Genomic DNA, 144,179 nt, shown 5'->3' with positions numbered 1-144,179 from the left:
GCATCTGTATATCTGTCTCTATTTGTGTCTGTGTATATGTGTGAGTGCGTCTGGATATTTGTCTGTGTGTGTGTCTGTGTATATGTGTGAGTGCCTCTGGATATTTGTCTGTGTGTGTGTCTGTGTATATGTGTGAGTCCATCTGTATGTTTGTCTCTGTATGTGTCTGTGTATATATATATATACAGAGTGAGGTGAGACAAGCATGACAATTGATCTGTGATTGTGTAGTAAGCATAGCAGCTATCATAAAGCCTGTTGTCACCAACAGAGTTAAAAAGTATGACGAAGCAGTGCAGCTCCAAAGACACCAACATCTGTAGGTCCCTGTGACCACAGGGCAGATGGTAACAACAACACATGCTCAGCAGATTCATGATCAGTTTTTTCTCGACCATGAAATCTCTCAGTTTGCCTGTGTTTGAGCAGAGCAACATCATGAGTAGCATGCACTAGATGATAGAAAAGGCATGTCTTCATCATCAACTATCATAGTCATGTAAGGATCTGCCAAGACTGCATGATCAGGTGTTCTCGGGCCCAGTCAATACTCATGTGGAGGGTGCATGGTGGGAAACTGCCCTCCAAGAGCTGCACTGGCATTTGGTGCCTGATGAGGTGGTGGACCTGACGCATGTTCTGAGCAGTAGCAGGGCAGCATGGTCATTAAATCCTCCAGCATGCATTCCATGACAGCTTTTCTGAACATGGACTGCTGCGGTTGGTGTGAACCAGGATGAGAGTAGTATCACACCACCGAGCTTTGCATTTAATCAGAAAGGAGGGGACATCTTCTTTCTCATCTATGTTAAACACCATAGAGTGTACTGCACTCTGTGGAACAGGATATTTCTGACGCATATTTGTGTGGCATTTTTAACAAATGGCTCTTCAAGCTTACACTTGCTAGTTTTGGACATGGTTTCAACTAAAGACACCTCATCTTCACCAACCTGCTTTCCTAGCAGTGTCAGTCTCCTATGTGCCCCATCGTTAATTGTTAGCGTTAGGTTTTCGTGGCCCAAACAGGTTGTGCTAACACCACATAGGTTTCCCCTGTCTGTTTCTACAGTTTGTCAGGACACTGTTGTCAGCAATTCTGTACTGAGACACCACTGAATTCTACTTTTATAATTTGTCAATATATATATTGACAAATTAAGTAAGTATATATATACAATGTACAAAATTGTACAATGTACAATGTTCAGCAATGTTCAATGTAAGACACTGCTGCACCTCTTTTTTTTTTTTTTTTTAACTTTAATAACTAACAACCTAACAGCATTTATGGAGAACCTGCTCCAAGGGACTCTTACCCAACAGAATTTATGAAGTCACAAAATAAATAAATAAATAAATCTTAAAATATGGCAGCTCACTTGTACTTGTTCCTCATCTTTGTGAGGTTTTGTTGTGTTTCTATATCGCTCAAACCATTGCTTCCACTTGGGCCACTCCGTCGGGTTGTCAAAAGTAACATTTTCTGGAGGGTTAAACTTGGCCATTTTTCTCTTCTTGCTGTCCATCTTCTTACTTTGTCTCTTGAAACATTGAAACTACTTCTGACACCATGTAAAATGATCGAGGGTTGGCTTGATCCGTTTACATCTACTTTAATGACAGCTCAAATATAGTAGCATAAGAAAGCATCTGGTAATCAAGACAACTCGTTAACTTCCATTCGAACATCCTGACGTTATAATGTTACCATTACTGTGGCAACATTAGTTCCGCTATATAAACTATATATGACAGAACACACCACAAAGAAAATGTATAGAACCACACCCACACCATGATTATTAAATTCATGATTGAGCTTTATTACAGTTTGCTTGACCAAATCAAATGTATTTATATAGGGCCAAATTATAACAAAGTTACATCAAAGCACTTAACACAGAGGAGGTCTAGACCAAACTCTTTATGGAGTTTGGTCCATAAAGAATCCCATCATATCCCTCCACGCGCAAGCACTTCAAGACAATGGCATGGAAAAACTAATTTTGAGAAACATTTTTTCTGTACGTTTTCTGAACGTTTACACCTACATCTCTGTTTGGACCAAATTATGCTGTTCAGAAAAATTCAAAAGAAAGCTCAAATGTGTTTTGTTTTACTACAATTTTAATAATAATAATACATTAATTAATAAAATAAATTTTCATTATTTAATTTAATTAATATTGAATTTAAACAAATGTAACATAATAGTATTTGTTACATTTGTTTAACTTATAACTTATCTTATATTTAGAACTGTGGATGTGCACATTAAAGTTGTTACATGACCAGTATTTGACGTGATTTGTTTTAAAAGTACTAATATTATGACTCTGATATTATGATAATTCACTCATAAGAAATTACCAATAATCACCATTGGTAATGTTAAGTTCCCAAAGTGAACTTGCGCATTCGTTTGATGAAGGATGCAGGAGACGTCCAAATCAATTTCATAAATTTTATTTGAACACAAATATACTATAAAATAGAGATTGTTTACAGAGCTCTGGACCAGACTGTTTCCCTGACCAGCAGACAACTCCAGAATCAGTTCACAAAGTCTGATGCTCTATCTTTCCCTGGTCCAGCTTTTATTATGGTTACACAAAGGAAATGAGGTATGTGGGTGTGACTTCTTCGAGTTGCACACTTCCTCCTCATATTATCTGGCTCCATTCCTGCGATCAGCCCCTAGTGGCTGTTGTAAGTCCCTGTTTTCTGTGGATAAGAAAGGAGCATAGACATAAACCACAAAGTCCACAACCCCAGTGCATCAACAGGAACGAAAACAGGACTTAAATACACCGTGCTAGACAAGACACAGGTCATCCACATTAGGGCAGGGAAGGCAATCAACATGGGACACAACCAGGAAGTAACATAACGGGGAACATGAAGGAACCAGGACTACAAAATAAAACAGGAAGTTACATGGACAGAACACTAAACACCAGAATTAACTCAAAACCTGACAGCGAGAGTGAAAGGAGCAGATTCAGTATGTATAAAAAAAAAAAAAGAGTTTTAAATCATCTGAAAGTTGTGTTTTCTCCCTATGAAGGTGCTACTCACTAGGGTCTTTTGTAATTTTCGGTTTCGTCTGTTGTTCAAACCTCTGTTGTAATGAATGGAGAGGACGATTCTCACATGACAGAGTGTTTCTCTCTACTTGGCAAATCAGGGTTGACTGGAGAGGAGGTAGGTTTTCACCCACTGATCCCGCCATAACCACTCCCCTAGTGTGTCCACATCCCTGGCGATGAGGTTACAACCAATCAGATCATACGGGGGCGGGTACGAGCAGAATGGCACTCAATTCATATAGAGGGTGACAGGCAAAGAGTTTGGACGTGTGCTGCACTGAATGGAAAAAAAAACTTAAAGTGTTGAGGTTTTTTGGTTTGTGGTGATGTGTTGATCGGCGAGACTCCTGTAACGAGTTATCATGAATTACGAGGAGCTCTGAAGAAGCGGGTGACATATTTGTGTCGGATTCAGACTCCAGCACCCGAGGCTCTCCACAGAGAGTGGAAACTGACGGCAGTGCCTGGGGGTACGTGTTCAACTATACCTCTCAAGAGATGTGTTTTTACCAGTTGGAAAAAGATGAGGTTTACAACCCGACGGGATAGAGAGCGACACTCACCTCAACAGACTGGCACTGACGTTGGTGTAACAAATTTAAAAGTGAATGGTGTGAAAAAAGAAGAAGAAGAAGAATAGGGATCATCAGGAGTTCAAAAAAAAAAAAAGAATTGCAGCCAGCATTGTGTGGGAGACCAAGCGCACCCCGTCGGGTCGTCCTCCTAGGCCGATGACTTTGCGGCCTAGCAGGAAAAGACATCTGACATCGCTCCTTATCCATCGAGCGGATATCTCGCAATGCCGGCAAACTCCTCGACGGCTACGCAGATTGCTCCTGACACACCCCCTTCCCCGCAGGTGAGCCAATTTTCGACGGAAAGTGCACCGGAGAACACGGTGAACACGGTGGTGTCTCATCTGCTGAACCACGTCATCTCCGTTTTTTGTTCGGAAATCTGCTACGGCTGTATCACCGGCCACCCCAGTCAGAGGGAGCACGAGTGTCTGGAGGATGCGCTGGACTACTTCTACCTGAAGTACTTTGAGCAGGTGAACGAGAGACTTTGGACAGATAAATTTATTCCCGCCATCGCCGCAGCCTTGAAAAATCGCTCCATCCACGTGTCGGGTGAGAGGATCCAAGGTCTGGCAGAAGCCTTTCTCGACGATCTGGCAACATTATCAGGAAACAGCATCAACTTCCACTGCTATGCAGACGATACTCAGCTGTACCTATCAATGAAGCCAAATGAAGTCACTCAGATAGTCAGACTGCAGGCATGTCTTGAAGACATAAAAGTCTGGATGACTGGTAATTTTTTACTTCTCAACTCTGACAAAACAGAAGTTATTGTACTCGGTCCTAAGCACCTCAGAAAAATACTATCTAATCATCTCATCAGTCTGGACGGCATTACTTTGGCTTCCAGCTCCATTGTAAGAAACCTTGGAGTCATTTTTGACCAGGACATGTCCTTTGTCCCTCACATAAAGTTAGTCGGGCAGCTTTCTTCCACCTGAGAAACATTAGGAAAATCAGAAACATCCTTTCTCAGGATGATGCAGAAAAACTAGTCCATGCATTTGTAACTTCTAGGCTGGACTAGTGTAACTCATTACTATCTGGATGTCCAAACAAATCTCTAAAAGGCCTTCAGTTAATTCAGAACGCTGCTGCACGAATATTAACAGAAACTAGGAAAATAGATCATAGAGATCTCCTGTGTTAGCCGCTCTTCATTGGCTGCCAGTAAAATATAGAGTAGAATTCAAAATCCTTCTTTTAACATATAAAGCTCTTAATGGCCAAGCTCCATCATATCTCAGAGAGCTCATAGTTCCTTACTGTCCTAGCAGGCCACTCCGCTCTCTAGATGGAGGTTTACTTGTGGTTCCTAGAGTCTCCAAGAGTAAATCTGGAGGCAGATCGTTCAGTTATCAGGCTTAAAACCTTCCTGTATGACAGAGCTTATAGTTAAAAAGTTAAAGTCCTCTACTCTTTAGCTATGCTGCTGTAGGCCTAGGCTGCTGGGGGAAGGACTGAGCTTCTCTCTCTCTCTCTGTCTCTCCCTTTCACCCTCTCTCCCCCTCTGCCTCTTTCTCTCGCCCTCCGTCTTGCTCGCTCTCCTTTCCTCCCCCCTTGCATGCGTTGATAAGAACCATCCTTCTTAAAAAAACCCAGTGGGAGCAGCTCTATCTTCCCTCAGAACAGAAGTGAACCCGCTCTCCTTCTGAGGATTATGAAACAACAGCAACTTGTTTGCAGCTGCTTAGCCCATTTTACATGGCAACCGTGGAAATATCTCAGGAGAAAAGAGTCTCTGGGTCAATGATGATCACTCCACTGATCAAAATGTTGCTTCATGCATCTCAGGAAATGTTGGTCAATATATATATATATATATATATATATATATACACACTTCGGAGGCTATGTTTTTGGCCGCCGTTTTGATGTGAGGTTTAGCGACCGCAAAGCCCTTTCTCACCAAAAGCGCTACAAAACGAAATAACTTTATTTTAAAGACGTTGCGGCTGGCGAAAATGAAGTGCGTACACGGACGGCTCGCGGGATTTGTTTTATAAATTTTTCAGATCGTCGGCTCTGATCCAACTGTTGAATTTTTCGGGCCAATTTTTCCATCGCACCAAGGCTTGCTTTTCACCCCCCACCACCCTCCTAGCTAAAATTTTCTCAACTCTATAGAGCTTATCCGGAGCCGTCTTTACTTTTTGCAACTCGGCTTCGTAAAAAGTGCCCTCGATAGGTTCGTTGTCATAGTATACACCGTATAAACTCGGGATATTCTCACCATGTCCCCCTGTTTCAAATTCAGTAAGGAACTATGAGCTCTCTGAGATATGATGGAGCTTGGCCATTAAGAGCTTTATACGTTAAAAGAAGGATTTTGAATTCTACTCTATATTTTACTGGCAGCCAATGAAGAGCAGCTAACACAGGAGAGACATGATCTCTTTTCCTAGTTCCTGTTAATATTCGTGCAGCAGCATTCTGCATTAATTGAAGGCCTTTTAGAGATTTGTTTGGACATCCAGATAGTAATGAGTTACAGTAGTCCAGCCTAGAAGTTACAAATGCATGGACTGGTTTTTTTGCATCATCCTGAGAAAGGATGTTTCTGATTTTCCTAATGTTTCTCAGCTGGAAGAAAGCTGCCCGACTAACTTGTTTTATGTGAAAGCACAAAGCACATGTCCTGGTCACAAATGACTCCAAGGTTTTGGAGGTTTTGACGGTTTTTGTCTTCAAGACATGCCTGCAGTCTGACTATCTGAGTGACTTCATTTGGCTTCATTGATAGGTACACCTGAGTATCGTCTGCATAGCAGTGGAAGTTGATGCTGTGTTTCCTGATAATGTTGCCTAGAGGAAGCAGATAAAGCATAAAGAGGATTGGTCCAAGTACCGAACCCTGGGGGACTCCATGACTGACTACAGTACATGAGGAGGAGCTGTTGTTTACATGAACAAACTGATGTCTATCTGATAAGTAGGATTTGAACCACCTTAGTGCAGTTCCTTTAATTCTAATTTCATGTTCTAGTCTCTGTAGTAAAATATTATGATCTATGGTGTCGAATGCAGCACTGAGATCTAGAAGGAGAAGTATGGAGGCTGATCCATTGTCTGAGGCCATTAGAATGTCATTGGAGACTTTAACCAGCGCTGTTTCTGTGCTATGATGGGCTCTAAATCCTGACTGAAACTCTTCAAACAAACTGTTCCCATCCAGATGCTCGTGTAGTTGTTTTGCTACAGCTTTCTCAGTGATTTTAGAAATAAATGGAAGGTTCGATGTGGGTCTATAGTTTGCCAAAACATCTGGATCAAGATTAGGCTTTTTAAGCTGGGGTTTGATGACCGCAGTCTTAAGTGCCTGAGGTACATAACCCAGAAATAAAGTCAGATTAATCAAATCTAGAATGAACGGCTCAATTAAATAAAAGATCTCTTTAAAGAGGCTAGTTGGTACTGGGTCTAATAGACAGGTTGACGGTCTGGATGATGAAACTATAGAAGCTAGCTCTGAGAGATTCAGAGATGAGAATGATTCCAGATGTAAAAGAGGCGTCGCAGCTGATTCAGGAGTTGCTGTATTCTAACGTAGGCAAGAGCTGATAAATTCTTTCTCTGATCGTGAGAATTTTATCTGTAAAAAAGTTAATAAAATCATCACTGCTTAGAGCGTAGGGGATCACTGGTTCAACTGAGCTATGGCTCTCTGTCAGCCTGGCTACAGTGCTGAAGAGAAACCTGGGGTTGTTCTTGTTTTCTTCTATGAGTGCTGAGTAATATGAACTTCTAGCACTGCAGAGAGCTTTTTTATATGTTTTTAGGCTATCTTTCCAGACTCTGTGAGACTCTTCTGACTTACTGGAACGCTAATTTCTTTCTAATTTCCTTGATGTCTGCTTTAAGGCACGGATTTGGTAATTATACCAGGGAGCCAGCCTCCTCAGATTGAATACTTTCTTTTTGAGAGGGGCGTCATTGTCAAGATTCGAACGCAGTGTGGCCATAGTGCTAGTCACAAGGTCATCAACCTGCGTATGGGAGAAATCCTCATTTGAATTTAGATATGGCATTGTTGGGAATGATGACCAAATGTTCTCTTTAAATTTAGCCACAGTAGCTTCAGATAAACATTTTCTATAGCTGAATTTATTCCTCAATGCTGTGGAGCCCATTAAAGTAAACTCAAATGTAATAAGGTAATGGTCAGACAGGAGAGAATTTTGGGGAAGAATTGTTAGCTTGTCAATTTCAATGCCATATGTTAGAACAAGATCAAGGATATGATTGTGAGTGGGTTCATTCACATGCTGGGAAAAGCCAATTCATCAGCTCCAACTCAACCAGCAGTGTGCGAAGTCCATCTAGCACAGGTAAGGTTATACAGTAAGTAGTTAATCATTAATATCGAGGAAAATAAGTAAAAACATACAAATTGAAACCTTTCAGTGGTTATTACTGTCATGTTTTTCTGTCTTTCAGGTTTTAACCTTTGGAAAACTATAGATGAGCAAGCTACTTTGGCTCGAACAAATCGGAACTCCACAGCAGATGCCACTGTGGAAAAAATATTGTTTCTCAATAAAAATCTGTGAATCTCCAGGTGTACATAATCACACCCTGCCCCAGTCACACAAGCACACCCTATCATCCACATCCCACACAGCCTCTGTTTCCCCAAGCACACTTTCTCCAAACTACCACACCACTCAATCTTTACAAAAAAGTCATTTACACAAATCCTTGTGGAAGAATATTGCATTCAGAGAGAAAACAAAAGGTTTTCTGAATTCTTTTTAATTTCAAAAAACAGGGCAATTTTTTGATTGTAATAAAATAAAAAAAATGCTTATTTCTTTCTAAAGTGAAGATGCTTCTGTAAATCCTAGTTATAGTCTTCTTGCCCTCCCAATAGGGCCCATATGAGACCCAGTAATGCTGATTATTTTACACTTTTATGATTGACATGTCATCTATAGGCCTAGTAAATGAAATTCAACTTGCTAAAAGTTGCATGTTGAACAATTTTAGTAATTAGTATTATTAGCTAATTATTAATTGTGACATTGCAGGTGAAAAGGGGGAACAATTAACTAATAGATATCACAACCTTTCCCAGTTGATTACGCACATTAAGACAATTATTTTATCATATTACAGGTTTTCTGAAATTTCATGTTAAAAATATGCAAATGAGTTATTGCCTGCTTAAATTAGTTAATTTGCATATATTTCCAGAGCAGAAATTCCTTATTTGCATACTTGAACATGAAATTTCAGAAAACTTGTAATATAATAACACCCAGTCACATCAAGATTTTGTTTTGCAATCTCATGTTTCACCACGAAATGTCACTGAAAAAAAAAACCTTTCAATTGGTGAACCCATGTGCGAGACAGTTGAAGTGGTTCAATACTGGTTCATTGTTTCATTGGCACATCACTCGCTAAAACTAGTACATGAGATGGGTGACAAAAAAAAAAACAGCAGCAGGTGGGAACCTGTAACAAAACAACAAATTTGTTTTACCACCTGTATACAATCAAGGAACCTGTCTGGGCCCCCACTTAACACCATAACAAAGATCAGGGCTCAGAAACAGGAGGGGAAAACACATCAACAAAGCTAAATAAAAAATAAAAAAATTGAGTTATGTCTGAGAAGCTCTTAATTTAGATTAAGAGAGAGAGAGCAGACAACCAACCTCCCTCCAGGGTACTTGGCAGGAAAGGACATGACAAAGGGAAGCAGGTGCCTTAAATCAGGCCTTGATTAGGGGATGACTGAAGGGGGACAACAGTCCTCACCACACCTGGTTAGTTATGGAAAGCATCAAGTAGAGCTGACGAACTGAGAACAGCAAAGTATAAAATATAATTGTTAATGGCTTTGTTTCCCACACTTAGGAGTTAATTGGACTAGATCCGGCTGCTCGCGAGCCACTCGGGGCAGATGAAACTCTCTTGGCTGCAGTAGGAGCTGGTCTAGGCCGGCCCACACTGGCTACAGGAGGGCGGCTAGCTAAGGTGTGGAGCCACAACTCTAACTCGCTAATTTTCACCTCTATTTCTACCATCTTCCTGCATCTATGACAAGAGGTGCTGTCATAAAAAGATCTAGAGCAGCAGTTCAACATGCTCTGCGCCTCAGTCAGAGTGGTCACCTGCTGAGAATAGAATAGAGTCTCTGTCTATGTTTAGGTCTATAGAAACTGTCTGTCCCCCGACCACCTAAATTTAGAGAAGTAACTAAACCCAAATTAAACAGATAAGGAGCTAAAAACAAAAACTTAACTGAAATGAAAACAGCCACAAATTCGGTCTCAAATAACACTGCAATTAAATGTGGACTGTTGAATATTCGATCACTATCATCAAAATCTCTACTAGTTAATGATCTCATTGCTGATCATCATACTGATTTATTTTGTATAACTGAAACGTGGCTGCAGCAGGATGAGCATGTTAGTCTTAATGAAGCTACACCCCCCACTTATGTTAATTTTCATATCCCTCGTACCACAGGTCGAGGATGGGGAGTGGCTGGGATATTTCAATCAAGCTTCTGTTAGTATACAGTATACAGTATACCATCCACCTGGTCCATACTCAGAATTCCTATCAGAGCTTTCTGAGTTTTTATCAGAGTTAGTACTCAGTAGAGATAAAATCATTATACTGGATATTTCAATATTCATGTAGATGTAGAAAGTGACAGCCTTAGCTCTGGGTTTCTTTCCTTACTAGACTCAATTGGCTTTTCCCAGCATGTGAATGAACCCACTCATTGCGACAACCATATCCTTGACCTTGTTCTAACATATGACATTAAAATTGACAAGTTAACAATTCTCTTTTGACCGACCATTACCTTATTACATTTGAGTTTACTGTAACTGCCTGCACAGCATAAAGGAATGAATTCAGCTATAGAAGATGTTTATCTGAAGATGCTGTGGCTAAGAGAACATTTGGTTATTATCTCCAAAAATGCCATATCTAAATTCAAATGAGGATTTCTCTCATACACAGGTTGATGACCTTGTGATTAGCACTATGGCCACACTGTGTTCAAATCTCGATGATGCTCAAAAAGAAAATAATCAAACAGAGGAGACTGGGTCCCTGGTATAATTCCCAAATTTGTGCGTTAAAGCAGATGTAATGGAAATTAGAAAAATGTTGGCATTCCAGTAAGTCGGAAGAGTCTCACCGAGCTTGGAAAGATAGCTTAAAAACGTACACAGAAGTTCATATTACTCAGCACTAATAGAAGAATACAAGAACAACCCCAGGTTTCTCTTCAGCACTGTAGCCAGGCTGACAGAGAGTCATAGCTCAGTGATCCCCTTAGCTCTCAGCTGTGATGATTTTATGGACTTTTTTGGACTTTTTTACAGATAAAATTCTCACAATCAGAGAAAGAATTCATCAGATGTTACCTACATTACACAATAATCTTTTACTGAGTACAGCAACTTCTGAATCAACTGCAACACCTATTGTACACCTGGAATCATTTTCACCTCTGAATCGGAGCTAGCCTCTGTAGTCTCATTATCCAGATCATCAACCTCTCTATTACACCCAGTACCAACTACCCTTTTTAAAGAGATTTTTGTACTTAACTGAGCTGTTCATTCTAGATCTGATTAATTCAACCTTATCTTAATTCAACCTTAAGACCGCAGTCCTCAAACCCCAGCTTAAAAAGCCAACTCTTGATCCAGATGTTTTGCTCACTACAGCCCTATATCAAACCTTCCATTAATTTCTTGAATCACTGAGAAAGCAGTAGCAAACCAATTACACGGTCATCAGGCTGGTAACCATTTGCTTGAAGAGTTTCAGTCAGGATTTCGAGCCCATCATAGCACAGAAACAGCGCTGGTTTAAGTCTCCAATGACATTCTAATGGCTTCAGACAATGGATCAGCCTCCATACTTCTCCTCATAGAACTTCATGCAGCATCATGTTCCTGCCTACACCTGTTTGAATACCCCCCCACCGCCCCCATGCCTCTCTCGCTCGCTCTCTCTCTCTGCCACTCTTGACCCAACCGGTCAAGTCAAATGGCTGCCCCCCCTGAGCCTGGTTCTGCTTGAGGTTATTGCTCATCAGGGGATCTGTTGGGTCTCTTTAAATAATTTTATAAAGAGTTTGGTCTAGACCTGTTCTATATGTAAATTGCCTTGATGTAACTTTGTTATGATTTGGCGGTACACAAATAAATCTGATTTGATTTGATTTGAATTATGGGCAAAGCACATGATATGAAGATATTGATATTGATTTTCCTGTTGTTTCTTTTTCCTATCTTCTGCAACCTCAGCCTTATACATCTCCTTACAAACAACTTCCCTTGACTTTTGTGTTATTTTCTCTGTTCTTTGTTTTTGATTAATAAAAAAATAAAAAAATTCCCTATGGTGTGGTCTTTGAAAATGTGCAATGCATTGCTTGAATATGATTACACCACATATTTTTTCGTTTTCGCAATCTATGAAGGTGGTCATATTTTTCCTGCTGACTTTAGAATGATATGCTGTGCTGTAACCCCATGCAGCACACCATACCATGATGAAGACTATGTTCAAGGACAACAGAGAAAACAAATTGTTAGACATGCTGATCTATGAGAGTTCTATGCTGTAGTAAAGGAATTCATTTTGCAATTAACTGCATTTGGAAAAACAAGGAGTGTGTGTGTGATTTATTATGTATATGTAAAGAGTAAGTTTGGGATAGTTAACAGTGATAGAAATCCATATACTCGCCATGAATTGAAATCAAAATTTTATTGAACTCATTATATTGTGAGCCCAGACTTGTGTAGTTACTTGGAAAATAATTCCTCCTGCCAGTAAGTCTGTCAATAAATAAAAAACAACAACATAAAACTGAAAGTATTTATATTTTATTACTGTCAACAACTGTACTGGTTTAGTGAAGGTCACAGAATTAAAATTAATTCATACAGGTAGATACTGATAAGTAAGAATAGTTAACAAAATGACAGAAGTCCATTTATTTGGTATGAATAGAAATATAAATTGTATTTATTGGACATAGATTTCCTGTAAGAACAGTTATCATTATGTTGTGAGTCCGGACTTATGGCGTTGTCAGTTGGCAAATCATTGTTTGTCACCTGATTTAGGGCAGGCGTGACCCCTTCGTCCCGGTAACGACCGTAAGGAGGAGGGTTCACTATGAGAGTCTAGTTCCGGTTCCGGTTCTGGCCTGTGGTCCTTGTTTGCACAGAAGACTTTTCTGCACCGACATTTGTCCATGAGTGTGACCGGCTTATTCATATCAGTGACGTCATCAGGTGTTGGACCTGGAAAAGTGTGTGCCGTTTCTCACTTCATAAATTTTCAGTCTAATTGGTGACTCGGGCTCCGAACAGAGTCACTATTGTTATCCTGCGCGTTTATTATTCTTTTTTTTTATATATATTAAAGTTTTTATTCCTCTTCCGTAAAAATTTTGATTCGCTTCTTGTCGGAGGGCTTTCAATTTAGACCCACGGACCAAAGCCCATCATGTGGAGACTGTTTGGGATCGGTGTGCTATCCGTTTTCTGGGTAGAATACGATATTTTGGCGCCGTAAACGGCGAAAACGTGGCCAAAAAACTCTTATGAGAGACGGCTTTTTCAAACCTCTGATACTTTGGCATACATCCAGCTACACATTCCATTTTACCTTCAAAACGGAGGAAAACTTGTCTTTCAATTGGTGTTTTCATCTTTCTGATATCTTTTATACTTTTCAAACAGCAATTGTTCAAGCGTGATGTTCGTTTCACCTCATTTCTCCTGAAAGTTTTAATTTCCCATGTGTGTATTGCACGGAATGTTGGTGGCTTAGAGTGGAGGAATCGTCAGAGTGCGTGAGTGAGCTGAAGATTCTCTAAAAATTTATTTTTAAATCGCCCTCACGGCCACATAGTTTAAGGTACACGCCTCATTTTCTCCAAAGTAATAGAGATTCTTGTCCTCTCTTGAAAAATGTTTGTACTGTGGGACAAACCAAATTTGAACTGTGCCCCTCTCTCACCCCTCCTCTCTCCTATTACTCCCCATTAATTTTTCTCTGGCCGGAAGGAGAAGAGTTCACATTTTCATGTGTTTTTAACTCGCTCCCCTGTCCACATTTTACATCCTAGAAACACCAAAATACACACACAGCTTCAGACACTTGTTGTGGCGCTCAGTGTCTGCTCGGCTTTCTGATAGGAGTTACAGTTTTGTCACAAATTTCCTAAGAGTGAGAGGCTTGCCGACAGAAATGAATCTGTTTTCTAATGGGCTCTGTGAGAAGGATGACGCAATCCAAGCTCAGACAAACAGCTGCAGTCAGTGATGTCATCAGACTGCTGATACTTTGGCATACATCCAGCTAGACAGTCCATTTTACCATCAAAACGGAGGAAAACTTGTCTTTCAAATGGTGTTTTCATCTTTCTGATATCTTCTATACTTTTCGAACAGCGATTGTTCAAGCGTAATATTCATCTCACCTAATTTCTGCTGTTTCCCATGTGTGTGTATTGCACGGAATGTTGGCGGCTTAGAGTGGAGCACACTTAAGTTAGAGTGCGTGAGTGAGCTGAAGATTCTCTAAAAAATTATTTTTAAATCGCCCTCACGGCCATATAGTTTAAGGTATGCGCCTCATTTTCTCTAAGATTCTTGTCCTCTCTTGAAAAATGTCTTTACTTTAACTGTCAGACAAACCAAATTTGAACTGTGCCCCTCTAAAAGACATGATCACCCCTCCTCTCTCCTATTACTCCCCATGTATTTTTCTCTGCCCACAAGGAGAGGAGTTCACATTTTCATGTGTTTTTAACTCGCTTCCCTGTCCACATTTTACATCCTAGAAACACCAAAATACACACACAGCTTCAGACACTTGTTGTGGCGCTCAGCATCTGCTCGCTTTTCTGATAGGAGTTACCGTTTTGTCACAAATTGCCTCAGAATGACAGGCTCGCCGACAGAAATGAACCTGTTTTCTAATGGGCTTTCTGAGAAGCCAAGCTCAGACACACAGCTGCAGTCAATTAAGTCATCAGACTCCTCTGATAGGAGAGCAGCTGAACAACTGCTACCACTGACATTTGTGTTAGACTGCAGGACACATACAGATACACATACACACAAATACATATAGACACGCAAAGTCCTGACAGCACACACGCCGAGTCACTCTCAAAATTTCTGCCAAGGAATTTTTCTAGTTGATTGTGTAATTGTAGATTGAGTAATTTATGGACACAGGACAAATTGTTACACAGTTAAACAACTTGCTAGGGCTAGAGCAATTTTCTCAGTTTGATTTTATTTTCAATTTAAGGTCACAATTTATTTATTTATTTTATTTTTTGTAATCTAGCATCATTGGGTTTGTCATGATAAAACATTTATCAACAAGATAAGCAATATAATTCCCACCAATTTCCACACTAAGGCCTTATTAAAAAAAAAAAAAGTTGATGATATTGTTATAATGATTGTTTCATCAGTAAATTGGAAACTTATTTACTGGAAACTTACCACACATTGAGGGCAACACCTTTATCGTAAGATGTGACCTGTTTGGTATTTTGTAGCTAATTTTTGTAATTTTTGTAACTAATTCAATTCATACAAAAAAGTTTTTCACCACTGAGGCTTCAAATCCTCCTATAGTGAATTACTGCACTGGCATGAGTTGAATTTTGTGGGAGTGTAGCTCTAAATGAACACCTGCTATGTGCTGTGTTAACAGGGTTGCTTTCCTGGTTAAGTCTACTTCATTATGATACCTGTGGAGATGTGCTGCCATATTGGTTGTGTTGTCTGTTGATTTTGCTAGCCACATACATAGAAGCCTAGAAACGGTTATTTTCTTGAGAATGCAAACATTGACATAATTCAGGAGGAAACAAAGTATTTCCACACCTGTGATTTCAGGAAGGGTTCAGTTAATGTGTCGATGATATCAACAGCTGTCATGGTGTCGTTTAACTGGCTGCAGATTGGAATGAGCAGAGGTAATGTTGGCTTACTTCACTTTTCAACACATATTTATACTTTTTTCACGCTCTTGAGACTGGGAGGAGACATTTGGAGCATGGCTACAGACTTGACTCCACCTTTCATTTATAAATTTAAAATCAAATAATTATTTAAATTAATATCTGATTTGCAATCAAGTTTTGATATTGTCCAGAAGTTCTTTCGACATAAGAACTTAAGAGAATTTTTTTTTTTTTTTTTTGCAAACGTGTGTCTGTTTAACGTGGCATTGGAGTTTATTGCACAGTCACCAGGGGTGCGTGAGGGCAGTAGAGGGCATGGCTTTTTCAGAATGTGACGTGTACATGCTTTGGTAAAGCCCACTGTAGGCAAAAGCATGTAACCTTAGGCCTGTGAATGTGTTTGAGTATTGAGTGGTGATGAAATGCTGTGGATTTTTTGCAGCTTCTCCCCACTATTGTTTGTGAGCTGATGATAAAGATTCTGCTGGTGTAGCAAGTGTTGGCCTCCAGCATTTAGCTATGTTAGCTTTTTTATCAGTGTTAGCTCAGTCAGCTGCGTTAAGTGATTTAGTGCTGTTAGCTCAGTTAGCTGTGTCCTGAGGCCTGCATGGAATAAAGTATCTGCCTAACATGTGCAGATAATTTTTTTTTTCTTCCTGTGATACTGTGGGCACATGATAAAATGCTAAAGTGTGTAAAACAAAGCCATTAACAATCATTATACTTTATACTTTGCTGTTCTCAGTTCATCAGCTCTACTTGATGCTTTTCATAACAAACCAGGCATAAAGAAAAGAGTAATGTTCACACACTTCAGTCTAAAGAATATTTTTCATGTTGGGGAATAACACGAACTGATTAAACCTATAAATACAGCAGTTAGCCCTGTGCGTAATGTTGCACCATGGCACTGCTGGCAAGGCTGGAGGACTATGCCAGTGGCAGAATTAGGAGGGAGAAGGTCTTCAGGGACCATAACGACTTATTGGCCCATGATAATGACTGTCTTATGAGCCGTTTTACATTCCCTATGCTCTTGGATCTATGTTGAACTGGGTCTAGCATTAGAGAGGGCAATGTGCTGGAACCATGCCATCCCAGTGTAGACACAGGTCTTCACCCCGTTTTTAAACATGCAAAGCACTAATGTAACCTCTTCAATGAGGTCCATGCCCGTGCACTGTCAGTGGTGGAGTGGCCATCCACCTGCCTCGACCGATTGGTTTGAGTGAGTGAGAGAGAGAGAGAGAGAGAGTTGATAAAGACAACTAAAGGTACATTTTTTCACAATTCCTTTTAATATTTCTGCAATGTCAACCCTTACATTTCTCATTTGTCTCAATTCCTCCATCAGGTTGTTGATTGCTTGTATTGTCTCCCTTTGTAGCTGTTCACAGCTGCAGCAACCTGTTGCCACTTTACTTCTTTTGGTTTGTGATTCTGTTGCTGTGACTTCCAAACAGGATGGTTTTTCAGGCCTCCACCTCACCAACAAGTGTCTCCACTTCTGCCTCAGAAAATGTCCTTTTTTTTACCTTTTCTTTCTGCCTCCGCCATCAGTTCCAACAAGACTGAGTCTCATTTTATATGCAGGCCACATTCATAAGGTGCTTTGCATTGACCATTTATGGTTAAAAATGGTTGTGACATGAAGCCGACACAGCTGTGCACACTTGTAGTCAGCCTTTGATTTATAAAGGAATGTTTGCTTTAAGGTTGCATACACAGAATTTTATAAATCTGAATATTTTCTGGCACACACAGACTTTGGCTTTTGGGCGTACACACACTTTTAGTCAGGATCCTCTGCACAGTTTTATAAATGTGGCCCCTGGTGTGTTCAGGTTCCAGTAAAAAATTCCAGCAGGAGCAGCAGAGAGAGAGAAACTTCTTCCTGCGAATGAAGACCACTTTGACCAGCAGGGGGCGGACGGTCAACATCAAGTCTGCTACATGGAAGGTTGGTGTTACTAAGTAAGACACACACACACCGAAACAGATGAGACACAGAAACCAGACATATGGACAGACAGATACGCAAACATTTCCTGACTTTAATCAAGCTATGATGACCCAAAGTCAATACTTGGGATTTCTCCATTCTCTTTATTCTGTTAGTATGAATTAATCTCTGTCTCTGGCCCAAATTCCATCCCTTATCCTGTCCCCCCAGGTCCTGCACTGCACAGGTCACATAGGTCCCTTTGGGGATAGCTTTACATCTCCCACTGTTGGCAGAGTGATGACCCTGCTGTGTGAGCCTGTCCCTCACCCATTCAGTGTGGAGTTCCCCTTGGACACCTGGACCTTCCTCACCCGCGACAGCATGGACCTGCGCTTCACACACTGCGAGGGCAGGTGGGAGGGGCCCCTGCCTTTCTTGTGATATTGTAACACCCCCCCTATATTTCATTTGAGTACAAACCAATGAACACTTTTATTCTCACACTGATTTTATTTATTTATTTACCAATTAACATTTGACCTTAAGAAATTTGCCTCATATTTCTGACTTTTACCTGCAGCTATGCTTATTCTGCTGTTTTATTTTAACATTTGCTCTACTGTCCATTGTCCTGAGTTTATTTCTTATGTGTTTCCAGGGTGACAGAGTTGGTGGGATACAAATCTGACGATCTGATTGGTCGCTCAGCTTATGAGTTCCATCATGCACTGGACTCTAAACATGTCAACAAAAGCCTGCACACATGTAAGTGTGTGGCATTGTTTTGAAACTGATGATAACCAGCCATCAAACATCGCTGAAACCATAACAGGGGAAAATCTGAAATGTTCCCTTCTAAATTTTCATTGACTGGATGATTTGGATCGTCTTAGTTGAATGACCGTGGCTCAGAGTCTCTGTCTGGCATCTGTCTTTTTTCTATCCATGTAACCATGCTGCAGTATTGTCCAAAGGTCAGGTGAGCACCAGCATCTACCGTTTTCTGGCAAACAGTGGTGGTTTTGTGTGGGTGGAAACTCAGGCAACCATCCTCTACAGCAGCAAGACATCGCAGCCTGAGGCCATCGTTTGCCTCAACTTCATACTCAGGTACTTCAACAGCACCTTTACTGCTTCCTCAGCTCAGTGATAGATAATGATGATGGACATGATGGATGATGAAGTGGGAAAACTAAAATAAAATATCTGACACACCAATGTCTGTTTTCTTCTATTTCTTCTTCTTCTCCCACCTCTCCTCCTCCTTGTTCTGCAGTGCCGTGGAGCAGCCAGATGTTGTTTTCTCCCTTGAGCAGATCCGGCTGCAGAAATCTGAACCTCAATCCCCAGCACTCCCACCAGTGTATCATGGGATGTCTGTTGTTTGTGATTCAGGCTCTGAGCTTGTTACTTCTCTACTAAAAAGCAAACCCTGTCAAAACAAGGATGCAGATTTGAGTCCCAGTAGCCCCAGCGAGCTTATTCAAGTGCCTTGTGAGGCTGAAGACCCTGATGTACTGCCACCAGGAGGTTAGACAGACCAAAGACTTTATCCATGACCAGTTGCGATGCCTCTTTAGCTCCAGCAGAATTAGATGCTCTGCACCTTTCAGCTTAGTCAGTCTCAGCTCAGCTAGTTTAGTCAGCAGTATCAGTAACACTGAGACCAATGGGAATGTCATGTTAATTATATATTATATTGTCTAGCAATATAAATTGTGTATTAATTACTATGCGTTGTTAAGGAAAGAATGTGAAGATTGGACTGTACTTGAGTCTCATGGTTTGACCTGAGACATTCATTCTCTTTGTCTTTTAGGGTTTGTTGAGCTCTCCTTTGTCAGTAAACCCAGTCCCAACTCTCTGCCTGACCACCCTCAGAATCTGTGCACTCCTCAGCTGCGACAGCTCCTGATGCCAATTTTCAGCCCCGTCACCCCACCTTCAACATCCTCATGGCACTCTGAGCTGGTACAGAGGAAACTTGAATTTTGCAATTTTATGAAACTATTTGTTTTGCTGCCTGATTTAACGTCTGTGTCTGATCTCCATTAGAGCCCCTGTGAGGATGAAGATGAGGAACTGATGGATGCCAACAAAGTGGAGAAGTTCTTTGCCATTAGGTCAGACGGTCAGAATAAAGATGAAACACTGGAGGTAATAGCAGAAAACAACCAGGAACAAGTGTGGTGAAGCATGAAGCCTACTGAGGTCTCTGAGAGCTGGATATTAGACATAGATATATAGATATAGATATTCTATTAATCCCAAAGGTTAAATGGAGGTCAAACTCATCACTTGTTTGAAATCTGCAAAACTAGCAACCATGTCATCAAAATATTGATATTTGAAACATATTAAAAAGAAAACTAATTTACAACAAACTGAAGCTGTCATTTAAGATCCTTCCTTGAACTTGACCCTCCTTGACTTGAATTTCCTGTCTGTCTGCCCATCTCAGATGTTGGAGGGGATGGATCTGGACATGTTGGCTCCTTACATCTCCATGGACGATGACTTCCAGCTCACCTTTCTAAACAGTTTACCTGAGAAAGCTGAGAAGCCTTCATTTTTGCCTGAGTCTACTCTTGTGAGCAGGAAGCGGTGAGATGGCATCCTCTCTCCAGAGACATGAACTTCTAGATTGTCAACAGCAGGCGGTATCATGATCATATGATGAATGAGGATCTCAAAGCAGTACAAGACGGAATCTGTGGAGCTAAAGCCTGATATTAGGTGTTAAAATAACAAAACAACAAATATTTGTCATGGGTTTAAGACTGTCTCTGTCTCTTTCAGGAGTCATAACCTATCAGGGGATGAGTCTTCACAGCTGATAGGTCAGGACAAGAGACAGAAACAAGATCCTTTTTCTGTAGGAGAACTTATCCTCAGCCACAGGCTCCTGGTGAGAGAAAGACTAAGGAGTAAATGTGTTTAGCAAGCCATTCAGTTTATGAACAAATACAAATGTCAAACACAAGCTTTCAGGTTTATGTTCCTCTGAATGGGAGCATCATTTAAAAAATGAACACTAAGTTCTATTAAAAACTTGACCCTAGAGTCTGAGATGATAAACTTGTTAGGAAATTGTTTACAAAAGTAATAAATCACAGGAGGAAGAGGAAGAGGGACATTTTCCTTCTTCCTCCTGTGGACAATCCGTGGAGCTGCCACCTGAAGGTTGTTAGATAGAATGAACCATATATATATATATATATATATCCTAACCCTAACCCTCTCAGAGTTCAGGGTTGAAGTGTCATGCTGAACAGATCAAACTCTGCTCACTTTACAGATCATGTTAAAATCAGGCCTTTGAATTGATTGATTATTGTGTTTGTCTTGTTCCTCCTAGCCATCACGAAGGATGTATTTATACACGGTCCTGACATGTCACCGCCTAGCTGGCCTCTGACTTGAATGCCTGTCAATCAAGAGTCAACACCTGAGCACACCCACAAACTGCACACACCAAGATGTCTGCACACGGACATAGACTCATGCACTGCGATGACACCAACCTCAACACTCATAGCTGAACCAGGACAGTCACCTCTGTTGCAACTTAATCAGTCTGGGAAGCAAGCTGTTAAACAACAGCTTTGATACTGCTCTGTTGTCCTTCTGGCTTTGCTCCTTATCATTGATTGAAAGTGGAAAAAGCAGCTGGTGCCAACACATTTTCATCCAAAAGGGAAACTGGCATGAATCAGATTTTTCTGTGTGACAGAATTCATTACATATAATATGTTCAATCACGCAGTGCCTTTGCAGGAGTTCCCATTGTACCATTTCTTGATTTTGAGCCAAAAGATCTGTGTGTATCAGTGGCATTTCCCTCTTTTACCCTACTTTTTAAATGACATTAATGATGTATGTCCTTTTATTTGACACTCCTAAGGAGGGAAAACTTGGTTCACACAAAAGATAAGGCCTGGACACACTGACTCAGACCAACCAGGAATCATGTTGATCTGTGCAGACTTGATGGATTTGATTATTTGAATTATTTTATTTTTTCTCCATATTGTTAAACATCTGATGAAATAGACAAACACTTAAAATTAGTTCTATTCTCGGTAGAAATGTAGTGAAACTAGTTTTCTTGTTTTTATCATGGATAAGTATACTTCAGTTATTTCCCATATCAAATTCTCAAACTGAAAAACTTTTCTTTTTTTTTTTTTTAAGCTCTGTGCCTTTCATCACACAGCCCCAGTTGTCTCAGGGTCTCCCCCAAACTTGCCAGTGATTTCAAAATGAGGGAGAAAATGAACCTTCCATAATTTCTTTGGGTTTGACTATTGAACTAAATAAAGTGTTACAGCTGATTCTGCGTGTATCCTCTGATACCAATTTACACTGTCTAACCGGGAAACCATTCTGTGTTTTTTACTCCACGGTCTGATTTCCAAACCCTGTGAATTACCAATTTCAGATTAACAACACTTGTAGAGAAAATAAATTCATGTACCATAATTTTTGGAGGATCAAGGTTCGTTATGACCTTAATTAGTTTTAAAAGGTAAAATTCATAAAATTATTACTTTTCGCAGTTTCAGTTTCAGTTTGAGGTAAGAGGGGCCTTATTTTCTTCCCATAACTCCTCCTTTCCTGCAAACAGACCCTGTTGTAAGAGTGAAGGTTTTATACATGGTCGGCATATCGTTTCTGGAAGCTGTCTCGACTTCATTCTGTCGTTCCTCTCTGGTTTCAGTGTTACTTCCGCTGCTGGCTAACCACTTCCTGCTCTAGCTAAAGTGTGATTCTGGCAGAAGATCAAAGGTGATCAGAGTTTTTACCTCTACTCCTCCTTATTTTTGATATTTGAGCATTGATTGGAAAATAGAAAATGAAACATCTTAATTTCGGAACATTTATTATAACGACACATAAGAAAGTAAAACACATCTACATGTTGTATTGAGTCATAACAGATTACCCATTGCTTGAACACTATAGACATACTTAAGCCAAAGTAACATAACTTGAAGTTGGTGTAACTAAAACAAAAGCACTGCTTTGCACTTTTGTTGCAATTCTGCAATACACTTGCACCTGCACACTACATACTATTTCATATATATAGTAAGACACTTTGTTAAAAAATGAAATCTCAGGGTACTATTGTGAAAACATCTATTCAAAATACAAAACAAAATGGGTAATTGAAAATACTTAGAAATTTTGGCCTGATTCTTTTATTGGAAGCCCAAGACTGAGTTGGAGAAATCTTAAATTCACACACAGCAAAAGCACTGGAGTTAAAATCCTAGTGTTAAGCCATTTTAGAGTGAAGTGTTGAGGCTGTGGTGTTGTTTCTGACGCAATGAACTGTGTGCTAGCGAGAAAACATGTCCATGTGGACATACTTTTACAGAGTTAAAGGTATCCAACACCTGCGGGTGTTGTTTTCACATCCGGGCACTTGGCGAGGCACACTTCCGTTAGAAATCTAAACGACAGCCATATTCTTTTCGCAGCAAAGAAGAGACACCACGCAAGCGACTGGTAATATAAATCACTGTGTTGTGTCTGTGTGATGGCTCAATATTTCAAATACAGGAAAATTGCAATATTATTGTACATGCAGGCTAAGCAGACATGCCATGGCATGCACCTGCCACATGTTTAATGCTGGTTTAATAATGGTTTCAGCTGTTAAAAACAACGCAGGCGTCGTCATTAGCAAACAAATATTAATAAACACATGAATAAATTTATGTATTTGTTTTTTCTTTATGGCCACAGTAAAAAAGTTAATTTTCCAGGTGTCATCGCGGAAAATTATTTAAATTTTCACTTAACTTTATAAGAGATGCTGCTGACCCTGAGGACACCTGCACTTTTTTTTTTTTTTTTACTTTATCTTCTTATCTATCTTATGCATTTATCTTTAACAAAGATAAGTGAAAGATTAACACTTATGTTATATTGAAATTTTGAACAAAAGAAAAAACTTTATTGACCTATTTATTTGTATAAGTTTACAATTAACTTGAAAAGACATGCTGCTGAGCCTGGGAGCTCCCTGTACTTTTTGTTAGAATTTTAAAACAAAGATGTCTATTGCCTAAGATAAAAAAAAAAACAAAACAACCTTTGACATGTTGTAAATCTGATAAGCTGCTCAATAAACATGCTTAAAGGCATTTAAATGAAGTGTTATAGTTTGTGTTACTCAAAGTTTTGATGCCAATATTTTAATTAGAAGCTGCTGATTATGAAAAATTCATTTGTGAAGGTAATTATTTCAATTTGCATATGACTAACAAGTAATTTTACCTGAAGTGATTTAAAAAAATTTTTTTCTGATTTAAATAAATAATCAAGTGGTACTCTAACTCATCATTTAGTGAGGGAGAAGTTTTCCACAGACAGACAGACAAGATTTGTGTGGAAGATGCTTTGGGAACCAAGGTGGATGAAGCTGTTTCAAGGGCGTAACTTTGGGTCTACCTCGGTAAGAATTAAGTAGAAACTCACTGTGACACTTTTACTCGACGTGGTTGCAGCTGTGTACTTGACTATTTATGCCAAAATGACACAGAAGTTAATTCCTATTATGTTTAAGCATTACCAAGAAGACCGTTATTTTGTGTTTGTGCCAACTATCTATGAAAAAAAGAGAACATTAGATTAATCAATTCCATCACTGTATTGACACCAATAAACTACACAGAGAAAATGTCTTATGCACAATTCATGACAACACTCAATACATCATAATACAGGGTGGCACACTGGAGTGCAGCTTGCACCTTTATTCTGAACATGGCAAACTCCACATATTGGTGGGCATCACCAGTTCAAATAAACAAAATCCAAACAAAAGCAGGAAAAAAGTACAGTAAACCACATATTAAGGTATGTTACAACATATTTGATTAGAACTTAACACACAAACCATACAATGCCAAGTAATCGACAAATAAACAGGTTGCTATACTGGTGTCTATTCTGCCAGCAACTAGCAGACTATAGATAATGTTGGGCTATTCAGATAAAAGCACCAAATACCTGATTGCTTCTTGGTGTAATAGAAATGAACTGGGTACACACTGACTTCTTAGTTAAGAGATCCAATTTGTCCTGATTGATGTGACACACTGCAACATGGTTTAGCCTCTGCTGTGTCATAGTTGTGCGTAACCAAGTCTTTAATCGTCTAAGAGCACTAAAGCTCCTTTCTGCCTCTGACGATGAGACTGGTACCACAAGGAGTAACCTCACCAAAGTTTCAATTTCAAATGGCAAACTTTTGAGAATTTTTGTTGCCTCTCCACAGGAACTGTACATGTAATTATGTTTAGGTAGCTGGATTTCCAGCAGCTGGGCATGAATTTCTGGGTAGTCATATCACCACAGGGTCAATATTTCCAGAATGCAAGATATTCTCCAGCTTTTGCAGGGTACCCACCTTGCTGGAAACGTTCTGTGAACTGTGTGTATGATGTACCTTCTAAAACTCAAAGCTATAGTATTCCATAAGAGTTTTAGGACTGAAACCATCTCCACTAAAGCGCTTGGGTGGTTGTCGAACTCTTGGCATTCTTATAGGTTCTAAGTCTAAAGAGTTCACAACTGTAGATGCCTTCTCAAAAAGGCTTTCGAAGGCCTCATCACTTCTCTTGCCATTGAAAGTAGACTGAACCTTACAGACAGCAGACCGCATACCAGAAACAGTCCTTCTCTGAAGAAAACTGTTGAGGCACGCTAGCTCTCCAGTAACTGCTTGTGCCATCACAAGACCAAGTACAGTACTGCCTCTCATAAATTTCTGAAACAGACCATTTGCAGTGGGGAAAATCAGTCCCTGCCATCTCCTCTAAGGCAGCGAGGACAGAGTCATACTGTGTTAAAACAGAATGGATGGCACTGTGTCTTACAGTCTGCCTTGTTTCACCCAGTGGTTTCAGGGCACTTGGGATTCCATGGTCAGATATCGTTATCTGATAAAACATCTGTTTGAATTCATCAACAACCAAGGCAAACTGTGTGACTGGGAGGCAGCGAATAGTGTCAGCTATTCCTCTTATGTCATTGCTCATTATGCCTAGTATTTCATTCTGAATGAGAGGACTTGTGTAATCCTGCTTGTGTCTCTTTAACCACTTCTGAAAAGCAGGGTCGCCTTCAGCCTTTTCTTTAAGACCTTTCTCTTGCACATGACCTCGAAGAGCTAAACCTTGCTGAGCGAATCTTTGACAATCTATTCCTTGCGTCGTCCTGTTCTCTGGCAACAGCTGAAGAAAGCTGTGAAGCTACAGTGTTCCCTTTTTGAGCATAGATGTTCATGGCATGGATATGCAACTGACATTTAGCATTTTCTGAGAACCTCTGGATAGCCTTTCTCCAATTTCTAAAGCCTACACTCACAAAGGCAGGGTCACGCTTGCAAATGTTGACTGATTCAAATAAACTTTGGCACAGTGAAAACATATGACCCCTTGTAAAGTGGCACTGTAATGCAACCAAGGAAAAGTTGTGAACCATTTTTGTTGAAAAGTCAACACACATTTAGCTCACTTCTGCACAATTATAAACTTAGGATCAGGTTGCACGGGCTTTGTGCAGGTCATGACGTCTGTAGCATCAAATCCTTCTCTGTCCCTGTTGTCAGTTGTTCGACTGGTCCCTAACATGGGGCTCAAGTTCCTGTGGTGAAATGAATTTATTGTAAATATCAATAACATTTTCACAGTTAAATTATAGCAAGTTTCCTTGCATTCTCACCTGCTCATTTACTTGACTGCTGCCCTCACTATGCGTCCCTCTGTGAGGAAATCACATGAACCAAGTATCAGTTCAGTGTTCTGACAGTGTGTGTCTGCGTGCATTTTCATTTTTTAAGGTCTGTTACCTGGTCATCTGTTTCTCCTGCACTGCCCTACTCTGTGCTCTCTCTTCCTCTCTTTGGTCACCTGCACCTCCTCTGTCACCACCTTCATTCAGTATCTCTTCAACTACTGCACCTTCTCTGTCACCTCCTCCTCTCTCTCCTTCTTCAATTGCTGCACCTCCTCTGCCACCACCTTCACTCTCTCCTCATCAGTGTGTCCTCGTTTCCCTCTCTGTTCACCTGTCTCTCACTCATGACCTGTGCCTCCTTGGCACCTGATATAAAAAAAAAGCTTTGTTAAAGTTCAAAAGGGTAACAGCCCGGATTAAATGATAAGTGACGTCAAAGCAGAATTTAAGAGAAAACATTCAGATCTTTCCTAAAGCTTGTCAATTGTCTATTCACGAGATGAAGTCGCACTGCACTTCTCTCCCCCTCTTTTGTCACTGTAAGCCGTTGCGTCCTTCCCTGGTATGTAACGTCACATGGAGCAGCGTTTTCATAGTTACCACTTCAGACCACAGCAGAAACACCGCTGCATTTAAAATTTTGAAATGCCTGGGGAAAGTAGCTTCTGTGTAGGCTATATATTTGATCAGTAAAATAGCTTCACTGCTGAAAAGATATTTGATGTGGAAAACCGCAATCTTATGACCACGCTACTGAGAAATGTAGTTAAACCAGCAATATCACTATGCAACACTGTGTATTGGATCAAAGTCAGCAAAACTGACATTTGGTCCTACACAGTACATCCCTGACACCCTCTGGCTTTACCTCACAGGACACTGCAATCTAACGACTAGTCTCCCAACTCCAGTCACAAATCATCACCTAACTTAGCAATAAGGGTATTACCTCTTTTGGTCAGGATTTTTTTTTTTTTTTTATTAGGGGTTGGTGTTGACCAACAATGAAAAATAGTTGTCTGTCTTTCTGTCTTTTCATGCTTCCGCTGTCTCCATCCATGCCAAACATACAGTGAATAGTGATCATTTGAGAAGCAGAAAAGCCAGGTTGGGTAATACCAAGTATTCCGCGGTCGCAGTCGGAATGATTAAATATGCTACTGTTTTTGCTAGCAAATTATATTAATAAAGAAAATCAACAAGATAGTCATGCAAGATAATGCATATTTTTATTAAATCATGTCAATCATGTGACTATATTGGGGAGGGGGGGAATATTGGCTGGATCAAATTTTTGCAGGGGTCATGACAAATTACGCCCTTTCTGTGTTTGCAGACATGGCCACACAAATTGGGATTTGCTCCATCATCCAGGATGGTGACAACAATGGTAAACAAAGAACAAAAAATATTTCATGAATGAGCAGGGTTGTTGAGCAAAAGGTTGGGCACAGTTTTTTGGCTGCTGTTTGTTGATTCTTCTAGTATGGTTCATTAAAAAAATCTTATCTGCAATAATGCAGCAATGTAAAGTATTGATACACCTTTTTGTTTTAGATTTAGGTGCATCTGTGACACCTCTATCCACATCACCATCCACATTTGGAAGTTTCCTGTCTGTGTCCACCTCTTCTCCAAAGAGAAGAGGTGAAGAGGCATCCCAAAGTTAGTTTGTAAGTTCATCATTTAACTAGTTCCTTGTTTCTGATGTATTGGCGCTCAATGTATGTTGCTTTGGATAAAGGCACCTGCTAAATTAAAATGTAGAATTTGAATGCTAATTTTGATGATAGTTTTCACTTTAAATTTCATGCATTTGTTTTTGAATTGCCATGTTGAATAACTAAGTTGAATAACTACAACTTAGTTATGGTAGGGCCTGATTACTTATGCTTTTTTCCTCGTAATGTGAGTCATACCAAAGACTTTAAAAATGGGACACATTGCCTCCCTGCTCGGCACTCAGCATCTACAGGTTGGACTTAAGGGTTAGATCACCGAGCATCAAAGCCGTCAAAACCTGCAAATGACAGGGGCCAGCAACAACAAAAAAACTGTGTCATGTAAGTAATGTTCACAGCACTTGCTAGCATTTTGAGGAGGAAACCCCCCTCTGCAGGATGCCTCCAACAATCCTAAGTGCAATGGACCACACTAATTGCGTCAAATTAAACTTTGGTGTGATACATGCAGCTAACAATATTTCCCATTCCAAGTAATGTGTAGCATGTGTAACACCTTTGACCCTATTTTTTTAGGTTAAAGAATACTTATATCAAGCTAGGAATGGAATGGAATTACTCACAAAAAGGAGTGGATGGTGTTTTCGTTGAACAGGTGACACTTTGCACGTGCGGTAAGCGTGTTGCGTCATTTCCGGTCACTGGCGGTTGTGCTCTCTATTGTGCTTGTGTTGTTTCCACTGTTCTTCTGCTATTATTTCCTAATTCACTCGAGTAATCAGGCAGAAAATTATTTTCACACCAACACTAGGTTTTAGAAGTCAATATCTCCCCTTTCTCCAAAGTTTATAACCGTTTCTGTTCCTCCACTAATCAAACTACCCGATTAGCAATGTCCTCTAGCTCTCTGTCTCCACTCTCTGTTCCTCCTTCTCCTCCTCCTCTCCTCTCCTGTTCTCTGTGCCTCATGTGTAGTTATTCTTCTGCCTCCTTTTATGATAGCACCTCTTGTCATAGATGTAGGATGATGGTAGAAATGGAGGCGAAGATTAATGAGTTAGAATCCCGGCTCCGCACTTTAGCTAGCCCAACTTATGCTAGTGTAGTTAGCCCCCCCCCTGTAGCCGGTGCGGACCAACCTAGGCGAGCTCATACGGCAGCTAAGATAGTTTCCTCCCCCCCAGTGGCTCCCGAGCAGCCGGGATCTAGTCAGGGCGGCTGGGTGACTGTCCGAGACAAGAGGCATAGTCGTAGGCAGCAGCCCCCGGTTCACCATCGACCAGTTCACGTTTCCAACAGGTTCTCCCCTCTCAGCGACACACCCGCTGAAAAGCCGACTCTAGTGATTGGTGATTCTATTCTGAGAAACGTGAAGTTAGCGACACCGGCGGCCATAGTGAAGTGTATCCCGGGGGCCAGAGCAGGCGACATCCAGTCTTATCTGAAACTGCTGGCTAAGGGTAAACGTAAATATGCTAATATTGTAGTTCACGTCGGCAGTAACGACACCCGACTTCGCCAGTCGGAAGTCACAAAAATGAATGTGGAATCGGTGTGTACTTTTGCTAAAACGATGTCGGACACTGTAGTTTTCTCCGGCCCCCTCCCCAATCGGACCAGTGATGACATGTACAGCCGGATGTCGTCATTTAACCGCTGGCTGTCGAGGTGGTGTCCCGAAAACAACGTGGGCTACATAGATAACTGGAAGTCTTTCTGGGGGAGACCTGGTCTAATTAGGAGAGATGGTGTCCATCCCACCGTGGACGGGGCCGCTCTCATTTCTAGAAATATGGCCGATTTTATTAGAAATCCAAAACCCTGACAATCCCGGGTCGAGACCAGGAGGCAGAGCCGCAGTTTAACACGCTCCTCTGCGCCTCAGTCAGAGCGGTCATCTGCCGAGAATAGAATAGAGTCTCTGTCTATGTTTAGGTCTATAGAAACCGTGTCTGTCCCCCGACGACCTAAATTTAAAAAAGTTAATAAACTCAAATTAAACAAAAGAGGAGCTAAAAACAAAAACCTAACTGTAATTAAAACAGCCACAAACTTAGTCTCAAATAACACTGAGATCAAATGTGGACTGTTGAACATTCGATCATTATCATCAAAATCTCTACTAGTAAATGATCTCATAGCTGATCACCATATTGATTTATTTTGTATAACTGAAACGTGGCTGCAGCAGGATGAGTATGTTAGCATTAATGAAGCTACACCCCCAACTCATGTTAACTTTCATATCCCTCGTACCACAGGTCGAGGAGGTGGGGTGGCTGCAATATTTCAGTCAAGCCTATTAATCAACCCCAGACCAAAATCTGGCTGCAGGTCTTTTGAAAGCCTCACTCTTAGTCTCTCCCACTCGGACTGGAAAGGTGAAAAACCAGTTCTGTTAGTTACAGTATACCGTCCACCTGGTCCGTACTCAGAATTCCTATCAGAGTTTTCTGAGTTTATATCAGAGTTAGTACTTAGTACAGATAAAATCATTATTCTGGGAGATTTCAATATACATGTTGATGTAGAAAGCGACAGCCTTAGTTCTGGGATTCTTTCCCTACTAGACTCAATTGGCTTTTCCCAGCACGTGAATGAACCCACTCACTTTTACAATCATATCCTTGATCTTGTTCTAACTTATGGCATTGAAATTGACAAGCTAACAATTCTTCCCCAAAATTCTCTCCTGTCTGACCATTACCTTATTACATTTGAGTTTACTTTAATGGGCTCCACAGCATTGAGGAATAAATTCAGCTATAGAAGATGTTTATCTGAAGCTGCTGTGGCTAAATTTAAAGAGAACATTTGGTCATCATTCCCAACAATGCCATATCTAAATCTAAATTTAAATGAGGATTTCTCCCATACGCAGGTTGATGACCTTGTGACTAGCACTATGGCCACACTGCGTTCGAATCTTGATAATGCTGCCCCTCTCAAAAAGAAAATATTCAATCTGAGGAGGATGGCTCCCTGGTATAGTTACCAAATCCGTACCTTGAAGCAGACATCAAGGAAATTAGAAAGAAACTGGCGTTCCAGTAAGTCAGAAGAGTCTCACAGAGCCTGGAAAGACAGCCTAAAAATGTATAAAAAAGCTCTCCGCAGTGCTAGAAGTTCATATTACTCAGCACTCATAGAAGAAAACAAGAACAACCCGAGGTTTCTCTTCAGCACTGTAGCCAGGCTGACAGAGAGCCATAGCTCAGTTGAACCAGTGATCCCCTTAGCTCTAAGCAGTAATGATTTTATTAGTTTTTTTTCAGACAAAATTCTCACGATCAGAGAAAGAATTTATCAGCTCTTGCCTACGTTAGATAAAAATCCCCTTCTGAAGACGGCAACTGCTGAATCAGCTGCGGCACCTCTTTTACATCTGGAATCATTCTCACCTCTAAATCTCTCAGAGCTAGCTTCTATAGTTTCATCATCCAGACCGTCAACCTGTCTATTAGACCCAGTACCAACTAGCCTCTTTAAAGAGATCTTTTATGTAATTGAGCCGTTTATTCTAGATTTGGTTAATCTGACTTTATTTCTGGGTTATGTACCTCAGGCACTTAAGACTGCGGTCATCAAACCCCAGCTTAAAAAGCCTAATCTTGATCCAGATGTTTTGGCAAACTATAGACCCATATCGAACCTTCCATTTATTTCTAAAATCATTGAGAAAGCTGTAGCAAAACAACTACACGAGCATCCGGATGGGAACAGTTTGTTTGAAGAGTTTCAGTCAGGATTTAGAGCCCATCATAGCACAGAAACAGCGCTGGTTAAAGTCTCCAATGACATTCTAATGGCCTCAGACAATGGATCAGCCTCCATACTTCTCCTTCTAGATCTTAGTGCTGCATTCGACACCATAGATCATAATATTTTACTACAGAGACTGGAACATGAAATTGGAATTAAAGGAACTGCACTAAAGTGGTTCAAATCCTACTTATCAGATAGACATCAGTTTGTTCATGTAAACAACAGCTCCTCCTCATGTACTGTAGTCAGTCATGGAGTCCCGCAGGGTTCGGTACTTGGACCAATCCTCTTTACGCTTTATCTGCTTCCTCTAGGCAACATTATCAGGAAACACAGCATCAATTTCCACTGCTACGCAGACGATACTCAGCTGTACCTATCAATGAAGCCAAATGAAGTCACTCAGATAGTCAGACTGCAGGCATGTCTTGAAGACATACTTCTCAACTCTGACAAAACAGAAGTTATTGTACTCGGTCCTAAGCACCTCAGAAAAATACTATCTAATCATCTCATCAGTTTGGACGGCATTACTTTGGCCTCCAGCTCCACTGTAAGAAACCTTGGAGTAATTTTTGACCAGGACATGTCCTTTGTCCCTCACATAAAACAAGTTAGTCGGGCAGCTTTCTTCCACCTGAGAAACATTAGGAAAATCAGAAACATCCTCTCTCAGGATGATGCAGAAAAACTAGTCCATGCATTTGTAACTTCTAGGCTGGACTACTGTAACTCATTACTATCTGCATGTCCAAACAAATCTCTAAAAGGCCTTCAGTTAATTCAGAACGCTGCTGCACGAATATTAACAGGAACTAGGAAAAGAGATCACATCTCTCCCGTGTTAGCTGCTCTTCATTGGCTGCCAGTAAAATATAGAGTAGAATTCAAAATCCTTCTTTTAACGTATAAAGCTCTTAATGGCCAAGCTCCATCGTATCTCAGAGAGCTCATAGTTCCTTACTGTCCTAGCAGGCCACTCCGCTCTCTAGATGGAGGTTTACTTGTGGTTCCTAGAGTCTCCAAGAGTAAATCTGGAGGCAGATCGTTCAGTTATCAGGCTCCTCTTCTATGGAACCAACTCCCAGCATCGGTCCGGGGGGCGGACTCTTTAGTAACTTTCAAGACCAGGCTTAAAACTTTCCTGTATGACAGAGCGTACAGTTAAAAAGTCCTCTACTCTTTAGGTATGCTGCTATAGGCCTAGGCTGCTGGGGGAAGGACTGAGCTTCTCTCTCTCTCTCTCTCTCTCTCTCGCTCTCTGTCTCTCCCTGTCACCCTCTCTCCCTCTTTCTCTCTAACTCCCTCCTTGCATGCGCTGATAAAAACCATCCTTCTTAAAAAAAAAAACAAAAAAAAAACAAAACAAAACAGTTTCACCCAGTTCTAAGCATTTATACTGCATTTACTAACCATGTTCTGCCAAAGTCTCTGTCTCTCCCAGTTCCTCTCCTCTCTCTCCCTGTCCTCATCCTGCAGGTGGTGACTCATCTCCATCCCATGTTCCTGCAACACCTGCTGGTCCCATATAGCATGAATTCTGTATTACAGCTCAACTCCATGAACTTCATGCAACAACATGTTCCTGCCTACACCCCCCCCCCTCCAATGCCTGCCTGCCTGTCTCTCTCTCTCTCTCTCTCTCTCTCTCTCTCTCTCTCTCTCTCTCTCTCTCTCTCTCTCTCAACCCAACCGGTCGAGGCAGATGGCCGCCCCCCCTGAGCCTGGTTCTGCTCGAGGTTTCTGCCTCTTAAAGGAAGTTTTTCCTTGCCACTGTTGCCAAGTGCTTGCTCATCGGGGGATCTGTTGGGTCTCTTTAAATAAATTTATAAAGAGTTTGGTCTAGACCTGCTCTATATGTAAAGTGCCTTGATGTAACTTTGTTATGATTTGGCGCTATACAAATAAATCTGATTTGATTTGATTTTGATTTGACTTTAATACCAGTGCATAAACAATGACATTGACAGTTTCGCTGCCCTTTTTATTTAACAAGATAAGGCACCAAATATATATATAAAATAAATTAAATAAAAAAATAAATAAATAAAATAAAGGAAATAAAATAATGAGGAAATAACTAAATGAGCCCGCTGAATTTGAGCTCTGCACTCAATGCTTTGGTTCAGTTCAGAAAGAGAGGAGGAATCCAACTGAATGTGTTCAGTTTTTGTGTCACTCAATCATTCAAAGGTAAGAGGTAAGAAATGGTAAGAAAGGTAAGAGTGTGTTTACCTTATCTGCTCAGAATGTGTAATTCTGGTGATCAGGAGTTTGCAAGGTAGGATTCGCAACCGGCCACACCGCATGTCCAACTCTCTCACTCTCTCAGAATCGCAGGGCTGGCTCGCCATCTATGTCAGCTCTTTCACAGAATCAATGGGCTGGATTCGCCAAATAAGCCATTCCTCTACTTATCTGGTGGAACATCAGGGAAAAAAACAAACAAACAAACAAACAAAAAAAAAAAAAACCAAACCAAAAAAAAAAAAAAAAAAAACAACCTACACAGAAGTGTTTACGGCACGTCAGCGACTGACTAACATCGACCATTGCGCACCGTGGTTGTGATCGAATTCATAGACGTATATTTATGTTTATGGTTGAAGTGCTCAGGCCTAGGACACACTTCCTGCTTGAGCAGGGCGTGTGCATCGTGGAACCTGCTGCTTTTCATTTTGGCGACCATATTACCAGCTCAGAGCAGACACACTGCCCATGCAGCTGCAGTACCGCGTCATTTAAAAACTGGAAGTATTGCCCACTGAACATGACCTGTTCAGCATCACATAGACATCATACCATCAACAATCCATAATGTATATCGATGTCGCAGTCATACATTTTATTTGTTGAGGTCTTAAAAAGGTCTTGTGGTCAGGGATTCTCTGAGGATTTGCATTTGAATTACATTACAGCAATGTTCTGCTTTAATATCTTTCCTATACGAGTATAGTGTACCCTTACATTAGATATGACAGTAGGTGTAAAGGTAACATAATATAACAGCAAGATTGCCTTTTTATTGTTAGGAAGATTGAGGGAGAAATTGAAAAGGGCAATGAAAGGGACATTAAAGACAGAGAGAACGATCAAAATGCCACTTTACCGGGGCAAGTAATCCATGGATGTATGTGCCGAGGGCCAGTCCGTCAGGGGCCAGCAATGAAGACATCATATTGCCAGGGTCAGATGCTCCAGGGACCAGACTGCCAGGGAATAATAGGGCGACTGTAGAAAACTTAATCAGGCAACTGAAAAGAGAAACATTTATGAGGCGAGCAGAGAGGGCTCTTGCCCAACAAAAAAGAACAAATGTGGAAAGAAAGAGAAACCAATTATTTAATCAAAAATTTAAATTTTTACTCCAGACCAAATTCAAGCCCTCCGACAGGAAAAAAAGAGAGGAATACGGTGGGGGAAGGAGACAATAGAAAAGGCAATAAAAATAAGATTTACCACAGCGTGAGCTTAGAATTATGAGGTTCTATCTCCGTGTAGGGTAATTCAGAGTTATTGAGGTAAAACTGTTATAGTATGATCTTCTATTATAGCTCAACAAGACCATTACCCAGCATGTACTTTGAGTATAGGAAATCAAATTTTTGGCTCATTTGGAATTTGGATTTTTTTAGATGGACCAAACAGAGATAGAACCTTATAATTCTGAGCTCTGGTTCTGTTCAAAATTAAAAAGTTCTATCTCCATTTTCACAAGTTTAGCCCTACATTTTAAAGAATAGCAATATATAACTACTGATTTGAATTCATTTGTACAACCATAATATATATATTTTAGTATATAATATATAATATATAATATTAGTAAATAACAAAGCCAAACAAGTTTGTAAGAAAAAAAGTTTAGTTTTTGAAAACTTCCCTCTACACACTAACATTGCTCTCCCTCCTAAATCTAACTTTACCTACTTGTAAGTATAAAATTCAAAGTTCAAAATATTGCAGCGTAGTAAAGTTTGTAGACAGCAGGCATATACTTAAACATAGACAAAATGTCTGATTTCATGGCCTCTGTGATGCTGTTTTTGTGTGTGACTGGCTTTGGTTGTGGCAGCAAGAGTAATGTTAGCATGAAAGCCCTTGTCTTGATATTTGAGCCTCTGATGTCCACCTGTATAGGAGGATTGGCATGTGAGGTTCTGTACTGTACACTGAGAAGAGTTTGACTGAATGGGATCTGGGCCACTGAGGCAAAGGGCATCATCTTATATCGGAATACTTTAGCACAGGAATGGAAACCTTTGAAATCTCCCTCCTTCATCTGTATTACAGTGTAAGGCTGTGTTCTGACTGTCAGGAGGACTTTAGATAGGAACTCTGTGACAGCAAATGGAATTTCTATTTTGTGGCACGCAACTGTGGCATGTGAATGAACCCACTCCTACAATCATATCCTTGATCTTGGGTTAGGGTGTACATATGGTATTGAAATTGACAAGCTAACAATTCTTTACTTTAATGGGCTCCACAGCATTGAGGAATAAATTCAGCCATAGAAGATGTTTATCTGAAGCTGCTGTGGCTAAATTTAAAGAGAACATTTGGTCATCATTCCCAACAATGCCATATCTAAATTCAAATGAGGATTTCTCCCATACGCAGGTTGATGACCTTGTGACTAGCACTATGGCCACACTGCGTTCAAATCTTGACAATGCCGCCCCTCTCAAAAAGAAAGTATTCAATCTGAGGAGGCTGGCTCCCTGGTATAATTACCAAATCCGTGCCTTAAAGCAGACATCAAGGAAATTAGAAAGAAATTGGCGTTCCAGTAAGTCTCACAGAGTCTGGAAAGATAGCCTAAAAACATATAAAAAAGCTCTCTGCAGTGCTAGAAGTTCATATTACTCAGCACTCATAGAAGAAAACAAGAACAACCCCAGGTTTCTCTTCAGCACTGTAGCCAGGCTGACAGAGAGCCATAGCTCAGTTGAACCAGTGATCCCCTTAGCTCTAAGCAGTGATGATTTTATTAACTTTTTTACAGATAAAATTCTCACGATCACAAATTTATCAGCTCTTGCCTACGTTAGATAAAAATCCCCTACGGAATACAACAACTCCTGAATCAGCTGCGACGCCTCTTTTACATCTGGAATCATTCTCATCTCTGAATCTCTCAGAGCTAGCTTCTATAGTTTCATCATCCAGACCGTCAACCTGTCTATTAGACCCAGTACCAACTAGCCTCTTTAAAGAGATCTTTTATTTAATTGAGCCGTTCATTCTAGATTTGATTAATCTGACTTTATTTCTGGGTTACGTACCTCAGGCACTTAAGACTGCAGTCATCAAACCCCAGCTTAAAAAGCCTAATCTTGATCCAGATGTTTTGGCAAACTATAGACCCACATCAAACCTTCCATTTATTTCTAAAATCATTGAGAAAGCTGTAGCAAAACAACTACACGAGCATCTGGATGGGAACAGTTTGTTTGAAGAGTTTCAGTCAGGATTTAGAGCCCATCATAGCACAGAAACAGCACTGGTTAAAGTCTCCAATGACATTCTAATGGCCTCAGACAATGGATCAGCCTCCATACTTCTCCTTCTAGATCTCAGTGCTGCATTCGACACCATAGATCATAATATTTTACTACAGAGACTAGAACATGAAATTAGAATTAAAGGAACTGCACTAAGGTGGTTCAAATCCTACTTATCAGATAGACATCAGTTTGTTCATGTAAACAACAGCTCCTCCTCATGTACTGTAGTCAGTCATGGAGTCCCGCAGGGTTTGGTACTTGGACCAATCCTCTTTATGCTTTATCTGCTTCCTCTAGGCAACATTATCAGGAAACACAGCATCAACTTCCACTGCTATGCAGACGATACTCAGCTGTACCTATCAATGAAGCCAAATGAAGTCACTCAGATAGTCAGACTGCAGGCATGTCTTGAAGACATACTTCTCAACTCTGACAAAACAGAAGTTATTGTACTCGGTCCTAAGCACCTCAGAAAAATACTATCTAATCATCTCATCAGTCTGGACGGCATTACTTTGGCTTCCAGCTCCATTGTAAGAAACCTTGGAGTCATTTTTGACCAGGACATGTCCTTTGTCCCTCACATAAAGTTAGTCGGGCAGCTTTCTTCCACCTGAGAAACATTAGGAAAATCAGAAACATCCTTTCTCAGGATGATGCAGAAAAACTAGTCCATGCATTTGTAACTTCTAGGCTGGACTACTGTAACTCATTACTATCTGGATGTCCAAACAAATCTCTAAAAGGCCTTCAATTAATTCAGAACGCTGCTGCACAAATATTAACAGGAACTAGGAAAAGAGATCATATCTCTCCTGTGTTAGCCGCTCTTCATTGGCTGCCAGTAAAATATAGAGTTGAATCAAAATCCTTCTTTTAACATATAAAGCTCTTAATGGCCAAGCTCCATCATATCTCAGAGAGCTCATAGTTCCTTACTGTCCTAGCAGGCCACTCCGCTCTCTAGATGGAGGTTTACTTGTGGTTCCTAGAGTCTCCAAGAGTAAATCTGGAGGCAGATCGTTCAGTTATCAGGATCCTCTTCTATGGAACCAACTTCCAGCATCGGTCCCGGGGGCGGACTCTTTAGTAATTTTCAAGACCAGGCTTAAAACTTTCCTGTATGACAGAGCTTATAGTTAAAAAGTTAAAGTCCTCTACTCTTTAGCTATGCTGCTGTAGGCCTAGGCTGCTGGGGGAAGGACTGAGCTTCTCTCTCTCTCTGTCTCTCCCTGTCTCTCCCTTTCACCCTCTCTCCCTTCATCTCGCTTGCTCTCCCTCCTCCCCTCTTGCATGCGTTGATGAGAACCATCCTTCTTAAAAAACACAGTTTCACCCAGTTCTAAGCATTTATGCTGCATTTACTAACCATGTTCTGCCAAAGTCTCTGTCTCTCCCAGTTCGTCTCCTCTCTCTCCCTGTCCTCATTCTGCAGGTGGTGACTCATCGCCATCCCATGTTCCTGCAACACCTGCTGGTCCCATATTTCATGAATTCTGTATTACAGCTCAACTCCATGAACTTCATGCAGCAACATGTTCCTGCCTACACCCCCCCCCCCCCCCTCCAATGCCTGTCTCTCTCTCTCTCTCTCTCTCTCTCGCTCTCTCCCACTCTTAACCCAACCGGTCGAGGCAGATGGCCGCCCCCCCATGAGCCTGGTTCTGCTCGAGGTTTCTGCCTCTTAAAGGAAGTTTTTCCTTGCCACTGTTGCCAAGTGCTTGCTCATCGGGGGATCTGATGAGTCTCTTTAAAACTGAGATTAAACTCAGTGTTAAGTAGACATTTTTACAGGTGTCTTCATTTTCAGCACACTAGATTTTATACATCTTTGCCACATTAAGAGTTGGCTCGAGATACTGCTTCTGCGTGCATGCGCGACAGTAATGAGACTCGACCACAGGGAAAGACCTGATGTGTGCCCGCACCTTCTCTTTCTGACTTTTGTCTATGCGTCTTTTAGCATGCTTTCCTTTGTGATCTGCTTTTGGGATACCAGCCTGGCTTTTTTCATGTACAATATACACTGTTTGTTGACTAATAGCAAGAGTGCAGAGAAAAAAAGGCTTGCATACTCTTACCTTTTGTCCCTCTGTATCCAGAAAATATTTGAATGAGTTGGTCCAGCTCAAGTCACCACCACCATTTGGTCTTTCTTCTATGGGGCGCTCAGTTGTCATCATGATGTAATCATACTTCCTGTCCTGAGGAAGACTGGAATAACTCTCAAAACACCTCTCTCTCTCTCCATCTGTAATTTTTCAGGCACAGTTAAATTTACATGAGACGGTGCAGTTTTTAAAGGTTTTTATATGTTTGGCTGGCACCGTTTCTTTTGACGTGTTCAGATGCTCTTTACCCTGTTGCTAAAGTCTCTTTATGGTTACAGACTGCCATGATGATGGCGGCGTGCAGACAGTTTTCCTACTTTTCCCTGAGCTCTGCTGTGTCTCTACTGCTCCCCTGGCTCGAGCTGTATCTGTCAGCCTGCCTCTGGGTGTCCCCACTGGCCTGGCCCTGGCTATTTCTGCAGCTGTCTCTGTCTCTGCTGCTCTGGGCTCTGTCTTTCCTGGTATGGCTGCTAAAATAGTAATACAATAGTAATCACAACATCATTTTAACAAAAACTAACTAAAGGTGAAACATCTATTTTGAAGAGTACTGTGATCTATACCAGGACAGTCAGCACTGGCTTTACATTGATACAAATGAAAAAACTGGACACACTGAGGCACTGTCCAGGACCCAAATTTTCCTGACAATAACAGGATAAACAAATAAATGTGCTTAATATTATCAGTGAGTAATACTTATCTTATTGTACAGTTTATTTATAATTGTATAGTTTTAACTACGTACACATGTATTTCAGCTGTATGGTGGTGCTGTCGTATTATTAGCTTCGATGCATTTTCAACAATGTCTTCACTCATTCAGCAGCTAAGTATTCACCCTTTGGAAAGGCATCTTTTTATTTTTATTTTTTAATTATTTAATTAGAACATACAATTTTAGTTGGAAAGATAAATTAGTTGGAGTATTATAAAATCAAATATATAACTACAACAGCAATATCATCAATATATGGCAGCATTACCCACCACCACTATCAGCTGCAGTCTGTCTCTGTCTGTCTGACACAATTCCTGACACACAATTCCAAACAAAAACGATTTAAATATTTTTTATAATAAGAGTCAAATTTATCAAGTCACTAATAATACAGAAAGCAAGTTAGCTGTTGTAGGAGGGAAGTGTAGGTAATGTTTGCTAGCTAAGCTGCAAGCTAGCAGTCTGTGTATCAAATAGTGATGTCTCGGCCGCAAATGAAACGAATGAAAACGGCCCTAAGAGGCTCTTTGAAATGAACAACGGGAACCGGATTCTGCCTGGCTCAGACTCACTTACTTTTTTTTTTCTGCTCAAGCTGCACGTGATTGGTCAGCTACACGAGCACTGACCAAGAGGGGGAGGCAATGGGGCTACACACAGCACACAGAGAGAACAGTCACTAGCACAACCACACAAAGATGCTGGAAACAAGTGGGAATTGAAAATGAGTGGCAAATAATTAAGCAAAATTTTGATACATTTCAGTTTCATTGATCAAGCAAAGGCAGAATGGGTGACCAAGGCTTCAGTCTCCTCATACACAGCACGTGAGATGGCATGGATAGTGTATTGTGGCCATATCCGTCCTCTTTGAGCGAATCTTCTAAAAACAGGGAAAATAATTACAGACAGAAGGAACAGAAGCAACCCCTCAAAACTGAGGCACTTGGCCTTTCTCAATGCCAATCTTTTCTTTATTGTTTTTAGTTTGTTCTTTTTTGATTTATTGTTGTTTCACAATAAATAGTTAAATGTTGATGAATAAATAAGTATACTATCAGAGATTGGACCTTTTGTCTAATTGAAAAGGGTCGTTGTTTTGGTACTGATTTATACATATTTATTTTTTGTGGCACTCTGCTCCATGTTGAGTATAAAAAGATATATGAATGATGAACATTTCATATAATTTATGTTTTTAAATGTAGTAATTAATTTTGTATTATTACTTATTGTTTATGGTAATAAATAAATTTTAAGCAATAAAAAATCTGAGGAGCTCCTTGAGAGTCGAAAGAGCAGGCTCTTTATAGTGAGCCATGCCAAAAGAACCAGCTCTCTAAACAAAGCCAGAATTCCCATCACTAGTATCAATGAACAGATACAAGCTAACATACGTTAATGTTAGCATGCTAGCTAACATTCGCAAACTAGCTAGCTAAACTTGATAGCTTATGGTTTTTAAATAATGTGCTACATACTCACTCTAATAAGCTTCTAATTACCGATTTCTGTTCGTGTTCGTTCCTTTTTAAACGTTTTCTACCTTTTGGGCACCAAGAGGGCAGAGGGCTTGAATGAAGGTCACTTCACAAATCCATAGAATGAACAAGGCAACATAGCTAAGAGGTGGGCTATGATTGGTCCGTCCGTGTTCATTCCGGTCTACGATTGGATGTTGAATCTATTGGAGCTAGAACCTTAAAACTCCAACTCGGTTTGTGTTTTGGTAGATAGAAATTTTATGAATAACTCACTAAAAATGTCGACATTTTAAAAATAACACCACACAGGAATTAACAGACCATTAATGGAATTTTGAAAAAAGTGGAGATAGAACCTTATAATTCTAAGTTTACGACTGGCTATAAAACCAGGGATGCAAAAAACATGCAAAGGAGGGTGCATGTGAAGCTGGAGGCAGGACTTTTGGGGGAAGTCTTTGAGATGCTGAGGCTGAAGGCAGGAGTCATGAGTGAAATGGAGAGAGAGAATGTGCTCTTGTTGGATGAAATGGCCATTACGCCAACTGTGGAGCTCCATATGGGAACGAGGAGGCTATTTGGAAAAATCATGCTGCCTGGCCACAGAGGACAAGCAACACACACACGCACTAGTGTTTATGCTGGCTGGTGTCACAACAAGGTGGAAGCCAGTTGTGGCTTACCACTATAGTGGCAGTTCCACCAATGGCACAGTTTACCAGCCTATCATAATCAGCATTGTTGAAGCAGCCCCGTCTGTAGGGCTTTGTGTGCTGAACATCACCACAGACATGTGGAGCCCCAACAGAGCAATATGGGAGTCCTTCGGGGTGACCTATGATAAGCCATCGTTCCAGCATCCTGTTGTGCCAAAAAACGCCTCCATTTCATGCCCGACGTTCCTCATCTTGTCAAAAACTTGAAGAGTGCCATTAGCCATGGTCAGATCATCACCATACCACAGGATGTGGTGGAAAAGGAGCTGCCATCCAGTGAGGTCTCTGTTGTCCCCTTAAAGGAACTGGTGGTCTTCCAAGAGGGCATGGCACTTAAGCTGTAGTATACTACCTATTTTATTTTTGTTTATGTATTTCAGTTTTGAAATGATATATTTTGGTCTGACCTAGGCATATCTCAGTTGCAGATAATCAACTGTCCATGCCTTGTTTTTAGAATGTGCTTAACAATGTGTGTGAGTGTTGTTGTGTTGTTGTGTAGCTACTGCAACAGACCTACTGTAGCTGAATAGATAGAAAAGTTTAATCCTCCTCCTAGCATGCAAACCAGTTCTATAAATGTTATAATTCCGGACCTTCAAGGACATACACTGTGTAACATGAGCTCAGTGAACATGTGCAAAACAGAAACTTAGGTTCAGTGGAAAAGTACAGAGTAAGGGTACATGATGTCTTCAAACAAAGACAATTATAACACAAAACTGAACAACAATCAGCCAGCTGTAACAGGCCTCAGTGAAGCCATTTTGAGAACTTTGCAAGCATGGAGACTGGGAGAGCTATAGGCAGAGGTAGAAGAAGGGGAAGAGGAAGACAGACAGAGAGAGGAGGAAGTGGTCAAAGAGGCCATGCGAGGACATTATTTCTGATGACACAAGAGCAACTCTGGTGGACCATGTCATAAACCATGGCCTGCAAGGGAAGCTGGGCAGAGAGTCCACCCGAATCTAATCACTATGGCTAATGCTCCTTTTCAAACAATAGCATTTTGTGAAACACACTGTGATAACGTGTTGAGATGTTTCAGTACTGTGTATGGTATATACAGTACTGTAAAAATAACAATTGTGGTTGCAATTTTTCTACAGAGTGACTAAAAGACCTACTGGGGGTGGACACCAACGCCTGTTCACCCAACAGCAGGAACTTGCCATTGTGAATTCACTGAGGTGCTTTGGGCCGAGTAAAATAACTTCAGTTTTGTCAGAGTTCTTCTTCTTTTTTTTGGTTTTGTTTGTTTTGTTGTTTTGTTGTCTAGCCTCCTGGAGGTGTCGTGGGCCTAACTAGACAAAACGCCGGTGAAAGGAGGTTCCCACCTGATGACCCCAAAGACATGTTAGCTATCACTGCTCACTGGCCTAGTTAGATTCAGGGCACAAAGGGCAGGGCAAAAGTTTTTTGTCAGGGAGTTAGAGTCTGGTCCATTTTTCTTTTTTTTTTGTTGCACATGTTTCTTGTGTTTACTCTAAATACGGCGGTTGGCATCCATCTTAATGGTGCATTACTGCCACTTCTGCTCCAGAGTGTCGGTCAGACTGTAAGCTTACATTCTTGGTCCCCAGAAAGAAAACACAAAAAAAAAAGAAAAGAAAAGAAAAACTCTAACCTGCACTGATTCACACATACCCACCTATACTCTCATTCACTTATACTCTGTCTACTCCCCATCATACACCCCCAGTGCCTTCCAACCCTATAGTAGAGGCCTGTTCTCTTTAGGTATTCTAAGAGTGTTTTGACTTTTGGCAGAGTTAAGGAGTAGAAAATTTTGGGTCATCCAGTCTGCAGTCTGACAATCTGTCTAACTTAATTTGGCTTCATTGATAAGTACAGTTGAGTGTCATCTGCATAACAGATAAAGAATGACGAGGATTGGTCCAAGTACTGAGCCCTGTAGGACTCCATAACTGACTACAGTGCATGAGGAGGAGCTATTGCTAACATGAACAAACTGATGTCTATCTGATAAATAGGAGTGGAACCACCTTAATCCAGTTCCTTTAATGCCAATTTCATGTTCCAGTCTCCGTAGTAAAATATTATGATCTATGGTGTCGAATGTAGCACTGAGATTTAAGAGAAGTATGGAGGCTGACCAATTGTTTGAGGCCATTAGAATATCGTTGGTGACTTAAACCAGTGCTGTTTCTGTGCTATGATGGGCTCCAAATCCTGACTGAAACTCTTCAAGCAAATTGTTCCCATCCAGGTGGTCATGTAATTGGTTTGTTCCTGCTTTCTCAATGATTCTAGAAATGAATGGAAGGTTTGATATGGGTCTGTAGTTGGCCAAAACATCTGGATCAAAATTCGGCTTTTTAAGCCTAGGTTTGATGACTGAGACTGACACTGACTAAGAGTCTGAGGTACATAACTCAAAGATAAGGTCAAATATATAAAATGATCAGCTCAATTAAGTAAAAAATCTCTATAAAGAGGCTAGTTGGTACTGGGTCTAAAAGAAAAGCACCGTCATGCCTAACTGGGTTCCAATACAGACAGACCAGAGCAGCCCAGGTTTGTTGTTGTCTGGGATAATGTTTGTTTCCATCAGACTGCTCTGGTCTGGAACTGGTTCACCAATGATCAATTTGAAGTGGTGTACTTGCCCCGTTGCTTGTCATTTCTTAACCCTATTGAAGAATTTTTTTGTGCTTGGAGATGGGGCGTATATGACCGCCAATCACATTTTTCTGCAGGCAATGGAAAAGGCCTGCAGAGACATTGAGGAAAGGTCAATCCAAGGATGGATTTGGCACACAAGAGGATATTTTTCACAATGCTTAGCGAGAGAAGACATTGGTTGTAATGTTGATGAGATGCTGTGGCCAGACCCCAACAGATGGCAGGACAGCACAGTTGTGCTCTGTGTTTACAGTAGTGTATAGTTTTTATTTCTATTTTTGCTTTAACTGAATTTACTGTACTGTGAAGTATGCTGCTGTAATGTACAGTATTGGTTATTTCATTTTTTGTTGTGAAAACAACAAAAAATGCCTTCTGTGGAACTGAATGAAAAACTGACAATTAAAGACTACAGTGTTTTATCTGAAGTAGACTAGTGTGTGGCTGCTGATCTGAAAGTGTATTGACATGATGCAAGTGGGTATCATTTTGACAAAGGATTTTTCAGTTTTGATAGCAGAGTCTCAATTTGGCACAGATGTAAATGGTTTATTTCCCAGTGTTGTGCCTTACTTGCTTGTGTGTGTAGTTTTGTCACAATGAGCCAAGTTTGCAAAACTTTGCAAAACAACAGCCGATAGCCAATACGCTCTCACTGTCCCCTCACTAACTTCCACAATATATAAGAATATTTGTGATATTGTCCCTCGTTTACTGGAGATGTTAGGAGACTCTAAGAGAACTCTAAGAGATATTGGAGAGGAAATGACAGATGACCAATGGTATGCAGTGCTTGACTTGATACATACCTCCTCCCTGTGTGCCAGACACAGCTTAAAGGAGAGGTGAAACACTGAATCTAGTTGTTGTGATTTGCTAAATGGAAGTCCACTCTTTTAAAAAAATATCTAACAAAGATTGAAAATGTAAATGAAAATGTAAAAAGCAATGTTCCGTTATGTGTTTTGTTGCATGGACGCCGCCATCTTTCACCATTGTAGCCAGTAATGTCACCGGGTTGGCTGGGGCACAGGAGTTATAGTGTTATTAGTGGTTGTTTATGACAGATCATCAAAGTTGGAGCCACAACAACACAGAAAACAAAAGGGAGCCACTGCTGTATTGATCCTGGTTGTCAAAATGAGTTTTATAAGGTGAAAGCTCAGGGCAAAACAGTCAGTTTCCATTAACTGCCACTGGAGTGGAGAGCTGTGCTGTAGCTCTGGCTAGCGACAATGAAGAGGGAGAATCCTCCGATGGGCGCTGACTCCAGGTTTTGCAGTGAGCATTTTTTGGAGGAAGGTTATACAGAGATTAAGACCTTTGAGTCAACTATTTGTCCGCCGGACCAACAGACTAAAGCCTAATGCTTATAGCCCGGGTTAGGGTCACCCCAAACAATTGGCGGCTCATCCTCCCGGTAGGTTAACTCCCCATACAGGCTCAAAGGCATAGGCAATGGGACAGGGGGACTCAAAATGCCTGTCCAGCTTGTCTTTTTCCAAAAATGTTTTATTTAAAACAAATGCGTCCTTTATGGTTCAGACTCACCTTGACATCAAGCCCCAACCAACCAACCAACCTGGCTTGTTACGTCACTCCAACATGGCAACTCGCATGCTAAATAGCCAGACTAAACTTACAAAACAAAGTAATACCACATAATATCTATGGTTTTACAGTTTTTTGAGAGCAATTGTTTTCAAAGTGTTAATTCTAATCTTGCCAAGATTATTACAGTTTCACTTCCCCTTTAATTTAACTTAAAATTGTGTTGAGAGAACATTTGACTAATGCAACACTGGCAAAAATGTTCCCTAATATTGTCCCTATTATCCCCGCTGTAAAGGCATCCAGTGGATTACGTATACATGCTGTGGTCCTGCCCTAAACCTAACACATTCTGGACCAATATTTTCCACGCCTACTCTGAGATATTTCAAAAATGCATCCTCCCCAACCCTACATGTGCAATATTCAGATTTGCCCCTGAAACTCGCTCCTTCGTGGCGAAGCTCGTGTAGTTATAGCATTTACCTCCTTACTTGCAAGAAGTCGCATTCTTCTCTCCTGGAAGGAGCAAGAACCTCCTAATTTCACAAGATGAATTAGAGATATTATGTATTTCCTGAAGTACTTACCTTGCTCCTACTCCTTTTTACTTTCTTTTCTCCTCTTCTGGTCTCTGTCTGTTTCTTTACTAATATATTCTTATTCTTAATATATTCACCTATTTAATTTTATTCAGTTTTAGTAACTTTATTATTTTTTGGAATCCTTTTGTGATGTTTGACTGGAAAACACAACAGTGGATGATCAACCTTGTGATAATTGGGACTTATAGGGATAAATGGGACAAATGGTGGGTGGGTTGAGTGGGAGGGAGGGAGGAAGGTTGGATAATATGCATGTTATTGTTGTTGTTTTTCTTGTTATTGTAACTATTTGAACATTGCAGCCATTCTTTGCTTATGTACACGTTGGTGGCTAAACTAAGCTGTAATAAATATATATGCTTAACAGAAAATCAAAAATTGTTAAAAGAAAACTGACACTTAAAGCTATAAAAAAATGGTTGTAAATCAAAGAGGATATACTAATGATGGAACAGCTTACATGTAAAATGAACATGAAGGAATAACCTTTAATGAAAGGCTGGGGGAAATGGTTGACTCATAAAGAAAGAAGAGATCAATAAGGTGGACTAAAAACACACAGTGTGTGCCTCCCACCCCACACTTTTTTTCTTTTTTTTTGTATGCTGCCTATTGCTTCTTCTTGGTTCTTGGATACATATCTCCTCCCTGTGTGCCAGACACAAATTAATCACTTATTCTAAGAAAAATATTTTTGTACTTTACTGTTAGAAGTGAAAACTAATGAAACATTGATAGAAAAAAAAGTAATAATGAAGATATAGACTTCCCTCCAATGTCATTGTCTAAGTAATCAGTCTGTCTGCCCTGACGCTGGAGCAGAAAAAAAACTGACCATGGTCAGTACTGATGAAGGATAACAACTTTTTTTGGTGATGAGCCCTAGAAAACCAAAAAAAGCATCACAACATTTTATTCATCATAGTAGAATAAAATCATAGAAGCATGTGCAATAATACAAACATTCATCAAGTAATTATTATAATCCATATAGTTCAGATTTTAAAGTGAAACATTGAACAGATTGGAGATCTAAGACGTCATCTGTTAAGGCCGTACTGATAAACTTCAGCTTCACAGTTTAAGTTCAAGCTGGACAAACATTTTTTTCCCCAGGTTTCTAAAGCTGCTAAAGCTCCTCGCCTCACAATGACAACAACAAGCACAACAAAAACAGTCCCACTGGTTTCAGACAGGAACATTGCCAACAAGCACGTATGCACACACACGCCGCAGTCCTGTGAAACATTTCTTATTTTATTTATGACATCATCACACTTGGATTAATCATAAATGATTTTCAGTCAGGACAAGCAGCCAATCAGAGTTTAGCAGCTTCATCTGATACAGCATAAGATAGGACAAAGGGTCAGATGCTGGTGAGCTGCGGGCAACCAGGAAACAATTGGTCCATTTCCTGTTTCCTCCAGCTGCTGCTGGCTGTTCTCTAAATGTGGTCATGTATGAAGCATGATCGTCTGTCAGTCAAATGTCTTTGTCCTCTGAGACAACATCCTGAAGCTGCTGCATGCCATTTGATGATTGGACCTCTTCATAAGGGGGCGGGAGGTTATTGGAGCTTTGATTGCACAGGTGGAGTTGGTGACTGCCCTCCGACTGGTTGGTGAGAGATGACTGCTGAAAGCTGCGAGCCTCTTGAGCCAATAGCAGTTGGGTGGGTCCAGGTGCTGAGCAGGGGGGGAGACGCTGACCCCAGCTTCCATAGACTGCCTCTTCATAGGATGGCAGAGAGACAAGAAGTCCATCCACCATCAGGTCCAGCTGGTCAGAGGAGCGACAGCTGCTGGGAGAGGAGGGGGCGTTATTTAATGAACGACAAGCAGCTGTGTTGTTCAAGTGAAACTGAAACCTCTCATACCTGTGTGATTGACAAGGATAGAGACGGGACTTGACAACCAGACAGGCAGTGGTGGTGAGCAGGAAGATGGACACACCAACTGCTGTTGTGGCCATGCTGGGCATTGAATCATTTGGCCTGTGGTCAGGATTCATGTAAGGACCCTCTGATAGGGAAGAGGACAAATGTTAAAAGGGGAAACACCAGCAGCCCTGCGGCTTGTTTTTGTGTGTCTTTTGTCGCTATATGTTCACTCTTTGTGAGTATGCAACAACACAGAACAAGAATAAGAATATCGACTTTTGTACACATCTGGTACACTCTGCTCTTTGTTAAAGATAAATCGAAACTGTGCAAAGTCACCAAACATGCTGCTAAAATAACTGGCACCACTGAATCCTCATTGAGAGATCCCCGCACACAGGCAGCCAAACGGAAAGCCAACACCCTCACACATAACCCCTCGTACCTTGTGCCGCCGCGACAAGGTACCATTGGCAAAAACAAACAAAGCAAAGAACTCTTTCAGTAAAAATTAAATAAGTCCTAAGGGCTGGACTCTCTTGGTTCCTTAGTTTTTATGTGTGTTGCTCTGTACTGCATTTTTATTTCTTATGACATTTTTATTTTATTTTTTAACATGAGCTTTCTTTTATTCTGTGAGCGCCGTCGAGTATGAATTTCCACTTCCTTGCAATGGACATGGATGACTCTGATTCAGCCTGGAAGATTTCATGGGACATCACAGCAAATTAAATGCCAATATTTAATATTAAAGATTCATATTTTGTTTTGGATTTGTTTTTGTTTTTTTTCTTTTTCTTTCTGGGCCTTTCTGTATGCAGTGTGCATTATCTCCATGCATTATCTACCTAACTGGCTGACTATGAAATTTTATTCTACCTCATTACTCTGTCCAATTACCTGTAAGAAAGTAACGGTTTATATCAACGTCACTGAACATCAAAGTATCAGATGTCCTGAGAGGTTTTAACACTGTATGCACATCATTTTGGGAGAAAAAACATTTGAAGCCAGCAGCTCTGGATACCTAATACTGATAAAAGGTCATTAATCACAAACTCAGGAAACAGATGAGACGAATGTCACTCAGTTTTCTGCTGCATGAAGCTGGACTGTGATGTGGTTTCTCTGAGCCCATGACAACATAGGAGCAGTTTCCATGAGGCTTTGACAGCTTCAGAACAGGAAGCATTTCATGATAATGATTCTGGCTCTGCCCACTTCCTTTTTATGCACTCTTACTTCCTGTCAGCGCACAACTGAGCTAAATACCACAGAGGAAAATTAAGCTTATTGTTCCACTGCAGATATTGAGGGCAAGTCTGAATTTTTCTGATCACTAGGTCAAAAGATAAACACTGTTGAGAGCAATCAGGCCCTACAAGCTCTGATTATTGATTAGACAGACAGAGGGAGAGAGTGCTGAACTGTGAGAGAAATTCAAACTCCCAAAAAAAGTCAGCTCTAAATGACCTCACAGATTGTAGCTGCAGATCTTAGAATTTTATTAATCTGCATTTCACATTTTTGAAATGTTTACTTCTTCTCTGCCTGAGTTTGTAAGCGATGAGTAAAAAGGTAGCAGATTCTGTGATTGAGCTGAAGTGCAACAAAAAGACAAGTAGATAATTTTGGTCCTTGATCACGATGAACAGGCTCAATATCTTAGTAGATAAAACCTGAGCTCAAACTCACCTTTGATGGGTGTGCAGGCTGGGATCATGGGCTGCCACTTCCCATGGCGACAACTGGAGACTTGGACTTTGTTGATCTGGTATCCAGGCTCACAAAAGAAGTGGATGGAACTTTTGTGAGGGAAACCTCTGCAGGGAGATGGATTACAGTGGAAACCGACATGTTCTGGCACCAGAGGATGGGAACAGTTCCTCAGTTTTCCTGCAGATACACAATGAACATGGGTTGGCTCAGGATGACATAATGGGGCTAGGTACCTGATAGATGAGATTGCCCATGAAGCCTTGTTCTGTCTACCCCTTCTCCAACACGACTCATGTATTTATTTTCTTTAAGACAAACTCTCCTCATATGCTCATTTATCTCTGTGGTCAGTAGGTGCAGCAGTCAGATGTCAAGACCTGGCATTTATGTGTGACTTTTGTCTGAGTGCAACAACAGCTGTGTTGTGATAAGAGGGGGATGATGGGAGAATGAGTGACAGACCAAGGGTTAGGATCTGCTCATAACATGTATTTTTTGGAAATTCTGCATTTAATGACTTCACCCCATCAAGTCAAATAAGTCAAGACAGTTCAGTGACATTTTAATGAGTAATATAAAAGTGTGAGATTGAAATGATGATGATGACGATGATGACGATGATGACGACGACAGGCACGTATAGAGGAAGAACCACCCAGTGTCTCATGTGAGGTCAAGACTCCACGAGGACTCAAACAAAGAGAAAAGAGAAAGAAAACAGTTTTCTGTAGATTTGTGTACATGTTAGTGCTTTGTCAGTGTTATTTTTCTCACTGGTTTTATATGCTGAAATGAATGCAAATGAAACCAGAGAGACTTAAGGAATGTTCATACCTGCAGTAACGAAAGGTGAAGATGCCAAGAGGACAAGTCCACAGACCAGATGGATGTGTCCACAAAGCCATGGATGCAGAACTGATGCAGACATCAAACGAGGCTTCCTGATGACAGCAGAACACACAACCAGGATATGTGTGGTCACTTAGTGTCAACACAACATTCATGTTTTGACTAAAACTAACAACTGCGCCACATGTGGCTGATCACAGATCACAGACCCTAACCCTAACCCACAGACCTTAAAGACCCTCTGATGAGATTCCAGACCCCAATCTAGGTCAGATGATGTTTATATAGAATGAATGATCAATCAACCAATCAGAATCATTCATCCCAAACCTCAGGAACTAATCCTATGTCTCCACAAAGTCCTGGTTTGAGTCTTTGACTTGGTAACTCTTAACATTTCTTCCACATCTCTCTGTAACTCTGTAAACAAGCAGGTGGAGGACAGAATTAAGACCTGACCCATGTTCCTGAAGTAGGGAAGTAAAGTGAATTTGATTCTCAAATTATATGATTTTTGTGTGAAATCATAATCAGAAGATTTAAATTGTGCTGGGTGATGTTTGCCTGTTTCACCTGTACCTCTTGTCTTGTGACGGTAAACCTGTCAGAGCAGGACTCACTTGACACATTTCCCGTGGAAAGCAGTACAGACTGAGCAAAGTGTGTTAACTCCAATCTGTGCATTCTGCCTGAATGTGAATATGCCAGTCATCTCAGGAGCAGTAAGATAGTGCCCTCAGACTGCCTGATTGTCACACACACACACACACACAGCTGTGACCACACTGGTTTCAGAATCTTTGTCATGGAGCTTCTGTGACATTTTTAACACCAGTCATGTTTCAGATAGTGGAGGATGGGGGCTTTTGTTTGGTGCAAAGACATGAGTTCATGGGGAAACATCAGTTCACACCTGAGGACTACCGGAGCCAGTCTCGGGTTGATCAGTAGCTGAACTATGTGTCTTAAAGCCTGTTTTACCTTCTCCCATTCCACTCATGCTCAGTGTTAGTTCACAACATCAACATCAACATTTGTGTTCCTTCATCAGCACAACACAACACCAGGCTTCACTCAGCTGTGTCTGTGTCCATCCTGTACTGTACAAATTTTACTTCTTGTGCAAGAAAAAATTCTTTGTGAATCTGTTTATACATTCAGTATAGGAGGTTCATCAAACAAACCAAATAGTGTGTGACAATCTGAATGCAACATAAAATACAATGAACATACACAATGAGCAAAAGCCAAACTGCACTGCTTCCAGATTCTTGGTCAGAGATCATGGGGATACAGGTACGGCCACCTTGTTTGCTATTACATTGTTCTGACATCAACTTGCTCACTCCAGACTGACTTGTTTAACAGCCAAAAACAGATCAATTCATTTCCATGGAAACAAATGACAGATTATCTTCCCGTCCATTAATCCGCTAAATGTTCCAGCTGCTCTGGTTTCAGCTAAAAAATGTAAAATTCATCTTTTAAGGTCTAGATCCAGTTCTCTCAAATTAAACCTTTAACAGTCTTAAAACACCTGATATAAACTGGAAAACACATTAAAGAGAACCCGCCCACAGCCCATATCCCAGCAAAAGATCAGAACCCAGCCAGACCTGGACTCTGTCAGACTAGAACAGGTCTCACCATCAATAATTATCGGTGATCAGCAGCGAATTTTAGTTTAAGGTTAATGCGCACAGACACACACACAACCGTATTACTCATGAGTCCTATCACGCTCTTCGCTCCCGGTCCGACTCACCTGGGACAAAGTTCCGGAGACGGGTGGCTACACTACAGACAGAATTCAGACCTAGCCGCGGTTCAAGGCGGATCTGGATCCGGACCCGCTGATCAGCTTACGGCCGCCACTCCTGATCAGCTACAAGTGAGCTAAGGCTTCGACTCATCGATCAGCTGTTCTTCAGCTACAACTAGACTTCTTATTTACTGCTTGGGGCAGACAGACTCCACCCACCTGCCCGGCTACATCATATTTTGGAAACTCTGTGTGTCTGTGTGAAAAGGAAACTGGTGGGCAGCATCACGGCACAGTGGTTAGTGCTGTTCCCCCAAAATAAGAAGGGCGCGGGTGGACTTCCCGGCCTGGGTCCTTTCTGTGCAGAGAACTGTATTCTCCTGTGGGTTTTCTCCGTGAGTGGTTGTCTTTGCGATTAGACTGTCCGGGCACTCTGCCTCTCGCATCGGATTATCTGCAGCAAGAAGGATGAATGAAAACTGTGGTGGTTTTTATTGGTAGAAAATATAGTGTTGACATTGTTCTGTCGGCTACAAATAAAACAAATATAACTAAAGGAAAAAAATAACATTGAAAATCGTATTCAAAAAACATTTATTCATTCATCTTCTACTGTTTATTCGTTTCCGGGTCACTCAAATTGGGTGAGTGACGGGTACACCCTGGACCAACAGGTCAACAGGTCAACAACCAACCACACTCAGACCTACGGGTAATTTATAGTCACCAATTAATCCAAACATGAATGTCTTTGGACGGTGGGAGGAAACCCACGCAGGCACGGGGAGAACATGCAAACTCTGCACAGAGTACACCAGGCCGAGAACCGAACCGCAACAGCGCTCACCACTATGCTACCGCACTGCCTTTAAGCGACTCATGGAAAAATTTGAGGGCCTTTTTAGTTGTCATGTGCTGTGAAGAGATTCAGGTTTTTCTTCATATGTTCGAGTGAGGTTTGATCTTTGGATGTTGACAGCTTTTTATTCCCCAACATTTAATGAGCACTGAAGCTCAACAGGACTGCTGTCACTTTCATCCAAATGGATTCTTTGCAGTCTTTGACTTGTTATTTTTTATTTTTATTTTTTTGCAGAGAACACACATGTTAAAAACACAACCATTACAGAAGACACACACAATGGATGACTTTTACAAAAATTGTATTTGAAAAAAAGTAACATTTTCAAAGTGTAGTCAATGTTTTTACAATACCAGTGAAATTTATAAAAACAAGATGGTGCAGGTACAGCGGTGCTGGAGTCTGAAGTTTGACAAAATTTGTCAACACAACAGATCGCCAAAATCAGCTTTTAAACAAAAGGAGAGACAACGAGAAGAAGATAAAAATCTCAGTTCTATTTTCATATGTGGTAGAGGAGGCTGTAGTTATTAGTGGTCATGGTTCCCAGTGACAGAAGAAATTAGCCTCAGTCACCACATGCTCACTGTGAAGAGCATCTGAAGTCCTGAAGGAGCTCCATGATGAACAGTTCATTGGCTAAAAGTTAAGAAACCAAAAGGTCTGTGAGCTCAGAACACAGACTTTGAGGGCATCAGTAACCATATAAACAAAACAAACAAACAAAAAAGTAAAAACTGAATCTGAAGTTAATCTTCAAACATATCAGCCTCTTCCCCCACTATCCCTGCAGTTTCAGTGTCAAGTCTAATTGTTAGTGTTTTAGCCTTAAGACGACGACTATTAATGTAACATAAGGTATTAACATGAACACACAAAGATATAATCTGCTCTGTTAAACTGTTGTTAGTCAGAGACTGATTCAACATGCAGAAAGGTTTGGTCACTGATAGAGAACTGAGGTGGCGCAAAAATGAAACCAGAGACAATTCACCAGGACAAACACAGGAATTTCTGCACATAGAGAAAACCCTAACCTAACCCTAAAATCACCCTTAGCTTCATCTTTACCCTAAAGCTGAAACACTTTGAGAAATAATCGTTTTGCCTTTCTTTCTCCGCAAAATTAAAATAAACCCAGTGAGGTTCAGTCCAGCAAGACCTGGGGCTAGCCATCGGTAATTTATTTTAGTTCTTCTCTCAGTATTGCAGCAACATGTTAATTTTTTCCCCAAAGTATTTCAACACTCTCTCTATGAATTCTGACTTTCTCCACCCTATAACCTTTTGAGTAATATTGTGATTTTATTTTCTTAAATTTTTTTAAACTTTTGGCCTTATATTCAGTCAAATGTAAAAAAAAACAAAACAAAACACACACACACACACAAAAACAAACAAGCAAGAAACAAACAATTTGTTCACAATTTCCTTGCAGTAAAAATGTTTTCCATCAGAAAGTTCTATTATTAATATTACTAAGGTTTACAGTCAGATTCATTTGGGGCCACTATTTGTATTGGGCCCTGGTTTTTAGGAAACACTCAAAGACACTAAAAGTAGGAAATTCTAAATGTTAAAGATGACAGGATGGTCTGAATTGATACTACATGTGATTGCGTTTCAGGCTTCCTGTCCGATCAACCAAAGGGTTCAGACATGACAGATCAGACACTAACCTCAATATCTGCTGGTTTGACCTTGTTACACTTTATTCCACTTTCAGTTTACTGTCTTTGAAGGTGAACAAAGTGTACAAAACACAAGTTGAAAGTTCCTGAATCCGCACAACGTTCACCATGAACCTGGAGCGTGTTCAGTGTTTTCTCTGTCATCTTCTTTCAGAAGACAGTTTTCACTGGTTAAAGTGCAGCGAGTCATCTTTAATTCGCTCTTCTTCATTAGTACAAAGTAGAGTGTGAAATTATATGTCTGCTGCTGGAGATGCAGAGACAATTAATCCTCTAATCTTAATTTAGCAGCAGAGTCTGGGAAGTGTTTAGGGACAGTGAGAGGAGTTTCATGAAGATACAGTGGTTGTTGTTCTCTGCTGCTGTTGATGATTTACTGATGATGAGTCAATCTGTTGGAAATCTATGTGAACTGAAGAAAAAAAAAAAAAAAATCAAATTTGTCAATTTGAGAAAAGTGAGATGAACCCCAAACTCCCGTGTGTGCATATTTATCAGTTTTAATTTTTTTTTTTTAATCCTTTCATTGGCTGCTTGATGCACCAACTAAAATGCAAACAATAAAATAATGACAAGATCAAGATCTTTACACACATGACAAGCAGGAGAAACAAGATTATTCCTGAACTTGATCTTGGATGTCTGAGTAGTTAGGTAGTGAACTAGTTGAAAAGTGATAGTTACATAGAGATTAGGCGAGTAGAACATGAGTTTTCCTGCCAGGGGTGATTTTTCAGTTTCATGTGCTATCACATCCACAGTGTTTCCTGCTCATCTGAGTCACCTTTGCCCATAATGGACTGGGGAAAAAAAAAAAAAAGCTAAATTGATGTCCATAATGTGCATTATCTGCACGCTGGAATAAAGTGGGAATGCAGCTTCTGTCTCTTGACCACAGTGCTTCAAACATCATCTCATGCTTTAAAAAAAAAAAAAAAAAAAAAAAAGAATCACAATAGCAACACAAAAAAACTAAATTGAGATAGTCAAACATCAGGACTGATATATCTCTCTATGTTCATTGTACATACACAAGAAAATAAGGAGAAAATAATTGAAGTTCATCTGTTAAAAAAAACCCAGCTCCAGTGATTACCTTCTGACTTAGAGTATGTGTTCTTGATGATAGCAGACAGCTAATAACAGTATGGCTATGTAGTAAAGTCGGTCTGGCTCATTTCTGAGCTAAAAGAGTTCCTCCCTCAGTAGTAGATTTGGGATATGATGAATCTGAACCTGGGACTCAACAATCAGACCCAAATGTCACTCAGACAAACACACTCTGAGCTAATTGATGTGCAAAGGTCAAATATTCACACTTAAAATCCAGATCAGGTCCAAATGGAAAAGTAAAAACTGCCACAGCCCTTCAAAAAACCTCTACATTTCAATGCAAGCAGCTGAAATCATCCAACAGGCAAGTGGTGGCTTCTCTCCTTTGCATTCCACCGGCACACACACTGACGCACACACACACACAAACAATTATTGCCTCTGATTCAGGGAACACACTCCCCATAGTTCAGTGATTTACCAAAGACAAACACAGAATACCCCTGCACACCTTCCTCTTCACGTCCAACACATTAGTGAAAGTTTAGAGACCATTGTCCATGGCCTTTGACCACCACTGTCACCACTCTGTGTGCAGGAGTATTCTGATTCACTTAAACCCGCACACGCTGCCTCTACTGTCCAGAAGTAGCCATCATGTCTCATCTCATCCTGTTCTGCCTCATCAGAGGGACAATGCATGACGGTGGCCCTGCCTTTGCCAAGAAGGGGTGTTTGAGGAGCTCACTGGCCATGGCCCTCTGTGCTGGGTCTCGCACCAACATCCTGTCCAGGAAGCTCTTGAGCACAGGGGAGACCTTAGAGAAGATGAGAAGACAAAGGAATAAAACACCAGACTATGCCTCTTCACACCAACATTAGATTGTATCACTATTGTCAGTGTCAGATGCTGTGACTCTGTGATCTCAGGGTGAAGAGTAATTTTGGTGTAACAGACCAGCTGACTGGTGTGTTTAGTTTTGGTGGTGTGAAAGATGCTTAGGCCCAGTAAAAGGCAGAGAGCGCCCAGGCAGAGCTGACAGACAGAGTGATTTGACCGGGAGTGAATTCTGATTCACAGCCTTTTCCATTGCAGACTAAATTGTGATAGCAGATCTTATCCAGGAGAATAACAATACAATCCCGTATGTTTGTAAAGTAACAATAAGTGAAGTGATTTTACTGCAGTGGCAAAGGTGCAAAATGGGGAAGTGACTGTGAATTAGACAACACATACACAATAAACTAACAACCATGTTATACTGAAGCTACTAGGTGTAAATGGACATCGGGTTTATGTGAGATTCAAATGTGTGATTGATATAAAAACAAATTTCTGTGAATTTTCTAAAACAAAAGTCATGTACACCCTCTCTGGGAACCATTGTGGTGCAGATGTTTGTGTGCCACAATCAAACTGGGAGTTGTTGGGAGCTATGTTCTCCTGGTAGGGTCTCCCAAGGCAAATTAGGCTCAGAGGAGGGGCCAGACAAAGAATGGTTCAATAGACCTCTTGAAAGAGAGGAGAGAGGAAGGCTAACCTCCTCGGAGGAGGTCCAGGGCCTATGCTAAGCGCATTCCCCTTTCGTTCTCCCCATTTCCTGTTGGCCTCTCTACCATTTCCTAATTGAAAATAAAAAGCCCCCCAAAAAATAATAAGAGTAAAAACAACATAACTACTAAAATAGCAACAAAAGTACCCCCCCAACCCCTTACACACACAGATTGAACACACAGAATTTTATAAATTCAATCTGATGTTTGACATTTTATTGAAGCCAACGAACAAGCAAAGGTTTATATCTTTGAAAACCAACTGTGTGAATATCATTTTTGCACCTGGACTCCAAACTAAATGTATGTATAATCCTTGTGTGTCAGTCACCTCATAGATGGAGGCACATAAGGTGCATTGGTAACTGCTGGAATAAATTTCAAAGCCATGGTATTGCACCTATGTCTCTGCCTCACAAGTCTGTTCATGTTAATCCTTTTGAGTAATTAAGGGCAGATTATTGCCACTGAATTTCATCTGGGGAGGCAGCATTAAAGGGACCTGTCTCCAGATGGGTAGGACATCAATGATTAAAGGTCAATGATAAGTAAAGGATGACTCAACAGCTCATGCATAACATCTCATCCATTGAACCAACAGTTACATGAAAAAAAATTACCCCAGCTCAAATCAAACCCTTTTGTAACAGCACAGGGTTTTCTCTTCCTCTTTTGGATGCTGAGAGTTTGTGGTAACTGTACCTTGTGCAGATTCTTCAGTTTGGGAGGCAGGTTGTCTCGGATCATCTTCATGGCTTTGAGCGGCGGCTCGTTGAAATATGGTGGCTCGCCATCCACCATCTCTATGACCATGATACCCAAAGACCAGATATCCACCTGGACACAGAGCAAATTCACAGTAGTCAAGTAGAAGAAATGCTCTGTTTACAAATTAAATAAGGGTCTAATAAAGACTATGAGGGAAAATATGAGTGTTACCTCTGGTCCATAAGGCAACCTGGATATGAGCTCTGGCGCCATCCAATACGGGGTTCCAACCAGAGACTTCCTCCTCTGGACCTCCTTCGATACCTGAGCACAGAAACCAAAGTCTGACAGCTTCACCTGGAAACCAGAGGGAGGAATGAAAACAAGTTATTCTTCACAGACAGGACATAAAATAACAACATTTTTAACATCAGACTAGAGGATCAAGCAATAATGTATTCTGTTAGTATGTGCTCTACTTATCAGCTTGAACTCTTTCCTAGATCCAAACTGTCCCTTATGATGGTAAGAGGCTAAAGACTCATTTCAGAAAAGTGTGACACTGTGCTGCGGCTTTGACACACTCATTTACACAAGTTTATTTGCAGTGAATGTTATTCTAATTTCTTTTCAGATGGTCAGTGAAATTAAATCACAATCAAATTCAATCAAATTAAAACAAATATTTGAAATGCATTTTACCCACATCAAAATTAATATTTAAATCAAATATATGTATAAGCAAAAACTTTATAAGTCAATGTAGATAAAGTGAGGGCATTTGTGCAAGGTTGGCTATCGAGAAAGATAATGTTGCCTGAGTCAGGTTGACCTCAGGAGATTCATGAAACAGACTCTCAGTGAGAAGTCAGGCTCACACGTAAAAATGCTCACAGACAGAGTGACATGATGATGAAGTTTCACACTTATACATTTGTGTTCAAAATAATAGCAGTCCAACATGAATAACCTGTTTTTGGTAGAAATTATATTACTGCATGGCAAATAATTTACCAGTTGCTGTAGTAGGGTCATAGAAAACCAACAGAGCCAACATTCATGATATGTATGCTCCTCAGTCTGTGTAATTGAATAATGAATTGAAGTTGCGTGTTCAAAAAAATAGCAGTGTGGAGTTCAATTAGTGAAGTCATTCAATCTGTGAAAAAACAGGTGTCAATCAGGTGGCCCTTATTTAAGGATGAAGCCAGCACATGTTGCTCATGCATTTCTCTCTGAAAACCTGAGAAAAATGGGTCGTTCCAGACATTGTTCAGAAGAAAAATGTACTTTGATTAAAATGTTGATTAATGAAGGGAAAACGTATAAAGAAGTGCAGAAAATGATGGGCTGCTCGGCTAAAATGATCTCCAATGCTTTAAAATGGAAAGCAAAACCAGAGAGACGTGGAAGAAAACGGAAGACTACCATTCGAATCGATCGAAGAATAGCCAGAATGGTGAAAACTCAGCCAATGATCAGCTCCAGGATGATCAAAGACAGTCTGAAGTTACCTGTGAGTACTGTGACAATTAGAAGACGCCTGTGTGAAGCTAATCTATCAGCAAGAAGCCCCCGCAAAGTCCCACTGTTAAAAAAAAAGACATGTGCTGAAGAGGATACAATTTGCCAAAGAACACATTGGCTGGCCAAAAGAGAAATGGAGAAACATTTTGTGGACGGATGAGAGTAAGATTGTTCTCTTTGGGTCTAAGGGCCGCAGACAGTTTGTCAGACGACCCCCAAACACTGAATTCAAGCCACAGTACACTCTGAAGACAGTGAAGCATGGTGGTGCAAGCATCATGATATGGGGATGTTTCTCTTACTATGGTGTCGGACCTATTTATTGCATACCAGCGATCATGGATCAGTTTGGATACATCAAAATACTTGAAGAGGTCATGTTGCCTTATGCTGAAGAGGAAATGCCCTTGAAATGGGTGTTTCAACAAGACAACGACCCCAAACACACCAGTAAGCAAGCAGCTTCTTGGTTCCAGACCAACAAAATTAAAGTCATGGAGTGGCCAGCCCAATCCCCGGACCTTAATCCGATAGAAAACTTGTGGGGTGACATTAAAAATGCTGTTTCTGAGGCAAAACCAAGAAATGCAGAGGAATTATGGAACGTTGTCAAATCATCCTGGGCTGGAATACCTGTTCACAGATGCCAGAAGTTGGTCGACTCCATGCAACACAGATGTGAAGCGGTTCTCAGAAACAGTGGTTATACAACTAAATATTAGTTTAGTGATTCATAGGAATGCTGAATCCTGGATATTTTTCTGTTTATACAGTAAATATTTGAGTTTGTAAAGTAAAATGCAGACACTGCTATTTTTTTGAACAGCCCAATGTTCATTTTTCTTCATTTTCTGGAAAGTGAGTAAAGAATTTCTGCTTTTTTCTTCATGTTTTGATTTAGAATATAATGTGCAGTGTCCCCAACGCATGGAAATAAAAACCATTATAAGGATTTTGGGCTTTACTCAATTTTTTTAAACAGACTGCTATTATTTTGAACACAACTGTATGTCATTCACAAAGCCATTTAACCTGGACACTGATGAATTAATTTTTGACAGATGAAACAGACACCCAGGAAACAGGCATATTTGCACACACCATCTCACTGACGGGAAACAGTCCAGGCTTGTTCAGTCGACTTCTCCTGCTAGGCCTGACCACAAACTAAAGTTAAACCAGGCACAGCACCAAAACACCACATCAACTAGATGCTTATCTTCAGTGAGAGATCTTCCTTAAATCAAATTGATTTATTTTTAAAATATGTCAAATCACACATTTTTACAGTTTAGACATTTACATCCAAACTTGTAAGACCACAAGAAGACTTAAAAAAACCCAAGACTGTGTGACTGTGTGGTGCAGACAAAAAAAATACAGATGAACAATGTTTTCCTCATCCAGAGAAATAAATAATTAGATACTTTATTAATCCTGAAGGAAATGATCATCTCAGCGACCCAATTATTTTATGGCATTAAAACAGCATTGTTGAGATCAACAACGTGAAACCAACATTAGTATAGAGGAAACATCTGTGTCAGTGTGTGGGGTTGTTGGCTGTGCAGGCTGCAAGAGATGATGAGTGAAACCCAAGCTCTCAGGTTCTTCAAACCACAAGCTCACAAAGTGCTTTCAAAGACCCTGTGGTCTACATACCCACTCATATGCAGACTCAGCAAGACGCTGCACCACGTCACAAGTTATTAAAACTAAACCTAATAGCTGGGTACCTCCCATCTTGATAATGTGAGGCTGTTATCTGAGTCTGCACACGCTGACGCAGTACATATTATTCACTCGTTTGTAACTAAACGTGATGTTTCTGATATGATCTTTACCGCACCATTGACAAGTTGCAATATCTACACCAAAGAGTCACATGTAGACCATATCTGAAACACAACAGAAGTTTCAACATGCAGAGAGCAGACTGGACAAGTTTGTTGACTGTGACTGCACTGAAGCTCACTTCGCTCTTTCTCTGAGGTTGCTGTGCAACAGTGTTGGTCTCATTTTCTGTAGAAAGCAGAACCTTGGCAGGATGTGATTTGTCATCTGCCTCTGTTTTAGAGTGGTTAAAAAAGTGGCATCTAGTTCCTTCTTAAAGCCATTTCCTTTTTATTCTAGCAAAAGTGGGTCAAGTTGTGTTGATCACCTGTAGTGATCCAGTGAGTTTGGGGTTGAATTCGCATGAGGACAGTCAGTCATGTGCATGTTAGCAGTCATAGAAACTGCACTGATGAAAATTATGGCAAATTAACTCAGTTCAACTTTTGCATTATTCATTGCTGCATATAACTGCTCCAATGATGGACCTTAATATCTTGCATGTTGAAACTGAAACGCTGAAGTGGATCCATTAATGCTGCATTACAAGATGTCTGAGGTGGCAAAAGGTGGCACTGTGATTTTCTACTCTTGAAGCTTTGCCTTGCCCTCAGCATTGTAAAAACATCAAGGCTGATATGTGTTGCTGCTACATCATGAGACTGTGACTGCTCAGATCAATTTGTTGTAAATCACTGTTGTAAGTCTTAATTTTTACAGTTTTACAGCCTTTCAGATGTCACTCCTCTTGTGAAACGTACCCGGCCATCGTGAGTGAGGAGTATGGAGTCACTCTTTATGTCTCTGTGGATCACACCCTGTGTGTGGAGGACAGACAGTGCCTTCAGGACAGACAAACACACCGTGGCAATCTGCTCCTCATTCATCCTGGAGAGTTGACGACAAAAGGAAATGCCATGTCACACTGCTATGGAGAAACAACGGTTTTACCCTGTTGATTATGACCATCTCAGAAGAGGAGGGTTTGTTGTGCAGTAACTACAAATACAGACCAGAGAAGCTTATAATTGAGTGTACAGACAGAGCCAAAGACACAGGTATTTCTGGAAATATGTTGCATAAGTTGACAAATTTGTCTGTTTTCAAATGTCACAGGCCACACATTAGATGACACTGCCCCCTAATGGAAGGAAAGTGAGAGTGGCTTTTACAGCATACACAGTTAAATAGGGTTAGGCATAATAATCAAAAGATGTCATTAGAAACTAAAGAAATTATATTGTGAACTACAGGTTCACATACCCACTCATGACCCACTTAAAGAGAACAACTGTGACATAGATAAAGAGAAGTTGGTTTGACTCTCAGTGTCTTACCTGGTGTGTGTCACAATGTCAGTCAGAGCTCCACCCTCCAGGAACTCCATTACGACCCAGAGTTCATCCCCCACCAAGTAACTGTTATACATCTCCACCACATTCTCATGGTGATAGTCCCGCATAATCACCACCTGCAGTTACCATAGAGACAGGTGGACACACAATGACATCACCCATTAGACTTTAGAGAAAAACAGAGCGCCATCACTGAAAGTTTGTCATGAATTAACTCAAATGTCTGAAATAAGCTGTGACCCTGAGAAGGCAATGGAAGCATTAGATGCCCTTATGTAAGAAAAAAAAAGTCCAAATGATGATGTCTGATGAGGGAGCGGACTCTCTATATTATGAGATGTGACTGATTTTATATCTGAAAGCTTCATGAGCCTATAGAGAGATGGGTGTGGGGTTCATACTGTGTTTTGACATGAAAACTATAACTGTAGTAATTTGCTGGTGTCAGTGAAGTAAAGATGAGACTTTTACTATTTATCCATAGGAGAAGAGATGGCTTTTGTTCTCCTCTGGAGATGGAAAATCCAACAAAGGTTGTTGAGTTAGACAATGCATCACAGTATGGACTCAGTGATCACATTGCTAGTGACACCTGGAAATTATCATGTAAGCCAATACATGTACCTTATTTGTTCGTTTTTTTTTATGAGTAACAGACAAAATATGCAAATGTTTTAGGCATATGTAAAAAACTGCTATAAAGTAAGAATACTTTAAAAAATAGAAGTGTTACTTTTATCAATTACTAATATATAAAGTAAATGAGAGAAATCTAAATCAAATCAATATTTGGTTGGACCAATTTTTCTCTTTTTAAACAGCATCAATTCTTCTTGGGACATTTGCAGAGAGTCAGGAATTTTGTAGGACATCTCATGATGGGTAAAAGCAAATAATGCGCTCAAGACCGTTTCAAAACATACTGATGGCATTGGTTACAGAAGGATTTCTAAACTTCCAAATGTTCCAGTGATCACTCTTGAGGCCATAATCCAGAAGTGGAAACATCATTTCACCATAAATCAGCCATGACTAGGTGCTCCTCACAAGCTTTCTGACAGAGGAGTCAAAAGAATTATCAGAAGAGTTGTCCAACAGTCAAGGACAACTTGTGGAGAGCTTTAGAAAGACCTGGAATTAGCAGGTAGAACAGTTTCAATGAAAAAAATAAGTAATGCACTCAACAGCTGTGGCCTATATGCACGCTCACCACGCAAGACTCAATTGCTGAAGAAAAAAACATGTTGAAGCTCATTTAAAGTTTGCTGCACAACATTTAAACAAGCCTGTGAAATACTGGGAGAATATATTCTGGCCAGATGAGACCAAAATATAACTCTTTGGATGCAATAACACACACCACGTTTGGAGGTCAAATGGCACAGCACATCACCCCAAAAACACCATATCAACAGTGATGTTTGGATGCGGGAACATCATGGTGTGGGACTGTTTTTCAGCATACAGCACTGGAAAACTTCATGTAACTGAAAAAAAGGATGAATGGAAAAATGTACCAAAACATTCTTGATAAAAATCTGCTGCCATCTACCAGGATGATGAAGATGAAACAACGGAGGCCATTTCAGCAAGCCAATGATCCCAAACACACAGCCAGGGCAACTCTCACTTGGCTTCAGAGAAAGAAAATAAAGCTGCTAGAATGGCCCAGGCAATCACCTGACTTGAATAGAAAATCTATGGAAAGAAATGAAGAATAAGAAAAATGGTTCAATGCCTATATTACCCGCTGCATGATTAAACAGTTATTCCAAACAGATGCTAATGATCCTAATTTTCAAAGGTGGGTTGAAACACAGTCATTAACTGAAACAGAAAGTGATGTGTAGGAACTTAAAACCAGGGGCAAAATAGACAAACTCTGTGAAAGTTAATTCCTTGTCACAGGTCATATACCATGGCAAGACTGAGCATGGCCACAAGACACAAGGTAGTTATACTGCGTCACCAAGTTGTGTCCCGGGATTTCAAAGCGGACTGGGTTTTGTAATGTTCAAGTTCTTTTGAAGAAGCACAAAGAGACAACATTCAGGGCCATCGACTCAGTGGTCAGCCAAGGACACTGTGCAGCAAATGAAAATCACATCATGCCCTTTAAAATCAGATGATGTCCAACGGTGCCATAACCTACATGTATGAATTGGCAGGCCAAAAACACCATACATTTGACTTGGAAAAAAGTCCAAAGGGACTTAAGTATGCATGAAAAGACAGGAACTGTGGTGAAGAAAAATAGCAGCAAGTGTTTTGCACTGGTGAGTCAAAAGTTTGAATATTTGGCTCGAGAAGGCGACCATTTTCTCTCCCAAGGTGCTGAAGAGCAGTATAAGTGCTGAGATGAGTTTGGAATTTGGTCAGGATTAATGGAGTCCTCAATGCTAAGAAATACAGCCAGATAATTATCATCGTGCAATGCCATCAGTCTGATTGAGTGAAAATATTTTCTGCTGCAGGACAATGTGCCCAAACGTGCAGCCAATGTCATAAAGAACTAGTATAGATCTCAACAACATCAAGTCTGTCTGGGATTAAATGAAGTTACAGGATTTAAAATCTGTGGTTAGCTCTCCAAGATGTTGGGACAACCTCCCTGTTGAGCTTTTCAAAAACTGTGCACAAGTTAACCTAAAAGTTTGAATTGTACCTACAAGAACTAATGCTGTTTTGAAGGCAAAAGGTTTTAACTAAGTATTAATTAAATTTCTCCTCTGTTCATTCACGTAGCATTTTGTTACTTGATAAAAAAAAAAAAGAATTCCTAATTTAGCATATTTTAACACATACCCAAAACTTTAATGTTTTAACAGTGAGTTTATAGTTGATATAAATTACGGTATATTGTAATGAATTATCTTGACATTCTAATATTCTGCCCTTTACGACAAAATTCACAGCTCACAGTTAATATGCTTTATCTGAGGAGTCACGTGAGGACCTAGGAAATGGCCGCATTTTGGATAAGCTCCCGCTCTCCGCCGACAACTAACAACCATTAGCTTATATACATGCTCCGTGGAAGTTTAAGTAATGTCGTAAGTAATCGATACTTCTATGCAGGCAAAGTTACAAGAAGTTGCGTAGGTCTGAACCACACAATGAACCAGTGAAAACGATGCGTACAAATGCGCTTGCCTTCAGCTTCCATACAAACTAACCCTGTTAGCCCCACTTGCAGCGAAGCTAGCCAGAGGAACAACATGGAGGATGTCCTCGCAGAAATCTCAAACATGAGCTCGACCCTGAGTAAATTGGCGAGTGATGTGTCGACGATGAAATTGGACACAACAGAACTCAAAAACACAGTGCTTTGCAAACACGGCTTGAAGAGGCATAAAGTCGTATTTCTGATGTGGAGGATAGCAACGCTAGCGTGATTAATGAAAACAAAAGTGCTAAGACAGTGAGTGAAGCAACTTTGGAGCCGTGTCAATGACCAAGAAAACCAAGGGAGATGTAAAAACATTAAACTAATTGGACTGAAAGAAGGAAAACAAACGGGGAAAGTAATGAATGACTACATCAAGAAAATACTGAACGAAGGACTGGGGCTACATGGGGAATAGTATGAGATAGAGAGGAGCCACAGAAGTGGAGGACCCAGGTCAGGTGACAACCAGCCACTGCGGGTGATACTATTGAAATTTCTACGCTACATGGCTCGGCAGAAAGTTTTAGCGGCCGCGAAAAACAGAGGGATACGGTGGGAGGGCTGCACTCTCTCAATCTACGAAGATATGATTGAGGAGCGCTCCGACCTGCGAAGGCGATTCTCCCCAATAATGAAAGCTCTGTGTGATCCTCGGGTGAAACTCGCTGGCACATCCGGCAATTTTGAGGTTTACATGGAAGGGGAAGAGACTGAGCTTTACTGACCCAAAGAAACCTGAGATCTTTGTTCGGGAAAACATTCAAAGCACGGAGAACGATGAACGATGACGTGAATATGAGGAGAGTGGAACTTTATTCGGAAGGCACGGCGGAGACGGAGACTCTGGGGCGCTGCTGTTACCGGACGGTTGGTGAGAGGAGGAGAAGGTACCGACTATAAGTCCCACACGGACCGGAATCATATTGACCCCAAGGCTTACTACACTGTCATGTTCATTTTAAAGGCAGTGTTTTTGGAGTTACTTGTTATTGTACATGTCCCTGTTCTGGGACACTGGTTCTGGAGGCATTTTCATTTCCGTTTTCCTGATGGCAGGAGTAAGGCATTAATATGTGTGGAAGTAGCGAAGGACAGCATTATGGTAGAGGGTAAATGGAGACTAAGGTTTATACTCATTACTATAGTAATAAGTAGTGGACATATCAATATAGTGACATGGAATATTAATGGCTGTAGCACACCAATTGAAAGCAAAAAATCTTAACTCTAAAGGTACAGATATTGCATATATTCAGGAAACACACTTCAGGGACCAAGATGAAGCTTTAAACATGAAATGTGATTGGGTCGGTCATGTCTTTCATAACTCAGTTTCAAGTAAAAGCTTTGGGGTTGTTTTCCTCATCAACAAAAAACTGAATTTGCTATAGTAAATCAATTTAAGGACTCATGAACGGATCCTGGTTGTAGAAGCACTTATTAATGGCGTTAAAGTCGTACTTTGCAACTTATATGCACCAAACATAGAAAACACATAATTTTTTCATGAGGTCAATAAAATAGTGGGCGATACAGATGGTCAGATTATTTTAGGGTGAGATTTCAATCAAACATTAGATGATCATTTGCCTGGAGTAGTTGTCAATTTAGAAAGAAGCTATTTCCAAGATATCAGACTATGTTTAAGTACAGCAGGCTTTACAACAGGTTGGCAGAAGTTAGAAATGGGTATTATGGCAGGGTGTACAATTTCTCCATTAGCATTCACAATGGCAATGGAGGTAATTATTAAAGCTTCTAGGTGGGTTGTAGGTGGAGAGAGGCGGCAGGATGGGATGCGCCTTACACCAATTAGGGCATATGTGGACAACATGACGTTGATAACTACGGTGCCATGTATGAAAAGAATACTTGAGAGACTCAATAAAAACTTAAAGTGGGCTAGTATGAGAATCAAGCCTAGTAAGTCTAGAAGTATCTCAATAAGTAGAGAAAGATTAAGTGATCGAAAGTTTGTAATAGATGAAGAGGCAATTCCAATAATTAGGGAAAAACCAGTAAAGAGCTTAGGTAGGTGGTACAAAGCAGATTTGCATGACGGAGAACAGGTAGTGCAGTTTAGGAAGGATGTTGCTGAGGGACTGGATAGAATAGATAAATCAGGACTTCCAGGAAAGATGAAGCTGTGGTGTTTGCATTTTGGATTATTTCCTAGGTTGATGTGGCCACTGTCAGTATATGAGATTCCAATATCGGCTGCAGAGAAAATGGAAAGACTAGTAAGCTTTTACATTAGGAAGTGGCTCAGGGTTCCGAGATGTTTAAGCACTGTGGCACTGTATGGGAAAGACATACTTCAGCTCCCAGTATCTAGTTTAGTGGAGGAGTTTAACTGTACTAAGGTTAGGACAGAGCTCCTGTTATCTGGGAGTAAAGATGTGGTTGTTAGTAAAATGGTTCCAAACCCAACCAAGGGGAGAAAATGGAATCCAAGAATGGCAGTGCAGGAAGCAGAAGCACCTCTTAGGCATACAGAGATTGTGGGTAATGTACAGATAGGCTGGGGAGGCTTGGGGCTTGGCTCAGGCAAACCGGTGTGGAGTAGAGCAGTTCCCAAAGATAAGAGGAAGCTAATTGTAGAGCAGGTTTGTAGACAGGAGGAAATATTGAGAGGTGCGAGGGCAGTGGCTCAGGCTAAGCTGGGACAGTGGTTGAACTGGGAAGGTGTAGAGAAGAAAAAGCTTAGTTGGAAAGAGCTGTGGAGTATGGAGGAAAGTAGGATTAGATTTTTGATAGGGGCAACATATGATGTCTTGCCAACTCCCCAGAACCTAAAACTCTGGGTAAATTGAGACCCGTTATGTTCGTTGTGTTCAGGTACTGCAACTCTAAAGCAAGATTGTAAGGTCAGTCTCTCACAAGGCCGATATACGTGGCAACATAACCAGGTTTTAAAAAGCTTAGCTGCAGGCATTGAAGAAATACGGAGGCAGGCAATTTTAGGAGGGTCTAAGACAAAGAGAGTTGCAATACAGTTTGTGCAGGAAGGAGGGAAAGTTAATAAGATAATAAGGAAGCAAGGCAGCTTAGAGGATGCTTGTGACTGGGAGATGCAGGTAGATTTAGGAGGAAAGCTTGTTGTTCCCCAGGAAATAGCCTGCACAAAGCTAAGGCCTGATATAGTTTTGTGGTCTAGGAGTAGAAAGAAAGTATATTTCATAGAGCTGACTGTGCCTTGTGAGGATTTAGTTGAAGAAGCATATGAAAGGAAAAAGCTCAGGTATGCAGATCTAGGTAAGGATGCTGAGCAGCAAGGATGGAAGGTTAGGATTTGTCCAGTGGAAGTAGGATGTAGAGGGTTTGTAGCCAGATCTGTTGTTGCTTTGTTGAAGGAGGAAGCGGACAGAGGGTGAGGAAAATGTCAGATGAGGCAGTAAGATCCAGTCAGTGGATTTGGGTTAGAAGAAGTAATAGTAGCTGGGGGTCCAGCAGGGGAGCTCTTAAGATAGACAGACTCCAGGGAGAAGCAGAGGAAGAAATCCAGGAAGGGGAAGTGTATTTAAGTGGAGGGTGTGGCCTGTTTGAGCCTCTTTGCCACCGTGCGGTTAGTCCAGGTGAGTTGGCCTGTGTTGGTGTGTTGATTTTATTTAAATATAGGATTGTTCAGGTGAGTTTAGTTGCTGAATCTGCTAGTGTACCTTGTATTGCCTCCACCTCCTGCCCCCTCTAAATTTTCATGCCCCCTACCCGAACCAGGGTCTGTATCCCATCCCTACTTTACTCTCCACCTCTTCTATTTCTCCCCCTTACCCGAACCAGGGTCTATATCCCCACCCCACTTTCACTGGTGCAGTTGGTGAGAGGTCAGAGTAGTTGATAGTCGTGCTGTTTGAGTAAGTAAGTAATAGCATTAACAGACCATGCACTGGTCGAATTACATGTAAATTTACACTCTACTAAAGGTAATGTTGGGAGGTGGAGACTAAACACAAGTTTATTGCAGGATGAACAGTTTGCTACAAAACTTGGTGAGGATATTAGGGTATTTTTGGATATTAATAGAGAAACAACAGAAAGTCTAGCTACTGTTTGGGATGCACTTAAGGCGTTCATCTGAGGAAAATGTATAGCTTATAGTTCATGGAAGAAAAAGTACAACAATGGGAAAAAGAAATAGGTAAATTTCTGAAGCAACCTGCTGAACAATACAATTAAGAATATTTCAGAAAAATCTGTACACTAAAATTTGAACTACATGAACTATACAATAAAAAGGTAGCGTATTCACTATTTAGGCTCAAAACAAATTTTTATGAAAATGGTGAAAGAACTGGACGATTCTTGGCAAGGCAAAACGCCTGGATTCAAATAACACTATTACTGCAATTAGAAAAGATGATAAACTATTCACTTCAGCTAAAAAAGTTAATGAAGTTTTCAAAAACTTTTATGAAGATTTGTGTACGACTACATGTTCGGCTAGTGATAAAGACTTGAACTCTTTCTTCCAGAAGGTAGAGCTACCACAACTGTCTTCACAGGAAAAGGATAGTTTGGATGCTCCCATAACGGAAGCTGCAGTTAGAACCGCAATTAAGGATATGAAAACCGGGAAATCACCTGATATAGATAGTTTCCTGGTGGAGTACTATAAGAAATGTTGATATTCTTTGTCCATTTCTCACAGAGGTTTTCCATGAAGCGTTTGATTATGGCTCACTCCCAGAAAGTCTTAACCAGGCTTTTATATCACTAATACCAAAAAAAGATAAGGATTTGACGGACCCAGCCAATTATAAACCTATAATAGAGTATAGTTTCTTAAAAAAATGATCTCCTGACTATCATTAATTATTCATTACAGACTGGCATTTTCTCCACTGTTTTGAAGACAGCCATAGTTAAGCCACTCTTGAAGAACAACAATTTGGACACATCATTACCAGAGAACTATTTCCAATTTGCCATTTTTAAGTAAGATTTTAGAAAAACCTGTTTTTAATCAATTACATGATTTTATGACCTTGACAAACACTGATGAAATATATCAGTCTGGTTTTAGAAAATATCACAGCACGGAGACGGCACTAATGAAAATTGTCAATGACTTCAGATCGAACATGGACACAAAAATACCGTCTGTGTTAGTGCTTTTAGATTTGAGTGCAGCGTTTGACACAGTAGATCGTACCATTCTTTTAAACAGACTCTGAAATTTAATTGGCATCTCTGGTACTGTTTTTAAACTGATTCAAGTCACATCTCACACAGCGTGGGTGAACACACATGTAGTTTGTATCAAATGAAATGCGGTGTTCCCCAGGGGTCAATTTTGGCTTCAACCCTTTTTAATCTGTACATGCGTCACTGCGTGCATGTCCCATGCGGCTCTGCTCCGGTTACGCAGCCCTTATTTGGGGTGAAAAAAATGGCCCAATCAAGGATTGTTATATGTCAGAGGAAACCTTAGGGCCTCTACTATTGGATGGAAATTTTGTTTTCAACGTAACTTTGATTGACAGGAGACGCTGCCTGCACGTAGTAAATGCGCAGTCTGACAGACCTTTAAAGTAGCATGAGCATAGTGGGAAAAAATGACAAAATGTCCGATTAACTGGACACGATGGATAAAATTTAATGCGGATTACTGTTGGGCACATCTTCAGCTTTAAAATGAGGCCAAGCTTGTGATTTTATTCAATGTTTTAGTCAGGGTTTGATCAAAGAATGTTTGTATTTCACGGAGATAGAAAACGACGTCCGACTTTTTTTGCTTTTGGTGAGCAGGCTTGTTGAAACCTTTACTGGGGAATAATTTTTGCACTTTGGTGTTGTTTTTATGACAGTATACGATTTTTTTGGAGGTGAAATTAACGGTGTAAAGATCGTACACATATGTTTACACTCCCTTTGTTGTTGATGTGACGTCACTTGTCTTGCTGTCGTCTCCTACTGTCCAACACATTTTCAGTAACTATGATAAAACCAGAACACCTGGAAACGTCAACATTTTTGTGCATGTAGCTGAAAATGTGTTAAAAATGTCGTTAGCATTGAAGTTTTCATTAAACCCTGCCTAAAAAAAAAAAAAAAAAAACATAGTAACCTAAAAATATTATAGTGTTGCCTTTGAGAGGTCCAAGCTTACAGGACATCGGGATGAAGCTGGTGCTGATCTGGACTGGGTTTTGATTGAGCGGGAACTCACCTTCCCCTTTAAACCTATGGAGGGTCTAGCACAAACAATTAAAAATAAGGTTTATAACCCCATTCTAGGACATTCGAAAATAGTTTGGCAAGAGATACATAAGCGATGTAAAATCTCTCAGTATACTCAAAAATATGCACCCATATGACACAATCCAAAAATAAAGATAGACAGCGCATCTATTGGACTCAATGGTTAAAAAAAGACAGCAGAAAAAATAGATAATTTATTTGAAAATAATTTTCTTTCATATATTAGATTTAAAGAAAATTTTAAATGAAAGGATAGAGGCCATTTTTAGAAGTACTTACAAATTAGACACTGTATTAAATGTGGTTAATATTGGTCAGGACAGAAGTCAAATCGAATTCTACTTACAATTACCCGAAATAGATCATAAGGTTTCGAGATGGTATGAGATGTGTCCTTGGACAAATAATAATGGTTGTAATAATCTCAAAATGATATGGGAGAAAGAGCTGTCTTGTATGCTGGATGAAAAAAACATTGAAGGGGATTCTTTCAAACACTGAAGAATACATAAGAGGAGCCAGAGGCAAATTTATTCAGTATAAAATAATTCATAGATATTATTTTTTTCACCATCAAGAATTAACAGAATGGGTCTAATCAATAATGATTTATGTTGGAAGTGTGGGGCAGAAAGTGGCATTTATATGCATGCATTATGGGAATGTTCTAGGGCCTTGTGGGAAAAAGTTTAAATTATTGTTGTAGTTGAAAATCATTAAATTGTGAACTACCCAGCTTACCAAGACTATGTCTCCTTGGAGACAGAACTGTGGTACCACTGTTGGACAAATACAGTTGTAGAATATTAAAAACTGGCCTAATAACATATAACTAATTTATTTATTCATTTATTCTTTTTGCCATTATTACTATTTATGACCTCCATTTTGTCTGTTGTGTTTGATGTTCATCTGTCTGTTACAATAATGAAAATATAATAAAAACTTTGAATTATATAAAAAAATGCTTTATCTAATACTTTTACCAATGGTATGAAAAAAAAAACAAAACAAAACATGACAAACATCAAAAACTAAATATTACAAAATTCACGATAGTGGAATTAATGGTCTCCATCAGATTGAACTGTTGTATCTGATTACTCTAAATTGCCCGTAGGTCTGAGCGTGAGTGGTTGTTCAACTCTGTCTCTGTGTTGGCCCTGTGATGGACTGGTGACCTGTCCAGCATTTTCCCCCGCCGTCACCCAATGTGAGCTGGGATTGGCTCCAGCACCCACCGACCCAGAGACATATACGCAGTAGAAGAATGAAAACGCAGTAAAAAAAAATGCCATTTGTGGTGTGATAACTCTTAGTGTGTTAAAATTAGAAAGGTTAAATAAGAATAAATACAAGCCACTACCTCGTTGAAGAGGAGTTCTCTGCGCTGTTGTTTCCTCAGATCCATCTTCTTGACAGCCACAAGTTTCCCTGTGGTCTTCACTGTAGCTATACACACGATCCCTGTCGACCCCTCCCCAATCTTAATATAGTGATCCAGGTATGTCCGCGGATCGCCAGGATCCACAACCATCTGTAGTGCTGCTCTGAACTGCTCATGGGAAACCCTCTGAGGCTCTCTCTGTGGTGAGCGGCCCTGGGATGGAGTACCCAACACTGGGGGCCCAGAGGGCACAGGAGGTCGTGGAGCTGGAACATTGGGGTGAGGAGTATGTGGATGCTGCGTGCTCTGAGCGGTCAGGCTTGGGTGGGAGGCATGATGAGAGTATGACTGGCTAGCAGGGGGCTTGGAGCTGGAGGACCCTCGGCTAGAGCCACCAGATGGGCCATTCTGATGGGAAGATTCATGGTGTCGACCCGGCTGTAAGGAGGGGACAGAAAAATGTTACCGAAAAATTTTGTAGGATGAGCAAGCAGTTTTTCTTCAAAATTTTATATACATATTAAGCCCATTTCCCCAATTTTGCGTTTTGTCTTCTTCACAAACCAAATGTTTGAGAAGAAGCATACTGTATACTGCAACATAATACATTTCTTTCAAAGTAAAATTAGCTTTTTAATTCATTATTGAATTCTGAGCATAAAAATGCAATTAAGAAAAATCAAGAAATTTATCATAATGAAGAATTTTAATCACTACAGCACTAACTTGCATATATTAGGAGAGTCACGATTTTTTTAAATCCTTGATTTGATTTCACTTTTGATTTAAAGTTCAAAACTCAGTTAGATTCTTGATTTTTTTGGGGGTACTTTTAGCAAAAATGTAATGCAATTTTAAGACTGTTTTAGGCTAATCTAGTTTATTATTATTATTGGTTTAATGCTATGAGACCTCATTTAATTTTTTCATTTTTATTTGATGAGAAGATAAGGTCTGCACGATGTCGTTAGTGATAATTTCAATCAATTTACCACACTGAGGCCCATCGTCAAATTTAAATAATTCACCTACAATATAATATAACAATAACTTGTTTCATCTGCAAACTGTAAACTTGCTTGCTCCCCAAGACAACATGGACATAGACAAGAAAGTTTCTCTCTCAAAAAAAAAAAGTAAGTCATCTTTAGCTTACTTATTATAATAAATGGCTCTGAATTACTCACCTACAATTTCTGTATTTTGAAATATGTGATCTGGGGCCAAACGCTGACAGGTTTTAAGACAGAACAGTGCGATTCTTGAGAACTCAGTGATAACAGTGATGATTTCTCAGCCTAAAGATTTGCTGGTTGCCTTTTCCCTTCACACTGGTGCCTCTCTCTACTCATGCTGCTGACCCTACCTGTCCTGTGGGACTGCGCCCGCCCTCACTGTCTGTCCTGGGGTAGGTATTAAATGGCCGTACAGACTGTTGGGCAGTCTTCACTACCCCCTCTGTAAGAGGCAGGTTTGGGCTCTGGATGTTGGGCCCAGAGAGAGGCCTCTTCTCCCTAGGAGATTGAGGACTGCCACTCCGTGTTGTATAACTTGACCTTGGCCTGTGGTCACCAGGTTGGTCTCTGGGAACCACCTGCACCTGTGAAGACGCAGGGAGGGAGGGATTATTGCCAAGTAAAAGATAGATACACATAGTAAATGTATAAGCCCCATTTTATTCACTTCTTACAAAACTATTAACCACAACTTCATTTAAAGACGCATGAGCGTCCCTACCTGGTCTTGGTCCCATGGCTCCTTGTGGGGGGGGGGAAGAGGCCCAGAGCTTGGTCTGTCCATGTGAGCCCTGCTGGGCTCTTGGCCACGGGGCTGCTGCTGAGGCCGACCCTGGACTCCCTCGTCTCTGTAAGGAGGACAGACTGCATGCTGACCATGGCGGGGATCATCCCCTACCTGGTGATCTGGTCTGGGTCTGTCTCTGGGAAACAGAATGATGTTAACATCAGTACAGATGCTAACATGTGCAACAAGCTCCACTTGAGACAAACCAAGACCCTCAGTTTTAGTCCCATTTAGTTCTATTTCCGTGACCTGATTCTTTACCTGTCTTGTCTGTCTGGGTATGAGTAGTGTCTGTGGTGAGATTCTCCATTCTCCTGCCCCCCACCACCTCTTGAGGAGCTGGAGTCCCTGCGAGGTTGGATTGGGGGGCTTCCTCGTCGCAGGGAGTTGGAGCGAGTCACAGACATGGTATCAAACTCATCCAACAGCCAGGTCAGAGAGCCATCTGCTCCCATCTTGTTGCCACGTACAATTGTCTGAGGGAAACAAATAGAACTAGAAAATTCCTTGGCAGAAATTGGGGGGCTTCTGCCAGGGTGAATACATGATTCATTTTTTAGTCTTCAAAAGTCACACCAATCATATTCTGGTTTGGAGAAATTACTTGTTATATTGTTACTGTAGCGCTCCCAGTTTTCGCAAAGGGCTAACATATACGACACACTTTTGTATTTTGAGTCTATATACAACATGTTGTATTTTCCACTTTCACAGTCACATGATAGTACATTCCCATTACAGCTCCCATGGGCTCCGCCATTGTTTTAGGACAAGACTTCAGCTAACGACCAAACATTAACAGTAATATATATATATTGTTGGAAAAGGTTACTTTTTATGTAAAAATGGTTTGGTGTTTTGGAAAAAGCACAAGTTTCCTCTGTTTTAAAGTTTAAATGAAATTTCTACATCCAGGTATGAGAGAGCTAATAACTTTGGGAAAAATTGGAATCGCGACACTAAAACGGATAGCACTGCACATTTTGATGCATATTTTGGTATATATTGGGTTATTTCAAAGCTGCGGTATGAGTTACGCGCAGAAATTTGATAATATAAATAAATAATAAGTATGGTGAATATTAAGTACTTAGAGGTAGCTGCAAAGGTAGTGCCTCATGCTTTTGCCCGTGGCACTAAATAATAATAATAAGAAATGCGAACAATAACTATAGTGACTCTGTGCAGGCCCTGAGGCATGAACTACAGTTATATTACATGCTTGAATGCTACACCTCTGAGGAAGGCTGGAGTTTTGCGGTAAGCGTGTTGCGTAATTTCCGGTCACTGGCGGTTGTGCTCTCTGCTGTGCTCTGTATCATCTCGTGTCATCTCATGTCATCTTGTGTGTTGTTTCCACTGTTCCTCTGTTATTATTTCCTAATTCACTCAATTAATCCGACAGCAATTATTGTCACACCAACACTAGGTTTAAAAGTCAATATCTCTCCTTTCTCCAAAGATTATAACCAGTTCTGCTCCTCCGCTAATCAAACTACCCGATTAGCAATGTCCTCTAGCTCTCTCTCTCTCCACTCTCTCTTCCTCTTTCTCCTCCTCCTCTCCTCTCCTGTTCTGTTCTGTGTGCCTCATGTGTAGTTATTCTTCTGCCTCCTTTTATGATAGCACCTCTTGTCATAGATGCAGGATGATGGTAGAAATGGAGGTGAAAATTAATGACTTAGAATCACGGCTCTGCACTTTAGCTAGCCTCCCCCCTGTAGCCAGTGCGGGCCGACCTAGATGAGCTCATACGGCAGCCGAGATAGTTTCCTACCCTCCAGTGGCTCCCGAGCAGCAGGGATCTAGTCAGGGCGGCTGGGTAACTGTCCGAGACAAGAGGAATAGTCATAGGCAGAAGCCCCCGGTTCACCACCAACCAGTTCACGTTTCTAACAGGTTCTCCCCACTCACCGACACACCCGCTGAAAAGCCAACTCTAGTGATTGGCAATTCTATTCTGAGGGACGTAACGTTAGCGACACCGGCGGCCATAGTGAAGTGTATCCCGGGGGCAAGAGCAGGCGACATCCAGTCTTACGTGAAACTGCTGGCTAAGGGTAAACGTAAATATGCTAATGTTGTTATTCACGTCGGCAGTAACGACACCCGACTTCGCCAGTCGGAAGTCACAAAAATTAATGTGGAATCAGTGTGTACTTTTGCTAAAATGATTTCGGACACTGTAGTATTCTCCGGCCCCCTCCCCAATCAGACCAGTGATGACATGTACAGCCGCATGTCGTCATTTAACCACTGGCTGTCGAGGTGGTGTCCCGAAAACAACCTGGGCTACATAGATAGCTGGAAGTCTTTCTGGGGGAGACCTGGTTTCATTAGGAGAGATGATGTCCATCCCACCGTGGAAGGGGCCACTCTCATTTCTAGGAATATGGCCGATTTTATTAGAAATCCAAAACCCTGACAATCCCAAGTCGAGACCAGGAGGCTGTGAGACTGTGCCTCAGTCAGAGCGGTCACCTGCCGAGAATAGAATAGAGTCTCTGTCTATGTTTAGGTCTATAGAAGCTGTGTCTGTCCCCCGACCACCTAAATTTAGAAAAGTTAATAAACCCAAACTAAACAGAAGAGGAGCTAAAAACAATGACCTAACTGAAATTAAAACAGCCACAAAGTCAGTCTCAAATAACACTGCAATCAAATGTGGACTGTTGAACATTCGATCATTATCATCAAAATGTCTACTAGTAAATGATCTCATAACTGATCATCGTATTGATTTATTTTGTATAACAGAAATGTGGCTGCAGCAGGATGAGTATGTTAGCATTAATGAAGCTACACCTCCAACTCATGTCAATTTTCATATTCCTCGTACCACAGGTCGAGGAGGGGGGGTGGCTGCAATATTTCAGTCAAGCCTATTAATCAACCCTGGACCAAATTCTGGCTGCAGGTCTTTTGAAAGCCTCACTCTTAGTCTTTCCCACTCAGACTGGAAAAATTCTGTTAGTTACAGTATACCGTCCGCCAGAGTTTTCTGAGTTTATATCAGAGTTAATACTCAGTACAGATAAAATCATACTGGGAGATTTCAATATACATGTTGATGTAGAAAGCGACAGCCTTAGTTCTGGGTTTCTTTCCCTACTACACTCAATTGGCTTTTCCCAGCATGTGAATGAACCCACTCACTTCTACAATCATATCCTTGATCTTGTTCTAACATATGGCATTGAAATTGACAAGCTTGACAATTCTTCCCCAAAACTCTCTCCTGACTGACCATTACCTTATTACATTTGAGTTTACTTTAATAGGCTCCACAGAAGTGAGGAATAAATTCAGCTATAGAAGATGTTTTTCTGAAGCTGCTGTGGCTAAATTCAAAGAGAACATTCAGTCATCATTCCCAACAATGCCTAAAAGGCCTTCAGTTGATTCAGAACGCTGCTGCACGAATGGTAACAGGAACTAGGAAAAGAGATCATATCTCTCCTGTGTTAGCTGCTCTTCATTGGCTGCCAGTAAAATATAGAGTAGAATGCAAAATCCTTCTTTTAACATATAAAGCTCTCAATGGCCAAGCTCCATCATATCTCAGAGAGCTCATAGTTCCTTACTGTCCTAGTAGGCCACTCCGCTTTTTACTTGTGGTTCCTAGAGTCTCCAAGAGTAAATCTGGAGGCAGATCTTTCAGTTATCAGGCTCCTTTTCTATGGAACCAACTTCCAGTATCGGTCCAGAGGCAGACTCTTTAGCAATTTTCAAGACCAGGCTTAAAACTTTCCTGTATGCCAGAGCTTATAGTTAAAAAATTAAAGTCCTCTGCTCTTTATCTATGCTGCTGTAGGCCTAGGCTACTGGGGGAAGGACTGAGCTTCTCTCTCTCTCGCTCTCTCTCTCTCTCTGTCTGTCTCTCCCTGTCACCCTCTCTCACCCTCTCCCTCCCTCCCCCCTTGCATGCGCTGATAAGAACCATCCTTCTTAAAAAAAAAAAAAAAAACAAAAACAAAAAAACACAGTTTCTCCCAGAGGTTTCTGCCTCTTAAAGGAAGTTTTTCTTTGCCACTGTCGCCAAGTGCTTGCTCATCAGGGGATCTGTTGGGTCTCTTTAAATAATTTTATAAAGAGTTTGGCTAGACCTGCTCTATATGTAAAGTGCCTTGATGTAACTTTGTTATGATTTGGCGCTATACAAATAAATAAATCTGATATTACAACACAACAACACTATCTGACTTAATGATGCATGCATGTGTCTTTAATGTAGTCAAAGCATCTATTAAACATTTTGTGTAATTCCTGTGACCCTGTCAGATTGCAACTAAGACTGTGGGTAAATGGTTACCTGGCAAAAATAAAGGTTCAAATTGAATGTTTAAGATTATAAATGCTGTGGTAAATATGAAGCTGTAATTAAAATGCAGTCATGAAAAAGATAAAAACTTTCAGGCTGCCCACCTTGCGTGGCTCCACAGTTGTGATGACAGTCACATCAATGAAGGGTTTAGGCCTTTTAGCAGTGTCTTCGATGAGGGACTGCCATTGTCGTGGCAACCCAACAAACTTCTGCTCCTGCTCATCAAAGTCTGTGTGTACACGATGCTCAAAGTTGGATGGAGCTGAGATCTGGATACGAGACTTCTTCTTTTTGGTGAACATGATGAAGGCTGAAGTAGCTGCAGGCAAGCATAAGACCTGCAGGGAAAAAATAAGACAGTGATCAGCAGAAGAATGCTGCTGATGTAGAAATGTCTTTCAAGCTTGGATATAAAGTAAAATATAAAGTTACAGTAGCTAATTTTAGTCAGGATGCAGCCCCAAAGGGTTGGGGTTTTAAAAGCAAAAGTCTGCTCAGCTGTCTTGACCAGCCAGAACAAGGATAGTAACTACAATGTGATTGCTGGATTTAAATATAAAAAACACTTATTTCTTGGTTGGGCTTATATTAAGTAAACAGTTCTGATAAGTTATCAAAGGCAGAGTAGTTTAACACTTTTAACACTTGGGGATGTAAATGACTCTCTTATGGAGACTATTTGTGTGGACATCACTCAAGTGTAGAAGTGGAGGGGCCAACAATCCACTGAGCAGTTTTTACTATCCACTGCAGGTCTATTCCCTCAGCTGCAGTGCAGCTGGAGAACCACACTGTACAGCCATGGGTCAAAATACTTTTGATGGTGCAGGAGTAGAAATACATACACAACTTCTGTGGAAGTTAAGGTCAACACATCGTTCTGTGAGGCTTGTTTTTTCACAGACAACATTTTGTTGGAAACACATATGTGGAGATAAAATAATTAAAAATGGCCTAGCTCAGCTTGTTTGGTTTCACTGTCACTGTCATGTTGAATGGGGAACATTGAATGAAGCCAAACTGCCATCAAAGTTATTAATAACGCCTGCACTTTTTACTGCAGTTTTACTCTGTATTCCATAGAAAACTAGTGATCCTTTGTCAACAACAAACAAGTCTCCCAACAGCCAAACCAGATTCTGCTGGGCACCTGAAGGCAGCAGACGGGGGTGGGTGGGCTGTTTCATTCTTCTCTTTCCATTTCTCTACACAATAGTGTCCAGCTCAGCCAATCTAAAGGCCTATACAAATCTGAAATAAATAACATGTTTATTTAACTGCTCATTACAAAAACATAACAAAAACAAATCTTTGGATTTGCCTCCATATATTTGAAAGAAAAAAAAATTACTGTTTAATAGTATGCACTTTTTAAGCATTCTGCAAAATAAAGATATTTTTAAATGACATCTATCTTACTGCTCCCAAGTCTCCCATTTCACACAAACTGATAAATATATAGATGGATAAATACACATACTGTACCATTTATCAAGCGTATTTATCAATGCTGTGAACCCAGGCTTGGTCACCGTGCTGAGAGGCACCATACCTTTAGCAATGAACTCAGTTATTGCCTGATTGGGGGGAGGGAGGTTTGAATTGAATTGAGGACTATGTATAGAGGTACGATGTAACATACAGTGTATTCTAGGGCTGGGAAAAAAATATTAATTACTCGAGTGCAATAGTTTTAAAAGTCTTAAAACTATTACTTCCATTTTATTGAAACCCCACAACTGTGGGGCTTTGTGAATGAGCACACAGCTATTGTACACCCATTTAACCAATTTAAAAAGTGACAACAGAAATGGGTAATAGTAGTTCATTTAACTAGTACCAACAACCTTAAAAGCCAATGTTTGGATACATTTTAGATTTGCTGCAAAAGTAGGGTTAGTGGTAGTGGTAGTGGACAAAAGTTGTGCTTTGCACGTCACTATTTTACTACTGCAAAAATACAACAAACCTACGCAACCATTTTAGAAGATGGAGGTTTATTATTATTGAAGATATATGAGAATGTACTGTAATTAATTATTTGGGTATTTCTGATTGATACTGAAGGATGTTGGATCGTTGTCAAATCGAATCTTGCCCTAAAGAATTCAAATGAAATTATGAGGTTCTTGACATCAGCAAGCCCTAGTGCAGTCTACGATGCATATTTTTGCACACTGGAACTAGAAAACAAGACAATAGGCCTTTAATTTTAACAGAGTTTGTGATCACTGTTATCTGGTGTTTGATGAATAAAACTGATTTCCAGAAGATTTTTATTTTGTGTGGACAGGTTACAAATATATCGAATGTTTATGTATTGGTTGAATTGCCTGTTTCCTCTGAGTATATTTGTCATTCGGCCCATGCAGAATACAATGCTAGATCCACATTTATATAGATTCTAATTCTCCACCCAGATATCATCCTTAGGTTTCGCTACCATTGGCCAAATTTCTACATATCATCAAGGTTATAACACAAGTGATAGATATTATGAGTGTAGTGACAACAGGAAGGAGACACATATCACCTGAGGGCAATCATTAGGGAAAACAGGTAATCAATATATATCTGAGCTCAGGAACACAGAAAGGCTGGTTGGGGAAATGATCATATTACTTCCAGAGGATAATCAACATGCACCTTGGCAGGATGGGAACAGTTCATGGCTTAGGTTGTATTAGCTTATCGAAATCACAAGGAGCTTCAACAGATGGCAAATCAGTATGAACATTTATCATGTGGGCTTGACAATGACACAGAACGTTTCATCCTCACAGACAGTAGTCTGATCAGAGCTTTAAACTGCAGCTAAATCAATGCTTCTCAAATAGTGGGGCGCGCCCTGGCGTGTGTGACCCCACGGAACATGCTTTTTTTGCCATACTAGAATAAAGTGTGATCTATATTTCTTTCTTTTTTCGTTTTTTCTTTAATGAGAATAAGAATACAATGTTACGCAGAGGTGAACTTATAACAATTACATTTACATGTAACAGAGGTGAAGTGACAAAGACAAAACAGATTGCAGAACTCACCACAAAGCTAGCATTTCATTATTTCAATGAATGGCCATCACGATTGACTGCTTGTACTATCAATAGACTGTACTGTGCGGGTGCAAATGGAGGCCTCTATAAGACAAAGTGAACCTGAATGTGCATGACTTCACTTGCAATGGGAAAGTAAAACAAGTCAAATAAAGAAAGTAGGAGATATCACCAATTTAGCCTCAGATTACAAATGCCACATTGTGTGTCTGAAGTTAATAACTACTTTTGTTTTTATAAAACATGGTGTTAGATTTGAAACAGCACACACACCCGTACACGTTGGGCTGTCACTCTGCTATTGTCCCCCTCCTCACCCATACTTCCCAGTCTCTCCCACACACATGCCTGGTTAAACAGTAAGAAAGCCAGTGTGGCCTTTGGACAGGAGAAGGTGAAGCTGCAACCCTCTGTCCTGATAAAGGTAGAGTACACAGGTGGCCTGCACAGAGAAACACTATGCAACCTTGTAGCTGCTGACTGCTCCCAGTATTGGCCTGCTTACTGTTTAGACTGAGCTTGTTTACAGTTAGAATGAGAAATGCGATGCAGGCTGTATGCAGAACTGTCTTGTCACGCAAGCACATAACCTGATTCTGTTACGAAGCCATACTTGCAGAGGGGAAACTCCTTACCATTGTCGCTGATAGGTAGAAATAATACAGTCAAAATGGCTTTATTGCCTAAATTTCTTTTTGTTCCAATGTATTCTTTTGTTCCTACCCAAAAACTTTTTCTAAATCACTCAACCAAATGGATATCACCTTTTTGTGGGGTGGTAAGTCCCATAGGGTGAGGTATTCACTTCTACAAAAGCTTAAATTTAGTGGGGGTTTTGCTTACCCAATTTTCTGCTTTATTATTGTTCAGCGCATACTCAAAAGATTTATCCATTGGCTTCAGTGTCCAGGGTTATTATGGTGTAGACTAGAGGCTCACTCTCTTCTTCTTTCCTAACAGCCTTGCTCTCCTCCTCCCTACCACTGAAACCCTCTAATTTTACAAGTTACCCTGTGGAGCTCTTGCCTGAAATTTTGGTTTCAGTTCAGGCGCCATTTTAAATTTGTGTCACCATCCACCCACACACCAGTAACTAAAAATCATCTGTTTCCCCCATCACTTATTGACGCCATATTTATGATTTGGCATAATTTAGGCATTAAGTACTTTAGGGATCTTTATAGGGATAGCATCTTTTCCACATTTTCAGATGTGAGGTCAGATTTCAATTTGCCTGCTTCCCATTTGTTCCGTTCTTTCCAAATTCCGACATTGTGCCTCTACTCCGTCTCCAAGATTCCCCTCACTTCCTTGGGAACCATGGGACAATCGTCTAACTTCTAAAACTCAGTCAGAAATTGCTTATATTAAAGATATATGCACAAATGATGACATTTGATTGTCACTCAGCTACTAAAAGTCACGCTAGTTGGGAACAGGAGCGAGGTCAGAACTTTACAGACGTGTTGTGGGACAAAGCTGTTCTTAGCATATGGTCATCTACATATTGCGCTAAACTGTAACTAATTACATTTTAAGTGCTGCATAGAGCCCACTTATCATAATCCCCACTATCTGAAATATATCTGAATGTTACACTATGCAACAGACGCCAGGGCTATCCCTGTAATCTAAGCCATTATGTTCTTTTCATGTCCTGGGTTACAGAAATTTTGGTTAAGGGTTAAGGGGGTTAAGCGCCAGCTTTAATGTCCCCAAAGGGCAATTGGTTACACAGCCAGCAGTGTAAAAGGTATACAAGCATACAACACAACACACAAACACCTATATAGTCAATGTACATTAAAATCATGACTGTTGTTGAGGATGGAAATGGACAAATAGGACAAATGATTTTTTAAACCTGTTTGTCCCACATCGTGGCATGGTGTATCTACGTCCTGAGGGAAGAAGACTGAACTCACTGGACAAGGGGTGACTGGGGTCAGCAGCAATTGAGGAAGCTTTCCTGATTGTTCTGATTTTAAAAATATGGTGGAGATCAGAAAAACTAGTGCCTGTAATCCTACTGCATACCTTAACAATGTTCACTGACCCAAACCAACAAATAAAAGAGAAAGTTAAAACAGATTATGACATTTGGTGTGACAATTCTATGATTATGTCTAAGGTTCTGGGATAAAATATTGTTATTGGCCTTTGCATAGCTATATCTGGACTCCGTCGAGTCCTCTCATATCAATTCTTTACAATCAGATGTACTGGCCTTTACATCTCTTTTAGCAAGATGCATCTTATGTTCATGGAAATCCCCCAAAACCCCATGTATTTCCTTCTGGCTTAGGGATGTTATGTTTTTTCTGTAATGTGAAAAGATATGATACTCAATAAAAGGTACTTCAGCTAAAATTGTTCATAAATGGCAATCCTTCATACTTTAATTCACTGCAAAGCTTACCACCAGATTGATCATCCTCACCCCCCCCCCCCCCCCCTTAATGTCATTTTATTTATTTATTTTACGATGCCATTTTATTTTGATTAATTAATTATATTTATTTATTCAACCTATGTGATACAAATGATAGACATTTGTATTTATGACTTTTTTTGTTTTCTTTACACTACATCTGTTCATCTACTATCTTTTCACATTACAAATTTGTTACACTTGAGTTTAATTTAATTTTTGGTCACTGTACAGGGACACTGTTCCACTGTTCCTGTCATCAGCCTGGAGATTTGGGGAGAAAAAATGGAAAATGAAAATGTATGTGTAACCTCACGCTTTGTATCCAGTATTGCATTTTCAAAAAATTATTAATTAAAAGAAATTAAATCAAGATGCTGATGGAATTTGATACTTAATAACTGCAGCATACTAAAATTAGTGTGTTTATGTGCAGTTTCGCAAATCCCATCCCTCACTTGTTGGACAAATTTAGACTCCAGCACTTCGCTTGAAGTTTTTAATAATACATTTTGAAAAACGAATCCTCTGCTATAAAAATATAGACTCACTGTTACAATATTAGTTTTGCAAGTGAATTTCCATTTGCTTTGTAAAATGTTTGTAGAATTAGTGCATCAATGATTTATGAAATGACAAAGCCTATACATCTGTGATCTTAATTGTGGATCCACCTGCCAAAAGCCGCTGTACAATATTAAATATATTCAAATCATATTTTTCCAAGCTTAAATTGAATAAACATTAGGGATGCACCATTATTCAATATGTTATTGAACAGTTCAATATGCTCTGTTCAGTTCAATACACAAAGGCAAACAACAATACATTTCGGCCCATCACAAAACTTGGTACAGCACATGCTGTGTGATTAGATACACCTGGAGCAGACACAGTAGAGACAGCAGCACTGCACTGTTCATGCTGATCAGAAGTCCCTGACTTTCCCAGGAGCCAATCAGGGCTCAGCATGCAAATACTGGAAAAGAGAGTGGAGAGTGAACCTTGAGCAAACATGGCGTTTGAACGGGACTCGAAAAAAAAATTTTTTGAAAGGCACCATCCTGTTACGAGTCCACAGTGTGGACCATTGCTGGATTTTGCGTTGACTGATGATAACAGAAAAATGAAGGTTTGTTGTTTAACTATTTTTGAATTGATGCCACACTTAATATCATGTTCACATTTTTTGATTGTATTTGTAGCAGTTAAGTCGTTTCTATGAGTGGGTTAAAATTTTGTTTATTAGATACTACTTTCTATTTGATATTGCCTATTTTTGATAAAGTGCTCCCTTTTTATGATACATTTTGTGGCTTGACTACATCTGGGCTATTCTCTGATATTCTATTCATAAAAGTTAAAGAGTTTCTAATTATGGTGGCTACATTGTTTTTTTTTTTTATTGGATACTGCTCTGCTTCTTATGGAAGGGTGTTAAATTTTTATGATAAAGTGGTTTGACTGCTTGCTTTTAATTATTTTTACTTGTAATATATTGCCTTTCCGCGTAGTAGTAGTTCCATATTCAGATATTGAAACTGTACAATTACCGTGGCCCAAAAACCGTGATGCATACCAAACCGTGGGAAAACTGTAACGTTGCATCCCTAACAAACATACAGCTGACGAAAGAAAACATGAAGCACTGGCCTTTCTGTGCTCATCCTCATCACCCTAACCCTAATTTTGCGAAAAAACAACAATAATCAGATGGATGAAACAGACATCCAGGACATAAGAGCACTACTTCCCAACTTCCCAGCTTGTTTCATACTGACAAACTAGAGATCAGTGCAATTGTCTTGATGTGTCACCGACACAAGAGCCTTCAGTTCAGCCAACAGCTGCCCTGACACTCACAGCATCAGCCTGGTTCAATATAGGGCAGTTCCCAGCAGCCCATGGGGCACAAAGAACAAGCCCCTACCACTCCCATCGGGCTAAACAATAAACTTATTGTTATTCTCTGACTCAGTTTATTTGCACTGTGAGGTTTCAATAGCACTGTTTTGTAGCGTGGCTCAGATTTACTTCGGCCAAAGTTTGAACCTGCTCCACAGCTGATCCACATAGGACCAGAAACGGATCAACCAGAGTGACATGAAGGGGCTCTTACCAACTTTACCGACTGTCAGTCCTGGGCTCAGCTACGGCACTACTTTCCATATAATCTCATGTTGGACACAGGAAAGACAGAAAGAAAGACAGACAGACACCCACAGAGCTGTTTTTGTGACAAAACGATCAAAAACCTCATTACATGTTCACAAAAGACAGCCAAGGGTCCGTGGGCACACAGTGACACACACCGACACATGGGTCAAGTGGGCTATTAACCTACACTGTGTCACATTCTGATGGTTTCAGGAACACATGGTCCAGTATCATGATATTACAGAGAGAGAGGGAGAGAGCGGGGTTGCCACACATTAAAGAATATGAACACATGTAAATGAGGTCATTAACACAGAGAGACCTTTCCGGTCTCATCTTGTTCACATTTCCTGTGTCTGCCATGAAAGGTTGTTTTAATTGTCAACTAGCAGTAATACAGTTCACATCACATTTTGTCAATTCTTGCCACCATATTGATTGAATGGAATTTCGCTACTTGTTGATTGTAAACGTAGATGGAGTTCAAATGTGTGTAGATATGTATATGTGTTTTGGTGTATGTCTGTCTGTATACGTGTATATGTCTATGTGTGTGAGTGCGTCCATGTCAGTTGGTACTCTAATACCAGAGGAGACTGTACCTGCAGCTGTCACCTATAGCCCCAGGGTTGCTGGGACAACAACCTGAGAGTGGAGACAGAGAGCCCAAAACAAGACAGGTTTAGGCTCAGCGAAGCCCTCAAAGTGGAGTGATTTATGAGAAAACTGTAACTGTTACCAGAACACTGAACAGACAGTGACCAAGTGAACAGGTTCCTGAAGCATTGTGTGTCTTTTGGTGTTTTGAAAGCCTAAAATATGGACAAGACAGCAATGTAAAAAAACAGGGACATTTCTGCTGTTTCTGTTTTCCTAAGAAAATGTATTGGAGCATATGGGAGACATGGATGGTGGTCATGTCCTTCAGAGGCTCACAAATCAAATTTCATTCAACTCACTTCAACTCTATTAAAGTAGACACATTTAGGTCTGACCTGACCAAGGGGCCTACGCTGCAGGGTTAGGGGTCACTACCATTAATAAGGTTTTGAAATAAAGGCAGGAAGAGACCATAAAATTGCATTCAATTATAAAACACAAGTTCAAAACACATCTGATCAGTTGACAATAACAATTGCTTTTAGAAGAAAAATGGTAGGACCGTGAAACAAATCTGTTCAGTTTCATTATCTAATCTCTAAGAGACTACAAGGTGCTACTATAGACACGGCTGGATGACATTCCTCTGTGAGTGAAAATATTTACACTCAACGGATCAGAAACTCACACAACCCTGCCAATCCCCAGCTCCAGTTCAAACAAAGCATGCAGTGTTTCAGCCAATCAGCGCTGACTTCCAGAGGCAGGTTGTGGAATGTGGAAAGGTCAAAGATAAAGACAGCTGAGAGGCCAGTACATGGAGCACACTATAAGTAGTACTGGGAGCAACTCATGACCTTCCAGCTATTAATTTCTCTCAAAAACACAGAAAAAATATTGAAAGACAGATTAAGAGACCAAAGCAATGGACATAAAAGATATGGACGTAAAGATATTCTGCTATGCAATTTTGGAAAAGCTGCAAGAAAAAGTGTGAGATAACCCCCCCCCCCCAACACACACACACACACAAAGCACATCAACAAAGTGTACAAGACAGAACCTCCAAACTCAGAGATGCTGTGCTTTGTGACTTTTGTCATGGTTTGTTTCCCTTTTCAGCTTTCTTTGTTTTTGGATGTATTTTTTACTTAGTTTTTCTATCAGTCAGAATTCCTGTTTTCACGCACTGGATTGCGCTGCTGCTGACTTGAATAAGGGTAGAATTTCAGTGGTAGACACATGTCCAGTGTAATTGAGGTGTGACTCTATGTCACTTGACGAAGCACATGTCTATGTGGGGCAGGGTCTGGTAGGGCTGAAACGATTCCTTGAATAATTCGAGTACCTCAATTACAAAAAATTACTGAGCAATTTCCTCTACCTCGAGGAATCGTTTAATTTTTACAGAGCATGGTATTTCGCCCGGATTACTTTTAGGCCCAGTTCCAAAACACCCCCTACCCCTACTTATTAGTAGAATGCTCGATTACTAAAATATTCGATAGCTGCAGCCCTAGGATCTGGGCCGCTCAGCAGGGATAGAGGTTGATCCAACAGATGCATCATCTGGAGATACAAGCTGTAGCTCAGGGTTGGGCCTCTCTAATACCATGGATTTTTGCATCAGAGAAAATATCTTTGTTGGATGGGAAATTACCTTTGGACCTGAATCCAGAACAAACAAACAGACTGACCGCCCTACCCACACCCACCCACCCACACACACCCACACACACCCCCACACACCCCCACACACCCCCACACACCCCCACACACACCCCCACACACACACACACACACACACACACACACACACACACACACACACACACACACCTTCTCTCCAATACTCCACCAACACAGCAAGATAGAAATTATGGCTACTCCCTGAATTCATGGTCTCATGACAAAACCTAAGTGCAATTATCTACATGCAGGGGTTGGGTTGCTGGATGATTCACAGCAGGTAAAATAAGTATTGAACACATCACCATTTATCTCAGTCAATATATTTTTAAAGGTGCTTCTGACATTACATTTTCAGATGCTTCAATAACCCATGCAACCCACACATGCAAAGACATCAAACCTTAGATGTCCATCAATTATGTGTGATACAATGAAATCTATCAGTAATCAAAAAGCAATCCTGCCCCTTGTCAGTACAAATTAATATCAGCTGGTTCGGTCCCAACTGATGGCCTATGAAAAAAAGTGTCTCATTGCCAAGGTGTCACACAAGAAGCACCTCTCGATGGAGACCTTCACAACCTTATTGTTGCAAAACATTCTGATGGTATTGGTTACAGAAGAACTTCTAAACACCCGTTAGCCACTGCAATGGCGCCAATGTTGATATGTCGCCATGAAAAAGGAAGTCCTTATAACTTCAACTACATTGTCCAATCGGCCCCAAATTTTGCACACCAACTACATTCTGTATCAACCAGTGATGTTTTCATGTTGTGCAGTGTTTCTCAAATTGTGCATGTAATTTCACACCAGCTACAGTAGGTGGCAGTGCTTCTTTAATGTGGCATGCCATTAAACGGTGGGAAATAAAGATAGGTGTGCACATTCTGCCTAAAAAGTCTGGCAGCAGGCAGCATGAAGCCAAATAAATTAAGGTGGCACTTACAGACAATTCACCCCAATCATATTGATAAGCAGCTTGAATGTTGCCATTAAGCTTGTAAAAGACTTAATCTTTTTGATAAAAAAAAAAACTGCACAATTTCTTTTGTCTATTTCATTTTTTTAGGTTAAATAAAAAAGATTGAAAAAAGATTGTGGTGACACCACAATATGTATATACATACATATTGTGGTGTCACCACAATCTTCTGTGTTTAATAGGGGAGGGGGTATATGTATTCATACTGAACTGTCCAGTACAGGGCAATAGGCAGGACAGTACAGGGAATACACACTTGTGTACCAACATACTGAAAATATTATCACATGTTAAAGCAAAGCGGATCTACTCGCCACTCTTTGTTTCCTTTGGGTGATGGAACACTATCGCACAGACCCGTATGATGTGTCATTCTAGCAACCTCATTTAGCATGTAGCACAGACCAGCCTCTCTGAGCTTGAGCTACTCAAGCCAATTTGAGTTCATTGATATAGTTAGTAAAGATGGGCCACGCAGAGCCATATGGCATCTCGTTTTAGCACAGAGGAAGAGTGGGAGACTGTCTTGTTCTTGTTTTTGTTTTTTCACTATGGCAGCAAAGCAAAGTTTTTGGCATGGCATTTGGAGCAATCTACTGCATGTCTATGGAATGCATCATCCAAGGTGAAAATATCTACACACCACTGTTGCTACAGCTGTCTGTGTTCACGTTCACAAGCAACCGTAACTGTGGCCAAACTGTCCTAGAGAAAAGAGAAACAGGCAATTGTATTATCACTTCCGAAACCACAAACCATCAGTAGAAAAGAAGGAAAAAGGTAAGAGAGAGACATGCACCAGGAAATGTTTGTGTTATAGGAATAAATTGTTGTTACATGTCTTTCCCATTTTTGGTCACTCTGCACCTAAAATTTAAAGAACAGCTCCATCTAATTGTCTGTTTTAGGTTCAAGAATCAGCTGAAATGATTTGAGGGGGAAAAGCCTTTTTAATTCATCTCCATTTTGCAGCACCTTAGGCACCACAGATCTATTCACTATGAAGCAAAGAGCTAGTTGAAACCTCTTGCATGATAAGATGACAACAATCTAGCTATAGATTTCCCACTTAATGAGTAACAACTTGGCTCCCTGAGCAGAATAAAGTAAAATAATTAAAAAACAGCAGCATGCTACCTACCCAATTGCCAATTTATTTCTAAAGCTTAGCCAGGATCCCAAAAAGCCTATTTGGCATATCATTAGCAGAGCTTATGTGACCATGGCACTCATTTGCTTCATCAAACATCTGGTTTTAATATATTTGTAAGGGGAGTGGGGTATTGATTAATTTAGTTTCACCTGTGCTGGATCCGCTTTCTACACCACAAAGGAGAGAAATCTGTACCACCACCTACACTGCAACAAACAACAAACAACCTAGAGGCCCAGGGCAGAGGCCTCACTATAGTGCAATCTAGAAAAATCTGTTAACTATAAACAGGAAAATATATATATATTTTTTTTTCAACAACACAGCTGCTAAAAGATGATGATACACAGAACATGTCTGCCAGTTATACTGGTGGTGATTTTTCAGTCCTATATATATATATATATATATATATATATATATATATATATATGTATAAAAATCTGGCATCCCCAGAATGTTTGATCTGCCGAGCTCAACCATATCAATTCACTAACTTTTCTCAAATAATCTATTCTGCATATGAAACTGAGTCACATAGCTACCAGCAGAGGGAAGAGGGAGGAAAATACAAAAGAGCAGAGGATGAAAATAAATATGTGGGATCGAGGACAAACTTGATAAAATCTCAAACAGACAATATCCCATGTGGTCCTGCATGTTGTCCGGACAGAGCGGATTGGACACAACCCTGAATCTGTCTCACAAATGAGAAAGACGAAGGGATTGAAAGATTCAAAATTATCGTTTTTGAACTCACTGCAACAGACAAAACGCACCAATAGTCAGAGCACGGCAGTCGAGAAAAGCAGATCCGGGACTCTGCCTGAGTGCTGGCTGATACCGAGAAGCAAAGCTTCCCAGACCTTGTCAGAAGGAGCCAATGAGTCGAGCTATCTCACAAGGTCTTCGCAGTGCAAAAGCCCACAACATTAGCTCAATTGGTGCAAACACAGCGGTTTTATCTGTTCCAACAACTTCCGCAAGTTAGTTACCAGTTAGTATGTTCACCACACTCCAACTCCAACCCTCTTCATGCCTCAGAGTGAGGTTTTCTCCATATAACATAATCCCAGTGCAGCAGAAGTAGCCTGTAGCCTCCACAACGCGATCGGACCTTAGAACAGCTAGCACTAGCCACCGTTAGCAGCTAACAGCAGGTCGCGCTTCAAGCTTGAGCGCAATTAGCCTTAACAGCGGCTCCCAAGGCTAATGGGCCGACTCACCCGAAACTCCGAAAACTTTTTCCGCTGCCCCGCGACGTGGAAATTCACACTTGCTGTTTACAGCAACCGAGCAGTTTGACTAACTTTGTACAAACTGTGACATTAGCAGAAATCTTACTTCCCCGACGCCATGTTGAAGGGAGAAATTACTACATCCGGGAAACTGCGGTGAAACACCATGGCAACCGTGTCCGAGACTAGGCGCCGCGAGGGCTGAGTCCGACCCAGGAACCTGTGCGGCCCCCATGACCCAGTTAATATTTATATATTTAAAGTCATTTTAAACCACAAACTATCCCGTTTTTGTGCAAGCAGATTTAAAAAAAAAAAAAAGAAAAGAAAAAAAACCACAACAAATATTGTGTAAAACGTTTCAAGTTGCTATGGAATGCCAAAAAAAAGATTGTGGAGAAATAAAAACACATGTGGAGGGGATGTTTTATGGCAATTTGGTTTAAATTTCTATGGTGCTTAATCTTCATCTCGGTCTTCAGATTGTTCCATGGAGATGAACTGCTTCAGATGGTGGACGTATTCCCGCTGCAACTCTGGCACATTTAGTAGGACACTGAAACACCAAATTTATCTGACCTTGAATAGCTAAGCCTCTTCCACACCAGTTCTCTATTATCAACCATTTTGGCTGCTTTACTGTGACTTGTGGAAGTTAGTTCAGTCATTTGTATTGATGTGAGACCTAAACATAAAGCAGCTAATATTTAGCACATTGGAGTTGAGCCTGCCACCAAAGCAGAGAGACAGACCTCTGGTGTTTTTTCAACAACCGCTGCTAGATGATGCAGCAGACTGTGGTACCTCTGCTGCCATTCTGGACTGCACTGACAGAACCAGCACAGAACCTTCAAGACAGAGAAGAAGGAGTATTCCAAGTTGTATCAAAGAAAACTGGTCAACTGTAAAAATGACCAGCGTGACAATAAACAGCTTGCACAGTTTCCCCAAAGACCCTGACATGTAGTTTGTAAAGTATTTTGCTGTAGCTCTGCTAGCTAGCTGCTTGTTGTTATTCTAGCAATAGTCTTCCTTTTAGAAACTGAAGTTATCAGCCTTATAAATTATATTCAGCAGTATTTATAATGCTTAGAGTATTTTACATTGTTCAACATATTTTATTTCGATAGAAATTGTGAATTAAGCAATTTCATGCTCAGAACTGTCCTTAAAACCATAACACCATAATTGAAAGAAAAAAAAAAATTCCAAAATGTATTGATATTAAGTTATTGTTGATCATTAGATAGAATGCAGGTTTAAGGCTCTTGGACATTGCTTTTACTTTATAGCCTTAACCTAGATTCAGTTTTATCAATAGTCTCTGGAGGTTTTAACTTGCATCTTAGATGTTGCTTTAAATTTTATTAAAAGGCAAAAGCAGAAAGAATAGCTGAATAAAACTGGACCTTTAGCCAAATGAGGAGGGTTAAGGACATGTACAAGGTGAAATTACAGTGGCTGAGTAGAGTTTAAACCTGTGTCAAAGCCACAACCTGGACTGAGTTGGGAACCTCTGAATAACGCAACTGAATGATTTGCCATTTTCATAAAAACAATTATATTTATATCAATGTATATTTATAGTATATCTAAAGGCCTCTGCAGCAGACCTCCCTGGATGTTTATTCAGACTGGCTGAATCAAACAATGAGGAAATGAAAACCTGGTCCCGTCCAGGTTATTTTCACAGACTCAGTTACCATGGTAACTGACTCAGAGTTTAAGTTTAATCTCCCCTTTAGAAAAGAAAATTCAGAGTATCCCTCATTTCACAATTAACAAAGTCAGAGTTTCAACCCACTTTCTGAAACAGACGCCTGTTGTACAGAACTGATCTGACTCAGGGAGATAGACAAACAACCATACAGATAGGCAGACAGACCATTTATTAATCCTCTGCGGAAAATTGCATTGCCACAGTAACTTCAACACATAGACAGGACCCCACACATACAAAACAGCAAAATTAATAATAAAAAACAAACAACAATTCCATGGCTACTACGACATAAGCAATATATATAATCATTCATTCCTTCATTCAGGTCCTGGTCATGTTTCCAGGTCATGTGGTGTGCTGGAGCCAATCCCAGCTACAATATAAATATAAATATACATATCCCTAAAGGATTGAACAGGATGTGAACAATCCATCCATCCATCACTGATAGAAGAAAAATAGTGTTAAAAGTTTAGCAGATCTGTCATGGAATTGATATTATGGTTAAAGCACAGGGAGAATATGCAACTCAGAAAGGTCCCAGGCCGGGAACCAAATCCATGACCTTCTGATTGTATGGAAACAGCACTAACCACTGTGTTAGTAAATAAAAACTTTATTTTTTGGTACTTATGATAAAAAGTTTCCCTGTTCAGTTGACCTGTTGATTCTTTTGAAATGAGATTGAAAAAAAAAAAAAAAAAACAGTGATACCTTGTGCAATTTTTTTTTCTTCTTTGAGAGACATGATTAAATATAAATACAATACTATCATAGGATAAATTAGCAGCATTGTGTATTTTTCAGAGAAAGAATCAGAAAAATTGTATTGTCCAATTGCTAAAAGAAGAAAATTAATCTTTTACCTGGCCCATAGGTTTGCATAAGGCGATGATAAAAACACATAACAATAGATAAACACACAATATCTTAAGTTAAAAACAAGAAAGAAAACAAGTTTTTCACACAGCATTAAAATGTGTGTTGTTCTTTTTTATAAAATATTAAATATGTAACTATGTATGAATTGTTTATGATTCTGATGGCAGTTAAGGTTAATGATTTTCAGGCTGTGTCAGCCCTTGGTGAAGGGAGCCTATAAAAAAAGCAATCTGATGGGAGGAGTTGAAATGAGCTGTAGAGCAGGTGTGAAGGGTCATGAATGATGGTGTTGGCTTTTCATCTGACTGCTCGTATGTGGATGTCCGGCAATAAAGACTGTCTGGTACCTGTTACTTTGCATGTTTGTTAATCCGTGCCAGGAAGATTTATTGTATGTGAGGACTAAGTCAGTAGAGGTCGGTCAGGCCTCTCTTGCATTCCCTTTTGTGTATTTCCTTCAACTTTATTATTGTAATTCGACCTCAGCCAACTTTGATTTGTGTCTGAATTCTTTTTCTGTCTGTCAACACTTACAAATATCTGTTTCTTTTTGTGAAGGTTTGTTTTCAGATTTTTGACTACCCAGGGCTTGTTGTTAGGATACAATCTGACCAGGTTACATGAAACAACAGAATCAACATAAAAGGTCAAATAAGAGGAAATTGAGTCAGTTAAATTCTTAGATTAGACTTGCTATTTTACTTGAATTTTAAGAACACAATTCTTCAATTCAAGTAAAAATTGTGAGTTATTGTCTTTAATCATCATCACATATATAGCTGTCATAATCATCTAAATGATCTGGCGAATGAAGTTTGACATATAAAAGTTTTGTTGTTACTCTCTCAGTCTCCTCTTTGACCTGATCACTTGGCGACAGTGGCAAGGAAAATCCTTTAAGCGAGAGAAACCTTGGGCAGAACTGGACTCAGAGGGGGCAGCCATCTGCCTCAACCAACTGGGTAGAGAGAGAGGAACAGTCATACCAACAGATCAAGTGACCAACCACCTGACTGTTTCATTATTGACTCATCAGTTTGTATATAAACACTTTAAGATGGTAATTTTTATATGTGCAGGCCTCTGGAACGGATTACACTCTGCCACAAACCTTCACTGAGTTATTGTATTCCCTTTTTCCTATGTCAACCTTTGATTTTGCATGCAGGTCTGATTTGTCACAAAAATCTGGGATTAAAATACTGGGGAGAGAGAGGAACAGTGAGACAGATGAATCAGCTTTGAAAGTGAAAGACATAAATAACTCTTTTCTTCACCTTTGGCGGCAGCAGCAGCTCAGTCAGATAGAAAAGGTCAATGAGACAGATGTGATCTGTTTGAATCAGCATACAGTGAACATTGCCCAGGAGGCTTTGCTGCCCCAGGACAAGTGCCCATCCTGGCATACACTGTGTGTATGTCACTACTTCGCACTCATTTATTGCTGGTTATTACTCTTTTAGATTTATATGTGGTTTCTATAGAAAGAAATAAAGCATTAACAAAAATTAAGCATACATAATAAGACCAGATGTGGCATGAAATAAACAATTTTACTGAGGATGTAGGTAACACAAAAGGTGACACAAAATGTATACGTAAACAGAATACAACACTAATAGCCTAAGGGCTGTATCAATAAAGTACAACAGTCTAGCTCAGAAGCACGTCATTATTGCAAGATAATGCATGCCAATGGTATGTCAAAGAAAACTATGAAAGCCTTTTGTAATCTGAATGTCCTTCAGATTCCATCTACTGATGCAATCGAAAGGAGCTCCTCCTCAGCTAATGCGCTCACTGCAAAATTACAGTGAGAGCGCATCAGAGGTCACCACTGCACTATTGCATAAATGACTACCAGACTAAATGACAATAAATCAATAATTAGCATAAGCAATATTGTCAGGGATCAGACATTGAATGAAAACCAATGAAGTGATGTGACTTTTCCGATCAGTTCCGATACATTACAATATAAAACGCATCCTTGCACACACTAAACTACAACAGACAAATGACTCAAATACTCACATCTCGGACGCACATGAAACAATAACCTTCAAAAGTTGAAAAGAAACCAGAGTCCAAACTGCAGTATTAGGTCCAGAACCACAAGGATGAAAGAATGATAAATACATTTTCTCCAACTGCAGACACTCATAGGGTTAGGGTTAGGTTCCTGATTGGTGCAGAGCATCCTGTCAGTCTGATTACCTCTATAACCCCAGATCCTGTAGAGACTGTGGATGGGCAACAGAGGGATGCTAATGCAGAAACGTGATCACCTTCTGCACAGGGCTGCTCAAATTTTCTTCATGTTTATTAACACAGGAAGAAAGAATTGTGTCATTACATATAGTTATGAACCCACAGCGTTATAGATGAAACACTGGACTTTTAACCCTGTGCTGCCCACAGAAAGAGTTTCCTCCTCCACCATCAGCTGGTGTTTGAGCTTTTATTCCTCCCTGATTGTTCTTTCTGTTTTCCCTCCTTAAACTAGAGAATCACCTCTTTCTAACAGCCCTGATTTGTCATGTGTGACAGACTGACAGAAACTGATGAATGAAGTTAGTTCAGATTTGCATCTGTCTAACTCCACTGGAGCTTTGCTGCTTTATTTCTGTGTTTATCCATCGATTCTCATCCTCTATCTTTAATGATGATGTTTAGAGTCACATCTCTCATATGTTGTCAGTTCAACAAACGTATTCCCACGCAGCGCCAATTCACTGACACCTCTTCAAATATATCTTTAGTTGTAGCCTACTTGTGTCATGCATGCACACATTGGCTCCAAACGCAAGGCCTGTGATGGCCCTGTGATAGACTGGCGACCTGTCCAGGGTGTACCCTGCCCTCGGTTAGGACATTGGCTAGGATTGGCTCCAGCACCCCCTGCGACTTGGAAATAAAAAAGCAGTAGAAGATGGATGCATGAATGGAAACAAAATTGCAACAGCCGGACTTGGCCCACGTGCCTTGAGTTCAACACGTGGTGTATAGTATATCTATAGGCCCCTGCAACAGATGACACTGGGTTTTTATTTACAGTCTAAAATGTGCCAGATTCTGACTGAATGAATTAAAGAAAGAGGAAAATAAGGAGTGTTTCTGGATCCATTACCATTGTAACTGACTCAGATTTTATATCCCTTTCTGAAATGAAAACATCAGTTTCCTGCTGGGTGGGATTAATAAACTTATTTTGCTAAATCCCGTTTCTAAGCCCACAAGGTCTCCAGCCTATCACAAACAGCCGCACACGGCATTTAGAGCCTGCAGCTAGCAGTAGCTTAATCTATTTACAGAAACCAGCTCCACTCTGACTTCTGAATACCCTGACCTCCGACCCCAGCCGACAACATCCCTGTTCCTTATCATTTGGGTACACAATGACAACACCACACTGGAATAAATGCATAGTTTATTATTCATAACAAGAGATTCAATGCTACATCATACAGAAAACAGTCTAGTAGATTTAGGGAAAGTGAGTGATGAACAGCAAGTGAGGTGGATAGACTATCATCCGAGGTACAAACGTGACATTGCATTGAATAAATTTGCTCATTGGGAGACATTGCAAGACAAAGGTAGCTTTAAAAAGATAAAACCTCGAATGAGAATCTAAGGAGTGATCCTCGTGTTTTTGTTACAGCTATGAGCTACAGGAGATCACAGATGAGTTTTCAGCTACTGTCTCTTTAAATTCCTCTTATACCTGAATAAAATCAGCTCTAGCTGTGAAACAGAAGACGAGGAAGAGAAGAATCAGTTGTAAATCCATTAGTGGGGAACAGTGGTGTCTGTGGTGGGAGGGAGACCCAACGGCTGGTGATTCCTTAATAGACCAGGTCTATTGAAACTCTCAGAAAACTATCTAATGACAGCGTTTGTTCGATAACAGCTTTTATCTGCAGTTACAGTGACGGTCAGACATGAACTACAGATAACAGTAACTTCAGACAGGCAGAAAACAAAACTGTTGGTTGTCTGAGCTTCCTCTGACGGACCAGAAGCTCCAGCGCGGTCCTGTTCTCTAAAATCTGACATTCAGGACATGCCCCCCCCCCCCCCCGGAACACTGATGTAACTCGCCAGCCTTCGCTTCTGTCCTCCTTCAGGGCCTCAGTCTCCTCCCATCTGTTCCCACTGCATCCTCGTGCTCCGTCACCTACATAATGTGTGTGGATGGGTGCGTGCGTGCGAGTGTGTGTGTGTGCAATGTAGTCATCCGAGCCTGGGCGCGCATTCGGTGCGGTTTTGCACCGCGGTGCTGGTGCTGTTGTTCTGCGGATCCGGAGTCCAGAAGAAAACGTAGTAAATGACCAGGATTACCGCGGCCACGGACACACACAGGAAATAGGCGATGGCCATTGCCACTTTGACCCAAATCTTAGTTGACATGTTGGCGTGTTTGGCCCGCAGCTCCCCAGGGTAGCTCGGCCTCCGCTTCATGTCCCCGTTCAGCTTGTCCCCGGTACCGGTCACTTGTCTTTCGGCCGCTTTCATCTTGGTTTTAGAGCCGGGTCCGTTTCTAGCGGTGTTTCCTCCAAGTGTTGTGGTTTCATCTGAGTCCGGACAGCAGATCCTCCCCGCACCTCCTACCCCCCGGCTGTCCTCCAGTCCGGGGACGGGATGTAGTGTCCGCCACAGAGCAGCCGCTGGGACCAGCTGTACCCGGTCCGTGTGTCCGCTGGAGCTTCTTGACCCCGGAGTCCTGTGAGCGCACTGGGCAACTGAACTCCGAATGCTCAGAGGAATTAGCTGGATGGGACCGTTATGAAGTTAGCCGGGATCAGATGAGCCGTTTCCGGGTGGACATTTCAAAATAAAATACTAATACTATTTGTAGAGCACCTTTCAAAACAAGGTTACAAGGTTCTTAATAAAATTATTAGTGTAAATAAAATACAACAATAAAAAATAAATAAATACAGGAATACGTAAATAAGAAGACGAAGACGAATCCATCCATCCGCTTACCCGAGGTCGGGGGTAGCAACTTCCAACTTCAGCAGAGAGCCCCAGACTTTCCTTACCCCAGCCACATCCACCAGCTCTGGCTGGGAGATCCTGAGGCCTTCCCAGGCCCGAGTGGAGATATCATCTCTCCACGTGGTCCTCGGTCTGCCCCGGGGCTTCCTCCCAGCTGGACGTTCCTGGAACACCTCCCACGGGAGGCGCCCAGGAGGCATCCTGACCAGATGCCCGAACCACCTCAACTGGCTCCTCTCACTGCAAAGGAGCAGCGGCTCTACTCTGAGCTCAGATGACCACGCTCCTCACCCTATCTCGAAGGGAGAAGCCAGCCACCCTTCTGAGGAAATTCATTTCGGTCGCTTGTACCCGCGAGATCGTTCTTTCGGTCATGATCCAATTCTCATGACCATAGGTGAGGGTAGGAAGGAAGATTATCCTGAAGATCGTTACAGCGGTGCGATACAGCTACTGCAGTATCACTCCCGCTGCTCTGATTCTCTGGCCAAGCTCGCGCTCCAAGGTCTCCCCACTCGTGAACAAGACCCCGAGGCACTTAAACTCCTTCACTTAGGGCATTCCCAACCCAGAGTAGACAGGCCATCGGCCTCTGATTTGAAGGTGCTGATCCTCACTCCTGTACGGACGAAGCCAGGGCAAGATGGGGAGCCCGTATGCGAGCGCCTGGTGGTCGTCTGGCAAGGGGTCCGACCGGGCCAAGCCCGAAGAAGCCAAGTGGAGAATGCCCCCCTCCCCTACCCCCTCGTGGATCCACCACCCACAGGGAAAACCGATGGGGTTGGGTGCGCTGCCAAATGGACGGCAGTGGAAGCGGGGGTTCCGGCGGACCGGACTCAGGTGGCATAATAATAATAGTAAAACAACTAAAAGAGCCACAACAATAATTAGAGAATTAGTTTAAGAAGACTAGGAAAAGAGATAAGTGAGTTTTAAGAAGGGATTTAAAAGACGACACTGACTTTGCCTGCCTGAGCTCAAAGGCCCGGTTCCCATAAAGATTTTTTTCAACTCAAAAACTCCGCAGTCCGATAAATCCTGATCTCACACTCAGGTTGGCTGGGACATGGACAAATTGAGATCTGAATGACCAGATTTTCGTAATGGTCAGAGATTGAATTATTGCCACTGAGCTCTATTCCCTTCCATCAGTGATGTTTCACTCAGTAAAATCAAACCGATCTGACACACTGGTTTCTACTTCTACAAGTAAGATTATTGTAAAATGTAACCATCAACACTTTTTAATTCTTTGCTTAATGCCTCAATGTTATTCTAATTCCTCTGTCAGAATGTTTACTGACATTCACAGTGCATGCACCATTTTACAGTTTGATCTAAGGCTCTTTGAAACTTGAATCTGACGTAATTCAAATATTCGAACATGCTTTTGGAAAGCTGCTCAGAATTAGCCCAGTGGACCAATTCTGAGCAGCAACTCTTAATTTGAAGGAGCCCTACCAAGCTTCCGGCGCCGCTCAACACGTATGCATGAGACTTGACGCGGCACCGGACGGGGAGGGGCTGAAAGTGCGCAACACCCGACGATTGGGTCGTAGTTAGCACTCCCGTCCCACAGCAGAGGCCGGAGAGTTGCGATGCTGGTTGCCCCAGCCCAGAGAGCCTAAGGTCCGCAAAGCCTCCACGGACAGGAGGCTGCTCTTACTCCTACGGGGAGCGGCGGCCAAGGTAGGCATCAGCAGCATGGTGATATGCACAAACGCGCGCACACACGTATGTTTTGCCTCCGCACACCACATGACATGTCACATGAAGGAAAAAGAGCCACCCGAGCCGTTAGGGTTCCTGGAGGTTCTCTCTTCTGGACTCAGTCCTTGTTCAGAGATGGTGAGGACTGACCCCATGAACAGGAAGCATCAGGCTGAATGACTGAGTCGAAGTCCTTGGTTCTGACCAAGAGTCTGAAGGACATTAGAAACGTCTACCTGATTCTGCAAAGGTTGATGGGTGTATTGGTCTCTACCCAAGCACTTGACCAGGAATTAGGTGGAGGACTGAGTCACACGTGATTCACCTGATGTTGTCTGGAGGAGAATGCTTGGTTTGATCTGACACCAGGTATCTGGGAACAGGGATTAAGGATGAAGGAGATTGTTATGGCGAAGCAGGTGCTTGGCTCAGACAACCAGGAGTTCAGTTTTAAGACTTTTAATTTAAGCTGCATTTACTCCAACATGAATACCCTACAGCTCTGCACATGATCCATCATCAACAAGAAAAAGAAAAACTGACACCAGAGAAACATTTAATGGCGAAAGAGATAACAGGAAGTGAAGGAGCAGCATCTTTTACATTTCATGTGGGTTGAAGCTGCATAACCACCTGGACTGATGTGCATCTGATGAGACATTAAAAAGCTTCAGTTTCAGATTCATGTTTGTCTTGATCACTTTCTAGCCTCAGCTGCTCACTAAAAGGAAAACCTCCATTTCATGTCTATACAGGAAGACATCATAGAAACAAATGTTAAGAGACATATCTACTGTTTTAAATACAATCTGTCATTGAAGTTCAGAAAAATTAAACAAAAAAAACACTTTCATAGCTCACAAGCTTTGCACAGACGCTGTGGAATGTTAACTTAAAAACTGTACATATTGCAGTTCCTGTCAACTTATTCATCTGACACAACGCACAACATTTAAGCAAACCATTTCATGCCTGTGTCCACAAACGCCACAGGGTTGTCAAGTCAGGTAGTGATTTTAAGTCCAAAATGAACCTAACTGAAGCCCTTGGTCTGCTGAGGTACAAGTGAGTTTCATGAGATTTACATCCAAAAGCAGTTCAGCGCACCAAAGGTCCCTCAACGCAGGTCTAAAACTGTAAATATGGCAGTTTACAAGTATTGTTTAAGTCAAATCAAAGCCAAATGAAAATGGGCAGGTTGGGTTTTCATTGAAATGCTTTCTGAATGAAACCCTTGATTTTAAGAATGAGTATCTTAAGGCAAGTCCTCAAAAGGTAAGATGAAATGTTTTCTGATAGTGATACAGAATAAAATCATCCAGCTGGCTTAAGAACATGATGGTTGACAAAAGGAGAGAATGTGATGATGTCATTTGAAGTTTTATCAAAGTGCCTAAGCAAGACACCTGATCCCACAGTCACACAAGTCAGTTGATCTGTCCTGATATCATCAACTACTACAACAACTATGCTGCAGTGGAAAGCTCAAACTCAAACTGAAAACAATAAGATAGTAAAATGTAAAATAGTAAATAATGAAAAGAGAAGATGGAAAAACAAAGATGAGTGACTGGTGTGGATTTATTGTTCTGCAAGAAAATAAACAGATCCTTTGTCTTATAAGCTACAAAGCAAAATTACTTGATTAGAAGGAAATTCCACCAATTTTGCGGTAGTTTATTGACAGGGCCTGGGGACAAGGAAGTGGTTTAAAGCAGGCCGCCCCCCGATATTAGCTGCTACTCAAGTTGCATCCCCAAATCTCTGATCATGCCAGTTGTGTTGCATTGCGGGTAATATACCAGATTTTCATTGCATGGATTGAAAAATGACAAAAGAGGTGGAGGCTGGTTAACCAATCTCATTTGAAGTTAAGAATAACTTGACAAAAATTAAACTGTTTGTTCCTGAGATAACCACTGAGTTTAAGACAAAAAAAAAAAAAAACAAAACCCAAAGAAACCCAACCATCCCTATGATGAGGGGGACTTTCAAAATGGTGGACTGAAACTGCGTGACTGTTGGTGTGTACCAACTAACCGTTTACACCGCTCAGCGGCTGGTCAACTTACTCCGACTGCCAAGGGTCAGTTCCTGAAAGAACTGAGTGAGTTTCTTCAGTGAAGCTCTGAGAGAAACGAGGGCAAGGTGGTTTAATAGACAGGAAAGCCTATCTTTGACATCACAACATGAAGCTCATCAGTGACTGATGACACGATGCTCCCAATGTCTGATCATACGAGTAAACATGGTGACTGCTAAACTGATCAGACCCATCTTTAAGTTGCACAGTCATCCTTTGCCTCTTCCTCCTCACCGTTACAATGATATATATATTGTGATGCCTCCTCTTTCCCTTCCATCTCCCCATCTGCCTCGGTTTCTTCCCAGCAGGTTCAGCCTGTTGGAACAGACACAAAAGGAAGTGTCAGTCAAGCCGTGTATGTACACGTGTGCTAGTATCTAAAGCAGATTTCAGCACTGAGTGTGAGATAATCACGACTCTGCATAAACAGTCCTGCTGAGCTTCAACATCTTATGTCGTAATCCTCCACACAGCACATTTATTGTACACAGGATGAACCAAACAAAGTATCTACAAATTCGACAACATGATAGGTTATTTAATGACTACTCTACACTGAAGAGGAAGTAATTTGTCCAGGAAAACTTCTCTCAGTGAAACACCACAGTGAGCATAACCTCAGCTACTTTTCTTGGTTACAATGTGCATAGTTCATGACTTCTCGCACATCCTCATACTTTGAACAACCCGACCCAAAGAAACAGCAGATCGACTGTATGGTAATGGGATGTAATTAATTTGTACCCACTGTGGAGCCTGAGAAGCATCAGCAGCTTTAATTCAATCAGACTTCAAACAGTATCTGTTATCTATCTACAGCTCATTTCCTCTGAAAAGCCTTTAAAACATAATTGTGCCTCTGATTTCCTGAACTCCACCCTGATGCAACACAGTTACACACAATTACAGCTGCAGAACTGTGTGACACACAGACACACAACTTTTTCATTTATCACTAATGAGCAGCAGACGCAGCTTGTTCGCACATCTTTTCCATCTTATATGATGACTCACAATCTCCATGCTACAAATACACAACGCAGTAGAACACGACAAAGTACAGTAAACTATAGTAAAGTACAACTGAGTGCAGTAAACTACAAAAACCAGCAGACTCAGATGGAGGTAACAATAATAATAATAATAATAATAATAATGATCAACAAATCAGATTATTTTGCTGATTTATACAGTACCATCAACTGGCTTGTTGGGACATCTTTCTTGGTCACGTTTCTGCTCTTTGACCAGTATAAAAGGTCACTGCCTTGCAGATCAGTGGCATTGGTTGTCAGGCTGAGATCTGCGCCATTGTTGGAGTCTGTTGAACTTTGTGACTGGTTTGTCACAGCCTGTTTCCAAGTTCTGCTCAATGTATCTGCTTTTTACAACTTGTCTATTAAGTGAATAGCTGATAGGTTTAAATATGAGAAGAGCAGCTAATGGCTGATACGGTGGCTACATACAACTTTGTGTGAACAGTATAATCCCAACCAAAACTGTTACAATATTCCCTAATAAAAAACCCTGGGTCACAAAAGAATTAAAGCAAGTACTCAATAAGAAAGAGGATCTGGATTACAAAAACAAAGTGGAGGTCTCCTTTACTAAGGGGAATCTTCGCTCCACCTAGCAGGGTCTGAAGAACATGGCAGCTGTGAACGGTACAAGATCCAGTCACAAACCCATCCAGGTTGATGGCTGCAACACAGCATCTCTACCCAATGACCTCAACTCATTCTTCTCTAGATTTGAAAAGGACACTAGTACAGAGCTAAAGACCATCATCTCCCCACTCTATCCTGGTGACAGTACAATCACCTTTAGCAGGGAAGATGTGGTGAGAGCCCTCAAAAGAACAAAAGCCAACACTGCCACTGGACCTGATAACATCTGTGACCCTGAAGCACTGTGCTGAGCAGCTGGGGGATGTGTTCCAGACCTCCATGAACTGCAGCACAGGGCCCTAGAAATGGAAACATTCCAGTTATCCCCATCCCCAAGAAGGGCCCCACTAAGGTACTAAATGGCCCTGACCTCCCTGGTGATGAAGGCGATGGAGAGGATAATTAAAAACTTTATCACCAAGTCCGTTGAGCCCATGATGGATCCACTGCAGTTCGCATACAGGGCTGGCAGGGGAGTGGATGATCCCAAGATATTTATCCTGGAGACCATCCACTCACATCTAGAGTCCCCAACACCATCGCCACGCTCCTGTTTGCGGACTTCTCTTATGCATTTAATACCATGCAGCCACACATCCTTGCAGAGAAGTTAATAACCCGCTTCAACTTGGATCACCAGGTCATTATGTGGGTTATTGACTTTTTAACCAACCGGTCTCAGAGTATTTGTTAATGGATCCTACTACGACATCCTCCACCGGCTCCCCGCAGGGTTGTGTCCTATCGCCCCTGCTCTACATCCTCTATACCGATGACTGTAGGTCCACCCAGCCAAACTCATCTGGTGAAATTCGCCAATGACACAGCCCTGCTCTCTCTTTAACCTGTATCATGGCTCCATACTTCAGGATTTTAATCACCTGATGTGATGGCTCCTGTCTCCAGCTGAACTTGACCAAGACCAAAGAGGTGATTGTGACATTCTCCAGCAGGCAGAGACAATTGGCAGAGGCTCTCACTACCACCATCTGGGGGGAGTATGTGGAGTTGGTGGAGGATACAGGTACTTGGGCACAATTTTTGACAGCCTTCTGAGGTTTTCCTCCAACAATGAGGAGCTCCTCAAGAAGTGCCACCAGAGACAGTACTTTCTCAGGAATTTGAGGTCGTTTGGCGTGAATAAAGACATTCTCCTGACCTCCTACCACTCCTTATTTAGGAGCGTACTAACATTCTCATTCATCTCCTGGTTTCACTCTATTGGACATGCTTACTTATCTCCAAAGTCTGCTCTAAAATTATTAGACATCCTGTTAGAGCTTTGTCTGCCTTTTGTGACTAGCAAACAATCAGTACCGCTAACAGGATCTTACATTCTGTGTTCGAGTGGCTCCCATCAGGACGCAGACTGCGTTGTCCACATTGCAGAATGCAAAGGAGAAGGGCCACTTTTGTTCCCACAGCAGTCCAACTTCTGAACACTGACCCCTCCCTGTCTCATCATCATTGCCCAGCCCCTTGTCAGACTGAATGCACTTAGCACTTTAATGTGATGCATAGAGCACTTTGAAATTGACAGCTGCTAGAATATTTTAACTGAAGCACTTATGAATGTTTTTATGTTGTCGGATGTCTTGTTTGTTCTAATGCTGCTCTTCATGCCTTTTAAATTGCCCCTCAGGGACAAATAAAGTGTTTGATTGGTTGAAATACAAGTACTGACCTGAGCAAATTCTCACATTCAAAATGGCCAACAAAAAACGACATAATTTCATGAATGTACATTCAGATGACTAGACTCAGTATTAGAACTGCTGGATCCCCCAACCAGCACCCCTGGAAACGGACAAGCAGTAGAAGATGAATAAATGTATGTGCATAGCATGCAACCATGTCCTCACTTGTTTAAACAACCAGAGTATTCATCTGTTTTATGTTAGATGGCCTAGCACCCGTGGGCCTTTGATGAGGACAAAGTAACCTCTCCTTATTTCCAGCATACGGTTTTTCATTTTCTGAAGCAGGGTATTAATGTCTTCTAAAATAAGCTTTAAGCTCTCACTAATACTCTGTCATTCTATGTTGGACTAACACTGTCATGAATGCTTATATAATACAGACTTGTGTAGTTAGGCTTTTTTTTTTTTTTTTTTTTTTTTTTTTTTTAAATTAAATGGCACCATGTTCTTTTTACGCCGTTACATGTGAAGCCCTTGGAGTTGCATTTGATGTCTAACTTGGCTATATGATTACTTGTTCTTGTCTAATAGAATGTGCAAACATTGCAAGTTGTACATTATTTTTATAAGCTCTTTTTTTTTATTATTTTTTTAAGATGTTCACTATGTAATGTAAGCCAAGACGCTCCAACCTTTGACATTAAACATTAAAGGTTATTTCACTTTGGTTCATCAGAAAACCTTTGGTTCTCAAGACACCAAGAAAACGACCAGACTGCAAAGCTCATACATGAGTGTCACATCCACAAAGTCAGCATTTTAACAAAAAAAAAAAAAATAATAATTAAAAAAACAAAACACAACACTAGGCTGTGCAGTGAGGTTTGACGATGCAGGCAGAACACAATGACACCAAAGCCACAAGATGAGTTAAACAAAACAGAAAAGGATTTATATGTAGAGGAAGAAGGTGGAAGACATCACAGAAGAGAAGGAAGATATTAAAGCAATTCGAGAGAGAGACTGGGGAGGGAAAGCGAGAGATCAACCACATGGAAACATGAATTGGGGAAAAAAAAAAACAAACCCAACATTCACTGAAAACAAAAGAAGTAATAGTAGTGTAATATGAGGCACTAAAGCGCTGCTAGGGATTTTTCTACAGTATTGATTAGGAACACACCTGAGGATGTTGGTGCCAAAGCCTCAACCTCCTCTGTTGTTGGGATGGTTTCAGCCCCAGTGGGTGCCGTGACATCATTAATCCCGTCTGCTGGTTGGTCAGCCATCAGGACAACAGGCAAAACAGCAGTCTCCATGGTTTCTGCTGCAGAGAGAAAAATTACTGACTCGGTACTTAAGTGTCCAAGGACACCTCAGTGTCTATGATCAGAATGGAGCATGTTGGTCCAGACTCATATCAACAAATACTGGATTGCCTTAGATTTTGACTTCACAGAATTAATGCTCTTCCCCTCATTCAACTTACTGATGTTTGAGACATCAAAACAACTGAACAGCAATGTCCCAGTTTGTTGTGACACCTGGTGTCATTACTGCTTCCCTGAGGATGAAGTCCAATTACTTTATGATGCCATAATTTTTCAATATGAAATTCTGATTTTATTTATCCAGTCATTTGTTTTAAGACAAGCAACCCTCCCTCTCTTCACTTGCTCAGCTTCAATTATAAAATGACAAGATGACAATATTTGCATCTATAGTGGTTACTGAGTGTGTTTGTCTGACTAGGCCAAACAAGGTCAGATGAGGTTCTGATCTGGAGCTCAGTGAAGCTGTGGCTAACCATAGACAGGCATTTAAGAAAGAAGATTCCAATTGTCTATTTGGACTTGTTGCTGATAAAAAAGGGCAACAAAATGTCATGTCAGGAAGTGCTTTTGATGATTTTTGCAGAACATTTAGAACCTTCAATATCTGGCAGTTTACCGTATGTCGAAAGCGTATTAACGGTTAACAATGAAGGAACTCATTCGCCTACTTCCAGCAACTGCGTAAGTGGAATTACTGTAATGATCTATATTGGCAGTTGAGCGCAACTTCTCAGCTTTCAGAAACCGCTGGAATTTCTCAGAGAGCAAATATTCACAACCTTGCGGTAATCTGAAGTGCAGTTATGCGAATGTGCTGCTGTTGCCATGCTTTTACGGTTTTTAAAGGGTTAGCCTTTTCATTGCTCCCACAGCATCACCTGGACAGTCGTGAAAATGTTCATTGTAGCTCTTTTTACATTAGTGGCTTCACTGTGACACTTAGGCCCAGTCCCAATACATCCCTACCCTACCCTTTAGCCCTACCCAGAAATTTTTCACGTTCCTGTGAGGGTAGTGGTGTCCCAATTCTTTTATTTATGTAGGGGTAAGTGGGTGTAATGAGGTGTAGGGGCTATGAATCTAGCCCTTCAGATGCTGACTTCCTGAAGAAGAAAAACCACAAAAAATTTACACAAGACAACAGACGTTGATGGTGTATTCTTCTGTGTACCTCGATTTATCAACCAAAGCATGATGAATGCTAAAAAGCTGATCGCAACTGTTTTTTTTTACTGACAAAATGTACATTGACAGGGTGAGGGGGTTACATACAAAAATAATATAATGCAGATTGAAATTTACATGAACCACATCCTCCATGTTGCTGCTGGGACTACGCAGTTGCTTGCGTGCCCAAACGTAAACTATGCAGTGACGTAGCAAGTGGCGCCCCAATTCCTAGGGAAGATTACAAAGCCCTACACCTTGTGGTTTCCTTTCAAGGGTGAAGGGGTAGTGAGTAATGTGAACATTGGGATTGGGCATTACTCTGAAGAATAAGCTACACTCCCTGGTTCAAGGCTTGTTACCTGGTGACGGAGGAGCAGGTGAACCCTTGTCCATCATCTGAGCAGCCTCAGTGAACTCAAGGAGTGGTGGGACAGAAATTTCAGAGGGAGTTGCGGCCAATGGCAGTGCATCGGGGGGTTCTGTGGGCATGGCCTGGGCGTTAGCCTTGTCTGGAGGAGAGAGAAAAATCACAAGATAAGAGGAAAGAGAGACAGGAGATATTGGAAGACAAAGGCCTTAAAGGAAAAAAATTGGAGGACAGGCAGAAAAATATCAGGCTCGTTTATCTGCCCAGTTTCTCTAATGGTTAATGGCCCTGACTTCTCTCCCTCTGAGAGAAAGAGGGAGCAAGAGTGTGTCACATTGTAAAGCTCTTTAAGTGGGAGATTGGAACAGAAAAGTGGTGCATTAGTGCTCAGCAGTTCTGAGTTCAATCATCTGGCTCCGGCTCCAGCGCGAGAGAGAGAGAGAGCTCTTTAAACCAGGTCTGGTTTAAAGTCTGGTCTCTTCGCTCAGGTATGCATCTCACCTGTATGCTTCTCTTCCGGTCTCTCAGTAACATCAGTAGAGCTAGGAACTTTGTTCTGTGTCATCTCTTGCGCCTGGGTTTTCTTCTGGGGGGGGCTTGCCTCAACACTGGGGGGCTTCAGGGGGCTCTCGCCTCCCATACTGCTTCGAGGCGACAGCATCTCCATTTCCTCCCCCCAGTCTGACACAGGTTGGTGGCCATCCAGTGGGGAGAAGGGGCTGACGGGTTTTCCCCCTTCTGGTGACTCTTGGGCTATAGCTGGGGGTGGGATGTGAACCTTGGGTCTGGGGGTCCGTTGTTCTTTGGGGCTTCCTGACAATGCTGGTGGAGAGCAGGCAGTGGGAGTTGTCTGGGAGTCATCTTGGCTATTGGCTGGTTTCTCTTTTCCACTGTCTTTCTTTTCATTGCCCCTAGAGTTGTGTTCTGAGTCGCTTACTTCCTCCTCCTCTTCATCAGTGGCATCCTCCCACTCATCATCATCCTCCTCTTTATTCTTCTCTTCCACCTGAGGCACAAAGAAAAAAAAAAAAAAAATGCACAAAGTGAGTATATTGATTGTTTTAGGCTTTTAGGTAAAGCAGAAAAACCTGTTGATGTGGAGTGAAACAGTTATTCAGCTGAAAGCACCACATATTCACCAGCTGATGCTCCATCCAACCCTGAGCTTCATCATTGACCCAGATCAAAGCCCCTCTACCTTCTGTGCTGGGGGAGATTTCATTTTTTCCTCCTCATTATCCTTTTTGGTCTTCTCCATCTTGGTCTTGTCCACCTTTTCCTTCTCTTCTTTCTCTCCTTCCCAACGGTTGTCATGCATACTGTTGAAGAAATTTTATGATTTCATTTCCATTAAAAAAAAAAAAAAAAAAAAGTCTGCCTTTGATTCCAGTGCCGTTTGAACCAATCAACCTCATGACCACTCCTGTACCATGTGGTGTCTAGTCAATATTTTCTGACATTTTATAGAGTGACACCACCACCACCAAAAACAAACAGGTAGCACCAATACCTGAGCTATAATCTTGCCCTATCCCTTTAATGTTAGCTAGCCAGCTTTAAAAATAAAAGCAATGAGAAAGTATCTTCACTACCTGAAGTCAGATTTACCTGTAGCTCTGTTTCTGCCCTCGTCCTCTCATTCTGCCTCGCTCCCCTCGGGGCCCCTGGCTCTTCCCCTGAGACAAAAAGTCGCCGAATGTTGGTGCCTTAGGCTGCCTCTTGGCATCATCTGGAAGAAATATTGTCAGTGAGTGTTATGTAGGTCATGATGCGTGTGCGTGCATGCACGTGAGGGGGGCTGAAGGATGTGTTGTGAGTTTGACAGCTTTTGCTCAGTTCAGGATCATTCAGTTCAAAGCCTGGGGTTCAGTCAACTCATGATGCAGATGGGGCCACAAACTTAAATTGACTTTAAAATTCTAACTTCACCTTTATAAGATCACACACATTAAGAAAATCTCATCCTGCAGCATGCTGCAGCAGCCAGAGTCAACATCTGACAAAACAACTAGATCCAGATAGATCCTAAGAGTTAAACTGCTGCAGAAGTTCAGTTTAACTTTTAAGTTCAAATGCTTCTTTTTTATTTTAGTCACAGCATGTGTGTTCAAATCAGACAGACCATGCGATCTCAACACTATTTTCATTATGACAGGATGTATAAGAAGAAAGGATGAAAATTGAGGGGAAGATGAAGTGGTAAAAGGGAGATGAGTGGAACTGAGCTGACAGAGGGATGAAAGGTCAGAAAGGAAAATAAAGAGGTCAGAGACGAAAAGCTCCAACAGGACATAGGATTTGGTGGGGGATAAAGGGGTGGAGGGGCGGGTGGTGGTGGTGATAAGAAAAGGTCAAAAAGAAGAAAAGATGAGCACCAAACAAATGAAGAGATCAGTGAAGAGAAAAAAGCGGATGAAGAGTCACTCCAGGAAATAGAAATAGTAAAGAAAACAAACACAACCACCCAATGTGGAGAAATATGACAACTCTGTCCATGCTGATATGTCATTAAGACTTGCAGGGATTTTTTTAGTGCTCAAATGTGACCTTGACAGCTGACCTTGGCTACAGTGCAATGTTTTGTCTGTGCAATGGCTGAAGTGTAATGTGTTATGTCATTGATAGCTGCAGTGTAATGTTGTGTATGATGGCTGTACTGTAGTGTGTTTGATCGCTGCAGTGTAATGTGTTGTGTGTGATGCTGCAGTGAAGTGTTTTTGTGTGTGATGGCTGCAGCATAGGAGTGCGTGTTTGTTTTTGACATGTTGGAACAACATTAGGTCAGAAATGTGGTGGATCCAGGCTCAGCCAATGTTGTCGAGTTGACAGATGTGTAACCACAGCAAAAGCATGTTAGTGTGTTTGGGTGTGTGTTCATGCACGCTTGTCTGTGCGTGTCGACGCTGGCTCGCCTCTCCTGCTCCCCTGCTGTTCAGATGTGGTGCCCTCTGCAGCCATATATGGGTCCTCTTTGAACCTGAGAAAAAAACCACAGGATCAGAAACACACACACAGTATTGGTGTCTCCCCAGCAGCTCTTATCTTATTTTGCTTCTAAGAAATCTAACAATAGAAGAAGAAACACGCTATTGAAAATAAGTGAGCTTTGAAAATGTTAAATTCATTCACATGTTATCCGTCTTCTGTGCATCCCACTCCCGTCTCCATTGTCCTGTGGCATTGCGATGGCGTGCCAGTCTCTCCTCGTCAATCTGCTCCCGTTCCTTCTTCCAGCGCAGATACTCTGCCCTCTCCCGGCCTGTCATGGACATGGTCATGTCCACAGAGTCTTTCGGACCAGGCCTTCGGCTCTGAGGGGGGCAAAGTAAAACCACGAAGGCAACAAATCAAACTTAAACAGGTTTGGTTGTTGAGCTTCACCAACTTCTCACTTACAGTCCATTCTCTTTCCAGCTCAGCTCCTGTCTTCACGTTCTCAAAGTCCAACCCCCCCCAGTTGCGGACATGTCTCCTGCTGCCTTCCTTGCGGTCTGTATCTGGTGCTGGGCCTGAACGTCTTGGGTCATCAAGGAAATTGCGTATTGGCTTGTCACCATCCTGCTAATGATGAATAGTAATAGTGAAGCTCATCCAGATCAAAATAGGCAAAGTGTTTAAAATATAAATTACCAGACTTAGTCTTTGAAATCATCATTACCCGCTGTCCTCTCTCATACTCTGCTATTCTCTCCATTTCTTCATTCATCTTCTCAATGTTCTGTCGTCTCTTCTCCTCCCATTCCTGCCCCGGAAACAACACAGTGCATAATTCATGACTTCAACAAATGGAACTGAACTGCAGAAATAGTATGATCTGTTGCTGCCTGCTTTTGTTTGATTGGTCAGTGCAAGATTATCTCACTGATGGATGGTGTGGATTTGAAATAACCGTTGTCTCAGTCATCTGCACTTACTTTAGATTTCCTGTCTATGCCACCTCGTGTCTCGCCACCCCCCCCTTCTCCTCCTCTTCGTGCACCTCGCCTTCCATGTCTTCCTGACTCCCCAGGCTCTCCCTCTCTAGGTGTCCTTGGTTCCCGTTCTCTCTTCTCTTGACGACTTCCTCCTCTATGTCCCAACCGGCCTCCTCGCGTGGACCCTGTCCTCCTGTTGGGGCTGTGAGAGTCACCCTGTCCCCGGACACCTTCACTTTCATTGGAGGACTTCCGGCCACGAGGCGTTCCAGGTTTCCAGTCATTCACAACTCTCTTCTCCTGCAGGAAACACACAGTTGCATGCCAGAATGGAGACCTGAGCTCAACATCACATCTTGATCTCCTTTTCTGTTTCCCTGGTGAAGCCAAAGGAACTTCAATCTCAATAAATCTTCATGTGTTCAAACACTGGTTTGCACTGATACTATTTCCTGTCCCAAATGTGTGCTTTGTACTTCAAACTGGAGGGAATAGTAAGAGCTGTAGATGAACAAAGACAGGATGAGCTCAGAGTGAAACTGGGAGATGAAGGAGAGATGCAGCATATCAGTTTCATTTTAAAGCAGCTCTTTAAGCTCAGGGATCAGGAGTCTATTGTCCAATTTAAGGGACGATTTAACAGAGTAATGACCCACATTTAGTCTTCTCACCCTGAATCAAGGCATGTGCAGCAGATGCCACCCTGAGCCTTTTATGTCCCTATTTGCCTTATTACCTTTGCAGTTAAACACTGGAAGTCTGCAGACACCCTGCTGATTAGCCACTTTAGGATGCCAGTCAGCTGGCATCTGGTAGCTCCAGCTAATATTCAAAGAGTCTGCTCAATATTTTCTAAAAATTGAGAGAGTGAGGGAGATTACCAACAGAATTATTACCTGCACCTTCAGCGCTTCCCCTACCTTTCCTTAGTTAAAAAATTAATTTTAGCTACATTACATTGGGAATATAAAAAACAAGTGTTTTATCCACATATCCTATATATCAACTTGAAAGGCACTATGTACATTCTTTTTTTAAACCTTGTGATTAAAAAAAAAACAAACCTGCTATTCAAATTTAATCAGAATCGACGTCTGTTCTTATGTTCAAGATCTAAAACTAGGCAGTCTGATGTGTTCACTGCCTCAGTTAATGCAGGATTTTGAAGCTTGCAGGCTTGCAGACCATGAGTGTCCAGCCATGCCTGCAGGCTTTTCTTATTGCTTGGAAGGGTAAGGGTTGTTTAACTGATCGGCCAGTCAAAATCCCTCCAGTGAAATCTACAATGCGTTACCAAAAGCAGGAAAGGACAGGAAATGGTGCTAGCAGGATAGCAACAGTCTAACAACAAATGAAGTTGTAAATTTAACAGGATTTTCCAAAAAAATAAAAATAAATAAATAATAAATAAATTAAACCAGATCTGCTTAATTTCACTGTAAGTATAAGATTTTGAAAGATCAATATAATGTTGCTTCCTGAAACAGAGGTCCTTGAGAACACTAACAGTTGTGTTGAAGCAATTTCGTACCCTCTCATTCCTCATTGTTGAAGGTACTCTTTCTCAGGATTCTGCCAAAGAGGTTAATCCTGTTCATGTTAGACAATGGGTACATGGATACATCAGTTGAAAACGATTGAGGTCCAGGGGTGCTGGGTTGTTTCAAGCTCTGTGTGATCACTAAAATCATTGAAGATGCAAAGAGGAACCGTGGCAACCTGGCATTTCCATTTGAACATCACGACTGCTTATGGGACGATAGTGCACAAGCTGGTGGCGTTAACACTAAAAACCTTTGCAGTGCTACTTTGACAACTTCAGACTGGAGGTGGGTATCGCCACAGGCTGTACAATCTCAATGATCGTGTTTTACACAGCAATTAACCTTCTCACTAAGCCAGTAGTCAAGCTGCGCTGGGGTGCAGTGCTGTCATCTCTCCTCACTATTACGGAAAAATCAGTACCTGCGGGGAGATGGATCTTGGAGGACCTGGTTGAACTCGTCGCTTGGGTGGAGTTTAAATTGAAAAAGTCCAGAAGTGTGGTGGGGCGTGCCCAGGACCAGTTTAGTTTTAAGGTCAAAGATAGACATAATCTTAACAGTTCAGGAGAGACTGGTTCACCCTTTTAAACCAAGCGTGTCAGCACCGGCACATTTGTACAACCCTGCTTCAGATTACTGCAAGTTCACTAATGTGCTAGAATGCTTTATCTGAGAAATTCCAATGGTTCCTGAAAAGCTCAGATGTTGCGCAGAATGACTGCTATATGGTGTTACAGAAGTCATTCTCGCTTGATTGTTTTTTGACAATATTTGTTAGCGTTACATTTTTTCTGTATGTGACTAGCTATGCTTGTATTTATCACGATTATCCTCATAGGTTAAAACAGACCTGTATCATGAAGATGGATTACATCTTAGCTAGGCCACTTCAAAGTTAACCCTGGGTTGTTAGCCTCCTGATGCTGGTTTACTTTCTATAGGGATATGTTGCCAGGGTAACTTACGCAGAACACCTAACCTGCCTTGGAGAAGCTCAGCAGCTCATTTCAGCCCTGAAATGTAAGTCACAAAAATCAATTTTTTTTTATTTTTTTTTTGGGGGGGGGGGGGGGGGGGGGGGGGGGGGCGGGACGGACGGACGGACACACACACGGTAGGAATTTGGTCAATGATTTCTTTTTTGGCAGCATTCTTTGTAGCTTCATCTGTGTTACTTTTTTCGTGAATTTTTGATTTATAATCTTCACATTTTCCTAAAATTGTAGTTGCACTATCCATCCATCTTCTATCGCTTTTCCATTTCTGAGGTCACAAGGTCGCTGGAGCCAATCCTAGCTCACTCTGGGCAAGGGTGGGGTATACCCTGGACAGGTCGCCAGTTGCAGTTGCTCCTCCATTGTGAAATACGCAGCACTTTGTGTCTTCCCAATGGTACAATTTGAATGCAGCATGTTACATGTTAATCCAGCTTCTTGATATGGGCCTTAGTTCAGTATCCTAGCTCCCAAATGTTTATGTTCCAGAAAACATGATAAGATACTTCATGCTGTGTTCATGCTTCAGTTGAAATAAACCATGACCTGATGACCTATATTCAAGTTGTTTGAGCCCCTCACTCAGTTTTTTATTCTGTAAAAAGCTCTGTTTACCTGACAGGACAAATTGGCTTACTCACCAAAACACATGGTCACATTTGTTGGAGGACATGATGGTTAGGAAAAGAGTGTACCCTGATTACTATAATGAGAATATGCTAGTCTGTAAGATACGTCTTCCATCTTGACATGGGAGAGCAAATTTAAGTTTCTGCAGCAACAAAACTAAACCTGCTGTTCTCCCTGTTCTTACTAATGACTGCTCATCAGCCTCCTCCCAGCTTCTCATGAGCCTTTTCCTGTCTGTTCATATCTCCTCCTCTCCCATACTGTCTTTTCCTGTCTCCTCCTGCCGCTTTGTATCTGCTAAGTTCTTGCCCACTGCTTCTCATATGTATCTTCACGTCTTACCCCTGCAGGCTTAGAAAGGTTGACTGTGACAGTGAAGTTTTCCTTCTCCATCTTCCTCCTGTCTGTCTCTGGCTCATGGGGGCGGGGCTTCCGAGGCATTGTCACAGCGATCCCCTCCAGTTCTGCTTTCTTCTTGTCTTCTTCAATTTCCTATTGAGAGTCAGATGCAGAATTAGTGAGATCAGAAAGAAACTGCCTCTTCAATCCAAACTCTGGACTGATTCTGAGCAAATTTCTAGTTTACTGCTGTAGATAGTGTCTGAACATCAGTGAAGAACAAAAGTTCTTTCTGTTTACCAAATTTAATTGGCAGTTACAGATAATGCTATGAGATATGGCCAATAAATATCAAGATACACATTACATATTGCTTCTAAAGAACATACAGACTGTTTAGCCTCAGCCAAGAGAGTGGTGAGCTGGACTGATTTAATTATAGTTTATTAATTGTGATCAACTTATAATCAACATCGAATTTACACCTGGGGTGTAAATAAAGTATCTCTCTATGCAAAAAACAGAAAACCCTGAACTTAGACTATACCATTTACAGTGAGGGAGATCAAAACAACAAAAAAGCACCAAAAAGAATCCTTGAAAATGAGCATGAACCCAGAGCTGCTTATTTGTCTCTGAAACATTCAGTTCCCTCATCTTCCGTTAGCTCTGGATACATAAACGCACACTGAGGTTCCCTCACCTGGTACCTTTTGACAAGAGCTTCATTCTTCTTTCTCAGCGCTTCGATCCGTCTGTCTAGCTCAGCGTCCTTCTCCTCCTTGGTCTTGAGATCCACCACTGAAGACTGGGACAGACAGGGAGAGCAGCAGAGCAATGAAATGAGGAGGCGGCAATTTTTTCCTTTGCAACACAAGCATCCATAGAAAACTGGACCCAGTGAAAATTGAGGAAAATTATAGACACTACCTCTGTTCTGATAGGTTTTTGTCATGAAATCTCTTTTTAGCAATTTGAAAGTGCAACGAAGTGGAGCTTTGACTTTACCAGTTGGACCAAAGCCGTTACTCACCATGGCTGCCTCTGACTTGTCCTCGTATACAGGTGGTTGAATGCTTTTCCTCCTGTACAAGGAAGATGGAGATGATGGTACTGCAGAACAAACCTGTCATGGATTAGTCAGAGTTCTTTACACATTAAACCTGATCAAAGGAGAGGCTGTGGAACAGTGGGTATGCAAACCACCCAAAAAAAAAAAAAAAATCCTCAGAGACACCGACTTGGTACCATTGGGTGTCATTTAGCACTCCCTCTCCCCCAATTCTTGTCACTATTCAAGCTGCCCTTTCAAGAAAGGCAAGAAAGAAGAACACCCCCCCCCCCAAAAAAAAATAAATAAATAAATAAATAAATAAACCTCCTTTCACTCCCTACTTCCTGTCATTGGAATAAAGGCATATAGGCTCTGGAAAACTTAAAACCTGGGGCCAGACTCTATCTTTTCTTAAGAAAGACCTTACGTGATGTCTTCAGAGCTAAATTAGGAAATTCATAAGAAAGTTATTAAGTGCAATCACTCAATATTTTCTCAAGAACAGTCTCCAAGCTTGCAAATTTCTTTATTTTTCTTAAAATACACGACGAATTACTGTTGCATCGTACAAATCAAACATTTAAAGGGATGCTATAATATAATTGAGGGAATTCATGTAAGAAAAAATTACTTACTGGGAAAATAGACAATATGGGAATAACAGCTGAAACAGCTGTTAACTTCTAAAATAAACTAACGGCGCACACAAACGTCCCGGAGTTGTAATACAGACACTTTATGAGGTGACCAAAAACCATGCCAGACACAAATTGGTATTAAAGTCTTACAACATCTCGAGCTACAGACGTTACTATTAATTTTCAAAGTAAAACAGACTTCCCTCTTTTCTATAGCGGTAAGATGGGATAATTAACCAGCAGGTTGTTTGTAAATTATTATATTGACAAAAAATAAAAGAAAAAAAAATCTACAATGCATTAATTGTTTTCTGTTGTTTTCCAGGAAAATACGTGAAACAATTTTATACAGTCTGAGAGGTGATCACTTTCACCTCTGGGTGAGTGAAGATGAATCAGCAAAGAAATTATCAGTCACAAGTACCCCCCTTAACTTTCACCTCTAATCACAACCTGGCCAGGTGAAAGTTAACGACAGGTGAGGTCAAACACAAGTCATCTACACCAAAACACCCACTCGGCAGAGCGTCGGCCATGTTAAGACTCGAACGGAGCTCTACTTTCAGTTATGTCTGTTTCTATTCCGGTCCGAGGCGACATGAGAGGATTGAGTCACGTCAGATACAAACTACCCGCCAAGGGAGAGGGACAGCGCGCAGCCGACAGAAAGCTAACGCTTATCTGAGATTCGGCTCCGCTTCCTCAGAACTCACCTTTAATCACCAGGAGGTGACCACACCGTCCAGTGTTGGGATTCAGAGAATTTTGCAAGTACCTCACAGTGCCCTCTTTATTCAGCTTCCGGTTAGCAGAGACTAACTTCCTGCCAAATTAAGATCCCCTCTTGACGGGTTTAAAGACAACGCTGCTCCAGAACAAAGCGGCTTCGGCTCACAAATATAGACATATTGTGTTTCACTTTAATAATATTATATTCTGTTAACATTTGATTTAAACAATGAGAAATAACGTCAAATGATCCGACGTAGTGTTAAAATTTCATTGATTGTAAATTGGAAAATTCCCATCAGAGGGCGCCGTAGGCAAGTAAACACACCCGACATGATTGTCCCGCGCTAATGAGGCCAAACGATACCTACGCCTCTTAGCCACAAAGATACAGAAGAGATTGGATTTTATGGGTCCGTTCCTTTAAAATAACCGATTCGAACGACTGGCTCGTTTTTATATTGATTCATTTTAATAAGGTAGTGTGGGCGTAAATAATCACTGGGCGAATGATATGAATATGAAGACTTATTTTCACCTATGAAAAAACCTTATGTATGGAAAACTTATTTTACCTTTCAATGTTTTGTTTTTTTTTTTAAACTCAGATCTACACAATTTCAATTCCTCACTGCATCCATTCCATAATTTAATTCCTAAAAACAAACTCTCTATTTAACATTAGTTTTGACATTACATATTTCTAAGACACCCATTCATCATAAATTATAATTTTTGTCTCTTAATTTAAAAACTTGTTGAATACAGGTGGGAAGACTTTACTTCTAGTGTTTAAGTATACAATATGCAAGATTAATAATTATTTATACTACATGGATTCCTCTGTGGTTGGTGGGCTTGGAGGGCCAGCATTTAACCCAGGGTGGAAGAGGAGAAGGACCACATTAGATTGGCTGAATTGGCAACCTGTTATCTAACCTGATGGCTAAATTAATCAGCTGTTCAGGGCTAGCAGGCTTGTCTCTGGTAGATAGCTCATCTTTTAATTCATCTCCTAGTCCTTTGACGAAGATTCCCTCCAAAGTCATTCCAGCTGCTCTCTCCTGCTGCCGCCGGGACTGGTTGTTGTGCAGATGTGGGTAGAAGTGGAGAATTGGTGGCTGGGGAGAGAGTTGGTTGACAATGGCATCCATCCTGCTACTAAACTGTGCTATGCTGGCAGCTAGCTGCTGCTGCTGCAAAAAAGGCACCAACTTACACTAAACCCGGCAGGCAGAGGTGACTGGAGGCAGGCTGACGTTGGCTTTGGAAATACAAGGGAGCTCCAAGGCAGTGAGGCATGGGATGAACGAGACTGACTCATCTGGCAGTATAGTGGAGACTGAGCCTGGCATCTATGGAGGGGTGGGTGATTGCAGAATGGGATTCAGAGGTGCTTTGCTGGCTCCTCAGGAAAGTAGGTCTGCCACACCCCTGAGCCACCACCTGCACTGCTGGAGAGAAACAAAAGAGAAGGAGGGGGATAAAAAGGCAAAACTCACAAGTGAACAAAACAAAACCCCAACAACACAGGAAACTCAGATCACAACAGCAAGAATGCAATGCTTCCATTTGTTTTCCTCCTGATACTCCGTTTTCCTCACACCGTCCAAAGACATCATGTTTAGGTTAATTAGTGACTCTAAATTGTGTGTGGTTGGAGACCTGTCCAGGGTGTACTCCTCCCTGGCCCAATGTGAGCTGGGATTAGCTCCAGAACTCGGAAACAGATTAGTGACATGTAATGTAATGTACATGCATGGGGGAGAGAGAGACAGAGAGAAAGACAGGTGTTCAGTGCATTCCCCAGCAGGGGGAATGAAAGAAACAATAATTAGGGCCCAGGCACTCGACAGTGCGAGTCCTATTTCATCCCTTGGTGTTATTGTTATCCTTCCGCTGTTTTTGGCATTTTTGGGGACTTTAACATACCCCAAAATTCATTACATTCAGACAGCATATCAGGAGTGTGTGAAAAGTTTCATATTTCATTGGTGACAGAAATGCACCTCAGATAGACTCAACAATGCTACCTTAAAAATCAAGAAAATTGAGCTACTTGTACATCAGAGGTGTCCAAATCCGGTCCTGGAGGGCCACTGTCCTGCATGTTTGGTGACAGTGGCAAGGAAAAACTTCCTTTAAGAGGCAGAAACCTCGAGCAGAACCAGGCTCAAGTGGGGGCGGCCATCTGCCTCGACTGGTTGGGTTGAAAGTGGGAGAGAGAGAGAGAGAGTGAGAGAGTGAGATAGGCATTGGGGGGAGGGTATAGGCAGGAACATGTTACTGCATGAAGTTCATGGAGTTGAGCTGTAGTACAGAATTCATGAAATATGGGACCAGCAGGTGTTGCAGGAACATGGGATGGCGATGAGTCACCACCTGCAGGATGAGGACAGGGAGAGAGAGGCGAAGAACTGGGAGAGACAGAGACTTTGGCAGAACACGGTTAGTAAATGCAGTATAAATGCTGAGAACTGGGTGAAACTGTGTTTTTTAAGAAGGATGGTTCTTATCGGCGCATGCAAGGGGGGAGGAAAGGAGAGCGAGTGAGAGGGAGGGAGAGAGAAAGAGGGAGAGGGGGAGAGAGGGTGACAGCGAGAGACAAACAGTGAGAGAGAGAGAGAGAGATGCTCAGTCCTCCCCCAGCAGCCTAGGCCTATAGCAGCATAGCTAAAGAGTAGAGGACTTTAACGTTTTAACTATAAAAAGTCATGCAGGAAAGTTTTAAGCCTGGTCTTGAAAATTACTCAAGAGTCCGACCCCCGGACCGATACTGGAAGTTGGTTCCATAGAAGAGGAGCCTGATAACTGAACGATCTGCCTCCAGATTTACTCTTGGAGACCCTAGGAACCACAAGTAAACCTCCATCTAGAGAGCGGCGTGGCCTGCTAGGACAGTAAGGAACTATGAGCTCTCTGAGATATGATGGAGCTTGACCATTAAGAGCTTTATATGTTAAAAGAAGGATTTTGAATTCTACTCTATATTTTACTGGCAGCCAATGAAGAGCAGCTAACACAGGAGAGATATGATCTCTTTTCCTAGTTCCTGTTACTATTTGTGCAGCAGCATTCTGAATCAACTGAAGGCCTTTTAGAGATTTGTTTGGACATGAAGATAGTAATGAGTTACAGTAGTCCAGCCTAGACGTTACAAATGCATGGACTAGTTTTTCTGCATCATCCTGAGAAAGGATGTTTCTGATTTTCCTAATGTTTCTCAGGTGGAAGAAAGCTGCCCGACTAACTTGTTTTATGTGAGGGACAAAGGACATGTCCTGGTCAAAATTACTTCAAGGTTTGTTACAGTGGAGCTGGAAGCCAAAGTGATGCCGTCCAGACTGATGAGATGATTAGATAGTATTTTTCTGAGGTGCTTAGGGCCGAGTACAATAACTTCTGTTTTGTCAGATTTGAGAAGTAAAAAATTTCCAGTCATCCAGACTTTTATGTCTTCAAGACATGCCTGCAGTCTGACTATCTGAGTGACTTCATTTGGCTTCATTGATAGGTACAGCTGAGTATCGTCTGCATAGAAGTGGAAGTTGATGCTGTGTTTCCTGATAATGTTGCCTAGAGGAAGCAGATAAAGCGTAAAGAGGATTGGTCCAAGTAACGTAACTTCATTAATGCTAACATACTCATCCTGCTGCAGCCACATTTCAGTTATACAAAATAAATCAATATGATGATCAGCAATGAGATCATTTACTAGTAGAGATTTTGATGATAATGATCAAATGTTCAACAGTCCACATTTGATCGCAGTGTTATTTGAGACTGACTTTGTGGCTGTTTTCATTTCAGTTAAGTTTTTGTTTTTAGCTCCTCTTCTGTTTAATTTTGGTTTATTAACTTTTCTAAATTTAGGTGGTCGGGGGACAGACACAGTTTCTATAGAGCTAAACATAGACAGAGACTCTATTCTATTCTCAGCAGGTGACCGCTCTGACTGAGGCGCAGAGGGGCGTGTTAAACTGCGGCTCTGTCTCCTGGTCTCGACTCGGGATTGTCAGGGTTTTGGATTTCTCATAAAATCGGCCATATTCCTAGAAATGAGAGCAGCCCCGTTCACGGTGGGATGGACACCATCTCTCTTAATTAGATCAGGTCTCCCCCAGAAAGACTTCCAGTTATCTATGTAGCCCAAGTTGTTTTCGGGACACCACCTCGACAGCCAGCGGTTAAATAACAACATGCGACTGTACATGTCATCACTGGTCCGATTGGGGAGGAGGCCGGAGAAAACTACAGTGTCCAACATCATTTTAGCAAAAGTACACACCGATTCCACATTAATTTTTGTGACTTCCGACTGGCGAAGTCGGGTGTCGTTACTGCCGACGTGAATAACAATATTACCATATTTACGTTTACCCTTAGCCAGCAGTTTCACATAAGATTGGATGTCGCCTGCTCTGGCCCCCGGGATATACTTCACTATGGCCGCCGGTGTCGCTAACTTCACGTTCCTCAGAATAGAATCGCCAATCACTAGACAAACCGGCTTTTCAGCGGGTGTGTCGCTGAGAGGGGAGAGCTTGTTGGAAACGTGAACTGGCCGGTGGTGAACCGGGGGCTGCTGCCTTCGACTATGCCTCTTGTCTCGGACAGTCACCCAGCCGCCCTGACTAGATCCCGGCTGCTCGGGAGCCACTGGGGTGAAGGAAACTATCTCGGCTGCTGTATGAGCTCGTCTAGGTCGGCCCGCACCGGTTACAGGGGGGGGGCTACTGGGCTAGCTTAAGTGCGGAGCCGTGATTCTAACTCATTAATTTTCGCCTCCATTTCTACCATCATCCTACATCTATGACAAGAGGTGCTATCATAAAAGGAGGCAGAAGAATAACTGCACATGAGGCACAGAGAACAGGAGAGGAGAGGAGGAGGAGAAGGAGGAAAAGAGATTGGAGACAGAGAGCTAGAGGACATTGCTAATTGGGTAGTTTGATTAGCGGAGGAGCAGAACCGGTTATAATCTTTGGAGAAATGGTTAGGCGAGGTAAGTGCACTTGAATCCAGATAACCTCAATAGCAGATGTTAAAAGATCTTCTCTCACAGGTATATGGTTCTGGATATATATTGCTACACCTCCACCGTATCTATTTCTGTCATTTCTGAAAATACTGTGTCCTGATACAACAATTTCACTTTCATCTACTGATTGATCTAAGTGAGTTTCTGAAATGGCAAGTATGTGCAGATTTTCATTCATTAATAAGGATGACACTTCATGGACCTTGTGTTTAAGACTGCATATGGACTTGATTTCGCTGTTCATCCATAGCATATAAGAGTCATAGTAAATTAATCTAATCATCCATTAGCAACTAAAAATAAAAACCATTGAATTCTTGTATAGTTTATTTAGCCTGAGGCCTCACCTGTCTCCTTTGTTTCACAATGAGACGATCGTAGTTGAGAACTGCATAGTCCTGTCTAGCTCTCGCATCCTTCATCGCTGATAGCAGTTCTGCACGCTTCTTGCGCAGTTGATCTGAGAAATCTTCGTATATATACACTGAAGTCTTCCTGGGGTGTGCCCTTGCCCTGTTCATGATGAGTTTTTTGTCTTTTAAGCGTAGAAGCTTAACCACAACAGGATCCCCCAAAAATCTTCAATTTCTGTGTGCACACTATTTCAATAGATATAGGGTCCAGTTTTAGCTGAACAACTCTTTGACCTTTGTCTCTGTCTCTTCCCAGGTCTCATCCTCTTTGTCAGTCTTGATACCCTCAATGATGAGGTTATTTCTCCGGGTTTGGTTCTCCAGATAGTCCAGCTTCTTCATATTGTCATCCAATGTTTTATTTGACTTGATCTCTAAGACCTGTTTAGCAAGATCCTGCTTTTGCTTTTTCTGGTTAGACTTAAGTTCATTAATGTCTTGTTGAGAGTATTTCAGACGAATCTTAAGCTCTTGAATCTCAGCCATCAGAGAGTCACATCTCTTATTTGTTGACTCAAGGATAAGTTGAGTAAAAGTTCTATAAGAGGCTTCTTGTCTCCAGCACTTCTTCATAAAAATGTTTCTGTTGCTCTAGCACATCCATTGTCACAAATTCCTGCTTCTCACCCTGAGTCTTGTTTGTGTTCCTGCGGTTCATCTTGAGATATTTGAATCTGACATTTTCTGAAATTTTAAGTAATGAGATCCTGCCTAGCATGGATAGTAGTAACAATAAGACAACATACATCGGCCAAAATTGTGTACACATGCTGCAGGTCTTGCCCTATTTCATATTTCATCCGCACAGGAATGCATGTCAGAAAAGTAACAAAAGTAACTCAGTGACGCCACCTTGAAAAGTGAAACCCCTTACTTGGGAATGGTGTACATGAACGAAAATTGGTACACATACAGTACAGGCCAAAAGTTTGGACACACTTTCCTATTCATTTCAATGAAAGGGTGTGTCTAAACCTTTGGCCTGTACTGTATGTATCATGATGAGCATGATGAGCTGATGAAATCCATCCACCTTCACCTCACAATCACTCAGTATCATCTCAACATCTTAAAGAGGAAACACTATCAAAATCTTGTCAATTCCTATCTTGTTATTCCTGCTGGGCATGGTGTATCAGCATGTCAGAGAAGTCCTCATAACAGGAACATACATTGTCCAAGTTGCCCCAAAATGATCAGGGTCCCGCTATGATTACTGATTGACACTAATTACTGAGTGACAAGCAGAGAGCCACCTACTGGACACACGAATTTGGCACTTGTCCAAATGGCTTCACATACACTCAGTTTCATTTCAAGACATTGAAGATTAAAAGTCATGTTTTCCAATCTGCTCCATACCTTTGTATGTTTTTATCTTTGGCTTTTATCTTTGTATGTTGCCTGTAAAGGCAGAACTAAGTCTGTCACTGGCAGCATCTACATGAATATTAAAATCACCCAAAATAATGATTTTAACTGTACTAACTCTGACAAAAACTGAGAGAACTATGATAGAAACTCAGAGTAAGGATCAGGTGGATGATACACTGTAGCTAGCAGAACAGGTTTTAAAATTTTTCAGTTTGACCACTGTCCACCTCTCATTGGACTCTCATTGTAGGAAGCTCTTATAACTCCAACATGCATTGTCCAATCTGCCCCAGATTTTGCAAACATACTGCAGGTCCTGCCCATAACACATCTATTAGGTAATATTGAATGCCACTGGTGGGTGCTCTCAAGTGAAACTCAGTGGACGTGGTAACATTTGCGCATACACCACCCCCAGAGAAAGGTTTTAAGATTTAAAGTGTTTGGGTGGGGGCGAGGTCAGGATGATGCGCACGTGTGTGAGGGCCATTGCTTGCAGCTTTAATTTTCACTAGTTGTCTTTTACGTTTACGTTTGTTTCTTTAAAATTTCCTTTAAATTGATTTTGATGATGATGATAAAAGTTTCTTCTGTTCCAGAGAGTCTTGGCCTTGGAAGACGCTATAACCATAGCCCTCTACACTGCGCTGGGCCACCTGGAGCACCTGGGAAGCTATGTGAGGTTGCTCTTCTTCGACTTCAGCTCAGCCTTCAACCACATCATCCCGGAGATCCTGGTCCAGAAACTGTCCCAATTGTGCATCTCCACCGCCATCTGCCGGTGGATCAAGTACTTCCTCACAGACCGCCCACAGTGCGTGAAACTTGGCCCCCACCTCTCCTCCACCATCACACTCAGCACCAGTTCACCCCAAGGATGTGTATTGAGCCCCCTCCTGTTCACTCTCTACACACGACTGCTCCCCGATCCATCACCACCATCAAGTTTGCAGGTGACACCACCGTGGTCGGGCTCATCTCAGGGGGGGATGAGTCTAACTACAGAGATGAGGTCAACCGACAGAGTGGTGTTCAGCCAACAACCTGCTGCTGAACAGCTGAATCTTTATAAAGAGTTTGGTCTAGACCTGCTCTATATGAAAAGTGCCTTGATGTAACTTTGTTATGATTTGGCGCCATACAAATAAATCTGATTTGATTTGAACACCACAAAACAAAAGAAATGACCCTGGACTTCAAGGGAAGTCAGCAGGGGCAGGGCTGACCCAGCCCCACTGTACATCCATGGTTACTGCGTGGAACGGGTCAGTTCCATCAGATTCCTGGGAGTGCAGCTGTCTGACAACTTCTCAGCCGATGTCGGTCACTGTAGTTTTCTCCAGCTCCCTCCCCAGTCGTACCACAGGTCGAGGAGGGGGTGTGGATGCAATATTTCAGTCAAGCCTATTAATCAACCCCAGACCAAAATCTGGCTGCAGGTCTTTTGAAAGCCTCACTCTTAGTCTTTCCCACTCAGACTGGAAAGGTGAAAAATCAGTTCTGTTAGTTACAGTGTACCGTCCACCTGGTCCATACTGAGAATTCCTATCCGAGTTTTCTGAGCTTATATCAGAGTTAGTACTCAGAACAGATAAAATCAATATCCTGGTAGATTTCAATATACATGTTGATATAGAAAGCGACAGCCTTAACTCTGGTTTCTTTCCGTGCTTTTCGCAGCATGTGAATGAACCCACTAACAACTACAATCATATCCTTGATCTTGTCCTAACATATGGCATTGAAATTGACAAGCTAACAATTTTTCCTCAAAATTCTCTCCCGACTGACCATTACCTTATTACATTTGAATTTACTTTAATGGGCTGCATAGCATTGAGGAATAAACTCAGCTATAGAAGATGTTTATCTGAAGATGCTGTGGCTAAATTTAAAGAGAACATTCGGTCATCATTCCCAAAAATGCCATATCTAAATTCAAATGAGGATTTCTCCCATACGCAGGTTGATGACCTTGTGATTAACACTATGGCCACACTATGTTCAAATCTTTACGATGCTGCCCCTCTCAAAAAGAAAGTAATCAAACAGAGGCGGCTGATATAGTTCCCAAATCCGTGCCTTAAAGCAGACATCAAGGAAATTAGAAAGAACTTGGATTTTCATTAAATCTTACAGAACCTGGAAAGATAGCTTAAAAACATATAAAAGAGCTCCCCGCAGTGCTAGAAATTCATATTACTCAGCACTAATAGAAGAAAACAAGAACAACCCCAGGTTTCTCTTCAGCACTGTAGCCAGACTCAGTTGAACCAGTGATCCCCTTCGCTCTAAGCAGCAATGATTTCATTGACTTTTTCACAGATAAAATTCTCATAATCAGAGAAAGAATTCATCAGCTCTTACCTACATTAGACAATAATCTTCTACTGAATACAGCAACTCCTGAATCTACCGCAACGCCTCTTTTATATCTGGAGTCATACACTGCAGTCAGTTATGGAGTCCCACAGGGTTTGGTACTTGGACCAATCCTCTTTACGCTTTATCTGCTTATTCTAGGCAACATTATGAGGAAACACAGCATCAACTCCCACTGTTACGCAGACAACAGGCAGCTGTACTTATCAATGACGTCAAATGAAGTCAGTGAGATAGGCAGACTGCAGACATGTCTTGAACGCATAAAAGTCTGGATGACCGAAGATTTTTTACTTCTCAACTCTCAAAAAACTGAAGCTATTGTACTTGGCCCTAAGCACCTCAGAGAAATGCTATCTAATCACCTAATTAGTCAGGATGGCATTACTTTGGCTTCCAGCTCCACTGTAAGAAACCTTGGAGTAACCTTTGACCAGGACATGTCCTGTTATGGTTTTGGTTCTATGTCGGGGTTTGAGTTTTTTGTCGTATTTTGAGTTCTGTCTGGTGTCTAGTGTTTGGTCTGTGTCATTTCCTGTTTTATTTTGAAGTCCTGGTTCTGTCGTGTTCCCCGTTACTTTACGTCCTGGTTGTTATCCCCTGTTGATTGTGTTCCCTGCTCTAATGTGGGCTGAATCTTTATAAAGAGTTTGGTCTAGACCTGCTCTATATGAAAAGTGCCTTGATGTAACTTTGTTATGATTTGGCGCTATACAAATAAATCTGATTTGATTTGATTCTCCTGGACTGCTAACACCACAGTGGTGGTGACGAAAGCCCAGCAGCAACTCCACTTCCTGAGGGTGCTCAGGAGGAACAATCTAAAGGAGAAACTTCTGGTGATGTTCTACAGAGCCACCATCGAGAGCCTCCTGGCGTATTGCATCACAGCAAATCTACGCAGGGTGCTCAGCAGCAGACAGGAGAGCGCTGCAGAGGGTGATCAGCACAGCCCAGAAGAGCACTGGTTGCTCTCTGCCCAGCCAGAAGGACATTGCCAGCTGTTGCTACCTCAGCAGAGCTGCCAGCATTATTAAGTACACTTACCACCCCAGCAGCCACCTGTTTGACCTACTACTAGGTCTCACAGAACTCGGACAAACAGGGTCAGGGACAACTTTTTTCCAGAGCCATCACTGCACTGAACAATAATAAATGTTAACACAATTTTAAAATTGCTCATGCAATATCCAGTACAATATTCTTTCATGAAATACTCCTGTGCAATATCGGCCGATATTCCACATTCCACAATTCTGAATATAATTCTCCTTTCCGTCTTTGTATTTTTTTATATTTTTGCACATTTTATATTGTTCTTCCTGCTTAGTTGTATACTTCTTATTTCTCATTTCTACCACGAAAAAGCACCTTTGGAGCTGCACTCAAATCTCGTAATGTAAATAACTGACAATAAAGGCGATTCTGATTCTGAAAACCCAAGCAAGCACAGGGATAGCATGCAAACCCCACACAGCTTGGGAATCGAAACCAACAACCCTCTTGCTGTTTGGCAACAGGGATAAATAATTTTCCGCTGTGCTGCTCTAATAATTGTATAGCAGAAATATGAATCAGCTGAAGTCTTTTCAGAGAGTTGTTGGGACATCCTGATGGTGGTAAATTAAAGTAGTCCAGTCTAGCGGTAACAAAAATGCATGCACTCCCATTTCTGCATCATCTTAAAAGTGTTTCTGGTCTTTGCAGTGTTGTGTGGGGTGCTTTCTGTGGTGGGGGCGCTTCTGGGGTTCAAACCTGGGACATTCCTACTGCAAGCTGGTAATGTTAACCACCATGCTGCAGTGCCATACCTAATATAGTTTATTTATTTATTATTATAGATTTTTCTCTTTCTCCTCTCTCATTTCTATTAAATTAAGGATTAGATTTATTATGCAAAGACCAGGAAAAGCGCCCATTTGTATAATTATGTAAATATATAATTTATGTATAATGACAAAGGCTTTCAAATTTCAAATTCAAAGGGGACTAACACAGCATGACAGGAAGTACCAAATTAAAACAGGAAACAGACAAACTGATACCAAATCCGGACAATTAGTATATCACATTATGTTTCCCACATTGCTTTGATCAATTGTAGTTCCATCATCAGGGGCCACACACCATAGTGGTTAGCACTCTGTAAGAAGGTAATGGGTTCAAATCCTGGGCCTAAGGCCTTTCTGTGTGGAGTTTGCATGTTCTTCCTCTGGGTACACCGATTTTCCCCCACCGTCCAAAGACATGCATATCTAGGTTGAGTGGTGACTCTAAATTGCCCGGAGGTCAGAGTGTGAGTGGTTGTTGTCCCTGTGCCAGTTCGTCTTCGCCCTTATGCAAGCGTTCCAGCAGTATTTTCCTACTTCTGGCTTCTAGTGTTTTTGACCTTGGACCTGTGTTTTGACTCTGCCTTTGTCTAGCCTTTTGTCTTCTCTGACTGCTTGCCCATGTACCGAACCTGACTAAGTTAAGACCTTGTTTTTCTGGAAACCGACTGTGAGTCGTGAGTTTTTTGGTCTTACCCTGGTGTATCAGACAACCTCGTCATAAAGCAGTAAATACATTATAGTTTATATGTTGCCATGATAAAATGTGATAAAGTGACATAAAAGTCATATAAAAGGTTTCTGTCTCTCTTTCTCTGTGTGTCTCTCACAGACACAAAAACAAAGATCTTGTGGCCCAGTTTCAGTCATGCAGTCAAAACAAAGGATGGCTGATGAAAACTGAGGATGGCTGTGCTGGGTGTGGTTCCTCTGCCTTCTTACTCCCAACACTGGACCTGTACCTGTGCTAGACTTTTGCCCTGGGACTAGCACCTGATGTTTTGCATTACCACCTATTCAGTTTTGCTTCCTTTATTTATGTTACAATGTTAGACCTAGTAGTTGTAGGGGAGGGAAGCTCGTATTTATTCACCTTTCTCTTTGGTTTCCTTATTAAGGAGGTAAGCTGGTTGTCTTCAACTTAAGTTTTTTTGTTAGGTTAGATTTCAAACCATAGTAGATAATGTTATGTTGGTTGTGCCCTCCCTGAGGCCTTTTCTACCTGGTCAAGTATTTAAAGAAAAGCACTTTTTGGACTGCAGCAGCTCTGATGTGTGTCTTCCTTGGGAGTTGGGAACGTCTATGTTTTGCCCTGGACTCCCCTATGCTGCGGCATAAGAGGAAGAAGATTAGAGGAGGCAGAAGAGAGGAATGGTCAGGAGGAATCAAGTGGTTGAAAATTAAATTGAAATGCTATTACTATTACTATTATAGCCCATCATTCATGAGGTTGTTTTGAACCTGCCCAGAAGCAGCCGCAGGCCAGTGGATCTCCTTTCAGTCCTGGGTTAGGGTTAGGGTTAGGGAGAGAGCCAGACTCAGCAATGAGCTCATTGTTGTGAGATCCAAATATCAACCTCCCCTTGGACGCCCAGGACCCCAGGGCTCTGATCACAGAGACACTGGCACAAAGACAGATGATATAGAACAAGCAGCACTCTGGGGTTTACACGGCCATGACTCTGACTTCACAGCTGAAGGAAACACAGACACTGTTACTTCTTCCAGCAGGTTGATGTCTTACTTCAGCACATGAATCTACCAACAAAAACCAAAGTAAAAAGAGCTGGATCATAATGAACCCAGATACCTGTCACTTCTTACATCATTAACACAGCAGGAATGAAGCACACACAACCTGCTGGAGATGACATTCGGACACTCATCACAATAGGGATTAGGGTGACAACCCCAACCCAACCCCAACCCCCACAAGGGAAACTCTTACCAATAATAATACACAAAATAAAAATACCTAATTTCTAGTATATAATAAAAACTTTTTTCCTTCTCTTCTTATTTTTCCCTTCTTTTAATATCCTATTCCCCAGGTATTTCCTATTTCTCAGAACATAAAATAAAGATGGTCCCTCTTTTTGTTTTTTTCTTTAACTAAGTTCATATATGGATCTTCTTTCTGTTTCCACACTTTATGTACGTCTTATTTCTTACCTTTCTTTTAATGTATGTTTTATATGAATTTATACATCCTTTTTTAGTGCAGATATTTATTTATTTATACAGTGTTTTATTCTCTATGCGTGTAATTTTTATTGCATGCACTGTTATCCTCTTTTATTCAAATATTTATTTTTTTAAACTAACCCTGTGTGTATGTTTTTATCATATTTTTTAACTCACACTTATAATATATAACATATTTCTATCTATTTTATCTAAGCACTTAAATTATTTATTACCTTCTATTTAATATTTATATTTTTATGTATTTAATATTCTCTTAATTGTTTTGAACTTCCTTGATCTATGTATATCTTGTTTAAATGAAAACATGGACCTTTTATCGAAATGAACTGTAGGAACCCGGTATTGCCTGTCAACATTTAACAATGGGAAAGGTATGAATGTCTTTTTTTCACACATATGTAAATATATACGCCTACATATATATATATAGACATACAATTTTATATATTTCCCCCCTTCCTTTTTTTCCTCCTTTCTCTTTCTCCTCCATCCCCAATCCTAACCTTAACCTATAACCCCTACCCAACCCTATCCTAACCTTAACCCAACCAAACCCCTTTATTCCCCCGACTCCCCTATCCTAAACTTAACCCAAACACACTCCCCACCCTAAACTTAACCCTTTCCCTCCTCCAATCCTAACCTTAACCCCTTTTCTTTTTTTTCCCCTCCCTTCTCCTTCACAATATCCAACCCTGTGACCCCAACCCTAACCACTTCCCTGCTCTTATCCCCACCCTCCTTTTTTTCCCCTCTCTTTTTTCTCTTCTTCCTCTGCCCATAAAAAAGGAAAAAAATTTAAAAAAAAATATTTTATAAAGTGAATATGCCACCTGTGCCAGAGCAGCTCAGAGAAAAAAAACAATGAGCCTCTTGTCCCCTAACCTAACCCCCACAAGCATACACGTGCACACACACTCCATCTGTCCAACTCTGAGGTGAAAAGATAAGGTCATGTTGTGACTCTTCTTTTTTCTCACACTCCATCTCTGTCTGTCTCAATTCTGTACTTGAAAAATGTTCCACAGGTCAGTTTGAGGAGGGAGGGAGTTGTCAGAAAGAGAAGAAGGTCTGGGCCGGACTACAGTAAGACCACAGACTCTCCAAACCTGGACCTGGACTCTGGGGCTAGAGATAGGTGACTCCACTGGTTGTTAACCAAAGTAAGACAAGATGAAAGTCTACAGGATAATGTCCCTCTTTCTCCCTTGATTACACAGCTCAGTAAATATTTTCCTAATGAGTTTATGCTCTCTAGTTTCAAGTCATTAATACATCATGATGTTAATTTTTTCATATGATGCATTTAGACGAAATTAGACTATAAAAGATACTTTACTGTACATTTAGGGCCATGGCTGCACTGTGATTGCCAGACTGCACCACCCAATCAGGATAGAGCATAGAGCGGGGGTAGATCCACCCCTTACGCCTCAGCTCCACTTCCAAACCTTCTCCAAGTGTAGTTTGTAGTTGGATGCCTCCTGTAGAATAGCCAGGGCTGGCTTTAGTGAGTGCTGGGTCCGCTATTGCTATTGCTCCATCACTGACTGGATCTGCGCTGTCCAACAAGCCGTTTTCCCCAAGGAGTTGGAACCTGGAGGGGGGGGGGTCTCGCAGTGCAGCGAGTTCAATATAATTATCCCTTTTTATTTGTATATTTATAATCATGTATAGTATAGTGAGGGCATGAGTTCAGTTGGGAGTACTTACCTGCACAGTGTAGTGAGCTGGGTCTTCTACCTTAGTGTGACATCACGTGTGAATTGTGTGGTCCAGAAAGCATGCCATTTGCAGTGCCTTTAGTAGAGGGTAGTGTGCCTTAAGTTTGCAGTGATTTAGGCCTAATCCCATTGTTCACCCTACTCACTACCACTAGCCCTCACCTACTACAACTTCACCCTCAAAAGAAAGCCACAAGGGGAAGGACTTTGTAATCTTCCCTAAGAATTGGGACATCGATTGCTATGTCACTGCGTAGTTTACATTTGGGCACCCAAGCAACTGCGTAGTCCCAGCAGCGACATGGAGGTTATGGTTCATGTAAATTTCAATCAGCATTATTTTATTGTCGTATATAACCCCCTCACCCTGTTCGTCAATGTAAAAAAAAAAAAAAAAAAACAAAACAACAACAAAAAACATTCTAGTCTACACACACACACGTACGTCAAATAGACCTATAATCAGTCTGTCCAATAGTAGATACAACACACTTTTTCCACACACTTTTCCATGAAAATTTCTAAAAATTATGGTTGATTGTTTCAAAGGGATACTAATGACACATGATTTGAATATTTTTGTGTCTGGGAAAAATTTGGGATTAAATGGGTTAATGTCCACATGTGTACATCGCTGCCTACTGATTTCTGAGTTCTTTGCTAAAGCAATTGTGCCTTGGTTATCTTCATACACCCTGGGCAATACATATACATGTTTATCAATGCCACTGAAAGGTTGTGTGAGGGACAGACACTCTTGGATGATTACATGCAGAGCAATATACTCCGCCTCACACATGGACAGTGCTACAGTAGGCTGCTTTTTTGTCTTCCACGCCACTAAAGTGCCGCTCTTAGTCAGGCTTACACAATACCCAGTCATAGTTTGTCAATCATTTACATCACCAGCTCAGTTTGCATCAGTTTAGGCATGGATACCCAAATTCTCATCACATTTTCTGTAACACAACTTCTTGTCACTTGTCCCTCTAAGATACCTCAGCACGTTTGACTGTCCCAAAATGCTGATCAATAGGTTCATTAAAATACCAAATTACCATGATCACCTTCTCATGTTCTCTTTCTCGCGTGTAAACACAGTGATCAGCCTGGTTTTGTAGAAACTTTTTTTGTGTCAAATATTCATGTAACAACTTATTCCAATTCCTGCCAGATTGTTTCAGCCCATACAATGACCTCTCTAACTTGCACTCTGTGTCTGTGTGAGATTTCACTTTGTACCCTTCTGGCTGTTCCATGTAAATCTCACAGTCTATTGAGGCATTTAAATAGATAGTCTTAACATCCATTTGGTGCAAGATCAAATTTTCTTGTGCTGCTTTTTGCATCAAAACTCTGGCACTAGTCATATTAGCTGTAAGAGAGAATGTCTCCTCATAATGCAAACCCATCTTTTGATTGTACCCCCTATCAACACATTGGGCCGTGTATTTTTCAGATCCATCAACACCCATCTACCCCCCACTGCTTTCTTGCCCTCAGGCAGGTTGGTCTGGGTAAATGTGTTACTCTCCCTAGGTGAATGAATTTTCTCATCCATTGCTTTGACCCATTCTCTTGATTTATCTGAGGTTACAGCTTCTGTAAATGACACAGGTATGTTACACATCACTCGATAACAGTAATCCATGTTACTCTGGGCAACTGATCAGTCTCCCCCTCAGACATGTTTTTAGACACACAACAATCTGTCTGGCCTCCTCCTCTCTCTGGTAGGGTAACGTTTAGACTCACACTTGACCTCACTTGTCTGTGTGTGGTGGTGGCTGACTTCAGGTTTCTGTTCTGTATCGTATGAAGTCATCATCCTCAGGTGCAAAATTAGTCTGTCTGTTTTTCTACACCTGATTTAGCCACAAACTTCTCCAATCTGTGCTTCTGCACCTTTTTACTGACAGGAAAGTAAACAATGTATGCAGGACTGTTTTTGTCGTACCCGATAAAAACACTCCCACCTTGGATCAAGTTTTCTCTTGTCTTGTGTATAAGCAAAATACTCGGAACCAAATCTTTGCATTTTAGGCAAATTTGGCCATCTTCCTGTCAACATCTGGATTGGTGTCTGCCCTGTGTGTTCATTGAAACACCTATTCCTAACAACGGCAGCGGTCAGGACTGCATAAGTCCACAGTTGTTTTGGCAAACCGCTTTCGATTAGCATGCACCTTGCCATGTCAAAAAGTGTGTGCCCATTGCGCTCAGCAGTCCCATTTTGGTGGGGAGAATATGGTGCTGATGTTTGATGCCTGATTTCATTTTAAATGAGTAATGTCTGGAATGCTTTTCCTGGGGATTCAGTACCATTATTGGATCTGAAGCATTGCACTTTACTGTATGGAGCAGTATCAGCTAAAAACGTCTCTGTTGCTAGGACTGTGTCACTTTTATTTTTCAAGAAATACACAAACACTGTACTGGAAAAATAGTCAGTAAATGAAAGTGCATATATGGACCCATCTCCCACTCTGGGTGAATTGGTTCTGCCAAGTCTGTATGCGCCAACTCTTGAGGGGTTTTAGCCCTCACATCAGGGTCTCTGTTTCTCTCTGGTAAAACTTTCCCTGAGTGCACATTTCACAATGTAGAGGGTTGTTTGTTGAACCATTAATTTTCATACCGTCCACAACATCTTGTAACTTCTGAATGTCACCGTAATTGCAGTGTCCTAGTATCTCATGCCATGTCTGCATATCATGACATCCCTTGCATCGATCATCACATTCATCGTCATCATTATTATTAAATATATGCAAATAATATAGTCTATCATGTACGTGTATGTGGAATTTAGTACCGTCTTTGTGGATCAGAACATCTTTCCCCTTCTTGAAGATCACCGTCGCTCCGCTGGTAGTGGTTGCTTTCAAAGATAAAATGTCCTGTGGGTAAGATGGAACATACAGCGCCTGCCTCAGCGTTGTTTTCAGGTGTCTTGATTTGCTGTCAATCAGACAGACTTCTGCGTCGCCTCGGCACTCTGTGACGCCCTTGCACCGTGTACCAACCGCCAGCTCCACGCAGTGTGTCTTGGTCTGGGACCCGTCGTCAAACCTTTTAAACTTTGTGAGGTGTGTGACGATGTGCGAGGTCGCCCCGCAGTCGACCATCAGGCCTCTCGCGTCCACTCCTGCTGCTCCCCCACTCACTCGGAAGATGTATTCCTTGTGCTGGTCAGCTGTCTCCCTGGAAATCTTTCGTGCGTCGTCTCTGTCCCGCTGCTGTTTCCGTCTACAGGTCGTGTCCCGGTGTGTGTTGCTCTTGCAGTGGCTGCACCAAAGTTTACGCTGGCAGGCTCTGGTCAGGTGTTCCTTCATGCCGCATTTAAAACACGCTACCTCCGCCGCGGCCCTCTCGGCTCACAGCGGGTTTGCCTCTTTGCTGACGCACGTTCATCAGGTTGTCATCTCTTGCTGCTGCGCACATCTTCGCCTCGTCAAGGACATCTTTGTCCTCGTAGCTGCGTAACTTTGTTTTGAATTTACCAAATGATATTGTCTCATCACGCCGTGTGACATGAATGGCGAATGGTTTGAAGGACTCCGGTAAAACCTTTCCACACCATCGCTACCAAAAGTCCATCGCTTAATGTCTCACCGGCATCTCTTAGCGCTGTGATTGCGGTCTCCGCCCGGATCACGTACTCAGTCACACTTTCATTCTCTGACTTCCGGAGTCGAGTCCATTCAGTGTGGAGGCTTATGATGTGCGGCTTTCCTTTACTTTGATAAAAGTCTCTTAAAATGCGCAGGGCTTCCCGCCCATCGTCGGCAGCCTTCCGCATCACCAGTGACAAACTTTTATCGTCCAGAAACTGAATGAGTTCTGCATTAGCTTCTGAATTCTTTCCCGCATCTTCAAACAGCTCATCCTTGTCCTCAGTGTTGGGCTTAACAGAAGCATTGTCAGTACCTATCTCCAGGAGTTTTTCTTTTTTAAGGCTACACTTCTCGAGGAAAGCCACAACAGCACAGGCTATAGATCTGGCACTCAACAAGCCCCAGAAATGTAGACAGCTGTCTGATTGCTGACACTAAAGTACCTTATTACAACCCCCAAGGTACTTCGAAATACTGACATCCGTGGATTCATCAAGGAGGCTGAAACGCTGGTCACCCACATCTACAACTAACTTTTTCAGAAAGTAAGGTGCTAGTACACCATTGATCATTTCTGTGCATTTTGAAGTGGGTAGCAGCAGTTGAGTCTGAGAAAGCCACTCTACATGCTTCTCCAATGTGGTCACATCAACATTGAACAGTGTTCAGCGATAGCTAATGCCATGGTGGCCTCAGCCTTTTTTGCAGAATATTTTTTTAACCATAAATGGTAGCTTGTTTTGTGTGGAAGTGTTATATGGCTTTGCCTTTTGTATGTGTTTTTGTGTTATCATGTGTTTTGTTTTTTGTTTTTTTTTTTTATATTGCACAGTTTGGCATAAAAATCAGCCTTACATACAGTATCCCCGTGTATCATCACCAATAAATAGCTTCAAGCAGCCTTTGAACTCTGGGTTTGATTCCCACGCCTTCCTGTATTTTTGACTGTACAGTTTAGACTGAGACATCTCAGAGAGGCATACACACACAGTGGATGAGGTGAATAAGTGACCGAGGCTGTGTGAGTAAAATGCAGTGAATTGTTTTTTGACAAAGAAAGTTTTAAATTTACTTCTCGCCCTGGTTCAACCTATGGGTTCAACACCAGTGGCAGCTTCGTGCATGCGCAAATCATTTGCAGTCTGTATTGGAGGAGTGCACACATCTCCTCTGGCTGTAGCTGGGAGGGACTGATGTGACTCGCAAGGACTGGGCCGCCTGTGAGACACCACAAAAAGTTGCTAGATTTGTCGCTTGTCACTTTTTTGAAAATTAGTCACTTGACGGGTCTGAAAACTTGCTAAATATAGTGACATAGTCGCTATGTTGGCAACACTGCTCAGCTGCGTGCAGGAGGGCTTTTTATTAACCACGCCCACCACACAGGTGGCTCGTGTGCATCACATATTAAATATGTCAATCTACTTAATGAAACAAAAAGAGGGGGGAAATAAATAAACAATAATTGAGAGCACTATTCAACACTGGCACTGAGGGACTTCCACTGAGTAGGGGTTGGGGTTGCAGATCCTGCAGGGCAGTTGTCCTCCACTTAGGGTGGCCAAGGTCCTGCGAAAGCACCATTCTGTGTCACTGTGAGGAAGAGGCTACCTCACAAGAGGGGTTAGTTGAATCTTTGGACACCTGTGTCCACAGGATCATCTCTGAATGTGGTGGAACAACTAGGGTGGAGGAGGCCCTCTGGTGGTGACTCACTAACATGCTGCAAAAGCTCGATTCCAGGCCTGTCCTGCTGCAGAGTGCTTTTAAAATCCAACAACCCTGGGTGGTTCCCCTGACTGAGAGCAGACCATACAGATTTAATAATGTTCATTCCAAGTATACCCTTGTCAGCCCCCAGGAATTCATCATTAACAATTATTACACATTTTACAAGAAATTTGAAACTTCCTACCATACAGTCAACCAGAGCATAGCCCACGTAGGGGATCTCTAAACCATTAGCAGCGCATAGGGTCAGCCAAGGGTATAGCGCCAAATCATAACAAAGTTACATCAAGGCACTTTACATATAGAGCAGGTCTAGACCAAACTCTTTATAAATTTATTTAAAGAGACCCAACAGATCCCCCGATGAGCAAGCACTTGGCAACAGTGGCAAGGAAAAACTTCCTTTAAGAGGCAGAAACCTCAAGCAGAACCAGGCTCAAGGGGGGCGGCCATCTGCCTCGACCGGTTGGGTTGAGAGTGGGAGAGAGAGAGAGAGAGAGAGAGAGACAGGCATTGGAGGGGGGGGGCTGTAGGCAGGAACATGTTGCTGCATGAAGTTCATGGAGTTGCCAGCATTGGTCACTCCAGTTCCTTCCAGGTATCTTTTGAACAAACTTTGGCTCAGCAGCATGACCTATGACTCCCTATCGAGGACAAAAGGTATAGGGCATCCATTTATTTTTACAACATCAGGGCACTCACCTACCAAGGCAGACTGGGACAGTGATGTGGGCTCTTTATCCTGGTTGACTGCCCCCACTGCTTCTCAGCTATAGGGGAAGTTAAAAATCCTGAGGTCTGGATGGTCTACAGGGGCACTGGTGCTGAACATGCCCAGTTGCACCACAGCTCTGGCAGATAGATTTGGCCTGCAAATCCTACTGGTAGGCTGATGCCATGGTGCCTGCTGGCTGTTGTCTTTACTGAGGGGTTCGTGGTGCAGTTGTGCTGTGGTCCATGAGTAGAGTTGTAGGACCTGAAGGCGTCTCCCTGGTTGAAAGCTGTACCCTCATCTCTTCCAGTAGGCTGGCAGACAGGGTTTCCATCTGTTCTATGATCTCCTTTCTCATTTCTCCCATCAGCCCCTGTTGCAACTCACCCTGTATCTGGTCCTTTATTGGTTCCATATTCACTGCAGTTGTGTTCTTTGAGGCTGGGGCAAAGACTATTTGGGACATGATGATGTCTTCCCCATCTTGCAACTCTTTTTTCTTGCACATGTCTGCAAAGGCCATAGGGTCATTCCACCTTATCTGTTAGCTCAGTTCCTGTTTTATGGGTCCTGCTTGTAACCCAACCATCAACTGGTCAATCAAAAGATCATCCTCCTCCTCTCCAATCCTTCATCCAGTTCCTGTGATCTGAAAAGAGTTCTCATAGTCTTAACACAAAAGCATTTGCATTCTCTTCAGTCCATTATTTGCAGTTAAAAAAAAAAAACTAGCCCGTAACTGTGCTTTGGTGGCTGCATGAGCATACAGCTTTTTCAGAATGTCCCATACTTTCTGTCCAGTGTCTTTATCTCTTGGATTAATTAGATGTAGCTCATGCTTAGCCTCTCCCTCTAGGGTACCCAACACAAAATCAGCTTGCTGTTGTTCACTCAGTCATTGTGGATACCAGCAAATAAGAGTTGTTTACACTGTTAAGAAAGACAAACATGCTGTGTGCAGTTTAAATTATTTAGTGAAACTCCCTGGCTTGTCCAGTCCAACATCAAAACCAGTAAAACCACTATAAAACACAATCCATGCAATATCTAAAACCAGCAAAACATCCATCCATCCATCTTCTACCACTTTTCCGTTTCCGGGTTGCAGGTGCTGGAACCAATCCCAGCCAACGTTCCGGGTGAGAGGCGGGGCGCACCCTGGACAGGTTACCAGGGCCAACACACAGAGACACACAAAGGATCCAGGCCAGGAACCAAACCCTCTTATTGTGGGGCGACAGCGCTAACCACTATGCCACAATGCTATCCCCAGTAAAACATGCGAGGATAAAATCAAAATAAGATATAAATACACAGCAAAGATAAAACCACACACTAGGTAAAAACACCAGGATCAAGTGGTTATAAAAACTGATGGATAGGCTTCACTGTGGTAGAAACTTTTAACATGCATTTGAATCCCCAACATTAAACTCATGATTGATGAATAGAGACACAATGACAAGAACGGTCTCTGTAATGCCGAGGCAACACTTGGACACAGACTGAACCTGAATTCCGACTAGTTAAATATTAGTCTGGATTGTTCAGTAATCAATAGATCCAAATCAAGGCACTAGAG

At 41.3% G+C, this 144,179-nt stretch overlaps 4 protein-coding genes across 12 annotated transcripts; 1 reads left to right on the top strand and 3 right to left on the bottom strand.

Annotated features, from left to right (window-relative positions):
• The first annotated feature begins 12,206 nt into the window (after positions 1-12,206).
• On the top strand, positions 12,207-21,056 carry hif1al (hypoxia inducible factor 1 subunit alpha, like). The gene is made up of 11 exons (XM_029517577.1): positions 12,207-12,270; positions 17,504-17,619; positions 17,833-18,017; positions 18,263-18,369; positions 18,567-18,714; positions 18,881-19,134; positions 19,424-19,575; positions 19,672-19,761; positions 20,066-20,208; positions 20,404-20,512; positions 20,963-21,056. Exons 1-11 carry the CDS (start codon positions 12,207-12,209, stop codon positions 21,020-21,022), a joined length of 1,428 nt encoding a protein of 475 aa, XP_029373437.1. The 3' UTR covers positions 21,023-21,056.
• A 26,995-nt stretch (positions 21,057-48,051) lies between these two features.
• Positions 48,052-53,539, bottom strand: LOC115053265 (sushi domain-containing protein 6). 2 transcript variants are annotated; one of them, XM_029517849.1, is made up of 5 exons: positions 53,368-53,539; positions 51,588-51,694; positions 50,730-50,930; positions 49,032-49,176; positions 48,052-48,956 (listed from the first exon to the last, which is right to left on the bottom strand). In XM_029517849.1, exons 2-5 carry the CDS (start codon positions 51,679-51,681, stop codon positions 48,638-48,640), a joined length of 759 nt encoding a protein of 252 aa, XP_029373709.1. In that variant the 5' UTR covers positions 51,682-51,694; positions 53,368-53,539; the 3' UTR covers positions 48,052-48,637. The 2 variants fall into 2 exon arrangements, with proteins under 2 accessions (XP_029373709.1, XP_029373710.1); XM_029517850.1 differs by having other exon boundaries at positions 48,052-48,953.
• Positions 53,540-54,462: 923 nt separating this feature from the next.
• Positions 54,463-94,272, bottom strand: pak4 (p21 protein (Cdc42/Rac)-activated kinase 4). Of its 2 annotated transcripts, none has more exons than XM_029517627.1 (11): positions 94,129-94,272; positions 80,933-81,169; positions 76,769-76,983; positions 76,442-76,643; positions 76,071-76,304; positions 74,684-75,142; positions 63,930-64,063; positions 63,354-63,480; positions 59,464-59,589; positions 59,227-59,361; positions 54,463-57,788 (listed from the first exon to the last, which is right to left on the bottom strand). In XM_029517627.1, exons 2-11 carry the CDS (start codon positions 81,131-81,133, stop codon positions 57,633-57,635), a joined length of 1,989 nt encoding a protein of 662 aa, XP_029373487.1. In that variant the 5' UTR covers positions 81,134-81,169; positions 94,129-94,272; the 3' UTR covers positions 54,463-57,632. The 2 variants fall into 2 exon arrangements, with proteins under 2 accessions (XP_029373487.1, XP_029373488.1); XM_029517628.1 differs by lacking the exon at positions 94,129-94,272 and adding an exon at positions 93,898-94,012 and having other exon boundaries at positions 57,633-57,788.
• Positions 94,273-103,902: 9,630 nt separating this feature from the next.
• On the bottom strand, positions 103,903-121,653 carry ccdc9 (coiled-coil domain containing 9). Of its 7 annotated transcripts, none has more exons than XM_029517093.1 (15): positions 121,551-121,653; positions 120,179-120,230; positions 119,849-119,953; positions 119,149-119,298; positions 115,638-115,937; positions 115,382-115,465; positions 115,120-115,284; positions 114,853-115,034; positions 114,606-114,700; positions 113,332-113,452; positions 112,922-113,042; positions 112,225-112,729; positions 111,716-111,865; positions 110,036-110,179; positions 103,903-105,860 (listed from the first exon to the last, which is right to left on the bottom strand). In XM_029517093.1, the coding sequence occupies exons 2-15, from the start codon at positions 120,179-120,181 to the stop codon at positions 105,856-105,858; spliced, it is 2,130 nt and encodes a 709-aa protein (XP_029372953.1). In that variant the 5' UTR covers positions 120,182-120,230; positions 121,551-121,653; the 3' UTR covers positions 103,903-105,855. The 7 variants fall into 7 exon arrangements, with proteins under 7 accessions (XP_029372953.1, XP_029372956.1, XP_029372958.1 ...); XM_029517096.1 differs by having other exon boundaries at positions 110,036-110,176; XM_029517098.1 differs by having other exon boundaries at positions 114,636-114,700.
• Positions 121,654-144,179: the final 22,526 nt, after the last annotated feature.

Source organism: Echeneis naucrates, chromosome 13 (genome assembly GCF_900963305.1).
Source record: "Echeneis naucrates chromosome 13, fEcheNa1.1, whole genome shotgun sequence".
NCBI classification, from domain to species: Eukaryota; Metazoa; Chordata; class Actinopteri; order Carangiformes; family Echeneidae; genus Echeneis; species Echeneis naucrates.
The sequence above is the reverse complement of the archived record's forward strand: the minus strand, read 5'-3'. Positions and strand labels throughout refer to the sequence as shown.

Bases quoted from the DNA above. Each gene is read 5' to 3' on its own strand.
- hif1al (XM_029517577.1), top strand. From the start codon at position 12,207: ATGATGAAGACTATGTTCAAGGACAACAGAGAAAACAAATTGTTAGAC. The intron at 18,018-18,262 runs GTGGGAGGGGCC...ATGTGTTTCCAG, and splicing joins TTCACACACTGCGAGGGCAG to GGTGACAGAGTTGGTGGGAT. The intron at 19,762-20,065 runs GTAATAGCAGAA...TGCCCATCTCAG, and splicing joins ATAAAGATGAAACACTGGAG to ATGTTGGAGGGGATGGATCT.
- LOC115053265 (XM_029517849.1), bottom strand. From the start codon at position 51,681: ATGTCTGCATCAGTTCTGCATCCATGGCTTTGTGGACACATCCATCTG. The intron at 50,931-51,587 runs GTATGAACATTC...GTGTATCTGCAG, and splicing joins TTCACCTTTCGTTACTGCAG to GAAAACTGAGGAACTGTTCC. The intron at 48,957-49,031 runs GTATGAGAGGTT...CTCCTCTCCCAG, and splicing joins TATCCTTGTCAATCACACAG to CAGCTGTCGCTCCTCTGACC.
- pak4 (XM_029517627.1), bottom strand. From the start codon at position 81,133: ATGTTCACCAAAAAGAAGAAGTCTCGTATCCAGATCTCAGCTCCATCC. The intron at 76,644-76,768 runs GTAAAGAATCAG...TCTGTTTCCCAG, and splicing joins TACCCAGACAGACAAGACAG to AGACAGACCCAGACCAGATC. The intron at 59,590-63,353 runs GTACGTTTCACA...TCTGGTTTCCAG, and splicing joins TCCTCACTCACGATGGCCGG to GTGAAGCTGTCAGACTTTGG.
- ccdc9 (XM_029517093.1), bottom strand. The intron at 113,453-114,605 runs GTGCATGAACAC...TATTTCTTCCAG, and splicing joins GTCGACACGCACAGACAAGC to ATGATGCCAAGAGGCAGCCT. The intron at 111,866-112,224 runs GTGAGATGCATA...TCTCTCCTCCAG, and splicing joins ACCGGAAGAGAAGCATACAG to ACAAGGCTAACGCCCAGGCC.